The 121,896-nt window shown below is 39.0% G+C and overlaps 3 protein-coding genes across 11 annotated transcripts; 2 read left to right on the forward strand and 1 right to left on the reverse strand.

Moving 5' to 3' along the window:
• Positions 1-13,560: 13,560 nt before the first annotated feature.
• Positions 13,561-40,175, forward strand: thrap3a (thyroid hormone receptor associated protein 3a). Of its 2 annotated transcripts, none has more exons than XM_062991382.1 (11): positions 13,561-13,714; positions 21,649-21,807; positions 25,402-26,244; positions 28,283-28,984; positions 30,976-31,145; positions 31,686-31,797; positions 33,472-33,556; positions 34,299-34,480; positions 38,322-38,472; positions 38,559-38,705; positions 38,854-40,175. In XM_062991382.1, the coding sequence occupies exons 2-11, from the start codon at positions 21,677-21,679 to the stop codon at positions 39,049-39,051; spliced, it is 2,721 nt and encodes a 906-aa protein (XP_062847452.1). In that variant the 5' UTR covers positions 13,561-13,714; positions 21,649-21,676; the 3' UTR covers positions 39,052-40,175. The 2 variants fall into 2 exon arrangements, with proteins under 2 accessions (XP_062847452.1, XP_062847453.1); XM_062991383.1 differs by having other exon boundaries at positions 38,562-38,705.
• sh3d21 (SH3 domain containing 21) lies at positions 39,148-73,095 on the forward strand. 4 transcript variants are annotated; one of them, XM_062991386.1, is made up of 18 exons: positions 39,148-39,219; positions 42,431-42,521; positions 47,159-47,316; positions 48,011-48,068; positions 48,353-48,465; positions 50,079-50,169; positions 50,305-50,366; positions 50,451-50,493; positions 57,308-57,402; positions 59,706-59,804; positions 60,149-60,194; positions 65,464-65,529; positions 65,944-66,061; positions 68,669-68,831; positions 70,642-70,719; positions 70,955-71,145; positions 71,275-71,338; positions 72,471-73,095. In XM_062991386.1, exons 2-18 carry the CDS (start codon positions 42,518-42,520, stop codon positions 72,501-72,503), a joined length of 1,482 nt encoding a protein of 493 aa, XP_062847456.1. In that variant the 5' UTR covers positions 39,148-39,219; positions 42,431-42,517; the 3' UTR covers positions 72,504-73,095. The 4 variants fall into 4 exon arrangements, with proteins under 4 accessions (XP_062847456.1, XP_062847455.1, XP_062847454.1 ...); XM_062991385.1 differs by lacking the exons at positions 39,148-39,219; positions 42,431-42,521 and adding an exon at positions 44,289-44,577 and having other exon boundaries at positions 68,669-68,712; positions 68,782-68,831; XM_062991384.1 differs by lacking the exons at positions 39,148-39,219; positions 42,431-42,521 and adding an exon at positions 44,289-44,577.
• A 2,650-nt stretch (positions 73,096-75,745) lies between these two features.
• Positions 75,746-109,867, reverse strand: eva1ba (eva-1 homolog Ba (C. elegans)). Of its 5 annotated transcripts, XM_062992161.1 has the most exons (4): positions 99,326-99,563; positions 96,098-96,146; positions 78,919-79,009; positions 75,746-78,142 (listed from the first exon to the last, which is right to left on the reverse strand). In XM_062992161.1, the coding sequence occupies exons 3-4, from the start codon at positions 78,983-78,985 to the stop codon at positions 77,712-77,714; spliced, it is 498 nt and encodes a 165-aa protein (XP_062848231.1). In that variant the 5' UTR covers positions 78,986-79,009; positions 96,098-96,146; positions 99,326-99,563; the 3' UTR covers positions 75,746-77,711. The 5 variants fall into 5 exon arrangements, with proteins under 5 accessions (XP_062848231.1, XP_062848232.1, XP_062848229.1 ...); XM_062992162.1 differs by lacking the exons at positions 96,098-96,146; positions 99,326-99,563 and adding an exon at positions 109,832-109,867; XM_062992159.1 differs by lacking the exon at positions 96,098-96,146.
• Between the last annotated feature and the right edge of the window lie 12,029 nt (positions 109,868-121,896).

The raw sequence follows: 121,896 nt of genomic DNA on the forward strand, positions 1-121,896 counted from the left end.
AATGTGAGGGGTGTACTCACTTTTGTGATACACTGTATATATACTGTATATATATATATATATATATATATAAAGAGAGAGAGAGAGAGAGATGCTCTGAGTCAACTTGTTCGTGACGTCACGTGTTTCGTGAATTTCGGTTCGTAATCCAAAATTTGTTCATACGTTAAGTTGAAAAAAATCGCTCGTAACCCAAAATGTTTGTATGGTAAACTGTTCATAACTCAAGGTTCTACTGTATGTTATTATAGCAAAGCAACAGTTTATGTCTCTTTTGCATCTGACAGCAATGTTAAGCTATGAAGCACCTATGTATCATTACAATATTTTAATAGCATGTCCAAGTACATTCCAAAAAAGTTGCCTTGTCAACATACATGTCCTAATACTAATACTTGGTTGAACAACTACTGCCAACAATGAAAGTCTCCAAACATTTTTGTAGGCATCTGTGGGCTTATTGCTCCCGTCTGCTGGTAGTTTCTTTACTGCAGATCTCTCAAGCTCTTGAATGTTTACATGCTTCCTTTTCCAATAACAGATTTTAGCTTTTTTCAAAGATGTTTAATTCGATTGAGATCAGGACTGCTAGGCAGTTTAAAACAGTCAATTTTTAACATTCAGCAGCACATTTTGCCTATAAATTCTCTGATAATCTTCTGATTTTACCATTCCTGTAACTTGATTAAGGGCCCAACAGTGGCAATCTGGCAGTGCTGAGGACAACGACAACCTTCTGATTACTGGTCCAGTAATACAACTCCTCCTCCATGTTTCACTGTAGGTAGGGTGCACTTTTCTGTATACGCTTTGTTTCATTGTCTATAAACATAACACTGGTATGCACTACAAAATAGCTCTGGTTTAGTTTCATCTGTCCATAGAACATTTTCCCAGAGGCACTGGGGTTTGTCTGTGTAAGTTTTAGCAAAATTAAGTTTTTAAATACCGTGTCCACTCACTGTCCATTCTATTAGACACTCCTACCTAGTTGGGTCACCTTGTAGATGTAAAGTCAGAGACGATCGCTCATCTATTGCTGCTGTTTGAGTTGGTCATCTTCTAGACCTTCATCAGTGGTCACAGGACGCTGTCTACGGGGCGCTGTTGGCTGGATATACTGTATTTTTGGTTGGTGGACTATTCTCAGTCCAGCAGTGACACTGAGGTGTTTAAAAACTCCATCAGCACTGTTGTGTCTGATCCACTCATACCAGCACAATACACACTAACACACCACCACCATGTCAGTGTCACTGCAGTGCTGAGAATCATCCACCACCCAAATAATACCTGCTCTGTAGTGGTCCTGGGAGAGTCCTGACCATTGAAGAACAGCATGAAAGGGGGCTAACAAAGCATGCAGAGAAATAGATGGACTACAGTCAGTAATTGTAGAACTACAAAGTGCTCCTATATGGTAAGTGGAGCTGATAAAATGGACAGTGAGTGTAGAAACAAGGAGGTGGTTTTAATGTTATGGCTGATTGGTGTATATCCAAGCATTTTCACTAAATGCTTCATTTCATTTTACATGATGTACTTAATATTCAGGGGTGCCGATACTGTTTACCACAACTGTACACTATTGGCGAGGATTTTTAGAAGGTATTATCTAATCTAAACCTGGGTTCAGGCTGTGGTTTTCTGTTTACTGTACTCTCTCACTAAAAATCTGTTTTAATTCTATACATTGTTATAGTATTAATGCAAGCACTTTAGTTTAATGCAAGCTATTTAGGTTATTAATGTAAAATGTAGTACTGTGAAAAAGCAAACAGATTAAGCACAGCCAGACTAGTATACAGTATAGTTAATCATTACAATACTATAACCATCGTAAATCTAATCTTACATTCTCTTTGACCACATGCTTTTCATTCTGCACAAAGCTTGGTTTGTTTTCGAGTGTTTGTACCATGAAAATGTGGGTACATGTTTTTTTACTCTTTGTCACTGATTCAGATCTTTCTTCCTGGTACATGGTTTTCCTATGTAAGCCACTAGAGAATATCACTCTCCTGAGGAACAACCTATTTAATAAACATGTTTATACCAGTCAGTAACAGAGGCCAGTCACATGGTGTGCACAGAAAATGTGACAACATTCATGCACACCATCATTACTGCACACTTTGTGTTATGATCTTATATGACAAGTAGTCTAAGTGATCTGGTGGAACACTAAGTGATATATAAATGGTTATTGCCTCTGCTGGTGCAGAATTCCCACGTCCCACTTCCCCGAAAAACTGTATATCAATCAACAAAACATGATAAAAGGAAACTAAATTAAAACACAACACACGTGAAATATTAATATAATTTATAACCCAACTCTCATATCCCCATTATGAAAAAGTAATTGCCCCCTCACTTAACATAGTAACAACTGACCAGGGCCTCAGATAAAAAAAAATGCATGTCTGGCCATTGTTGGGTTAATGTTAATGAACATGCAGAGCAAGTGACCACTTTGATAAAGACTGAAAATAGTAAATAGTTTTTATCTTTTAGCCTCTCATAACCTTTTTAAAACCTTTTTCCAAACTTACACTATATTGCCAAAAGTATTCACTCACCCATCCAAATCATTTAATTCAGGTGTTCCAATCATTTCCATGGCCACAGGTGTATAAAACCAAGCACCTCGGCATGCAGACTGCTTCTACAAACATTAGTGAAAAAATGGGTTGCTCTCAGGAGCTCAGTGAATTTCAGCGTGGTACCGTGATAGGATGCCACCTGTGCAGCAAGTCCAGTCATGAAATTTCCTCGCTACTAAATATTCCACAGTCAACTGTCAGTGGTATTATAACAAAGTGGAAGCAATTGGGGATGACAGCAACTCAGCCACGAAGTGGTAGGCCACGTAAAATAACAGAGCCAAGCGCAATGCAAAGCGTTGGAGGCAGAGGTGTAAAGCACGCCACCACTGGACTCTAGAGCAGTGGAGACGTGTTCTCTGGAGTGACGAATCACGCTTCTCCGCCTGGAATCCGATGGACGAGTCTGGTTTTGGCGGTTGCCAGGAGGGCGGTACTTGTCTTAATACAAAGGGTGTGTTTGAAAACCTAGTGAGCTCTCTACATAGACGGCATTTTATGTCATCCTACACACGCTCCCGAGAAGTAGGCTGTTCGAATTCATAGATGCCTTAAAATGCTGTCTACTAAGTCACCTTAAATTGGAACAGTATTTTGCCTGAATAATGAGGGAGCATCCGATGCTGCCTTAACGGTGAAGGCAATCCTAGCATTCAGTGTGGCACAAATTTTCTCACAAAAAAAATAAAAAATATGGCGGACAGTGTGGAGAAAGGAGTTCTTTTCAAACGTAAATAAATTATTTTTGATTTTTAATTTGTATAAACTTGCACAAGTGTATTTATTTCGGTACACAGAGGAAGATGTTAGTTGACATGCTAGTGCTTTGTGCCACCACATCCCATTGGTTTGAATGGCATGCAGCTAACTCTGTTAGCTTAGTAAGCGAAAACTGATGGTCTCTGTCTAAGTAGTGCGTTTGAATAACCTGACTTATAAGTCAATGATTCTTATAAGAATCCTCTCTACTTAGGCAGCTGCCTGTGTAGGCAGTAAGACAGCAAGGCAGCTCACTAGGTTTTTGAACACACCCAAAATATTTCCTTTTTAAAAAATGTGTAATTTTTACTGCATGTAGATTTAGATAGAGAGATAGTTAGAACGCTTTATTAATTCCTTCATTAATCACTTTATTAACTGGAAAGTCAATTATTACAGCAGCTCAAGATACATTAATGCAAAAAGTATTAAAGTACAAAATTATTAAAGTACAAAGTATTAAGTACTGTACAACACTATGTAATTAAATAAATGTAATACAACATGAATGTAATATGAAAAACTATTAAAAAGTGTAATTGCAGTAAATATTATTGGATGAAATATGTAATATGTAATATACTACACTGTTGTAAGGTGTTCTTTGCAGTAAATATCAACATAAATGTAATGTAGCCTCCATAAGAGTACCAAATCATGCTCCATGAGTCTATCCTGATAGTAGCTCAGTGTTCAATGTTGTCCGACACAGTGAAGTGCTATAGTGTGATCGCTGTTGGTACTAACGATCTCCTGTCCCGTTCCTTTTTACAGTGAAGTTGGATGAGCCTGTTGCTGAAAATGCTCCACTGTCTGACTAGCAGGACTCATGAAGGGGGTGTGATGAGTTTGTTAAGTGACCTCCTTCCAACCACCAACTCGAAACTGTCAAGTGAGCAGCCCAAGACTGAGCCAGCCTTCTTATTTATTTACACTGATTGGAAAGACCACCTCTTCTGTAATATTGGGTTTGTTTATTGCAAGACTCACAAATCAATTTATCAGTATACAGACATACACTGATCAGCCATAACATTAAAACCACCTCCTTGTTTCTACACTCACTGTCCATTTTATCAGCTCCATTTACCATATAGAAGCACTTTGTAGTTCTTCAATTACTGACTGTAGTCCATCTGTTTCTCTGCATTCTTTGTTAACCTGCTTTCACCCTGTTCTTCAATGATCAGGACCCCCACAGGACCACCACAGAGTAAGTATTATTTAGGTGGTGGATGATTCTCAGCACTGCAGTGACACTGACATGGTGGTGGTGTGTTAGTGTGTGTTGTGCTGGTATGAGTGCATAAGACACAGCAGCACTGATGGAGTTTTTAAACACCTCACTGTCACTGCTGGACTGAGAATAGTCCATTAACCAAAAATATCCAGCCAACAGCGCCCTTTGGGCAGCATCCTGTGATCACTGATGAAGGTCTAGAAGATGACCAACTCAAACAGCAGCAATAGATGAGCGATCGTCACTGACTTTACATCTACAAGGTGGACCATCTACATAGGAGTGTCTAATAGAGTGGACAGTGAGTGGACACGGTATTTAAAAACTCCAGCAGCGCTGCTGTGTCTGATCCACTCATACCAGCACAACACACACTAACACACCACCACCATGTCAGTGTCACTGCAGTGCTGAGAATGACCCACCAAAGTGCTTCTATATGGTAAGTGGAGCTGATAAAATGGACAGTGAGTGTAGAAACAAGGAGGTGGTTTTAATGTTATGGCTGATCGGTGTACATACATACAAGCATATAGTACACACGTGCATGCGGTACATACTTACGTACAGTAATTCATTCATTTATTGTCTGTCATTCATTCATCGTCTTTTTATCCTGGTCAGGGTTGCTGTGGATCTCTGGGTGAAAGGAAGGAAACACCCCGGACAGATCCATCACAGAGCAGACACACACACACACATTTCATGAGAGAAAACTTTTAAAGGTTATCGTGTTCACATTACAAGAAATATATAAACTTAAAAATTCAATTACTTTAGTAGCATCAGTGGCACTTGGTTTATAAAAGATTTACAAGACATGAAGTCAAGCTAGAGCTGGTGACACACTATAAAATTGACTATTAATATTATATTACAGGTTAGGAGACAACCTTTGGAAAAATCCATGGCATTAAATGCAGTAATTTTGGCATGAGGGATTATAAAAAAACAGAACTAAAGTATCATGCCTGCTTTTTGGTCTGCTAGACTGTCTAATAACAGAGCTTGATCGAATTTGCTAAGATGCTTGTAGCTAATAATCTAAACCATAAAACCAAAAAATGACCATCAGGGTACGGCAGAATATTTAGGCTGTAAGTATAATTTGTGTCAGCAATCAGCGATAAACTTTCCTCACTGACCCACCTCTTGCTCCCCTTCTCAAATTACCAGTGATATGCTGGAATGCTGACTGTAAGCAGGGCTGTTAACAGCCTGCTATGTTGAATGGCATTGCTGGAAAAGGGCATCTGGCAACCTTTGCCCAGGCACTAAATTTACTTGTACCCAGGACGGGATTAAAATTGGGGCCACCTGTGCAAAAAGTTTAGATGTTTTTTAAAGGTTGCATCCAGAAAGAAAAATGAGACTGTTTAATTTCATCTTAGTCATTTAGTGCCCTGGTTATTACAGCTGGTGTGGAGATTCAACTCATAATATTCTTCACTATAAAAAACAAATCACAAGCTTACTGCCAGGGGACTGTGGTATAAGCTTAGTTTGTAGCATGGTGGATTAACTCCTGCCTAGGGAGTAGAGAGCAGCTGCCATCTTCACTCATTAATAGTTTGCTTTGAGCAACCATCATGCTTTGGTAGTTCTCTGTGGAGGGTGGCAGCTGTTATACAGGTCTTGCCCACAGGCATGAACATCTTACTTTTGTTTTGTTTTGTTTGTTTTATTAGGATTTTAACATCATGTTTTACACTTTTGGTTATATTCATGACAGGAACAGTAGTTACTCATTCCAATCTCCAATATATCCAGTATCTCCAATTCACCTCACTGCATGTCCACGCGGACATGGGGAGAACATGCAAACTCCACACAGAAAGGACCCGGACTGCCAGTGCTACCCACTTAGCCACCGTGCCGCCCTCTTACTATTGTAAGCACACTCACTGCTTGTTTGAACAACAGGCATCTGCTTTAATGCTGGGGTTTTCAACCTGAGTGCCTGTCTGTGGGGGCATGACATTACAAGATATTTTACTTCTAAAACTAAAGCAAATCAATTTTCACCCACAGAAGGCATATTTGATTAGTCTTGCTCATCACGTACACATGCGTGTCTAATGTTATCCAGCACAGTATAAAAAAAGAAGCGTTGGCTAGCAAAACTAACTGAAGATAAATCGGTGACAAAAACAATGACTGCGTTGTTTCAGCCGAAGACTTCACTAGCAAGACCATTCATTCCGACAGCACCGATGCTGATAAGCAATCTACATCAATAGTTTTGGCTGTCAGTCAAACCACAGTATTCTCAATTGGCAAACTTAGCAACTGATGTAATTTTGCCTCTACTTGGCTCTGTGAATTAACATTTTCTGCTCTCATCTACGTACATCAAAAGCAAGTACCGCTTACGATTTATGACTATGTAACTGATATTGAACACTGAATTTCTATGATGTGCTCGCTGAAACAGTTTGGGTTGTATTATCTTTTTGAAGTAAATATTAAAATTAGCAAAATTGCATCGTGGCTCGGTGGGTAGCACTGTCGCTAGTGGTGTGTGATACTGCAAAATTTGGTACTGATCAGATACCAAGTAAATACAGGGCCAGTATCGCCGATACTGATACTGATATCGATCCTTTTTACTTATAAAGCAGCTTATTTACATTCATGTAGGGAAGAGCAGTGTGTCATGATTTATGAGGTGAATGTATCATTAATATGCTTTGACGACTAAATGATTTTGTGTTCATTAGTTATCATGTGCGTGTGAAAACACACTACAGTTTTTAGGCGAATAAAAAGTCATTTTACAATTATATTATAAGAAAACATAACATAACATTCCCCCTCTCATTGCACTCTCTGGCTTTTTGTAAAATAAAGTACACAAAAATATTAAACAACGTCAATTCTTTTTTCAGTCAAAGGTTTTTGTACATAAACAGTAATATAATAAAACTACATTTATTCCTTTCACTGCACTTCTTCTCTGGCTTAAAACAAAGTGCAGTGCAATATTATAACTGAAGAACAAATGTTTTAAAACTTTAAAACTCTTTAAAATTTAATTCAATTTTTTTAATTCACTGACGGAAACTATCCACTTTTTCTCTCTGCCTTTCACTTACTGCTACATGTATTTTTTTCTCAGTGTCACTCAGGTGACGGCACAACAATAAAACAGCGAAGCAGCAAAGTGTGCATGTTAGATGTAAAAGTTTGCACACACACACATCTACTTTTTGAAGAAACGGGAGGAACGTACTGAATGTAGCGGAGAAAAAACTGAAACTCCCATCATGCTAGTATTGATCAGATTCCAGTACCAACGTTGGTATCGATACTGTTGATATTTGGATCGATCCGCCCACCACTAACTGTTGCCTCACAGCAAGAAGGTCCTGGGTTCGATCCCCAGGCGGGGCGGTCCAGGTCCTTTCTGTGTGGAGTTTGCATGTTCTCCCTGTGTCTGTGTGGGTTTCCTCTGGGGGCTCCGGTTTCCTCCCAAAGTCCAAAGACATGCAGTCAGGTTAATTGGAGACACTGAATTGCCCTATAGGTGAATGTGTGTGTATATGTGTTTCTGCCCTGCGATGGACTGGCGCCCCGTTCAGGGTGTTACTCTGTGCCTTGCACCCATTGAAACGCTGGGATAGGCTCCAGCAAAATCCCACCCCCGCGCGACCCTAATTGAAAAAGCAGTTAAGAAAGTAAGTGAGTGCATCGTGTATATGATGTGCACAATGTTAATTATACTATTTTAGCTTGTCAAGAGCTTTTGCAATGGTCGAGGGTTGATGGGGTGGGGGTGGAGTTTCAATGTCAATTTCAAGAAGGGGGCGCATGTCCACCCCTGTTTTAACGCATTGTGTAGTACAGCTCAAAGCTCTTTTAATGCCAGAGATCAATATCTCATACTAGTCTCAGTCCACAGAGAAAATAATATGCACACAGGTATGCAAACAGTTATCAATGCTGCAATAATTCTCCCAAATAATAATTCATGCTGAGTGGCATGATGGCTTGGTGGGTAGCACTGTCACCTCACAGCAAGAAGGTCTTGGGTTCGATTCCCAGGTGGAGAGGTCAGGGTCTTTTCTGTATCATGTTCTCCCTGTGTCCGTGTGGTTTTCCTCTGGATACTTCAGTTTCCTCCCACAGTCCAAAGACATGCACTATTCACTCTGCGAAAGGGTGTTTTCTACCTTTTGCCCAGTAAATAGTACCCACTGCAACCCTTAATAGGGTAACACAGTCATAAACAGTCAAAGAATGAATGAATTAATAATTCATACTACCAATTAATTGACTTTTTTCACATTTTCAGCCTTTTTTTTACAATTTTGATGTGTTAAATTTCTCATTGCACTTCAGCGTGCACGACACCTACGGCGGGTAGCACATACATCCACTGGATCTCTATAGAGAGTTTTTAATGTACATTTAAATGTACAGGAAAAAAACAAGCTGATCTCTTTGTATTCTTTCGCCACTTGTGTCAGTGTCTTAAGCAGACAGTAGGCAACACTTTTGCACTAGGAAGGAGGTAACTCCAAATCCATCCAAATTGCTGCCGGGAGCTCCAGTTTCCTCCCACAGTCCAAAAACATGCAGTCAGGCTAATTGGAGACATATAGGTGAATGAGTGGGTGTGTGTGTATCTGCCCTGCGATGGACTGGCACCCCGTCCAGGGTGTTACTGTGTGGATTACTTAATAATGTTAATGTGTTGGATTACTTAATAATGTTGGCTTAAATAATTGTAACAGACACCCATGTATACGAATTATTCTTACATTAATGTACATTTTCCTATACTATTCAATCAAAGCATACTATTCAAGGCGTTAGACAGAATCCTGTTATTTACCTCCCCAAGAGGTAAAGACCAAACCAATAAAACTGTTCACCAGCAGCATGTAGGGATAGATAGTGCAGCAGCAAAATTTGCAAGTGGACATATCAGGTGCACGTAAAGGTGCCAGATAGTGTTGTTGTCCTGTTGACATGAATTATAACTCAATTACAATCATATACAACATACAGTACATCCAACTGTGTTAGGGATGACTTTACTCCAGTCCCATCTTTACCAACACTGTTTTTAAACTTTCATAGATTTGAAATCCTATGTAATTTTAGCTAATTCTTCTCCACAGAAATACTATAAACATATGTGAAAGATCATCCATGGAGCTGCTTGACAAGGCGCTTTGACGCAAACATGCTATTTAGCAGTAACTCCACCTTTCACAGCTGCTTGAGTAGAACGCACTGCTTTAGATGAGTCTATTTAGATCTGGATTGTTGGCACGAAGCTGTAAGTATGGGATTAGAAACTAAAGTTAGCCAAGGCCAGGAATCTAGTTAGAAGAATAAGATATTGGGCTGTGATTGGCACCGTTCACAAATAGATATCATTGCTTTTTTGTATGTGTATCATACAGATGATGTCTTGATGATATCCTGGTGTCAGTTATTTCAAAGACTGTAATGATACACAAGATATCCTTTTAATTAGTATCTACATGAACATATCATGTACACTATATTGCCAAGAGTATGTGAAAATATTTGTTGGACATGCCATTAGAACCACTGATATTAATATGGAGATTGCCTCCCCTTTGTGGCTGTAACAGCCTTCACTGCTCTGGAAAGGCTTTCCACAAGACTGGGTCTGTGTTTTTTTTCAATGTGTCTAGTCAGTGTTGTGTACTTACAGATGACCTGGTTCCATGTCTTTTTAAAGTAGTTTCTTTACAACAGACTCATCAAACCATGTCTTTGTGCATAGGGGCAGAGTCATACTGGACATTAAAGAGCATTCCTTAAATGCATCTAATTTGTTTTATATAATTGATTAAATTGATTATAGAAAGCTATATGTGAGCAATTTAATTTGTCCAACAAGCTCACTATTAGATGTCAAAAATCTTTTGGCTACATAGTGTAGTATAGTGTAGCTTTAATCGACAAGTGGTTCTGAATATTTTAACATCAGTTCATTTAAACCTTCATATTGTGGTACCTTCTTAGTTTTCACTCAGCATCCCATCAGTGCTGACACAGGTTGGCATAGGCTGGAAATGTTTATGACCTATTGCAACATCTAGAAGATGGTAATAGACAGAGCAGCTGTGAACAGCCTCTGCTGTCATGAACATTCAGCTCTCTTTAACAAGCTTTCTGTTTGACATAGACAAAATCTACTGGCTTCACCAGCAATACAAATTTTCGTCTTTGAATACTATTCAGCCATGGATGATATGCAAACGTACATGGTTTTCAGTGGAACTGTGAGCGTAAGTACAGTAAATAGGCAACACACGCACACACACATTTACCTACTTACTCACTCCAAAACTGCAATTTAGAGCCAGTATTTTTTGTCATGTTTTGGGAGCTGAAAGAAAACCTAAGTACCTGGAGGAAAACATGTGTAAACACATATAAAACTTATAAAACTGCTTACAGATGGTAAACAGAGGTGAAAATCAAATCCAGGTCCTCATGTGGGAGCCAACATACCAACTGCACTACCAGACTGCCTTATGCATGCTTCAAAAATATTAATTAGTTAGTAGTTGAGTTCTATATGCATTGTATTAGTCTTTTTTATATAACAACATAATTTGACATAGGTAAATAAACACTTTCCAAACCTAGGGGTTCACAAGACAGATCAATAAAAATACAAGGCCTGCATATAACTATGCAATGTACTTTGGCTATGTAAATATACTTTGTGTACATAGACTAAAACGGAATTAACTTTGCTTTCAAAAGGGGTTTTTCAGTTATGTAAACAACAATATGTAGCCTTTGGTGAAGTTGAAAAACATCCTGGTAAAAATTTGCATTACTTCAGTAGATTCCTCTTTTGTGACTGGTGTAAATATGTAATTTGTATTCCCATGATTACTTGATACAGTGCATGATGATTTACTGAAGCTTTACAGTATTACATTCACCACTGACTTAGTCAAGTTGCTATTGAATTTCTTTCCTTTTTTATTTGCATTAAAAGACATATAGTGCAGCTTTAATATGTGAATACAATGTGTTCAAAATTCGAGCATGCTGTCTCTGTAACAGAACAATGCTAGGATAATAAGACATAAGCTGTTAATAAGACAAGCTGTTAATAGATGCATAAAGACACTAATGACCATCAGTAATGCACTTTGAGAGAAGCCCAACTTCTTCAATTAGTAACCTATTACCTACACTTTCGCGTAACTTTGTTTAAACTCATGGATATTTAGAACTTAGCAGTTTATGATACCCAGCTTGGGAAAACAAATTGTGCTGAAGTTTTACTCTTAATTTTGTTTTAGTCTAGTATACTACATCCAATGGCAAAGGCCATAATGGCATGACATGAATTGAATAGTTAAAGCTGCAACAATATATTAACCCTCTGACACATAGCGGTCACTACAGGGGACAGCTATTCAATAGCTGTTTTTATTTTACAATCACAGGTTTCCATGCTTTAAATGCATATCAACCCCTACAGCGGACACTACTGCATCACTCTATAGGATTCTACCCAATGGTCAGTAGTTGTTACTGCAACTAGAATACCTTTCAACCAAGATGGCCAATGAAATGCCCAACAAGTGTCGCATGGCAGGAATATTTTGCCAATCTTTCTAATCTAAAAGGTCCTTGCAGTTTAAAAAATATTATGACATAATGTGACATCTAAGGAATAATATAATTGTTTAATTTTTCAAATATTGATTTCACATGAGGAGTAACTTCTGAATAACCATGGGTCCACTAAACTGGACATCATGCATCTGCAGCTATATTTCAGCAAGCTTTAAGAGTTCCTTTCACTGGAACTAAGGGGCCGAGCCCAACTCCTGTAAAACAACCCCACACCATAATCCCCCCTCCACCAAACTTTACACTTGGCACAATGCTGGCAACTGCCAAACCCAGACTCGTCCATCGGATTGCCAGATGGAGAAGCGTGATTCGTCACTCCAGAGAACACGTCTCCACTGCTCTAGAGTCCAGTGGCAGCATGCTTTACACCTCTGCCTCCGACGCTTTGCATTGCGCTTGGTGATGTAAGGCTTGGATGCAGCTGCTCGGCCATGGAAATCCATTCCATGAAGCTCTCTACACTGTTCTTGAGCTAATCTGAAGGCCAGATGAAGTTTGGAGGTCTGTAGCGATTGACTCTGCAGAAAGTTGGCGACCTCTGCGCACTATGTGCCTCAGCATCTGTCATTTTACTTGGCCTACCACTTCGTTGCTGAATTGCTGTCGTTCCCAATCGCTTCCACTTTGTTATAATACCACTGACAGTCGACTGTGGAATATTTAGTAGTGAGGAAATTTCACGACTGGACTTGTTGCACAGGTGGCATCCTATCACGGTACAACACTGGAATTCACTGAGCTCCTGAGAGCGACCCATTCTTCCACTAATGTTTGTAGAAGCAGTCTGCATGCCTAGGTGCTTGGTTTTATACACCTGTGGCCATGGAAGTGATTGGAACACCTGAATTCAATGATTTGGATGGGTGAGTGAATACTTTTGGCAATATAGTCTATTTCTATATGAAGTGTTGTGTGGCTGTGTGTAATAGTAATAGTAAAAGTAAATGATCGTATGAACACAGTTTTTGTCCTGAGTCGATTTGACAGATTTTTTTAACCCAGCATGACAACATTTCTAAAAGAGCTTCTTCAGTTTTTGCTTTTACTTCATGTTCTTCATGTTGAACTTTTCTATGATCTCTTGGCCAGTTCAGTCACACTAGGTGGTATGGCAGAAAGTATGAAACATGTAACAACAGTTTGGCACTAGAGGAAGAGGAGGAGGAGGAGGAGGAGACTTTACCATCAGCGGCACCTTCAGTGGGAACTCCACGGTTCACTCGGTATCACACTCACGCGCGCGCACACGCACAAACGCGCGCTCACACAGTCGCGTATCAGTCGAGTTTCTCTCGCGCTTTGGGTTTTACTGCTGCAAGAAGTTCATTCGAATTAGATTTATTTTCTAATTAAATTATGGATCACTTTAATTTCTGTGAATAAAGGTGGGGATGATCAAAGAAGTCTGCAGTCACTCCAAAATCTCCGGATTCAGGCATCGGCTTTGCATCCGGACTCACAGGTCGGTAAAGGCTTTCAAATTATGGACTGTTGATGTTTATTTATTAACCTGTTTTATAAATGTAATTCAATATACTTTTATTATTAATAATTAAAGTATAAATCATTAAATACATTTTAATAATAAGCAATAATAACATATTAACAATAAATTATTAATAATTAATCAACAGTTATTTTGTGGGACTTGTACTGATTTATTTGACAGAAATCAACATAACTGAGTGTTAAAGATCTAATAAAATGTCTGGGATCCTTATAAACATTCATAAGTAATCAGTACAGAAAATAGGAAACAATACATACTGTAATCTGTAATAATAATGATAATATAAATAAACTTATACTGTTTACGATCAAAATTTGTACAGTATTTACATTGATATAATCTCACTTTTAGTCAGATCCTCTGTGTTTTTGGGTATCAATGTAACTGGTTGAAGTTGTAACTGGTGAACAGGAGAACATGGTTGGTTTAAACATGTTGGTAAATAATATCAGTAGTATGAGTTGTTATAAAAATTAAACACATCATTGATCTGTTGAGATACATTTTAAATTACACTGAAAGCGTTTATCTAAATCATCATTTAATTGTAAACAGTTGTTTACAACTATTTAATTATTTAACTGTAAGTTTACATACAGATATAAAGGTCATGTATTATAATGTATTATATTTTTAAGTTTCCTCAAAGGTTCTTTGACTGTAACAGAATGATTGGAAACTTACAATATGTAAAAATCTGATGAGTCAGAGATACAAAAGCAGTCTGGTTGATATGGTCAGATGACAGTTCTTAATCTAGGTTAAAATGTGAACATAGTATGGTACTGTTTTTTAAGCATACTATAAAGGGTAACTACTTTTATATACTAGGCCTATATAACTCGGCCTAACCCCAACCCTGACAGTTGTAAGAACGGTAAAATAATTTGCTTAATAATTTGTTTCCTGTTGCTAAATAAATCAGGTTTTGTTTTGGCGTCTGTTGTCCTATAACACTGTGCCAGTCACCCCCCATATTTGCCAACCAACTCAGCGCTGGCACAGGCAATATTATACACAAGTTTGTTACAAGTTTAGTTTATTAACGTCAATAAACAATAAATAATAACTAACCTCTGCTTTGTGTAAATATGTGTAATATACCTGTATTATGGAACAAATATTAAAAACTGTGTTAATCAAATCTGTCCTTCCCTACATGTAACCCAATCACATCTTTAAATAATTAGTAGATAATGTTGCATTTAGACATGTTAAGATGTTTGCTGGGTAAAGCTAATCATATCTGTATTTTTGGCACTCTGTAAAGATGAAAAAAAACAAAAACAGCTTAAAGTACATTTGTTTTAAGAAAACACTCCAACTGACCATTCAAATCTCCTGACCTAAACCTTCTGATGTACTTAAAGCAAGTGTGGCACATTGTGGCACATGGGGTTTGGTTAAAACATAGTTTTTGAGGTTCCTTGAATACATTAATTGTAATGATATTTTATATATCATTTTAATTTTAATGATATTTATTGTTCTGGAGCTATATGTTGTATAATAATATGAGTTTATTATCCATATTTAATATATGGCAATCTATGACAAATCTGGTTAGATAATAAACATTAACATAGCATATCTGACTTTAGTGTACATTTAGTTGTGGGGTTATTTGTCTGGATTTAATCTACATTTAAATGAAATAAAATTTAAACTTTACACAGTAAATAGAAAACAGCAATCTGAAAACAGAAACTACTCTGGCGTATATGGTAGAGCTCTTTTAAGCTTCACTTTTATTTAACATTAAAAAATATGATATTTACATTATATTAGATTAGCCTTAGGGCACATGCTCTGAGAACCATACATAAACATATCGACAGGCAGTTCTTTAATAAATGCACTGTAACAGATTGGACATTAAAAATTAAATTTTTGTAGTTAAATCTATTTTTTTTATACTTTTTTAAGTGGACTGTTAGAACAAATCATAACTATGTCACATCAGAAAAACTAAACATTGTTATGTATCATGTAATGTCAAAATTATTTCAGTTATTATTTGTTGTTTTTAGTTGCCCTGACTAACCCTTTTATGCATCCCAGCGTTCTGTCAGCACTGCATATATCAGAGTTCTACTAGTTCCAGGAGGAGACTTTACAGCTAAAGGTCCACTCTATCTTAGATAATTTGTGGAACCAGTACAACCAGCTGTTGCATGTACCTTAAAAATAGCTTGAAAACTAAGGTGTCATGGTAATACAAAGAGAAACAGTGTTAAACATAAATATTAATTAGCATTAAATGTACAGATATACTGACTTTTTACCTTTAAAAGTAACTCATTAGTAAAATACCTTTAAAAAGATCAGTGAGTTAAACTTTGGGGCATTTTCAGTTGAACCCATTATTTAAAACTAGAAATCAAAAATCATTAACAAAACTAACCAACATGAGAAAATATGACTAGGTTTACTGAATATATGAGTTTACATTAATTATTAATAATTATTACGAAAAATTCTGTTTTGTGTAACTGGTGCCAAATGTACAGTTGCAATTAGAAACATTCAAACCCACACACACACAAAATAAAGACTTATAACTTAAAATTTTTCTGCAGAGCTAGATTGTGCTTTAAATGCAGTCTTTATCAAAGTGAAAAAAAGTAAATGAATACTGTAGTATTTTAGAGTAGCAGGATATTTTTATTAATACTGCCATATAACAATTATTCAACCTCTACATAATATTGCTGATCTTAAAACCTACTGCTAGTCTGTATGAACTAAAGTTAAGTTTAAAGATTTAAGCATTGGGACTCAATAACAAGCCTTAATTTGCTTCAGCTGTGATGTGTTATATAAACACCATTCAGAAAGGTGTGTAACCATGGTGAAAACTAAGGAGCTGTTACAAATGCAAAGAGAGGAAGCTATTTCATTACACCAAAAGGGCAATAGGTATACAAAGATTTCCAAGATCTTGAACAGTCCTAGAGACAACATTCGAGGTATTGTCTGGAAGTTTTAACCTTAAAGTACAGCAGCAAACCTGCCTGGCTGCAGGACAAAGCCAAGTTTTGTCCAGAGGCTCAGCAATCTCATCTCAAGGACACCAAGAAAACCTGTCTGTTACTGCAGACCTGATGACCTGGAATTTGGCTGGGTCTGCAGAGTTCTAAATCTCGGTCCTTTGGAGTGACTAATTAAAACTAGAACTGTTTGGCCATATGGTTTGTCTGGAAAAAAGGCTTATAACCAGAATAATACTATCCCCACAGTCAAGAATTGAGGTGGGTCATTGGTATTGTGTGAATGTTTTTCTGCTGCAGGTATCTGCCATGTAACTGGCATCATGGATTTAATGAAATAGCAAGGCATTCTAAGGAGTACTGTTATGCCATTTGTGGTGAACTTGAACCATGGTAATAATTGGACTTTCCAGCAAAACAATGATTCCAAGTCAAAAAAGGCTTGGCTAAGGAATCAGTCCTGGAATATCCTGGAGTGGCCTTTTCAGTCTCCAGATTTGGTGGTGTCTAAATAAGTATAGGTGAAGATTCCACAACAGAGGTGTCAGAAGCTTGTTAGCATTTACCAAAATTGCCATTTAATAGTTATCAGGGCAAAGTACTGAGGCTGGGGGTTGAATAATGGTGCACATGGACATCTGTCAAGTGAACTAGATGCTCTTTATTTAAACTTAAACTAGGTTGTTTGTATCAGTCAATATTCTTTCTCTGTTTACTGAGACTTCTTGTCGAATATTTTCATTCAGTTCTATACACATCACTATAATACTTTTAAAGGTAAGAAGCTTAAATATTCCTGATTGCATCTGTATGTACTATTGTGTACGGGCTTATGCTCATGCATTGTTAGAAAGAACTGGTATTTGTTGATCAGAGTAACTGACTACATTTGTACAGGAAATTTCGAATGCTACATATGTATTTAAAGATAGAACTATGCAGACCATCGTAAACAAGCTAAATGTACTAAACCATTTGTGAGTTGACATTATAAACCACATACTTAGAACTAAGTCAAGAGGAAATCTAATCCTTTAGAGTAAACCCACTAGAGAAAATGCAAAAGTCTATGGTTAAACCATGTTTGGATTATTTGCATTTACTATTAGTAGGGGGCTAAAAGTTTGCCCACATTTGTTCCACAATTGTTAAAATGCCAGCTGCCTTGACCGTGATAAGTGCTGCAACCCTATTTATTTCTCTCTGTAATTGTGGCAAATGTTATTGTGGCATTTGTTATATTAATGATAGAACAGATGAGTTGTTTCTTCTTGGTGCTGCCGTATCGGTTTACTCCACCATTGTGTCACCAACCCATTTCAATCGAACAGGTGATGAGGATTGCGCTTCAGCTGCCATTTTTGCAAGCAAGGACAGAGAAAAAGAGTGTGTGTTTGTGGGTAACGAAATCACAAGGGTACGATTACTAGAGCCTCTGACACAGTCCTTGTTATAGGTCAAATGCTAGTGATTAGTGTTTGGACATTTGCTGGAGTCAGCTGCTCTTGTGAGAAGCATCTTGCAGTTTCTCTCTTCTCAACCTATCGACCCCGACGATCAGATGCTTTCAGTTTCTGCAGTCACCAACAGAAGATTTGAAATTCTTTTACAGACACTTCAATTCTGTGTTATTACTAATTGTAACAAACTACAAGCCCCATCATGCATTGTACAACACATCACCTGATCATTCTCTCATCACCTGATCATACAGCACCTGAAAATCATCACTCAGCTCATTCCTTTTCCTTAAATAGCTTTCCACTTCATAGACTCTTGGCACAGCATTGTGCTTCACCCAAGTGCTTTTACTCTGCCGCTTCTCTTTTCTAGTTCCTATTTCCAGGATACGGTCACCTCCAGATTTACTGGCACTCTTTAATAAAGGTGAATAAAAAAAGTGAATTAAGTGTCACAGTTACAAAAAGCTAATCAGATATCACTAAAAACAGATGTCACAACCTTTGTCATAGCCAGACATTTATAGAAACAAAATGTAACAGACGCCTGTTCCCATTAATATTTTTACTTCTTTAAATATCACCTGAATGTAAGAACTCTTTGTGGGCACTGATGACTTCCTGTTTTACAAAATTAGAATTCACCCACAGGCGAAATTCCTTTAGTCATCCATGATTGTAGAGAAGATCAGGAAATACACAAATAAAATTAGACAAATGTGTACTGACCTTTATAAATTACCACATACAAGCACTTTGTAGTTCTACAATTATTGACTGTAGCCCATCTGTTTCTCTGCATACTTTGTTAGCCGCCTTTCATGCTGTTCTTCAATGGTCAGGACTCTCACAGGACCACTACAGAGCAGGTATTATTTGGGTGGTGGATCATTCTCAGCACTGCAGTGACACTGACATGGTGGTGGTGTGTTAGTGTGTGTTGTGATGGTATGAGTGGATCAGACAAAGCAGCGCTAATGGAGTTTTTAAACACATCACTGTCCCTGCTGGACTGAGAATAGTCCACCAACCAAAATATATATCTAAAAAAGTATGTAGAGAAATAGATGGACTACAGTCAGTAATTGTAGAACTACAAAGTGGACAGTGAGTGCAGACACAAGGAGGTGGTTTAAATGTTATGGCTGATCAGTGTATAGGTATAGTCCATAGAGTATGTGGTCAGATGTCCTACTTATTATCAACTACCACATGTTAGTATTTTACATTATAAACACTCTGAACAAAAATGAGCAGTTTAGCAGTTTGTTTAGCAATTTACCACATCTAATTCAAACTGAATTTGTCTGAGACTGTAGTTAAGAGTTCATACAGTTTTCATTTATTTTCTGGTGTCAAGAAGTAAAAAAGTTAATCATAAGATTTGCTAGAAGTAAATCATCATAATTTACAGTGCTGCTCCCTTCCAATTTCTTCTATTTGTTGCATATTTGTTACATTTAAATGTTTCAGATCTTCTAACTCATTTTATTATATGATTAAACATCAAATGTAGCTTTTAAATGATTATTCTATTTACTACTGCATAAAGATTTATTGAAAACCTACACCACTCATGTGAAAAGTAATTGTCCCCTAAACCTAATACTGGGTTGTGCCACCCTTGGCTATAACAACTGCAATCAGATGTTTGCAGTAGTTTGTGATAAGTCTGTTATATCAATGTGGAGAAATTTTGGCCCACTCTTCTTTGCAGCATTGTATTTATTTTGGCTACACTAGAGGGGTTTCCAGATTAAGCTGCCCATTTAAGGTCCTGCCACATCATCTCAATGGGATTCAAGTCAGGACTTTAAACCGTAAAATCCTTAATTTTGTTTATTTAGAGCCATTCAGGGTGGACTTACTTGCATGCTTTGAATCATTAACCAAACTGAGCCTGAGTTTCAGATCACTAACTGACAGGTAGACATTCTCCTTCAGGATTTTCTGATAAATGGTGGAATGTGTAAGCTTCACGCCAGATCAGATAGGATTTAAGTCTATGAAAAAGTTCCAACTTTAACTAATGACTCCACTAAATAGTATCCCAAAAGTCCTGAGGGTCATCTAGATGTTTTTGGTGAAATGTAAAAGAAGCCTTTGTGTTCTTTTTGGTCAGCAGTGGTTTGCACCAACTCTCTTATTGAATCCATATTGTGGAATTATGTACATTGATCCTAACTGAAGCAAATGAGGCCTGCAGTTCGTTAGATGTTTGTCTGGGTTCTATTGTTACCCCCTGGATGAAGCATTTTTGGTCAGATTTCAGTTGGATGACCACTTCTGGGAAATCATCATATAAAAAAATGATGTGCTTGCTTGGGTTATCTTTGTCTAGTATTAAAAGTAGTTTTGATATAATTGTGTGCTGGGAGCTGCATGGCATAGGTTTTCATGGCCGGGCAACTGCATGCAAGTTTTACATCACCAAGCACAATGCCAAGCATAAAGCACACCACTACCGGACCTTGGAGCAATGGAAACTCTCTATATAAGTCTGATGAATGAGTCTGGGTTTAGCGAATGCCAGGTGAACGTTATCTACCTGTTTGGTGGAGGAGACATAATGCTATAGGGTTGTTTTTCAATGGTTGGCCAAGGCCACTTCGCTCCAGTGAAATCTTAACACTTTAGCAAATAAATACTTTTTTTTTTTTTTTTACAGTTGTATGCTTCTAACTTTGTGGAAACAGTTTGGGAAGTGTTTTACCTTACAAATCTGGAGGAATGGTCAAAAATTCCCAAAGACACACTCCAAAATCCTTCCCAGATAAATCTGCAAAAGAAGGACCAACTCTATATTAATGCCTATGGAATTAAAATGAGATATACACCGATCAGCCATAACATTAAAACCACCTTCTTGTTTCTACACACATTGTCCATTTTATCGGCTTTGTTAGCCCCCTTTCTTGCTGTTCTTTAATGGTCAGGACCTCCACAGGACCACTACAGAGCAGGTATTGTTTAGGTGGTGGATCATTCTCAGCACTGCAGTGACACTGACATGGTGGTGGTGTGTTAGTGTGTGTTGTGCTGGTATGAGTGGATCAGACACAGCAGCACTGATGGAGTTTTTAAACACCTCACTGTCACTGCTGGATTGAGAATAGTCCACCAACCAAAAATATCCAACCAACAGCGCCCCGTGGGCAGCGTCCTGTGACCACTGATGAAGGTCCTGTGGTGGTCCTGACCACTGAAGAACAGGGTGAAAGCAGGCTAAAAAAGTATGTAGAGAAACAGATGGACTACAGTCAGTAATTGTAGAACTACAAAGTGCTTCTATATGGTAAGTGGAGCTGATAAAATGGAAAGTAAGTGTAGAAACAAGGAGGTGGTTTTAATGTTCAGTGATGTGAATGTTTAATTGCTGATCTGTGTGTATGTGTATGTGAGTGAACTGATTGTTTTCTATTATGTTTTCTGACAGACACCTATAAGCAAACCTTTCAGCAGTGATGTCTAAGACAGCGAGATCTTCCAGAACACACTCACGATCACGATCCAGGTCGAGGTCACGCACAGAGACCCGCTCCCGCTCCAGGTCTCGAAGTAGCTCACGGTCCCGATCAAGAAAGCACCGATACGGGTAATTTCCAAAGCATACTCACTAAAAAAAAATTATTTTTTCTGTTGCAACAAATATGTCATATGCAGCTGTTTATAAAGAGGGTGAGAATTTAAGTTTTTTAGGTTTTTAGCATTCTCAGATTTAAGTTTCAGTTCCCAGTTTAGAGGAGCTATGAAACAGAGAACAAGACCTGTTTATGTTAAACAGATGATTGGTTTTTTTGTTTGCCATGTCATCTATGTCCTTAAAATAATACTGAAAACTAGCACCTTCTTTTTGCTCTAATCACTGTTTGAACATGAAATCTGTTGTAGTAAAATAATTTAAAACATACACCAATCAGCCATAACATTAAAACCGCCTCCATGTTTCTACACTCACTGTCCATTTTATCAGCTCCACTTACCACATAAAAGCATTTTGTAATCCTACAATTACTGACTGTAGTCCATCTGTTTCTCTGCATGCTTTGTTAGTCCCCTTTCATGCACCACAGAGCAGGTATTATTTGGGTGGTGGATCATTCTCAGCACTGCAGCGACAATGACATGGTGGTGGTGTGTTAGTGTGTGTTGTGCTGGTATGAGTGGATCAAACACAGCAGCGCTGCTGGAGTTTTTAAACACCTCACTGTCACTGCTGGACAGAGAATAGTCCACCAACCAAAAATATCCAGCCAACAGCGCCCTGTGGCCAGCGTCCTGTGACCACTGATAAAGATCTAGAAGATGACCAACTCAAACAGCAGCAATAGATGAGCGATCGTCTCTGACTTTACATCTACAAGGTGGACCAACTAGGTAGGAGTGTCTAATAGAGTGGACAGTGAGTGGACACTGTATTTAAAAACTCCAGCAGCGCTGCTGTGTCTGATCCACTCATACCAGCACAACACACACGAACACCCCACCACCATGTCAGTGTCACTGCAGTGCTGAGAATGATCCACCACCTAAATAATACCTGCTCTGTGCTGGTCCTGTGGGGGTCCTGACCATTGAAGAACAGGGTGAAAGCAGGCTAAAAAGGAAACGTATGTAGAGAAACAGATGGACTACAGTCAGTAATTGTAGAACTACAAAGTGCTTCTATATTGTAAGTGGAGCTGATAAAATGGACAGTTAGTGTAGAAACAAGGAGGTGGTTGTGGCTAATCAGTGTATATTTAGGAGTGCTTTTGGAAAATGTGCAAACTATGTTACTGACAGAAAGTGGAAAATTATAACCTTAGACACATGAGAACAACCAGACAAGTACCATAAATGTCCAGTTTATCACAAAATGCCTTTATAACTATTTTGGTCATGTGAATGTATCACAATAATTAAATATTGACTATTATAAAAACAATAAAGCTATTAAATTTATAAAATATAAATGATAAGATGTCTATTGTGGCAATGCTTAACTCTGTGTCCTAAGACAGTAGTAATAGTTACTAATTCTCATTTCTAAATATTCTCATCTAGAGAATAGCAAGATCACGCAAATAAAAACATCAATAATTTAATCATCTTGTACTTAAAATAAATCATAAATGAGCCATACTCTTTAAAAAAAATCATGTTAAAGCAGAGCTACATCTCAGCTCAGGACTTCTCTGGAGAACTTTACCCGATTTATTAATGTCAGCATGTAATCAGATAAGGCTTAAAGGTTCAGCTTAGTCGTCAGGAATTATTTTATTTCAAACAGACCCACCCTGACCCTGACCAGGATAAAGTGGTGGTAAAAGAAGTGATAATGAATTTTTTAAAATTGGTTTTTAGCTTTGTTTTATGGAAACACTCTAGATTTCTAAATAAAAAAATTATATTTTTATACATTTCTGGGTAAGAGTAGTGTGGTGCATGAATTTTTTTCTGTGAGACTGCAGTGCGGCTTTACTTTTTATTCCAGTAAAAAAAAATACTAAGTAGCAGAATGGGGCATTATCAAATGGTCAAGGAAACATATAATGTAGATAAAAGATAGAGTAGTGTTTACTTGTTTTGTGGTTGTGTTAATGTTTACATTTTACATTTTCAGCATTTAGCAGACACTATTATCCAAAGCAACTTACAGTATTGTGACAGTATATTTTCTAAGCAATTGAGGGTTAAGGGCCTTGCTCAAGGGCCCAACAGTGGCAACCTGGCAGTGGTGGGGCTTAAACCAGTGACCTTTTGGTTACAAGTCCAGTACCTTAATCACTAGGCTACAACTGCTAATGTTTATTATTTGTAATCTGCCTTTACTAAAAGAAGCTTTATTTTCTTGTAATAACTAATAAACCGATTTAGATTCATGCAGTTCATGAAAAAAATGGCTAACTTGATGAACATTGGTAAACACATCACCTCGGAAGTGTGTTCATGCAGGCACTGACATTATTATTATTATTATTATTAAAATCTATTTGTTCTTCCTGTTACTTAAAATACTGTAAAACATTTTGAATTTGGATCATTCATGGCAAAGCATTTGAAATTCATAATTCATTACTAGGTGGAAATTTGCATTTATCAGGATTCAAAAGTGCAAAAGTAGTTTTGTACAAGTTACTTCTGGAAGAGACACACAAACAGGAAAGCTGACTAATATGCATTGTGGATGGAATATGTGGTGTTTTATTGCCCCCTTGTGGACTAAATACTATACAGCTCCAACCATGCAGTAATTAGGTTTTTTGTGTTTTATTAATAGCTATTGCGTGGTCCTTTGGCGTGGTCAGTGGTTAAGTAGTACACTTCCCAAAAAGTTGGAACAGTAGGTGAAATTATTTCGACCTGTTATAGTTAATAAAAATACAAAGACAGGTAAAATGTTGGGCGGACCGAGGAGACGGAACTCAAGTGTGTAGTAGTGATAGTGAGAGTGATATATGCAAAAACAAGGTAAAGCACGGAAACAGAAACATGAATCAAAGACATCAACAGAAAACATATAGATTTTGGAATTCGAATTTTGGAATTCTAGGAAAAACTAGGAATAGTTGATTGATGTAGATGGTAAAATTCCTTGCCATTGTGCATTAAAAATTGTTCTTAAAAGGTATTATTTTCAGTTACTAGCTTAGTAACAGGTTCAGTGCAGTCAGGTTAATTGGAGATACTGAATTGCCCTATAGGTGAATGGATGTGTATGTGTGTGTGTGTGTGTATATATATGTGTCTGCCCTGGGATGGACTGGCGCCCCTTCCAGGGTGTTACTGTGTGCCTTGCGCCCATTGAAAAGCTGGAATAGGCTCCAGCAAGCCCCCCCACAACCCTAATGGGATAAGCGGTTAAGAAAGTGATGATAATGAGCTTTTATGTAATAACAAAAAAAGTTTTATTTGCTATATTTGAATTATTTGGTTTTAATATTAGTTATGCAGAGCGCTCAGGTGGTGCAGCAATAAATTACGCAAACCCACTACCACTGGGATCTAGGGTTCGAATCTTCAGTGGTGCCATCAGTCTGGAATCAACATACAGATGTAAATGGCTATGTCTTGGATAGGGGGGGGTGAGGCCCTGAGGCCCTGAGATTGATTGTGTGTTCAGAAATGTGTGCTTTAGTTTTTAGTAGCATAATGTTTGCTATATTAGCCCAAAGAACATTAAAGTAATTTTTCTCTTTTGTCCTAGCTCTAGATCTCGCTCTCGGTCCAGATCCCATTCTCCTTTTCATAACCGGGGACGACAACATCAGCGGGAATATCAGAACAATCGTGAGTTCCGGGGCTACCACAGAGGCTTTCGGAGGCCTTACTTCTTTCGGGGTAGAGGACGAGGCTTCTTCCGCGGCCGTTTTCAGCGTGGAGGAGGGGGAGGATACAATAACTACAGATCAAACAACTGGCAAAACTTTCGCCAGCATTCCTACCAAAGGCAGAAACAGCAGCAACAGCATGAGCAGCAACAGCATCATGGCCACAGCCCAAAAAGAGGGCGTTCACGCACCCCCAAAAAACGTTCAAGCAGCCCTCTGTCACTTAATCAATCACATCACTCGGACAGATCTTCATCCCTGCATTCACAACACTCCTCTTCTTCCAACTCCTCCAGACTAAGATCAGGTTCTTGTAAGCAGAATTGTAAGGCTGTAAGTGAAGCTCTCTCTGCACCCATCGAAAGTCAGACAGGTGGAGACATAACAGTATCTGAGCAGGGAGGATGCCCTCCAGATTTGGAAAGAAGTACAAGTAAAGACAAGGACACTGAAGCATGGCATTTCACTATGAACCATGAGAGCCCAAACAATGCCAGTCCACAAGTTGAGAAGGCTTTTCCAGCCACCAGTGAAAACAGTCCTGTGGATGAAAAATTAGGAACTACCAGCAATGGTATGACCTCCTGGCAGACTGCTTCCATGATCTCTACCAACAGCACAGTAAAGAAAAGCCCCACACCAGCTTTTTCAGGGTTTGGGCTTTTTACAAATGACAACCAGAAGGAGGATCCAGTAGCCATTTCCATGGCATTTAAGAAGTAAGCAATACATATATATATATTTTATGCACACTATATGGAAAAAAGTATTGGGACAGTTATTCTAATTATTGATTTGATGTATTCTAACTTCAATGACTGAACAGATATAATAAGTCAATTATATAAAAAAAATATTTACTTTACAGCAACAGTTTAGGGAAGGTTCATGACTATGTCCCTGTGCACAAAGCAAGGTCTGTAAAGACACGAAGAAACTTTGAAAGCTTTTGGAATTAACTGGAACAGTTGCGGTTCTCCTGATCAACATCAGTGCCCAGCCATATTCCCAGATACATACTTCAAAGTCTTTTAGAAAAGTTGTTGTTATAGCTGAAAAGATCACACAGATATCACTCTTTTTAATACCATTTGTTTTAGAAATGGGATGTCCAACAAGCTCATGGTCAGGTGTTCAAATACTTTTGTCCATATAGGGTATGTTTAACATATTGATTTTTTATTTGTTTGTTTGTTTATTAGGATTTTAACATCATGTTTTACACTTTGGTTACATTCATGACAGGAACAGTAGTTAGTCATTACACAAGGTTCATCAGTTCACACAAGGTTATATTGAACACAGTCTTGGACAATTTTGTATCTCCAATTTACTTCACTTGCATATCTTCGGACTGTGGGAGGAAACCGGAGCACCCGGAGTAAACCCATGCGAACACGGGGAGAACATGCAAACTCCACACAGAAAGGACCCAGACCGGCCCACATGGGGATTAAACCCAGGACCTTCTTGCTGTAATGCAACAGTGCTACCCAGTTAGCCAACGTGCCACCCATTTTTTTTATTTAATTCTGAGGGAAATGTTTAATTAGTTAAGAAAAAATCTGTATATATACAGTTGTTTTATATTCACACAGAAGCCAAAGTTTGTGTTTAGTTTAACTTTTATGTTGTTCTATCTTTAAATAGTTTAGTATACCCAATCATTTCCATATTTCCAGGATGTCATGAATAAACAAGAGTCATCTAGACTGCCACACTCTATCCAAAGAGTATTTCTGTCAGAAATAACCCACAGTGCACATATTGTATATAAATGTAAAAAAAAATATATATAGACAATGGATTTATTATTAGTAATTAATCAGGGAATATAAGGATTATAAGGAGACTTTTTTCAAGCTCAAATTCACATGTAATCTTACAGGAACTGGCCACTTACAAAGTGCTGCTAATGTCGTTGTTTTAATCAGAGTAAATGCCAGAGCAAAAATAAAAAATAAAGCACCCGGGCTTCCTTTTATTATCTAAACCAAACAGGATGGTGCATACAAGGCTGGTGCAAGGATGGTGCATTCAAGATGAAAATCAGAGTGTCAGTGAAAAAACGAATGTTGATAGTCAGTAAATATAACAATTTATATGACATGATAAAACTAAGAACCAATTCAGATGGTCCTTTGTGTATCTGGTAAGTTTTTTTAATCACAGTTCTGACATTCAGTAGTGTTTTCTTTATGTGTTTAATTTTTTTTTTTTCATATCAGTCAACTTTCACACACTGAGTAGCACAACATTAAATCATTTACCTATTTTTAATGAAACAGCAAAGTAAAATCCCCAAAATTCCGTTGCCATCTGTCATGGAAGTCTAAGCGAGCATGAAAAGTTTTGCTGTCTTTGTGGAAGAAAACCCTACATTGCTCTCTTCCCCATCAGTCAGAACACAAAACTATCCATTTGTGGGAGCAGTGACCTTAGAAATACAGAACAAAGAATGTTAGAGCTCTCCTCCAAGTGTGTTCAGCTGCCATGTTACTTTTTATATGTGGGATTTGAAAGGCACATGATGATGGGCTTTATAAGTCTTAATGGAAGACAAAAATAGAATCATGTTACTATGTCACAAACCACTGTAAGGAAAATAATGAATGGGGAATTGGCTTTGATATCTTAATATATATTTATATTATGTTTCAATAAAACATAATAATTTGCATTAAGTTTAAAAGGCTTCAGTATCATGTGTACTTTATGTGATTCTTTATAAACACACATCTCTGTTTTGTTTAACAGATTTTTAGAGGAACAGAAGAATAAGAAGCAGGCTGTTGCCGATAAAGTTTTGGAGAAGCCGACAGACAATGGGAATGTCTTGCTTGAAAAAATCCATAGCAAGTCTGAGGGCATTCCTAATGAGTCCACTGTTCCAGGGCTATCTAGGCCTGCAGGTGATATAAATAAAAAGGAGACTGAAAAGACCAAATTTGTGGGGAGTTTCAAATATGACAAAGCATCAAGTAGATCCCTAAATAGGCCACCATTCGTATGTGAAGATACGGAGGAAGAAATGGTGCCTCATTTACAGATGGGAGTTGATGCTTCCAAGCACCTAAGCAAAGTGCCTCTGTCTGCTCGTAAATTGTTTGAGGAGCACATCAGAAAGTTGGAGGACAGAGCATGGGATGATGAGCTTGAGGCCTTTCTGATAAGCCGGGAGAAGGAGAGGGCTGCACGTATTCTGGCTGCTCTGTCTCAGAGGGAGAAGTTGGCATGTAAATTTGGGGACCTCTCCCCAGAAAGGCCCTCAAAGATAAAACGAATAGAACAACCATCACCAAGTGCTTCCACATATGCAGCTTTTTATAGAAGGAAATCTGAATGCCAAGAGCCAGAGTTTGTTATGAATTTGAGGGATACATCCCCACCCAGGCCTATTGGGAAGAGAGAGACTGAGTTTAATCTGAGGGTGAATTCCCTTAGTGACGACTTGGCAAGGTAAATATTTCCACTTACAAACCTCTAGATTACAGATTATCTGTTAATAGCTTTGCAAGGATTCAGTGTACAAGTATTTTTTAAATAGTTTCGCTCTTTGCATATCAAATTTTAGACAGTCGGTGTTATTGTTGGTCATTAAAATGACGTTCTGACCCTGTAAGTGGCAACTGTAGAATGCCGATGTATAGAACAACTTTTGTTTAGTCATCTTTTACAGTTAAATGTGTACGATTATGGAATTTATTACCTTCAGAAATCAAAACACAAAACGAATTAAAAGTTTTTAATATAAAGGTAAAGCAATGGTTTAAACAGAAACAAACTTGTGAACACTGTAAGTATTAGTTGATATACAGATATGAAGATGGACTCATCACAAATTTAATCACTCAAATGAGTATATAGTTTTATGTATTTTATGTATTCATTTTTTGTTCTATTATAGCTTATTAGCTTATGCTAGAAGCCTTAAATACAATACATCTGGTGCATTTCATGTAACAATTTTTATCTGTATTGTCCCTGTTAAATAAACTATTAAAATAAAATAAATGCAGTTCAGTTCCCAAATGCCATTAGTCAGAGGTTAACTGATAACTAAGTATATAGTCCCAATAAAATCTAAAACACACTATTAAGTTTCAAATAAACAAGCCACACATTCTTTATTGTATAGCAGTAATGTAAAGCAAGAAGATAAAAATAAATACTGTGATCAGTGTCTCATTTTCACTGTAAAATCTGCTTTAGTTTGTTTGTTTATTAGGATTTTAACATCATGTTTTACACTTTTGGTTACATTCATGACAGGAAACGGTAGTTTATCTTCACACAAGGTTCATCAGTTCACAAGGTTATATCAAACACATTCATGGACAATTTGGTGTCTCCAATTCACCTAACTTGCACGTCTTTGGACTGTGGGAGGAAACCGGAGCACCCGGAGGAAACCCACGCAGACACAGGGAAAACATGCAAACTCCGCACAGAAAGGACCCGGACCGCCCCACCTGGGGATCGAACCCAGGACCTTCTTCCTGTGAGGCGACAGTGCTACCCACTTAGCCACCATGCCGCCCCATCTGCTTTAGTGTTGGGGTATGTTAAGAGTTCACATCGTGTCCCTCTGTTAGCTCTTTTCGACCAGGACTAACAGTGGTATTAAATCATGATTCCCTTACCTGTTAAAAGTTCAACTGCTTAGTGTTTCAAAACATTGTAACTTCCATACTCTATAAACGTTTGACTCTTATTTTGCCTCTGTCCCAACTTTTTTCAGTGTGTTGCAGGCATCAAATTCTAAATGTGTTTCTATTTACAAAATACAATCAAGTTGATTGGTGAAAACATTGGAAATCTTTTCTTTCTACTTTTGTCAGATAAATGAAGATTCAAGAGAATTGACAAGTCACAGATTTTTTTTAGCTGCGTTTTACTGGAAATTAGTTTCATATTTTTGTATCGCTGACATGTATGTTTTAATCGGTTCTTATTCTCATTATCATTGTTCATTTTCACCCACAGTTTGTATAGGGTCAAAGTGGGTCTGGTACCACCTAAAAACACTGGGCACAAGGCATGAATACACTCTGGCCACTGGGAGAACAAGCAAAACTCCTCAATAACGTCTGAACATGTGACATTTAAGTGCCTTTTTAGAGCACGCCGGCCCACTCTGTTCTATGTTCACTTTTGGGAATCTGCATGGACGTCATTGGCTATGTCTGGCTAAAGCCCTGTGATGGGTTGGTTCTCCTGTCCAAAGTATTCCCGCCTTGCGCACAGTGTTTCCATGCTGCAACCCTGACAGGATAAAGCTGTTGCTAAAAATAAAATAGAATTGTTTAGTTTTAACCAGGTTTAAAGTTTGTTTGTACAGCATGTTATGTCTGTGTTTTTGTTTTCAGGTGCTTATCTTTAATCTATTTATTTGATGTTAATAAACACAATAATAAAAGTAGTGACAGATTGTTTGTTATGTCTTGCAGATCTTCTGTTTTGTCTGATGACTGGAGGAAAGCTATTGATCTTGTGCATTCTGATAAAAAGGATCAGGACTTTCATTTAGTCTTCCAACAACTTCGGTGTAAAAATTTGAACAGGAGCCCATCAGAGCTGTTTGCTCAGCACATAGTTTCAATAGTCCATGATGTCACAGGTGAAAAAAAGTCTTTCATATTACAAACACTACAATTCTTGTTTTGAGATTCAGTCCTTAATAATGTCTCGTTGGTGGCATGACATGTGTGTACCACATGATGGTGGCATTATATGTGTGTACCACACAGCATCTTGAGACCTGGGTTTGATCCTACCCTTTGGTCACTATTTCTGAGGAGTTTGGCATGCATAGGATGGTTTGGCTATGCTATATTGCCCGCTGTTATAGGTGACTGGTACGAGTGTTGCACAGCAATGGATTGGTGTCCTGTCCAGTATTAACTAAAACCTGGAGACTATAGAGAAACCAATGACAGTTATTGTCCACTGTGACTACTTCAGACCATGATACTTTATGTCACATTGTTTCAAAACTTATTAGAAACTAACAAGTGGTAATGATCCATTTGTGCATGTGTCTATTGTTCGAATTCGTGTTCCTATATTATATATTATATACACTACATGGACATATATCATAACATGGCTACTAATTACTGTTGATAAACCAAAAATGTCCTGTATATCTCTTTTACAGCTGAACATTTCCCTTCATCTGGAATTACTCTAAATGATCGGTTTGCCATGTACCAAAGACTAGCTGCTGAGAAAGAAATCAGGAAGCCAAGAAAGAGTCCAGAGATACACAGGTATTTAAAATATGGTACTTAAATTTAGTTTACTTTGGTATTTTGACCTGTCTAATCTATTTGCCAATGCTGTTTATAAGATTTGTACTTTAATAGTGCAGCAATTTCAGATACAGCTGGGTGACAGGTTGAAGGACAAAATCAACCCAAAGGGACTTAGTAAGGTTTTGTGCTGCTGTGACACCATTTTTCCAAAAGCTGTTTCCTTAAAACCTGGTGTTTTGATGATGGTGCTGGAGAGAGATAACACATCGATCCAAAATGTACCAATGAAATTCAGTTGTACCTGCATAGACCATACAATATGATTTACATCATTTTCAGTTGAATCAAACCACCTGTGATGCCTTGTGTCCTGTATATGAGTCATTGTCATCCTGAAAGAGACCATACCCATCAGGATAGAAAAGTACCATCATGTTGATCAGGTGATCAAACAGTGTACTTTTGTATTGATTGACATTCTCACTCACCTGAAGAACATTTTCTCATATTCGCGTATGTTTTCACTTTTATATTACACTAATGCATGTGTACTACAGTCACTAAATGTGTTTCTGACTACAGTTTTCAACCATATGTACTGATGTCTTTCCTATAGATAGAAATGCATAAGCCAGTTTAACCAAATACTAACATGTTAAGCAGTATTTTAACCACAGTTCCTGTCATCTGTACCCAACACTAAACCTTCTTTAAGCCACTTTTTATCAGATCTTTTTATCTTGCTTTCTTAATCTAGATGTTGAGGTCTGGACAGATTTGTTATATACACTGATCAGCCATAACATTAAAACCACCCCCTTGTTTCTACACTCACTGTCCATTTTTTCAGCTCCACTTACCATATAGAAGCACTTTGTAGGTCTACAATTACTGACTGTAGTCCATCTGTTTCTCTACATACTTTTTTAACCTCCTTTTACTCTGTTCTACAATGGTCAGGACTCTCCCAGGACCACTAGAGTAGGTATTATTTGGGTGGTAGATCATTCTCAGCACTGCAGTGACACTGACATGGTGGTGGTGTGTTAGTGTGTGTTGTGGTGGTATGAGTGGATAAAACACAGCAGCGCTGCTGGGGTTTTTAAACACCTCACTGTCCCTGTTGGACTGAGAATAGTCCACCAACCAAAAATATATCCAGCCAACAGCGGCCCGTGAGCAGTGTCCGGTGACCACTGATGAAGGTCTAGAAGATGACCAACTCAAACAGCATCAATAGATGAGCGATCGTCTCTGACTTTACATCTACAAGGTGGACCAACTAGGTAGGAGTTTCTAATAGAGTGGACAGTAAGTGGACATGGTATTTAAAACTACAGCAGCGCTGCTGTGTCTGATCCAGTCATAACAGCACAACACACACTAACACACCACCACCATGTCAGTGTCACTGCAGTGCTGAGAATCATCCATCACCCAGATAATTCCTACTCTGTAGTGGTCCAGTGGGGGTCCTGAGCATTTAAGAACAGGGTGAAAGCAGGCTAAAAAGTATGTAGAGAAACAGATGGACTACAGTCAGTAATTGTAGAACTACAAAGTGCTTCTATATGGTGGATGAAAATGTCATAACTGAATCCTTGCTTACCTGTTGCGTATGTTGTGTATTTGTATTTTTAAAATTCAAATAATCTATGTGGACCATTATCTTTTTATCTGTTTTCACAGGAGAATAGATGTTTCTCCCAGTGATTTTAAGAGGCACTCATTCCTCTTTGAGGACTTGAAAAGCTTCATGGACGGCAGCTCCAAGGTGACAGAAAATTTTGAAACATGACATATATTGGGGGAAAAGATGCTGCAAGAGTGAGCCAGCCAAAGCACGAATAGTGTCCTAATTCTCTCATTAAGCCCCTGGTTTTCTTTTACAAGAGAGATAAAAGCTTGCTGCTTAATCAAAGTGACAAGTGAAATAAGTCACATTCAGTTTATTGTCTTGTACATGCGCCCACAACAATTGATGATTATTTACTGTGGGTTCAAACCTTCCTAAGGCAAGAAATGAGTGGTCATAAATGGATGTGACCAGTTGCTCCTATGTCCAAGCCTTTCAAAGGACGCTTATCAAACATAATAGTAAGTACACTTCTTTAAAAGCCTGAAAAGAGCAAATCAAGCTAAACCAAAACTTAACAAATCCCCAAGTGCCTCGGTGAAAATATTGTGGTGTGGTATTTTAATCTTTCACATTCTGACAATGCTTGTTCTGTACAATTGTCTAACAAGGTTTAAACTGTGAAATTGCTCACAAATACAAAATGCAAAACCCTTAAGCACCCTTTGAAAGCTGAAGTTTTATTATTTTACTTTTAGGTCTTTAAATCTAAAGAAATGACACATTTTTGTAAGAGTCAAATACTTTAAAAGATTAATAGTTTATTTGCATGAATAAATTCTAGTTTTGTCTTGGTCTCATCCCATATATTTTTTAAGCCAATAGAGCATACCTCTAACCTTTAGTCTGGCCAAAACATGTTTTTGTCTTCCCAAACCAGGGTCAAGGTAGAAAATTTCATGGTGATACAGCAGAGCTTCAGATGGACATTGAGCAGCATAAAAAATACTTAAGCAGAGAGACAAATGACAAACAGGAAAGACGAGGAATCAGCGAGGAATTAAGGGAAACCAGTCAGGAGAGAGCCAGTGAGAAATCCACAAAGTATTACAAAAAATACAAGTAAGTTTAACACCACAGTTTAATGTGATGATTGTGTGAATTACCAAAATAATATGTCACTAATTACTAGTTTAGAATATTCATAGAATGACTAAGCATTGGAAAAGTTTAGATTTGGAAAAAGTTTCACAAAGCTTTTATACAACAATTTTTGTTGTATCATGTGGAGCATAACTGCATATAATACTGCAACCTAAATGATTAAGAAGAAAATAACTGAAGACCAAACAGAAGATCTTTGTAGCTGTACTTAACAGAGATGTTCACAAGTCACGAAATACAAGTCCGAGTCGAGTCACGAGTCAATATAATAGACACAAAACATATACTGGAAATGTAGCGTAGAAATAAACAAATAATATGTAAGTTCAGATAAAAAAACAACAGATTAGTGACTGTATTTTGCCATTTTACTTTCCTAGGTACCAGTTAAAAGCTTAAACTGATGTTTTGTTTTCATTGCAAATTACACCACAGCAGCCAAAATCCCAAACACAGCAAAAAATTCATAATACTGCTTACCTTAGCTTATGTTGTTCCAGGTGCTATTAAATTTATAAGCGTGTGTCCCATTATGAATATAATCCGTTATTTTGCAAATGTGCTTATAATTAAAAACCTCCAAACTTTTCCCGGTTGTGAAGTAAAACACGAACTCGTTAGGAAGCCAATCAAGCGTTTCATTGACAATCATCTGTGTAACGCTGCAAACTAAATACATCCAAATAACAGCATTTCTTACTAAAAAATTAAAATCAGAAGGTCTGATTGGTTCAGAAAGCGGAAGCTGGAAGCTGGCTGTAACATTTACTCATTGCGTGTGTTGCGGGTTAAGACGGCCGGAGCGTTAATAGAGAGCAGAAATTATGTTGGATCATATATATATATATATATATATACAGTGTATCACAAAAGTGAGTACACCCCTCACATTTCTGCAAATATTTCATTATATCTTTTCATGGGACAACACTATAGACATGAAACTTGGATATAATTTAGAGTAGTCAGTGTACAGCTTGTATAGCAGTGTAGATTTACTGTCTTCTGAAAATAACTCAACACACAGCCATTAATGTCTAAATGGCTGGCAACATAAGTGAGTACACCCCACAGTGAACATGTCCAAATTGTGCCCAAATGTGTCGTTGTCCCTCCCTGGTGTCATGTGTCAAGGTCCCAGGTGTAAATGGGGAGCAGGGCTGTTAAATTTGGTGTTGTGGGTACAATTCTCTCATACTGGCCACTGGATATTCAACATGGCACCTCATGGCAAAGAACTCTCTGAGGATGTGAGAAATAGAATTGTTGCTCTCCACAAAGATGGCCTGGGCTATAAGAAGATTGCTAACACCCTGAAACTGAGCTACAGCATGGTGGCCAAGGTCATACAGCGGTTTTCCAGGACAGGTTCCACTCGGAACAGGCTTCGCCAGGGTCGACCAAAGAAGTTGAGTCCACGTGTTCGGCGTCATATCCAGAGGTTGGCTTTAAAAAATAGACACATGAGTGCTGCCAGCATTGCTGCAGAGGTTGAAGACGTGGGAGGTCAGCCTGTCAGTGCTCAGACCATACGCCGCACACTGCATCAACTCGGTCTGCATGGTCGTCATCCCAGAAGGAAGCTGACGCACAAGAAAGCCAGCAAACAGTTTGCTGAAGACAAGCAGTCCAAGAACATGGATTACTGGAATGCCCTGTGGTCTGACGAGACCAAGATAAACTTGTTTGGCTCAGATGGTGTCCAGCATGTGTGGTGGCGCCCTGGTGAGAAGTACCAAGACAACTGTATCTTGCCTACAGTCAAGCATGGTGGTGGTAGCATCATGGTCTTGGGCTGCATGAGTGTTGCTGGCACTGGGGAGCTGCAGTTCATTGAGGGAAACATGAATTCCAACATGTACTGTGACATTCTGAAACAGAGCATGATCCCCTCCCTTCGAAAACTGGGCCTCATGGCAGTTTTCCAACAGGATAACGACCCCAAACACAACCTCCAAGATGACAACTGCCTTGCTGAGGAAGCTGAAGGTAAAGGTGATGGACTAAACCCAATTGAGCACCTGTGGCGCATCCTCAAGTGGAAGGTGGAGGAGTTCAAGGTGTCTAACATCCACCAGCTCCGTGATGTCATCATGGAGGAGTGGAAGAGGATTCCAGTAGCAACCTGTGCAGCTCTGGTGAATTCCATGCCCAGGAGGGTTAAGGCAGTGCTGGATAATAATGGTGGTCACACAAAATATTGACACTTTGGGCACAATTTGGACATGTTCACTGTGGGGTGTACTCACTTATGTTGCCAGCCATTTAGACATTAATGGCTGTGTGTTGAGTTATTTTCAGAAGACAGTAAATCTACACTGCTATACAAGTTGTACACTGACTACTCTAAGTTATATCCAAGTTTCATGTCTATAGTGTTGTCCCATGAAAATATATAATGAAATATTTGCAGAAATGTGAGGGGTGTACTCACTTTTGTGATACACTGTATAATTGTCACACGTAACTAATGTTGCTGACTTTTGTTGTACACAAGTCATTTTTTGCGAGTCACGAGTCGAGTTCGAGTCATTTGAAACGAGACCTAGTCGAGTCTGAAGTCGCTGTGTGTGCGACTTACGTGTGACTCGGACTGCGACTCGAGTCCCCATCTCTGCTACCTTAACAGGTCTGTCAACAGAAAACCATTTTAGACTTAATTTAACTGTATCTAACTTTTATTTTTTTAATTTAGTTTGTAAGTTTTAAAGTTGTAAGATAATAATGTATTTTTAAACATACCATTCAAAACAATGTAAAAAAATTTAACACAGAAAAATTAAGGCATTACTCTGAGACTTCACAATGTACTCTTCACAATGAGTACAAAAGTACAAAAATGTTTTTAATTTTGCACTTTCAAATGAAACTTTATGTATTTAATATTGCTTCTCGTGTGTGCATTTTCTAGTTACTCTAACATTAAGTTAATGAGGAAATATTATTAAAGAATTTTACAGTGTCAACAGAGTTCATATTGTATATTAAAACGAAAGTTCAAACTGTGCATTGTGACACACCTGCATTAAAAAAACTCCTTCTTTTGAATAGGCATGTGCAACTGTTAGAAAGGTCAAAAGTGTAATGTGCACAACTTTAGTATTAACTTTTTGCTGCATGCCTATGACTGAAATATTTAAACATTTAGTATGTGGACACCCTACCCAGAGCTTGTTGGACGTTACAATTGTGACAAGAAAAATGTTTATTTACACTAGTAGTAGTAATTCATAATCAATTACTACTTAGAAAATGTAAGATATAAGATATGCTTAGGGCATTTTGCCAGTAGTCATATTCCAATAATACTGCTACAATAGAATGTTAACATGGTGTACGTGATAAAAAGTGCGTCAGTTGCTTTGTATGACCTCCAAAACCCAGTTTTAGCTGGTTTAGACCAGTTCCTATGTTCTAGCTAAGAAATCTCTTTCAGCACTGGAATCTTCCACTGTCCTACAAGGTCACCAACAAGTATAAAAAGATGTTTGTTATAATATCGTTATTGCATCCTCGGAGCCTCTGTGTGAGACTCTGTTTGTGTGATCTCTTCTCTGCAGACAAGAATAAAACTTTTAAACTCACAATCCAGTCTTTGAGGTGTTTTATTAAGGGTTTTTCTACCACACATTTTAAAACCATACACAATTAGTATAGATTTGTTTTCCATTTGTGGCTACAACAGCTTAAGAAAATGTGTCCATATACTTTGGAGTTGAACACTCTTCTGCTTCTTACTTTTAAACTGACTTTGTTGACAGCAGCTATTTTATGTCTGCTTTCTTGTATTTTACTTCAGGAAAAGCAAGAAAAAACAGAAGCATTCTCAGTCCTCCTCCTCCTCTTCCTCTGCTCATGAGGAGGAAGATGAGTCCACAGGGAAGAGCTTCAGTAAAGTTCTCAGAGAGTGTGTTGGACCAGCAGAGCAGGGACTAGCACGTGGAGGATTTGTACGTGTGCTAAAGTGTTTGTGTATAAAAGCAATATATTGTATGGATGGTGTTCATATTTATTGACATTACTGTTTATGTTGCAGCAGTTCAAAATACGGGGAAGAGGCTGGAACAGAGTTAATTTTCTCGAAAACAACAAAAATACCAATAGCAGTGAAAATGAACAGGGGCTTTCCAAAATCGATGAGTGGGATCAGGAACACATGGCCGAAAGCAAGAAATATTGCCTGGTATGTTTAAAAATTTGTCAGTTATCTTTAGTAAAACTCCCCCACCTCTACCTCATATGTTTACATATCAAGTTGATTATATTACCTAAAATATTGTAAATAAAATATTGAACTTTTTTATTATTTTTTCCCTGTTATGTAATTGCAGCTCAATAAAAATGATGAGACTCAAGAACATGGTCAAACTGGCATCCCTCGTGTCAAAGGTCGTTTTATCCTGCGGAGACCCACCAGTTCAAGCACCACTAATAACTCAAGTTCTAACTGGAGCCATGACACGTTCCAGGCCAGCAGTAAAGATAGTAGACCTGGGAATGGGGACCAGAAAGAGCAAAACAGCACATAAGCTAGTAAACGTAATGATAAACTGCCTGCTTTCCTTTCAAAACCTTACCCTGGGTGGACAGGACTCTCAGACTCACATACTTGGTGGACAAGATCAGAGAATGGAATTATCATACACCAAAGTTGGAAGTTACATCCAAATCTGTGATGTTTTGCAGGTGTGTAGCAGGTGTGTAGCAGGTTCACTTACTATTTAGTGTGATAAATATAGAATAAACAGACAATATAGAATAAACATAAAAGAAGAGTAAGTTCCTTGCACCAGCAACAAGTAACCCTGTTTCAGCAATTGTCCCTCCCCCTACACACACAACCAACCAATCGTGTGCTGAAACTTATACACCGATCAGCCATAACATTAAAACCACCTCCTTGTTTCTACACTCACTGTCCATTTTATCAGCTCCACTTACCATATAGGAGCAATTTTTAGTTCTACAAGTACTGACTGTAGTCCATCTGTTTCTCTGCATGCTTTGTTAGCCCCCTTTCACCCTGTTCTTCAATGGTCAGGACCCCCACAGGACCACCACAGAGCAGGTATTATTTGGGTTGTGGGTCATTCTCAGCACTGCAGTGACAATGACATGGTGGTGGTGTGTTAGTGTGTGTTGTGCTGGTATGAGTGGATAAGACACAGCAGCGCTGATAAAGTTTTTAAACACCTCACTGTCACTGCTGGACTGAGAATAGTCCACCAACCAAAAATATACCCAGCCAACAGCGCCCCGTGGGCAGCCTATCCCAGCTTTTCAATGGGCGCAAGGCACACAGTAACACCCTGGACGGGGCGCCAGTCCATCGCAGGGCAGACACACACACACACACCCATAAGGCAATTCAGTGTCTCCAATTAACCTGACTGCATGTTTTTTGGACTGTGGGAGGAAACCGGAGCTCCCGGAGGAAACCCACGCAGACACAGGGAGAACATGCAAACTCTGCACAGAAAGGACCTGGACCGCCCCACCTCGGGATCAAATCCAGGACCTTCTTGCTGTGAGGCGACAGTGCTACCCACCGAGCCACCGTGCCGCCATGTTTAAAACAGTTTTATGCAAATTATTACTGCAATAAAAAGTGTTACAGTGTATTTTGCATTAAATTGTCTGCAATGATGCAACATTTGATGAGTTTTTGCTTATTTCTTCTTGTCACTGTATATTGCGTTTGCAATAAATATTTATAATTGTTTAGGGATGCACACATCATTTACTGAATTGATTAAGTACTGTGGTGTCAAACTTGCTGACCTATACAACAATTTGAATATTAACTTTGTTTGGCTGCCAAATAATACATTGTGATTCGTAACTGCAGAGAACATATTTTTAAGACACCTGATCACCTCGAAAGCACAACTGAGATTCTAACTTGAACACATAAGTGTCCTAAGCTTTTTTTTATTTTTTACTGTTTTTTTCCCCTTTTTCACACAATCCAGTCATGGCCAATTGGAGCTTATCTCTCTCGTTGCTGTTGCCACCCCCACCCTCAATCGAGGAGGGTGAGGCTGTCACATGCCCCCTCTGACACGGGTGCAGCTGCTAATCGCTTCTTTTCACCTGGCAGGGACAGGGTTTTACAAAGCAGTGTATCGCATGTGGAGAGCCAGCAACAAGGAACCCTGTTTCAGCGATTGTCCCTCCACCTACAGACACACACAATCGAGTGTCTGTGTAGGCGCCCGGCCGGCTGATAGCAAAGCTGAGATTCCAATTTGAGAACTTGAGATCTATCAATGGTGGTGCATTTTGTTTGAGTGCCTCCAAGTAGAAGCTTTTAATGCATTAAATGATCTTAAAGCATGATTAAATTATGCAGTGCAGGCCTGGTAAACTTCTGTTATACAGTTTGTGTCTGTGTCTGAAATCTTATTGTTACATCTTGACTGACATTAATTTCTAAATGAGGACAATCAAATTTAATCAAATATTGTGTGTGATTGTTGTGTGTTTTATGCTTAATCTTTTGGGTGCAGACTTGTCAGTGGAGACAAACATTTATATGTTTATATTGCTTTTGTTAATTAAATATATTGTGAATTAAACCATGTATTTAAAGCTATAAATGGGTGTATTTCTTTTTTACCATATGATATTGATTTGCACTGTAAATTCATCACACAAATGATATATGTAAAATGTTTCACTTTATGAATAAAAGGTTCTACTTCATGTAATGTGACTGTCATAGATATGTATATATGACATATACACACTGTATATACACTGATCAGCCATAACATTAAAACCCTCTCCTTGTTCCTACACTTACTGTCCATTTTATCAGCTCCACTTACCATATAGAAGCACTTTGTAGTTATACAATTACTGACTGTAGTCCATCTGTTTCTCTACATACTTTTTTAGCCTGCTTTCACCCTGTTCTTCAATGGTCAGGACCCCCACAGGACCACAACAGAGCAGGTATTACTTAGGTGGTGAATCATTCTCAGCTCTGCAGTAACAATGACATGGTGGTGGTGTGTTAGTGTGTGTTGTGCTGGTATGAGTGGATCAGACACAGCAGCGCTCCTGGAGTTTTTAAATACCGTGTGCACTCACTGTCCACTCTATTAGACACACCAACACCTAGTTGGTCCACCTTGTAGATGTAAGGTCAGAGATTATTGCTCATCTAATGCTGCTGTTTGAGTTGGTCGTCTTCTAGACCTTCATCAGTGGTCACAGGACGCTGCCCATGGGATATTTTTGGTTTTTGGACTATTCTCAGTCCAGCAGTGACAGTGAGGTGTTTAAAAACTCCAACACACACTAACACACCACCACCATGTCAGTCTCATTGCAGTGCTGAGAATGATCCACCACCCAAATAATACGTGCTCTGTGGTGGTCCTGGGAGAGTCCTGACCACTTAAGAACAGCATGAAAGGGAAAAACTGATGGACTACAGTCAGTAATTGTAGAACTACAAAGTTCATGGTTCATGTACATGGTATCTAGTGCTGATAAAATGGACAGTGAGTATAGAAACAGAGAGGTGGTTTTAATGTTATGGCTGATCAGTGTATATATAAGTAACTTTATTTTAGTATCCTTATGTATTTCCTTCACTAATCAACAGTGGTCATAACAAAAATATGGGTTACAGTAATGCATCACACTGTTTGCTTCTTATTTCCTTGAACTTCCTGTTATGAATGTTCTAATCTCACGTTTTTTCATTCCAGCAAAAACCTGTTCTTCCTCTCTCTCTCTTTCTCTCTCTCCCTCTTGCTTTCTCTCTCTCTCTCATACACTGTTACGTCTGTAGGTGTGTTGCTTGTCATGACTAGCTGGAAAAGTCTCTCAGTGTTAATATTTGACTAAGGATAGTAAAGGGTATCTTAGCTCTGCTTGTGTTTTTTGGTTGTTTAGCACTAGGAATCTGACGACACGTGAATCCTGCCTGTTTAGTGTATTTCTGTCATTGATTGTTCAGGACTGAGCACAGCATTTAGGACAATGGGTGAGTCTCTTTATTTTCAGTAACAATATTTACATGTTACAAGCATGTTTCAATAGAAGCCCAAGAAATGTTTTACACATTGTATGGTTTTCTTTGTATGGATCAGTTATCTGTGTATTGATTAGGCCAAGGCTCAGGCAGCTACTACTGCTACTATGTTCTATATTCACTTATCATTTCAATACAGTAACTGCACTGTCAGAACTTTAGTTTACATACACTATATGGTCAAAAGTAATGGGACACCACTAATAATTGAATTCACTGTTGTGTTTCAGCCACAACAATTTCTCACAGTAAGAAATGCATTATATTAAGGAAATTGCAGCTATTTCCTGTTTCAGCATGCATGACTGTGTCCCTGTGCACAATGCAGGTTACATAAAGAAGAAAAGCTTGGCATAAAGAAACTCCAGTGACCTGCACAGAGCCCTGACCTCAGCCCTACTAAACAGCTTTGGAATGAACTGCAACATCAAGAGAGCCATTCCTGACCAACATCAGTGCCCCACCAAACAAATCATATTTTGACTGAATGGGCACAAATTCCCACAGACATACATCAAATTCTTGTTTTTGAAATGGGATGTCCAACAAGCTCATGGTCAGGTGTCCAAATACGTATAGCTATATATTGTACACTTGTAAAAGACAAATGTTTCATAGAAGTCTTGAGAGGGCAAATGTTCTTGTTCTGTGACTGAATAAGTGAAACTGAAAAGCCTGTCATGTTTCTCCTGATTTTCCTTCTTTTTGCATATTTGACACACTTAATGGTTTCAGATCATCATACAAAATGCAATGTAGGACAAAAACACACACCAACAAAACACTTTTTATATAATCATCATATTTTTTATGGAAAGCTGGTATGCAACACCTACAGTATATTACCCATAGGAAGATTTATTAGTTGACCCATTTAATTCATTGTGCCACCTTTAGCAACAACAGCTGCATCAAAACACCTCCAGTCTCTGACGATCTGTCTTTTACAAAGCTGTAGAGAAATTTTGACCTTCGTTAAGCTTTGATTATGAACTCCATGTTGTTACCACCACCATCTGATTGTTGTTATGACAGGTGTGGAATGCTGTGTTAGCTTTACACCAGATATAAGATGACTCATTTAACCTGTAAATCATGAAGGTTGGGAGTAATTCGAGTGTTTTTTTTTGCAAATGTAAGACAAGTACTTATGTTCTGCTTGATTAGCAGTGCCTTGCAACTCCCTATTTATAACCCAGTCACTTTCTAATTGTGAAATCACTGGCTCACCATCTAAAGTGAGGCCTGCAGTTCCTTAAATCTTGGTTCATCTTGGTTATTTTGTGACTTCTTGGAGAACTATTGAGTCAATTTCTAAGGATTTTGTTAGGCATTTTAGCCTATGGGGTAAAGCTTTGGGCTATTAAAAAGTTGTGTTACCCTGACACCACTGTTGGGCCCTTGAGCAAGACCCCTAATTCCTTCGGCTCAAAAAGTGCCATACAATGTCCGACCCTTTGTTCTTACTCCAGGTTTTGAATGAGCAGAGATACACAGAAAAAAAATCACTGTAGTGTACACATGTATATGTAAATTTGACATTCTATTGTTTGCATTTTGAGATATTTGCCTTTACTGTTACCCTTTCCAGACTGAAAGAAAAATTTCCAGAATCACAATCCATCCTTGATCCAAAATTACTAAGCCTATCATAACAAAGCAGAAGCCTGTGGAGGACCGTAATGAGGTCATATTAACAAGTTATCTGGCCACAATAACAGGAGGTACATATGAAGCCAATAAAACTCAGTTGCCATGTACTAAGTGTTCTGAATGGTGCAGTTAAACTAGTGTAATACAAAAAGTGGACATGAAGTGGAATCATGAAGATGGAAAATGTTTGTATTTTGTATATTGGAATCCAAATATTCTTCTGGAAAAATGCAGTAGAGGAGCAATATAGCAATTCAATCAAGTGTTAAACTTCACATGGATTTACATGCCACATACCACATACCTTTGGCCTGCTGGAACACGTTACCCTGTAAATTTCTGCTAAACATGCAAGGTAAACCCAAGAAAGTTGTTTTGTGTCAAACAAGCAGACTGTGTAATATAATACCACTTTATTTAATAGTGTTGAAAAAATTAGCATGCCTTTTTTACAGACTAGAAAAAAATTCTCTATTTAAACTTGTTTGATTTTAACATGTTGTGCCTTAAGAAGTAAAATCCTTAAAAAGTAAAGTTCTATTTGAAAACCACTTCCAATTGTAATATAATTATTGATATCAGTTTCAGATTTCAGTTTCAGAAGACATGACAATATTTTAAAAAAGCAGTTAATAGAGAAACTGTTGATTTGTAAATGCACTTGAGACTTTTTTCTTTTATTAATTATCTGTTTTACCACTGCGGCACAGTGGCTCGGTGGGTAGCACTGTGGCCTCACAGCAAGAAGGTCCTAGGTTCGATCCCCAGGTGGGGCGGTCTGGGTCCTTTCTGTGTGGAGTTTGCATGTTATTCCTGTGTCTGTGTGGGTTTCCTCCCACAGTCCAAAAACATGCAGTCAGGATAATTGGAGACACTGAATTAACCTATAGGTGAATGGGTTTGTGTGTGTGTGTATGTGTGTTTGCCCTGAAATGGACTGGTGCCCCGTCCAAGGTGTTACTGTGTGCCTTGAGCCCATTGAAAAGCTGGGATAGGCTCCAGCACCCCCAAGGCAACCCTAATTGGATAAGCGGTTAAGAAAGTGAGTGAGTGTTTTACCACCGCTTTATCCTCGTCAGGGTCGCATTGGGTTTGATTAAATGAGTGAAAGGCAGAAATCACCGTGGACAGGTTGCAAGTCCATCACAGGACACACACACACACACACACACAAAAAAACACATACAAATACACTTACACATAGGGCAATTTTTCAGTAGCTCCAGTTGGCCTGACTGCATGTCCTTGGCCTTTTGGGAGAAAATTGAAATAACTTTTTTTTCATCCACTCAAGCGATTTAAAAGCTTGTATAATTACACTTGACCATCATTTTTATGTAGATTTTCTCACTTTGGTTTAGAGCAGAATTTCCTGTTTTTGCACACTTTTCAAACTAAATGGTTTCAGATCCTCATAAAAATATAAGACAAAAGAAACATGAGGAAATACACACTGTTAGTAAAGAATATTAGTTGGAGAAAAACATTTATTCAGCGCATATAACTTTGAAAAAGCATTTACCCCTCTTAAAAACAGGTTGTGCCACCTGCAACCAAACACTGATAAGTGACAACCAGTCTTTCAAATCACTGTGGAGAAAATTGTGACCCACTTTTATTCAGTTGCTTTCATTTAACCACATTGGAAAGCTTTAAAGCAAGGCCTCTCTATTTAAGATCTAAGTGAATTTTATTTTTTCATTTTGTTAATGTGCTTTGCATTGTCTTGTTGCATAACACAGTTGCACTTAAGCTTCAGGTCAAGGACTGATGGTATTTTTCTTGGTATAATGTTTCTTTTTTTATATTTACTTTTGACTAATCAGTCAAGAGAAGATTATTTTCAACAGAAGTTTGTGTTCCTTTCGGTTAGCATTGGGTTTGCATTGCTTATTTTGTACTCCTACACAAATGCCATTTTGCCTAGTCAAGTCCTTTAGAAAAACTGGCTTTGCAAAGATTTGCCACTGTTGCAAGTTTTCTTCTTCAAACAATACTGGATCTTACCGTGGTTTTCTGGAGTCCCAGAGTCTTTGAAATGCCTTCCTAGATATTTTAATGACTTTGATTCCTACATCTTTTAGATTTTCTTTTAATAAGATTGTAGTGTGTTGCTTGTTGGGACCTTTAACTTTTTTTCCACATTGTTAAAAAGCTCCTATTTAAGTCATTTTTGATTAATCCGGGCTAACAGTAATGAAACCTGAATATGTGTAGTCTACCTGAAGCAGGTTAGACTAAACAACTTAATAGCTGCCTTAATAGCTGCCTAATAGCTGCAGGGTTCAAAGCCCTGTAATGGATTGGCGCTCTGTTTTGTGTATTCCTGCCTTGTACTGTTTTTCGGTGAAACCAGACCCACTGCAATGCTGACCAGGAAAAAGGCAGGAAACACCCCTGACAGGTTGCCAGTTCATCACAGGGTAAACACTACTACCTAGGGGGAAGGTATCTCCAATTAACCTGACTGCATGTCTTTGAACTGTGGGAGGAAACCGGAGCACCTGGAAGAAACCCACATAGACACAGGGAACACATGCAAACTCCACACAGAAGGGACCCAGACCACTCCACATGGGAATCAAACCCTGGACCTACTTGACAGTGCTACCCATTAAGCCACTGTGCTGCCACCAGGAAAAAGTGGTTAATAAAAATGATAGAAAATTCAATGTTAAAACAAAAGTTCTACAAAATATTTATGATCTCAATGAATTCTAAACAAAAATGTTTAAAAGCTTTACAACACATTAGGTGTCTAAGAAAAAAAAACTATAGTTTTACACTATAGATTTGCTGTTGTATAGACAATATGATTGATTTTAGATTCCCAGGTTTGGGAGTTTTAAGAGCGTACCTGGTTATAGTAAGATGGTCAGTGTTTAATGTGTCAGTAGCATAAACTTGTGTTAGTAACATAAACATTATCTGTGTAGAGGTGCTGGTGCTGTTGGACTTTGAGGGAACAATGGGGGATGAAATGACGATACGGGCCGGTGATGTGGTAAAAAATGTAAACGCGGCCAGTGAGGAGGGCTGGCTGGAAGGAGAGCTCGGAGGAAAACGAGGAATATTTCCTGCTAACTTTGTCAAGGTCAGGCTCTCTTAATTTATTTACAGTTTGCATGTCTTAGTGGTATACGTTGTATTGTATTGTATAAGTATGTGGACTCTGCTTTTAATGAGAATTATAATGTATATAGTTCTAAGATGTTGTTGGGCTATTGTTATTTGCTGAAGTATGTAGCATATAAAAATAATACAAACTGCCAATAAAAGCAAAGTACATCAGGTTTTATGGATTGGGTATCAATGACCAACTATCCACAAACAAGCCAATCATTGTGATCTGGAAAGCACAAAGCACTTCCTGTCCAAAAGTTGTAAGCTATTTTTGTTGACTTGACTGGTTCTTTCAGTTTTCAATGCTATTATATTTAATAATATTTTACAGAATGTTGTACTTTGAGCTTGTGACAGCAAATTGTGGATCATTTAACACCAGTACCCAAACTACTGTATCTAAAAGAAGTTCCCAATCTAAATCATGCTCCGGAGGCACACCCAAAGCAAAGCATGGCTTTCATTTTTCTAATTCTAGTGCTATTTTTTCTTAAAAGAGTGAAGGCAGTTAAGCCAATATTAATGGCAATGGTTTATAAATGAATTAGTAAGCAAGCACATATGTGTGATACCAGCGTGTCCACATACTTTTGGTCTGGAAATGTATTATTAAATGCTTAGATTCTTGATGAATTCTTTCTAAGTTTCAATTTTTGCCCATACAGGAGGTGCCTGTTAGCCTCACAGGAGACAACAACAGGGAACCACGGAGCCTGAGAAAATGTATGCATTACTCTTCATCTTTAGAGCAAAATAATACAGACCACAAGTAAACATACAGGTCTTTGAAGCCAAGTGCAGTATGATAAACTGTAAAACTTTCACTTAGGCCACATGCTATCTTAAGGGCCGAGTGCTAATTTCAAGTGCAAAAACAGTGCTATAAATAAAGTATTAAAACAAGTGGAAGAAGTGTGAAATGCATTTGACTGTAGCATTTAATTTGCCTATTTGACTTTTTTTCTAGCAAGCTTGTATTTATTCAGTCTGCTTGTTTGTCACACCAGCAAGGATGTCAAAGCACATGAGCAGAAAATGTGAAGTGACTTATGCCTACACTCCAGTACAAAAGGATGAGCTTGAGCTGGTGCTCGGAGAGACCATAGAGATCCTCAAAGAGGTAAGGAGCAACTTCTTATGATTTATACTGTTTTAAAAAATTGCCTAATGCTTTATTTTACTGCTGATTTATTTTGCTAGTCATCAAAATTAATTTGCCCTGCAAACTGGTAGGTAATGAGGGATGTGTTCTTCCAGTGGTGTTAAATATTACAAAAACAGGGGCTTTGTGTATTAGGAATATATGTGTACCATTTTTTTTCTTTCTAGGAATGATATACACAAAGTATAGTAAAGTCTAAAGGGACTTTGTAACGAATGGGCTAACAGGACAAGAGGGACAGACACACACACACACACACAGATGCTGTTTAACCAAGCTTAATAATAACAAAACACCAGACAGGATAATACACAAGACAAGACACAAACACACTACCTATGCTAAATTACATTTACATTTACAGCATTTAGCAGACGCTTTTATCCAAAGCGACTTACAGTAGTGTGACAGTATAATGTCTAAGCAATTGAGGGTTAAGGGCCTTGCTCAAGGGCCAAACAGTGACAACCTGGCAGCGGTGAGGCTTGAACCAGCAACCTTTTGATTACTAGTCCAGCACCTTAACCATAGGCTACAACTAGGCTACAAATGCTAATCTTAATTTAAACATACATGAACAAGGCAAAGGCTAAACATGAAACCTATGCTAAACCCTAGGCTAACACTGCTAAAGCTAAACACAGGACACAAACAAGACTAACCACTAAACAAGACTTCTTAGCAAGAGCATGGACAAAGAGCATGGACAAAGAGCTAGAGCTAAATTTGACAAATTGACAAACTGAGCAAGAAAACCAAACAAACCAAACCAAAATAACATGAGCTAGGTACCAAACCGACATGCCAAAGGCAAACCAAAACCAATCCAATGAATATTTATGCATTTTTCCTCTTTTTTTCCTTCCAATCTAGTTATGTCCTGTTCCTCGATTGTAACTTCTTTTTACTTATCAGAGGCAAAGTCTCTCAGAGAGTAAAAACAAATTGCGGCGCCCAGGTGGCACAGTGGGATATTCTGCTAGCACACCAGCACCGTGTTTCTGAACACCTCGGTTCGAAACTCTGTGTTGCCACCAGTCAGCTGAGCGCCATCTGGCGGGCATAATTGGCAGTGCCTGCAGCAGATACTAATTGGCCACCGTATCTGCCGGGTGGGGGCTGTGTGGGTGGGTGGGTCTCCATACGCTGTGTAAGGACCCTGATTGGCGGAAGAGGCGCCTGTGCAGAAAGCATGGGCGAGAAGAGGAGGGCTGTACACGACTCTTCAGACACGTGCTGTCCTTGGATGCAATCTGGTATCTCTCAGCAACGGAAGACAAAATTGAGTGCGCTAAATCTGGAGGAAAATGGGGAGAAAAATGCATTAAAAAAATAAATAAATAAATATAGAGTGCATGTATAAGAGTCGATTAAGACAGCTGCAGGTTTTTTTAAAAGCAGCTTACAATTTACATCAGTCTTAAAAACATAAAAAATTTGATTAAGGATCAAGGAGGTTTTTGATTTTGTATTTGAAATGATGTTCTATTGTTTCCACTTGTTCTATGATCTCAGTCTTCTCTGGTTTGGGGTATGTAAGTTATTCATTGACTTTTTCATTTCTCTTACAGATTGAGGATGGGTGGTGTATGGGGAAGAAAAATGGCAAAATCGGTGCTTTTCCATCGAACTTTGTTAAAGAAAATTTCGTCTCTCCTAAAGGTTTGCTTATTGCTTGAAACTTTGAAAAATTTATGTTATTGGTTCTTTTTATTATTTATTGCTTTTGATAATGCATTGTGCCTTTATAGAAGTTGCATTATGTGTTTTTATAAACCCTTTATTAATTATCTGCAGAAAGCAAGCTGAGTGAAAGCAAGAGTACAGCTAAAGTTTCTGATGGCATCGCTACTAAAGAGGTACAACACAGCAGAACCACCATGAGCAAGAGATCTTAGTCTGATACTGAATCAAGTCTGATTTATCTCTGTAAATCTTTGCAGGGAATAAAGCAACAGAGAGCAAGTATTCGCAAAAAGACAAATGGTAAGCAGATCAGGCAAAGAACCACAATAGCGTCTAGTAAACCTGTTGGGTCTGTTTTGATGACTTAATGACTAAAGCATTTAAATGTAAAATTTTGTTTTAACTTCAGCACAAGTCTATTTTAAACACTGGCAATTAGAGGGGTGTTATCTGTAAGACTACATACCAAAGCAGAGGCAAATAAGTCCACATACCACCAGCAAGGCTAAAACTATAAAACTACTACATTGTACACCGATTAGCCATAACATTAAAACCATCTCCTGGTTTCTACACACACTGTCCATTTTATCAGCTCCACTTACCATATAGAAGCACTTTGTAGTTCTACAATTACTGACTGTAGTCCATCTATTTCTCTACATACTTTTTTTAGCCTGCTGTCACCCTGTTCTTTAATGGTCAAGACCCCCACAGGACCACCACAGAGCAGGTATTATTTAGGTGGTAGATGATTCTCAGCACTGCAGTGACACTGGCATGGTGGTGGTGTGTTAGTGTGTTGTGCTGGTATGAGTGGATCAGACACAGCAGCGCTGCTGGAGTTTTTAAGTACCATGTCCACTCACCGTCCACTCTATTAGACACTCCTACGTAGTTGGTCCACTTTGTAGATGTAAAGTCAGAGACGATCACTCATCTATAGCTGCTGTTTGAGTTGGTCATCTTCTAGACCTTCATCAGTGGTCACAGGACGCTGCCCATGGGGCGCTGTTGGCTGGATATTTTTGGTTGGTGGACTATTCTCGGTCCAGCAGTGACAGTGAGGTGTTTAAAAACTCCATCAGCTGTGTCTAATCCACTCATACCAGCACAACACACACTAACACACCACCACCATGTCAGTGTCACTGCAGTGCTGAGTATGATTCACCACCCAAATAATACCTGCTCTGTAGTGGTCCTGGGAGAGTCCTGACCATTGAAGAACAGGGTGAAAGGGGACTAACAAAGCATGCAGAGAAACAGATGGACTACGGTCAGTAAAATGGACAGTGAGTGTAGAAACAAGGAGGTATATACGTATATATATACAGGTCCTTCTCAAAAAATTAGCATATTGTGATAAAGTTCATTATTTTCCATAATGTAATGATAAAAATTAAACTTTCATATATTTTAGATTCATTGCACACCAACTGAAATATTTCAGGTCTTTTATTGTTTTAATACTGATGATTTTGGCATACAGCTCATGAAAACCCAAAATTCCTATCTCAAAAAATTAGCATATCATGAAAAGGTTCTCTAAACGAGCTATTAACCTAATCATCTGAATCAACGAATTAACTCTAAACACCTGCAAAAGATTCCTGAGGCTTTTAAAAACTCCCAGCCTGGTTCATTATTCAAAACTGCAATCATGGGTAAGACTGAACGATTTCTGAACGAATAGGCTGTTCCCAGAGTGCTGTATCAAGGCACCTCAGTGGGAAGTCTGTGGGAAGGAAAAAGTGTGGCAGAAAACGCTGCACAACGAGAAGAGGTGACCGGACCCTGAGGAAGATTGTGGAGAAGGGCCGATTCCAGACCTTGGGGGACCTGCGGAAGCAGTGGACTGAGTCTGGAGTAGAAACATCCAGAGCCACCGTGCACAGGCGTGTGCAGGAAATGGGCTACAGGTGCCGCATTCCCCAGGTCAAGCCACTTTTGAACCAGAAACAGCGGCAGAAGCGCCTGACCTGGGCTACAGAGAAGCAGCACTGGACTGTTGCTCAGTGGTCCAAAGTACTGTTTTCGGATGAAAGCAAATTTTGCATGTCATTCGGAAATCAAGGTGCCAGAGTCTGGAGGAAGACTGGGGAGAAGGAAATGCCAAAATGCCTGAAGTCCAGTGTCAAGTACCCACAGTCAGTGATGGTCTGGGGTGCCATGTCAGCTGCTGGTGTTGGTCCACTGTGTTTTATCAAGGGCAGGGTCAATGCAGCTAGCTATCAGGAGATTTTGGAGCACTTCATGCTTCCATCTGCTGAAAAGCTTTATAAAGATGAAGATTTCATTTTTCAGCACGACCTGGCACCTGCTCACAGTGCCAAAACCACTGGTGAATGGTTTACTGACCATGGTATTACTGTGCTCAATTGGCCTGCCAACTCTCCTGACCTGAACCCCATAGAGAATCTGTGGGATATTGTGAAGAGAAAGTTGAGAGACACAAGACCCAACACTCTGGATGAGCTTAAGGCCGCTATCGAAGCATCCTGGGCCTCCATAACACCTCAGCAGTGCCACAGGCTGATTGCCTCCATGCCACGCCGCATTGAAGCAGTCATTTCTGCAAAAGGATTCCCGACCAAGTATTGAGTGCATAACTGAACATAATTATTTGAAGGTTGACTTTTTTTGTATTAAAAACACTTTTCTTTTATTGGTCGGATGAAATATGCTAATTTTTTTAGATAGGAATTTTGGGTTTTCATGAGCTGTATGCCAAAATCATCAGTATTAAAACAATAAAAGACCTGAAATATTTCAGTTGTTGTGCAATGAATCTAAAATATATGAAAGTTTAATTTTTATCATTACATTATGGAAAATAATGAACTTTATCACAATATGCTAATTTTTTGAGAAGGACCTGTATATACAGTGTATCACAAAAGTGAGTACACCCCTCACATTTCTGCAAATATTTCATTATATCTTTTCATGGGACAACACTATAGACATGAAACTTGGATATAACTTAGAGTAGTCAGTGTACAGCTTGTATAGCAGTGTAGATTTACTGTCTTCTGAAAATAACTCAACACACAGCCATTAATGTCTAAATAGCTGGCAACATAAGTGAGTACACCCCACAGTGAACATGTCCAAATTGTGCCCAAATGTGTCGTTGTCCCTCCCTGGTGTCATGTGTCAAGGTCCCAGGTGTAAATGGGGAGCAGGGCTGTTAAATTTGGTGTTTTGGGTACAATTCTCTCATACTGGCCACTGGATATTCAACATGGCACCTCATGGCAAAGAACTCTCTGAGGATGTGAGAAATAGAATTGTTGCTCTCCACAAAGATGGCCTGGGCTATAAGAAGATTGCTAACACCCTGAAACTGAGCTACAGCATGGTGGCCAAGGTCATACAGCGGTTTTCCAGGACAGGTTCCACTCGGAACAGGCTTCGCCAGGGTCGACCAAAGAAGTTGAGTCCACGTGTTCGGCGTCATATCCAGAGGTTGGCTTTAAAAAATAGACACATGAGTGCTGCCAGCATTGCTGCAGAGGTTGAAGACGTGGGAGGTCAGCCTGTCAGTGCTCAGACCATACGCCGCACACTGCATCAACTCGGTCTGCATGGTCGTCATCCCAGAAGGAAGCTGACGCACAAGAAAGCCCGCAAACAGTTTGCTGAAGACAAGCAGTCCAAGAACATGGATTACTGGAATGCCCTGTGGTCTGACGAGACCAAGATAAACTTGTTTGGCTCAGATGGTGTCCAGCATGTGTGGCGGCGCCCTGGTGAGAAGTACCAAGACAACTGTATCTTGCCTAAAGTCAAGCATGGTGGTGGTAGCATCATGGTCTTGGGCTGCATGAGTGTTGCTGGCACTAGGGAGCTGCAGTTCATTGAGGGAAACATGAATTCCAACATGTACTGTGACATTCTGAAACAGAGCATGATCCCCTCCCTTCGAAAACTGGGCCTCATGGCAGTTTTCCAACAGGATAACGACCCCAAACACAACCTCCAAGATGACAACTGCCTTGCTGAGGAAGCTGAAAGTAAAGGTGATGGACTAAACCCAATTGAGCACCTGTGGCGCATCCTCAAGTGGAAGGTGGAGGAGTTCAAGGTGTCTAACATCCACCAGCTCCGTGATGTCATCATGGAGGAGTGGAAGAGGATTCCAGTAGCAACCTGTGCAGCTCTGGTGAATTCCATGCCCAGGAGGGTTAAGGCAGTGCTGGATAATAATGGTGGTCGCACAAAATATTGACACTTTGGGCACAATTTGGACATGTTCACTGTGGGGTGTACTCACTTATGTTGCCAGCTATTTAGACATTAATGGCTGTGTGTTGAGTTATTTTCAGAAGACAGTAAATCTACACTGCTATACAAGTTGTACACTGACTACTCTAAGTTATATCCAAGTTTTATTTCTATAGTGTTGTCCCATGAAAAGATATAATAAAATATTTGCAGAAATGTGAGGGGTGTACTCACTTTTGTGATACACTGTATATATATATATATGTGTGTGTGTGTATATAATGTTTTCATATAGTTATGTTAATTTGGTATTACTTATAGTAAGTAAGGAAAAATCTACTTTGAATTGACCCTTTAACCTAGATAATTTACCTAACCATGTGTGATGTGTGAAAAAAAAAGCCTTTTAACAATAACTTACATTGAAATACAAAAACAATTACAATGTAAAAGTAAATATACCCCTTGTACCTGTAGGACTAGCATTGATCTGATGTAAACCTCACCATCAAAATGTGTGGATGAAAGATAAACAGTTCATTTCCTTCCTAAGAAGCAAACATATGACAAATGTTACAGTATCAATTCAAATGCACTATACATCAGTATAATTATTAGTCCTAATGATTTCTACTAAACAGGTACTAATAGAATGTTGGATCCACCACTGTATTTTAGTATTGTTGCAGACATTGTGGTTTGAAGAAAGCATTTGGTCTTCTATAAACATAAATTTATTTAGAAACATAATAGTACTGGCACAATATGTTGACTCATCAGATTAAATTACAATTTGATCCAGGTTTTGTGCTCCAAGCACCAAGTCATTTGTAGATTGATGGATTTCAAAGGTTTCTAAAATACATTGTTGCTTTATAAGCTCACAGTGACTGGCTCATAAATGTGCTAATTTTATTCTTTGGTTATTTTTGTAGCTGACTTTTTGGGGCACTCAGCCACTATCCTGTGGTGCCGGTCCCTGCCGGTCTTTGATGATGTTATTTGGCATACATACATCCCTTTTTCTCCCGAGGATTTGTGAGGAGAGCGAACTAACACACGCCCCCTCCGACACGTGAGCAGTAGCCGACTGCATTTTTTCACCTGCACGAGGCAAGTTCATATGCAAATCAGCCTTGTGCACGGAGAGCCACACTCTGATCAGCATTATTCCTCTACTCCGTGCAGACGCCATCAATCAGCCAGCAGAGGCCGTAATTACATCAGTTATGAGGTCCCTATCCGACTCTCTACCCAAACATTGTTCATTTAGCCGCCCAGCCCAGCCGGATGACAGAGCTGAGATTTGATACAATGTATTCAAAATCCCAGCTCTGGTGTGCTAGTGTGTTTTACCACTGCGCCACCTGAGCTGCGTCATTGTCATGACCTTTGACCAAAACATTACATCACATTTTCCATTTTTGACCAATGTACCTGCAATTTATGCACCCACTGTTTGGCCTTATTGTGATTGTTAGTTACCCCATGTTGTTTTAGAATGTCACACATAAAGGGTTATTAATATCAAAGATATTAATCAAAGATCAAAGATAGCTGTAATTTAATAATCATGCTAATTTAACACATATGTTTATCTATGTTTGGAACTGTACTTCACAGTTTTCTAAAAAAATTCAAGATAAACACAGGTAACAAACCTATCACAACTATAACAAAATTTGAACCCAACTATATTTTTTAAACACATTAAAATTATTACATAGGTCATTTATACTGTCTCAAGAAAGTCCTTCCCCAAAACATTCTGTATACACTGATCAGCCATAACATTAAAACCACCTCCTTGTTTCTACACTCACTGTCCATTTTATCAGCTCCACTTACCATACAAGAGCACTTTGTAGTTCTACAATTACTGACTTTAGTCCATCTGTTTCTCTGCATGCTTTGTTAGTCCCCTTTCTTCAAATGTTCTTCAATGGTCAGGACCCCCACAGAGTAGGTATTATTTGGGTGGTGGATCATTCTCAGCACTGCAATGACACTGGTGGTGTGTTAGTGTGTGTTGTGCTGGCATGAGTGGATAAGACAAAGCAATGCTGATGGAGTTTTTAAACACCTCACTGTCACTGCTGGACTGAGAATAGTCCACCAACCAAAAATATCCAGCCAACAGCGCCCTGTGGGCAGCGTCCTGTGACCACTAATGAAGGTCTAGCAGATGACCAACTCAAACAGCAGCAATAGATGAGCGATCGTCTCTGACTTTACATCTACAAGGTGGACCAACTGGGTAGGAATGTCTAAAAGAGTGGACAGTGAGTGGACACGGTATTTAAAAACTTCAGCAGCACTGCTGTGTCTGATCCACTCATACCAGCACAACACACACTAACACACCACCACCATGTCATTGTCACTGCAGTGCTGAGAATGATCCACCACCTAAATAATACCTGCTCTGTGGTGGTCCTGTGGGGGTCCTGACCATTGAAGAACAGGGTGACAGCAGGCTAAAAAAGTATGTAGAGAAACAGATGGACTACAGTCAGTAATTGTAGAACTGCAAAGTGCTCCTATATGGTAAGTGGAGCTGATAAAGTGGACAGTGTGTGTAGAAACAAGAAGGTGCTTTTGATGTTATGGCTAATCAGTGTATGTTTCGATAATTCCACTTTATACATTTAATCATAGTAATATCTTTATTACGACCACATTTGATAAGATCTACATGAAAGAATGAATCATACATGTATTTTTTCTGATCACAAAGCATGTGACAGTACTATCTTTTTATCCTTTCCTGTTTTTCAGCAACTTATGACTAACAAAACACACATTTACTGTAAGGAATTTATTTGTGCACTATAATCCTAACCAGCTCAACACACTAAACACCCGTCTTCCTGTTCTCTAACAGTAAAAGAATGTTGTCAAGTCATGTTCGACTATGTTGCCTTGGCCGAAGATGAACTGGATCTAAAGAAGGGAGACATCGTCTCAGTCATCAGCAAGGTCAAGATTTTAAGATACAAGAAATACAGATTTTAGTTAAAGACTTATATTTAGTCATAAAAACATAATTTAGTCACTAGATAAAGTAAGAATCTTTGAATGTTTCATTTGGAACATGCTGAGCACTGCAAACAAAGTCTATCAAGGGAAAGTAACAATGCATTAAAAAGTGGGTGTGATCACACGTAAAAACACACACTCGAGTAAAAGTTCTGCTCCATGCTAGACAACAACTGATTAAATGTTCTCAGTCAAAGAACAACAAGACTAAGAGTAAAACATCCATTAACAAGTTATGGCCACAAGTATATGGACACACCTCCTAATTCTTCAGTTGAGAAACTTCAGAGCAGACACATTGCTAACAGGTGTATAAGATTAATTATAAAAACCTAACCGATATGGCTGCTCAGGTGGCGCAGCGGTAAAAACACATGCTGGAACCAGAGCTGGATCTTGAATACATCGTATGGAATCTCAGCTCTGCCTGCCGTCTAAGGCTGAGCGGCCACATGAACAACGATTGGCCTGTTGTTCAGATATGGGAGGGACTAAGCCGGATGGGGTCTCTCTCTCTCTCATGACTGGTGCAATTACGACCTCTGCTGGCTGATTGATGGCATACACAGAGATGAGAAAAGAGTGCTCTCAGGGTGTGTCTCTCCGTACACAACGCTGAGCTGCACTGCACTCGTCAAAGTGTAGGTGATAAGATGCATACGGCATGCTGCCCACGTGTCGGAGGGGGCGTGGGTTAGCTTCATTCTCCTCAATCAGAGCAGGGATCGGCATTGGTGGAGAGGAAGCATGACGCAATCGGGCAACTGGACGCGCTAAAAAGGGAGAAAAAGGGGAGAAAATGTATAAAGAAAATATTAAAAAAAACAAAAAACTTACAGACCCACCAGCTGTATAGCTTTGCAGTGGGGCACAAACACAGTATCGTGCCCACCTGCCATGCCATTATGTCCAATTTCCTAAATCTTCTAAATCTTTGTCTCTCCTGTCTGCTCTCTTCTCTTTGGGCTGTGAAAGATTGATTTTGAATTGCTTTTGATACCTGTATTAGTTCCTCTTATTTTGGCCACCAGTTACTTTTGTCATTTCCCTCTTTGGTTTGTGGCTCTTTAGCCGCAGCATCTGACATACTGAGTTCATCCTTCAAAACCTGGCAGGTGTGTGTCTCTATCTGGCACAGAAACTGCCTGTTAAAGGTACTGACACAGTCACAGTTAAAGAGACTCCATGCTGTCCAGTCATCTTGCTGGCCATTATTGTCAGGCAGGTGGGCATGATACTGGTGGGCATTGACAAATTTGCTGTTGAGGACTTTACCCTGTGCAGGGTGAAGATACAGTGCTTTAAAATGGTATTTGCCCCTCAACCATTTTTTAAATGTCACGTTTAAATGTTTTATCATGTTTCATCAAGTAAAGACATTACAAGTAAACACAAAACACAGCTTTTAAATGATCATTTCATTTATGGAAGTTAAAGATTTATTCAAAACCTATATCACCCATGTGAAAAAGTTGAACCCCAAATCAGAAAAAGTTGGGACGGCATGAAAAAAGCAAATAATAAATAAAAATTGAATAATGAATAAAAGTTGGGACGGTAAAGCATTTGCCACTTTGTAATGTTGCCGTTTTTTTTTCATTACACTTAAAAGACGTTTTGGCACCGAGGATACCAAGTGATTTAGTGTTTCAGCTTTTATTTTGTCCCATTCTTCCTGCAAACACGTCTTAAGATGTGCAACAGTACGGGGTTGTTGTTGTTGCATTTTTCCTTTCAAAATTCTCTATTGGGGACAGGTCAGGACTGCAGGCAGGCCAATCCAGTACCCGTACCCTTTTCTTCCACAGCCATGCCTTTGTAATGTGTGCAGCATGTGGTTTTGCATCGTCTTGTTGAAAAATGCATGAACGTCCCTGGAAAAGACGACGTCTTGAAGGCAGCATATGTTGCTCTAAGATCTCAATGTACTTGAAGTTGAGCAGATAAAACATGAAATATCTCAGGTTCATCCTCTCTGCAATCAAATAAAAGTCAAAGTAAATGTAAGGAACACTGCATTTTTATTTTATTTGCATTTTCCATACTGTCCCAACTTTTTCTGATTTGGGGTTGTAATTGCCCCCTAAATCTAATAACCTGATCTGCCCTAGGCAGTACCTATTGCAATCAAACATTTGTGATAACTTGCCATGAGTTTTTTTTACATCATTTTCCACCAGCGCTTTCTTTAAAAGGGTGTGACTGTAGGGTTTGATTTTCCACTCTCTGTTTCCATGCTGAAGGTCAGTGAAGATGACGGATGGTGGGAAGGCGAGTTGAACGGTCGGAGGGGCTTTTTCCCTGACAACTTTGTCATGGTAATCCCGATGGACATGCATCAAGTGAGTGGGCGAGTAGTTCTCACACTAGTCCTGTTTGGTAGAATGGAGTGTCACACCAGCACTATTCTAGGATTGAATCTACTAGAAATACCTATTCGTTTATACATTAGATTAGACTGTAAACTTTTTAGTTTACTTGTCCTAAAATGAACTTTAATAAAGAGTTTCTGTGACTACATTGTTCCCCATATTGTGAGCTTGTTTATGCTGAGTGAATCAGAGATTTCTGCTAAGCTTTGGGTAAGTAAGAAAGAAAGGAGGAAGTCTGTGGCATGTTGTTGCCACAAGATCATAAGGATTAAACCAACATTGTCTACAGTTCTTTTTTTTATTTTTCCTGTTAGGAAAAAAGCCACCCACCCCAGAGACTTGGCTCACAGAGGCATTCAGGTAAGAAACGGGCCTTCTGACCTATAAGTATTATTGGTGGCTATTTACGTTTTAATATAAAAGTGGCTGACCATAGTGTACTGGACACCTTACACTGTAGTCTGTTTCAAACTGATATTTTTTGTCATGCCCAGTACAATTACAGCTACTGTAATTATGTAATATAAGGGTGTTTGAGTAAATGTTTTCTACTGAATTAATGTATATGAGAATAATGAATATATATATTGTTGTTACAGGTTTTAGTTTTTTTAGTATGCAGTTTCTAAATATGTCATAATTATAATTAAACACAACCCACACACCAGTACATAAATACCAATTTATGTTTGTAAAAAAATTTATCAATATAGACAATAGGGCAATAAATACATTGACCACTGGCTAGCCAGTTTATGTATGTGGCTATTAATTTCCCATGTGACTGTTGCTCAGCACACCTCCTGTTTAATCCATAATAGTTAGTTATTTTTACGTTTTTTTGCATTGTGGTTCAGTGTTGCTATCACCCCGTTAGTGCTTTTATTTTAATTTTTTTTCCCAATTCTCCCCCAAATCTAGTTGTATCCAATTACCCGATTGCATTTCGCTTCCTCTCTGCTGCTGCTGACCTCCACTCCTGACCGTGGAGAGCCGTGACTAACACACGCCCCCTCTGACACGTGCAGTAGCCGACTCCTCCTTTTTACCTGCACAGGGTTTATATGGGGCTTAGTTTCACGCACGGAGCGTCACGCACTGATCTCCATTGTCCCTCGTCTCTGTGGAGGAGCCATCAAATAGCCAGCAGAGGTCATAATTGCATAAGTTATGAAGTATCTCCTCCGGAATCCACCCTACAAACTAGCCAATCATTGTTCGTGTAGGTGCTCAGTCTGACGGTAGCAGAGCTGAGATTTAAACTCAAGAGTTTTAGATGTCAGCTCTAGTGTGCTAGCATATTTTACTGCTGTGCCACCTGAGCACCTGTGATTTTTTTTTTATAATGCTTACCATACAATTAATTGGGTAAGTAAATTATGTGGTCCCATCTCGATTAAGACCAAAAAAAAGCCAAGACTCATACCACCCCAGACCAATGCAAGACATCGACTAATGGCTTGAACTTATCCAAGGATTCCAGCAATGTCCATTACACCATTGTGCTTGGTAATGTTAGGCTCCATGCAGCTGCTTGGCTATGGAAACCCATGCCATGAAGCTCATGGCGCACAGTTGTGCTGCTGGTAATGCCAGCAATGTTTGGAACTCTGTTGACTTTTATGCACTATGCGTTTCTGCACTTGGCGACCCTGCTCCTAATTTGAAGTGGTCTGCCACTTGTGGCTGAGTTTGCTGTGGTTCTTAAACTCGTCCACTTTTCAGTAACACCACTCAGAGATGATCATGGAATATCCAGGAGGAAAGAAATGCCACAAACTGACTTGCAACGGTGGCATCCTATTACAGTATCGCACTCCAAATCATTCAGCTCTTTAGAATGACCCATTCTTTCACAAATATTAGTAAAGACAGACTGCATGGCTAGGTGCATGGTTTTATACACCTGTGGCAGTGGGATTGAATGAAACACCTGAGTGCAATGATTAAGCTGTCAGAGGTCTTTTGATAGCATATTAGGTGGTTGGTCTGAAACAGCTGTAGTCTAGCAGTTAAGTAGCTGGACTAATAATCAGACGGTTTCTGGTTATTGTTGGGTCATTGAGCAAGGCCCTTAACCCTCAATTGTTCCGATTGTATACTGTCAAAGTATACTGTAAGTTGCTTTGGATAAAGGTGTCTGCTGAATGCCGAAAATGTAAATGTCTTAATATTTTGGCTTATCAGTGTATGATGAAGAGACTGTGAAAATGTTGGCCTTTTTAAAATGTACAAACGTCCAGATACATGGCATATCAACTTTACTAAGATAGATTACTAGAACACATGGACCTCATTAACTATATGAAAAATTATGATGTGGTTTGTCATGTCACAGGTGACATAAGGGCTTGTTAATTCCATAGAATTTGTTTACTACAGTTATACACTATATATCCAAAAGTATGTGAAAACCCCTCCTAATTACAGAGTTATAGTGTCACAGTCACACCTATTGTTAACAGCTATATAAAATCAATGATCCACTCACTCACTCACTGTCTTCACCGCTTATCCACTTAGGGTCATGGGGGATGCTGGAGCCTATCCCAGCTTTTCAATGGGCACACAGTAACACCCTGAACAGGGCGCCAGTCCATCGCAGGGCAGACACACATACAAACACACACACACACACCCACACACACACACATTCACCTATAGGGCAATTCAGTGTCTCCAATTAACCTGACTGCATGTTTTTGGACTGTGGGAGGAAACCGGAGCTCCCAGAGGAAACCCACAGGGAGACACAGGGAGAACATGCAAACTCCACACAGAAGGGACCCGGACCGCCCCGCCTGGGTATCAAACCCAGGACCTTCTTGCTGTGAGGCGACAGTGCTACCCACCGTGCCGCCCATCAATGATACAATATAAATTTAAGTTTAACTTTGTGACTACATTTTAGGAAAGACCTTTTTTGTTCCAGCACAAAGTGAGGCCCATTAAAGTGCGGTTTAACAAGTTTGACATGGAAGAACTTTGATGGCCTGTGCAGGGCTCTGACCTCAAACCCACTGAAGTGAGAGAAAACTGATTGCGAGCCAGGCCACAAACTCACTCACTTTCTTCTAGGTTGGCAACCTGGTATTAGTGCCTCATGTAATCTCATGCTTAGGTGTCTACAAATATTGGCATATCATGTATATAAACACACGTTATCACAGTCAAAATTCTGATGTTTCACGTTATTCAAAATTAACTTTATTGCTAGCTACAGTTGCTGTGTCAATTGTAAGAAGGATGTGAAAAACTTGTGTACAGCTGAAAGTTATTACGCAGGAAGTGGGTTTTTGGCACGTGTACACTTGCTATGAACACCTGCGGTTTGAAATTTTGTATTTCTTCTACAGTTAAGAAAGCTCTGTGGCGTATAAAAATAGGTTTATGTAACCTAAATTCAGATAGAAAAGCGACTGCCTATTCAAAGTAAAATTAACAAAAATAACAGACTAACTGATATTTTTAATATAAAATTTGGAAGTCTTTGCTAAATTGTCTTTGTTACATACACAGTGCTGTGCTGTCACTGAAAGCACGACTATGTTTATGAGCTGTACAGGAAGTTACAGGCCATGCTAAGATATAATCAGAGTGCATGGGCAGGCAAGGGCACTTGATTTTTCTTCTTCACTCCACCAGACTTCTTAACATATAAAAAAAAAAGTCCTACCACTAATGGTGGAATCACGATTTTAATTGATTTGAGAGGTATGTAGAACGACTTACTGCATTTTATCTGTCTTTTTTATATTTAATTTATGTTTAATTCGTTTTTTCTAACTTTAAAGTTAATCTGAAGTAAAATCTGTTTAGTAAAATAAATGGTGCAATTTTATGTAGACTTATAAAATAATCCTGAACTGTTAAAAATAGTTTAGTAAACAATAAATTAGCCAAAAACATTAAACACTGTGTCAGGTCTAGGTTTGTTTCTAGGTGTGCTCAGGCTTTCTTTTTTGCCAGACCATCTGGATTTATGCAAAAACACTGCGTATAGGACAGATGAATTCTTTATAAAATTATAACTGCAGCAGATTTCACAACCAGAGGTTTTTAAACAGCTTTAAGATTTTTTATAAGTTGACGCATTTAAATAGACGAATTAGTATTGCACTGTTTTATTAGTGACACTTGATTCTTGATTCTCTAGTCTACAGCTTGTGTGATGCCATATTTGTCAGTCAGTTATTGTAAAGGACTGTAGGCACATATTCAAACTGCATAAAGTCGAACCAAAATTTTTAACTAATCTGTGCATTTAGTTAATTCCGTTTTTAGTTTCAATATTTCAGTAAATTTGTCCTTATGATAGATTTTTTTTTTCTAAAAGTGACTAGTTAAGAATAGCTGATAATAATGTAAGTAATGTAAACAGTGTTACAGTGACAATTAGTGTTAATTGTATACAGTATTTTAATCACATTTAATCTAACACTTATCTAACACTTTCTGTTAATGATTTTTATTTATTTTTTATTTTCACTACTTGTGCAAAGTAATGCCCATAAAGACATAATTTGGCTGGTTGGATATGGAGAAAGCTTAGAAGCCTATACAGTACTCTGACCTCAGCTATACTAAACACATCTGAGAATAATTTGAACACTGATTGTGAGATTGTGCGTGTTTTTGCCCAACATTAGTATCTAATGTGTCCACATACTTTATAGTGTACATAAGATACACAAAAAACTGCTTACGCATCTGTCGAAAGTATCTGCAGGGTGACTGAAATAATTCTGTATATAAAACCCTACACAATGCTACATGACAATTTAATAAGTAATATAACCTCTGTTACAATCTATATTTTTTATATATTCTAGGAATTAATTATGGTGCTTTTTACCATTGTCAGACACAATATTGCTAGCCTGGTTAAAAAGATTTTTTAAACAACTGTACCCCACTGTATTTCAGTCCCTGATACGATTATCAGCATTTGTTTTATGCTAACTTTAAAACTACCTTGCTAAGGGAAATTCTAAGCATTCTATGCTTTTAACATCCTAAATTTACTTCGTGTAATTAAAAGAATAAAGAAAAACCTTACATTTAGTCAGGTCAGGAAAAACTTGCTAATATCGCTTTGCTGTTATGGCAGTAAATTGTGTTTTAAATAATAATGATGTTTTGTAGTTCAGTTTACTATTGTTGTTTGTAAAAAATGTAGTTTGGAAATGTGATGTTTTAATTAAAGAGTGATGTGACTGTTGAAACTCCACAACTCCAAAATCACATCATGTATTTAAACAGTATAAAATTAATGTAGCATATTAGCTTGCATTCACTAACAAAGCAGCTTAGCTTTTTCTTAAAGTCAGTTAGTACAATCTCTTTTATGATCATTATATTTTAATTTATTTATAAAATAGTGGTCAACCATATCAATCTACAGTTAAAATTTTACATAAAAATTAATAGACAAGCAGTCATTTCACAACTGTTTGTTTCCCAGGCTGTTTGTTAAGATATATTTAATCAGACACAGGAAACATTGGGTCACTTATTGTTCAGGGAAATTCTAACATTCATATATTTTCTGAAGACCCCTCAAACTTTTACATAATTAACAGAATAATGTAAAACACAGAATGATAATAATTCTTTGCTTGTATGGCAGTAAAACAAGCTTCTGGAATGGACAAAATCAGCACTGAAGCAAACACAGCAAAGACAGAGACCAAAGGTAAAACAGCTAATAGAGGGACTTAATAGGGGGTGTCAAGGCAAATGATTTGATCAAGTACTGAGACTGGGGGTTAAATACTGTATGGAAAAAGAACAAGGCGTTTTGCATGTAAACGTAAAATTGCTTATATCTATTAATATACTTTCTCTGTTTACTGAGACCTGCTGTATATTTTCACTTAATTCTATACACATCACCATTATACCTATTAAGCAAAGGGGCGTTGAATATTTCTGAGTGCAACTAATTTAAATATATACAGACTATTTTGATAATACATCAGATCTAGAAAGAGTAAATCCTCAAACGTGGGGAAAATAGAATTTAAACAGTCACAACATTCTGCTTCAGGGTTGTTTTTGCATATTACATTTACATATTAAAGCTAATATCATTTATTTGTATGTGCAGATGAAAAGCCAGAAACCAAAGATTTCAGAAGTGACCCCCCTGGTAAAATTAAGCTGCCGGGCATGTTTAAAAACCCACCACCTCCAGTAAAGGAAAAGCCACCAAAGTTTGTACACAGGTAATTCATCATTTGTATCAAAATTCAATCTTATGTTCATTTGCATTAGAAGATCTGACATTTTGGTAATTGTATATGAAGATACAGTATAAGAAATCTAGCTCAACATTCCAGAGACAGTTAAAATAATTGTGATGTTTCAGTTGATGGTGATGTCACTGTTAAAGCTCCACAGCACTGAACCAATCACATTTTGTAGTTAAGTTATTAGAGGACCTTGGTCTTCTGAATTTGTCAGATAGTTGAAGCTAGCTGATAATGGGTGTGTTCGAAAACCTAATGAGCTCTCTACATAGACAGCATTTTACGTCATTGAGAAGAAGCCTGTTTGAATTCCTAGATACCCTAAAATGCTGCCTACTAAGGCACCTTAAATCCGAACAGTATTTTGACAGAATAACGAGGGAGCATCCGATGCTGCCTTAACGGTGAAGACAATCCCGGCATTCAGTGCGGCACAACTTTTTTTTTTCACAGAAAAATAAAAAATATGGTGGACAGTGCGGAAAAACTAGTTATTTTATCAAACGTAAATAAATTATTATTGATTTTTAATTTGTATAAACTTGCACAAGTGTAATTTATTTGCAAATTTGGGCTTGTCAGCGAGTTTAACCGTTTTCGGTACACGGAGGGAGATGTTAGTTGACATGCTAGTGCAATGTGCCACCCCATCCCATTGGTTTGAATGGCATGATGCTAACTGTGTTAGCTTAGTAAGCAAAAACTGATGGAATCGCTGTTTAAGTAGTGCATTTGAATAACCTGACTTATAAGTCAATGACTGATTAGAATCCTCTCTACTTAGGCAGCTGCCTATATAGACAGTAAGACAGCAAGGCAGCTCACTCGAACACACCCGTATGCTAATTTACTAACAGCTTACATTTATCAGATGAATACATTTGGTGGAGTCTCGATTTGAATCATTACTGTATACTGTATTATTCAATTATTAATTAAATAAAAGTCCAGCATATTGTTGTGTACTGTAAGAATCTACAGATAGCACCAGTAGAGAGGAAGCATAACGCAATTGGGTAAAAATTGGACGCGCTTAAAATCGGGAGAAAAAGGGAGAAAATGCATTAAAAAAAAAGACATTACATTTTACAAACATAGAAAGATTAACCCATGTAGTGTGATATAACTAATTTGCAATATAAAAACTTAAGAAAAAGAATGCCTACATTAAAACAAGTTGTAGAAAGGTAAAAAAAAAGAAAAAACTCTTTTACAGAAAGAGTAAAGATAAAATAAATATAATCAACTGAAAAAATAAAATATTCCAATTATTTAATAACATGATTTAAAATAATGTTTACACATTAGTGCCTAAAGGTTTCACCCTTTTCTTTAGCTGTTAAACTACCCCTAGAACAAATACTGAGTAATACAAATTAAACTACAAGAAAAAAAGTGTTTTGAATGTTGCCAGTTGTGTACTTAAGTTCAAGGGTTCATTAATGAAAAATGCAATTTGCTGAGATGTGTCTCTAAATAGTCTTATTAAGACTGTAGGTTAACACTAAATTACTTAGATCATATCTTTAAAAGAAAATCGCTTGTTTCATTGTACAGTATTATCAGCAAAATTCTTAGAGTTTCCTGTTTGACCTGTTTGTGTAGTCCAACAACATTATTAGCATATGTAAAGGTACTGTACATCATACTATGTGGATAAGTACGATACACCGATCAGCCATAACATTAAAACCACCTCCTGGTTTCTACACTCACTGTCCATTTTATCGGCTCCACTTACCGTATAGGAGCACTTTGTAGTTCTACAATTACTGACTGTAGTCCATCTGTTTCTCTACATACTTTTTTAGCCTGCTTTCACCCGGTTCTTCAATGGTCAGGACCCCCACAGGACCACTACAGAGCAGGTATTATTTAGGTGGTGGATCATTCTCAGCACTGCAGTGACACTGACATGGTGGTGGTGTGTTAGTGTGTGTTGTGCTGGTATGAGTGAATCAGACACAGCAGCGCTGCTGGAGTTTTTAAATACCGTGTCCACTCTATTAGACACTCCTACCTAGTTGGTCCACCTTGTAGATGTAAAGTCAGATACGATCGCTCATCTATTGCTGCTGTTTGAGTTGGTCATCTTCTAGACCTTCATCAGTGGTCACAGGACTCTGCCCACGGGAGCTGTTGGCTGGATATTTTTGGTTGGTTCTCAGTCCATTCTCAGTCCAGCAGTGACAGTGAGGTGTTTAAAAACTCTATCAGCATTGCTGTGTTTTATCCACTCATACCAGCACAACACACACTAACACACCACCACCATGTCATTGTAACTGCAGTGCTGAGAATGACCCACTACCCAAATAATACCTACTCTGTAGTGGTCATGTGGGGGTCCTGACCATTAAAGAACAGGGTGAAAGCAGGCTAAAAAAGTATGTAGAGAAACAGTTGGACTACAGTCAGTAATTGTATAACTACAAAGTGCTTCTATATGGTAAGTGGAGCTGATAAAATGTACAGTGAGTGTAGAGACAAGGAGGTGGTCATAATGTTATGTCTGATCGGTGTAATTTAAGTTAATTTAAAATTAAGATATTTTTTTCAAAAAAGAATATATTCCTCTTTCAGGCCAAGTGAGGATCAATGTCCTGTCTCACCCAAGCCCACAGAGAGTAAGCTCAAAGATTTAGACCAGTTTGATGGAGTAGATGTGTCTTCATCTAAACTAAACCATCCTACAGCCAACAGAGCAAAACCTCCACAAAGAAGACCACCCAAAGGACTTGCTCATGTAAGTCTTACAGTATAGTAACTGAAACTGTCATTAAGCCATTTCTCTTCATACTTATCATTTACTGACATTTTAAATAAATAATTATATAGTTTTCTCAATGGCAAATTATTCACATTTCCTTTGTTTCAGGAGTGTTAGGAGAGATTAACTAAATTCATCTGTACAGTGGTTTAACACTGCAGATATCAAGAAACCAAATCAGAGCTCGTATAGAGAAATACTTCAGATGTGTGAACTATTAAATACAGAATACAACACAGCTGCTAGAATGTCAAGGGTCAGACATGAAATAAATTTTTTATATTTCAGGCATTTCTTAGTGGTGTAGCCTGGTCTTGTACAAAATCTCATATTCTGCTGTAACATGCTGATGCTAGATTAAGAATTAGGTGTGTCCTTTTCTGACAGTACTCGATGTGGTGTTCTCAAGCTTGAACACAAGGCATGTCTAATAAAGTGGCTAGTAAATATCTTGTTTTTTTAAATGTCCTCTCAAACTAAAACATCATACACTCATACCAGCACAAGACACTACAATGCCTTTATAATAAATGTCTAAGCTGTGTTAAGAATAGACTAAAACCCTAATATCTGATCCAAGGTGGGCCTGTGGTGGGACCTTTTTGTTAAAGGACAAAGCAGATGGGATAAACAATTTATATGCACCAATTAGCCACAACATTAAAACCACCTCCTTGTTTCTACACTCACTGTCCATTTTATCAGCTCCACTTACCATATAGAAGCACTTTGTAGTTCTACAATTACTGACTGTAGTATGATTCTCTGCATACTTTGTTAGCCCCCTTTCACCCTGTTCTTCAAAGGTTCAGGACTTTCCCAGGACGGACCACTACAGAATAGGTATTATTTAGGTGGTGGGTCATTCTCAGCACTGCAGTGACACTGACATGGTGGTGGTGTGTTAGTGTGTGTTGTGCTGGTATGAGTGGATCAGACACAGCAGCGCTGATGGAGTTTTTAAACACCTCACTGTCACTGCTGGACTGAGAATAGTCCACCAACCAAATATATCCAGCCAACAGCGCCCCATAGACAGCGTCCTGTAACCACTGATGAAGGTCTAGAAGATGACCGACTCAAACAGCAGCAATAGATGAGTGATCGTCTCTGACTTTACATCTACAAGGTGGACCAACTAGGTAGGAGTGTCTAATAGAGTGGACAGTGAGTGGACACGGTATTTAAAAACTCCAGCAGCGCTGCTGTGTCTTATCCACTCATACCAGCACAACACACACTAACACACCACCACCATGTCATTGTCACTGCAGTGCTGAGAATCATCCACCACCTAAATAATACCTGCTCTGTGGTAGTCCTGTGGGGGTCCTGACTATTGAATAACAGGGTGAAAGCAGGCTAAAAAAGTATGTAGAGAAACAGATGAACTACAGTCAGTAATTGTAGAACTACAAAGTGCTCCTATATGGTAAGTGGATCTAATAAAATGGATAGTGAGTGTAGAAACAAGGAGGTGGTTTTAATGTTATGGCTGATCAGTGTAAAGCAAAAAATAGGTAAAGTTTTACTTACAAAGTGCACCTACATAGAAGGTTTACATATAAAAACTTGAAGCTAAGTGTAGATGGAACAGTCCTTAGCAATTTAATGAAAGATCCTAGTGTTAAGAGTACTAAAGGCAGTAAATAGGTGCATGACAAAGGTTTATTGCAACCTAAATTCAAATAAAAGTGTTTTGTTTCAATATGAATCACTTTGACAAATTAAACTTTAACTCTGTAATAGACTTCTGTAATTCTGGCTAATCCATGTTTTTCTACAGGCTTCTAATGACACCAAGCAGGATGAGACATCAGAAGAAGTAGATGGCGTCAACAATAAGCTTCTATCTCCTTTCAAGGTTTGAATGAATTAGTAAAACGGAACATTTATCATCCATATAAAAGAATATGGCTAAGAATAAAGCTTTAGTATTTTGTAAAAGTAAGTAAAAATAGTACAAATGTTGGAATTTCTTTCTTTGAACTTTAGGCAGTTAAATACAGGGTTAGTATAATAAAACTAATCACAGATTCTTGATTTTGTTTGTCTCAACATAAATTGTGTTTGTATAAAGTTAAAATCATGTCTTACAGGACATAGAAAATCATTTACCAGTAAACAATGGGGTAACCGTATTACCCCAGCTTTCAACTCAGTTTAAAACCCTAAATGAGGATAAGACAACAGAGGCCAAAGACCAGGAGGGAAAAACAACACTGGAACATGTGTTTGCTGAGCTGAAAGAACTACGCATGGCACTGGAACTCTTCAAAACCCGTCATGAGTGAGTATCAGTTTTAGATTAACATAATCATCAATTCTATTATTATTCAATTATTCGCATATCACATTACAGTATATACTGTGGCATGTGTATAATATTTTACAATCTGTAATTGTATTCCCAAAACAGAACGGACATGAAAGAGCTAAAAGAAGAGATACAAGAGGAAAAAAACAAACGAATGAAATTGCAAGTGAGTGAAGTTCTACAGTCATGTTTAAATTGGGGTACTGTGGCATCTTTATGCTGTAGAAATTTATTCTACCTAAAAAAAACACAACCTAAATAATTAAAATCAGCAATTCTACATATGGCTGGTGTAGAAGGTAGTGCTGCTGCTTCACAGCAAGAAGGGCTTGGGTTTGATTTTCCTGGCTGGATGGCCAGGGTCTTTTCTGTGTGGAGTTTGCATGTGTCCGATGTTCTCCCACAAGTCCAAAGACTTAAAGTTAGACCAAATAAAGCTACTAAAAATTGCCCTGTGTGTGTGTCTGCTCTGTAATGGACTGTCAAACTGGTTGGGGTGTTTTCTACTTTTTGCCTAATGAATCAGACCCACCTCAACCTTGACCATGGCAAAGAACTGGTGAAACAGATAATAATTGAATGAATTTGAATTATATGGGTTAAAAATCTTTGTTTGTGGTACTGATAAAACAATTTTGTGATCCTCACCAAGTTTCCTTATGGTCACATATAGTGAGTGGTAGCTCAGCAGTTAAAGTTCTGGACTAGAGATTGAAAGGTCATTGGTTCAGGCCCCACCACAGAAAAAACAGACTATTGGGCCCCTAAGCAAGGTCCTTACTCCTCAATTGCTTGCATTGGATGAGTTACAATTTTACGTTGCTTTGGATAAAAAGAGTCTGCTAATTGGGTGGCTCGGTGGGTAGCACTGTCGCCTCACAGCAAGAAGGTCCTGTGTTTGATCCTTAGGCGGGGCAGTCCGGGTCCTTTCTGTGTGGAGTTTGCATGTTCTTCCCGTGTCTGCGTGGGTTTCCTCCAGGAGCTCCGGTTTCCTCCCACAAAAACATGCAGTCAGGTTAATTGGAGACACTGAATTCCCCTATAGGTGAATGGGTGTGTGTGTGTGTGTATGTGTGTGTGTCTACCCTGCGATGGACTGGCACCTCATCCAGGGTGTTACTGTGTGCCTTGCGCCCATTGATAGGCTCCAGCCCCCCCGGGGCCCTAATTGGATAAGCAGTTAAGAAAGTGAGTCTGCTAATTGCCATAAACGTAAATAATGAGAACCATATGCAAGAGTTTTCCTAAAATAAATGTAAAGGTTTTAGGCATAATACTAACATGGTAACTTTTTGCAGGATGAGGTACAGATACTGAAGAAGCAGAAGTAAATGTGGAGGACTACGCCACCATTAGGACTGGTTTATTTAAGACTGTGAATATACATATTGCTGCTCTCAGTAATACTGAATCAATGTGCAGTACATTGAGGACATGACACGGCTCACGGAGGACAGAGAAGCCTAAATTGAAAACTGATGTATACACAGATGAATGACATATGTACATAATCATATAGTTTGCATGTACGTATGTTAATGAGTTATCTTTAAAGTTTTATACATATTTTTATGAGGCAATAGCTGTCAGTCCAAAATCACTTGACTATCCTTGTTACATAATGATTTTTTTTGTCCTCAACTGTATTTGAGTTACATTTGGGTTGTTGTTGGGTAGTCTTAATGTTAACAGTTTTGTACTTTGTGCAATTTTGGATATGTACCCTGACACTAAACAGGATTTTTACTAAAGTGTTACATGCCTTATCGAACATGTATCAAGGTGGTTTGAGGTGGTTGCAATAAGATGAATGTATGTATGGATCACTGGATTCTTTCGAAATTACAAGTAGCCAATGTGTTATGGAATGAGTTGTGTGGTGTATTTTAAATGTTGTTACAAAAAAATATTTTGGCACCCTAATTTTCTCAGAAATTTTGTTTCCTGACCATTAAAAACTAAAGTAATATTTTTAAGTTACATACACTGCCAACATACAGACAGTCAAACCTTGAGACCTTGGGTTTGCTGTTGAAAAACCATGGCTGTTAATATGGAGCCCCCAATACACACCTCTTTTCTGGAAAGGCTTTTGTATTGAGTCTTTGGCAATTTGTGCTCATCCAGGAGAGCGTCAAAAAGGGCATCTCGCGTAAAAGTCCATGATCCACAAACTGTATGGCATTCAAATATAAATTTGAAATGTAAATGTTGGCATGGGGTTGGCACATCTGTGCACGTCTTGCACCTTGGCTGTCTCTTTCTTCTGCAATCTGCATACCAACCTTTCACCAGTAGAACTGTCACCATCTGTAGCAATCATCAGCATTCTTCTTTGTGGTGGTTAATTTTTGCACCGGTTCTTTTAGCACTTTTAGCACGTTTTAGCACTTTTTTTTCCTATTTGTTTTATGCATTTTCTCCCATTTTCTCCCAATTTAGTATAGTCAGTTTGTCTTCTGCTGCTGGGGGATCCCTAATTGCAGTCCGCTCCTCCGATCCACATGCAACCCTTTGCGGAACCCTTTTTCACGTATGCACTCTGCACAGGCACCTCTCTATCTGCCTACCAGGGTCCTTACACAGCGTTTGAAGAACCCACATAGTCCGGCCATCCCGCCCTAGCAGAACCGTGTCTGCTGCAGGCACTGCCAGTTATGCGCACTAGATGGCACCGAGCCGACCGGTGGCAATGCCGAGTTTCGAACCGAGGAGTTCAGAATCTTGGTGCTGGTGTACTAGCGGAATATCCTGTTGCGCCACCTGGGTGCCTACCTTTTAGCACTTTAACTAAAAAACAACAACAAAAATGTCTGGATAGGAACAACAGAATGACCGTAAAAGTGCCAGAAAATGAAACCTTCAGGTTACTTGGTGAAATAAATCTAAAAATTCCATTAAACACAGCTTATGCATATGACACAGCCAAGTCAAAGCCTAACTGCCTAACTGCTGAATTTAACAAGCAAAACAACATAAGTAATGACAAATGCAGACTAAACCCTTGTATTAAAAGAGACCTGCCAAACATTCTAGCAGTTTCTACAGTATGTTGGAATAACCAGAAAACTACATTTAACAAGAAAACCCACCACTCAATTCAATTAACTACAGCAAAGATTTTGGATTTGATTCAGAATGTGGGTTTTAATGAGGAATTATTAACCAGCCAGTCACAGGACAATAATGGATGAACAGACTGATTTCCTTATTAGCTAATGAGTCAGACAAGGCTGCATTCTTTCACCATATCAGTTGAATCTGTTTTCTGAAAGATGTCATGACAGAAGCAAGACAGGAGGAAGGTAATTGAAGATTTACGACTGGTAAAAGGAACGCCAGTAACCTTTATGGACAACAAGATAAAAAACAGAATAATTAATGGCTCTTACCTAATATGAAGAAAACAAATAATAATGGAGGAGACTACTAACTTAACAATCCATGCTAATAATACTACTAATAATAATAGCAGTGACAGTTTTTAAACATTTGAATTGACAGTGTCTTACTTCAAACTACTTCATGGGGACTAAATATTTCTTTCTTTAACAAATAGGTCTTAAACATTTCTTTGTTTCTGCCTATTAACTGTGGAATAATTGATTGAGTATATACTACATCATGTTCATAAGAACCAAGTAACAAAAAATTGTGTGTAGATTTGGTTGATTATATGCACTGGAATGATTTTAAAATAATAAAAAACTGGTCACAAAGCAGTAATACAGTTGTACAAAAGTTCAGTTGAGAGCAACAAACCTAAAAATTCCAATCCAGAGAAAAAATTAATGTCTATAACATTTCAATATTTAAATTTTTTTAATTTTTAGTACATTAAAAAAAAATCTTTAATTATCCATTCATTTATTCTTGCTATTTTTTATTCAAGTCTTCAGTTGCACAACCCTACAGTGCCTTCATTGTTGTATTTTACGCTTCAGAATGACTGCTTAAAATATGTTCAGACTGCAGACAGGCAAGTCTAGCACACACAATCTGAAAAAGAAATCATCTAGAAGGCAGCATATGGTCATCATGTGTATTTATTCTTTAATTTAATGGTACCCTCCCAGATATGCAAGTTAATCATGTCATGGGTACCAGTACACCCCATACCATGGGCTATTACTTTTATGCTGGTAAAAATCTGCATGGTCCTTATCCTTGGCCTGAAGAACATAATGCTCAAAAGGTTGACTCATCCTGTTTCAATTAACATTTGTCTGTTGCCAAGTAAGCTCAATCCCAGAGAGGTTGGTTGCAGTTCTAAAAATTTTTGACAAATTACTTTATCAGGTCATAGGCAAAACTAGTGGTTTTCATTTATACCTTCTATACAGACCTTTTCTGGATTTTCTAAAAAAAAAATCCCTTAATATTATGCACTGTGTACTGTTTTATTTTAAATACAGAAAATATAAAATAGAAGTCATTTTACAAATCATTGCTTTATGTTTTATTTGCATGTTACCTACTGTCCCAACCTTCCTGAAAATGAAGAATGTTGATGAACATAGATTTATTGGTATGTTTCGCCAACCTTTCCGACCAAATAAATATACAGTCAAACTGAAAAGAGGTTCATTTATTTCACCAGAGCAACAAGATACAGTATTACTTAAGGTAAGAGATGTTGTTTAGAGCCTTAATATGAGGTTTTTTGTCACATGTCTGCTTTGCAGTAAATGTGTTAAGGGAAAAACCCTTATTCAATCATTCATTGATTCATTCATTCATTTATTTATTAAATCCTTATACTAATTACTTGATGTAATTAGACATATTGATTCTTCAGATGTTTTTGGCCAGCCATAAAACAAAAGCTATCTGGTTTATGGTGTAATTCAAATGGTCCATTAATAAAGCAGCACCAGCGATGTAAAATGGCTTAGGCTTACTCAATGAAAATTTCATTTTGCTATAAAGTGTAACAAAAAGTACTGATGTTAAAGCCCTGATATCAATATTAACCCATTTAATCCCAATATTGTATTTTGAGTTTGTGAAGCTTTAACAGAGTCGTGGTAAGTAGTAAAACGTGATGTTACAGTATGGATATAACTACAACATTCAGTACATTCTAGAACAGAGGTGGGCAATTTTCCAAGGGGGCACATGAGAAACAGAGACTGTTGTGGAGGGCCGGACCAATAGGCTGAACTCAATTCTGCTCAATATTTTGATAAGCTAATATGGGTATATGTTACAATCAGGCATTAAAAATGAGAAGCAGACAGAAAAAAACAACATTATTTCACTAATCATGTGCAGGTTTTATATACACAAGTGCTATTGCTGTTTAGTTTGGAGTCTAATTACCTCATTTGCTGCTTTTCAGTCCTTTGTTTTTGTTGAATATTCTTTCTGGATATCACAAAACTGGTCTCTGCTGCTGCAGCTCTGGATGTGTAAAACTGTATAAAAAAACTTTTGCAGTTTAGCAAGCAAAGCTTCAGGTGTGACCGCTTTACATCATTCAAATTCTTGTTTTTCTCTTTGTTTGGTACCATAATGACGATTTAAATTAATAATCCTAAACTGTTCTCCACAAACTTTACATCTGACTTCAGTAAATAAACACTTAAAAGTCCATGCTTTGTTAAAAACTCTACCGTCTATATTAATCTGACTCAGTTTTGTTCACCAAAAGATAGTGATAATAGTGATTCATCAGATGTTTTTGGCCAGCCATGAAACAAAAGATATCTGGTTTATGGTGTAATAACAAACTAGAATGGTCCGTGCACATAAGAGTGATCCATCCACAATGCCCAGGTTTGTTCTAGAATGTTTTTGTTGTCTCATGGTGGTTGCATTCAAATGTATATCTGAAGTGTAATTATGCACCTTTTAATAACCCAACTACAATACGACTCAGTTTTCTGCAATTTTATGAAGGAATGATTGTTCAAAGAATTAATGTTTCATGACACAGCTGTCCTCACAACTGTCAAGACTTGTCACAATATAACTACATTTCAATGCTTTACCAGCAGATGTCCCCAATCTCATTCACGTGGTCTGGCATCATCTACCACTGCATGGAATAGTCAGAAAGCGCAATGTATGGTACAATCAGACGCAGGGATTAAATGGGTTAATCTATTGATGGAATAAAACAAATATATATACACACTTTATATGGCTTAACATAATGAAGGTTAAAACAAAGAAACACAAAAGCACAATGTGTAAATAAAAAAGAAGGTAAAAAAACATTTCTTATATATGGCCTAGTAAAGGAATGCAAATGATCGCCGATTTGTTTCCCTGTACAAATCAGAAAGACATTATTGCACCATACAGTCAGCCTGCATCATATCTACATCATATCTACATCATATCTCTCAACATCTCTTCAGTCGCATTTTACTACATAGCACCAATTTATGATTTTGTGCATTAAGTGTGCTTGCCAAAGTTGTTTGTTTTCTAAAATCGACTTTTGGACAGTAACACTGGAATTACATTGGTCCAAAGAAAAAGATTGCACATTCAAAGTCTTGTGTTAGGACCACATCTATTAATACAAAGTGTTAATAGTAATGTACTCGTCCAGTTGTGCCAGTTCCTGTGCCTAGAATGTCTGGTTGCCCATTTCTCCAGATCTCCCTGATGATCCTTTCTCTCTCCTCAAGCCGCTGGGCACGCTCCAGCTCCTCCGCTGAGGTAAACACATTCACATTTCCATCCAATGTGCTGTGGTGGATTCCCAATGGAATCTCTGTGCTGCTTAGGGTAATAGGAGCTTCCACATCCACTATCTCTTCCTCATCTTCATCCTCCTCATCACTGTCTTCATCTCCATCATCTTCAGAAAAGTCCTTCAGCTGCTTTTTCTCTGGAGTAGAGGCCACAGTCTTGGTCTGAGGCTTGCAGGAGATTCGAATCACTAACAGGCAGAGAGTGAGCACCAGGCCGAAGCACACACCGATGACGAAGTAGAGGCCAAACCTTTCTGGATAAGCTGAAAACAAAACGTATATGTAAATATAATTATAAATAGGCATGTGCACAGATGGTGCTAAAGCACCTGCCCTTTTGGCCTTAGATTAGGTAAGCAACATTTTGTCTCTTTTTCCTAATTTATTATTTTAGTTTTTACATTTTTTAAAATATTTTGTTTATGCATTTTCTCCCCTTTTTCTCCCTTTTAGTGCGTCCAATTGCCTGATTGTGTCATGCTTCCTCTCCACCAATGCCGATTCCCGCTCTGATTGAGGAGAACGAAGCTAACCCACGCCCCCTCCTACACTTGGGCTGCAGCCGTATGCATTTTGTCACTTTGAGGAGTGCAATGCGGATCAGCACTGTGTACGGAGAGACACACCCTGACAGCACTCTTTTCCCTGTCTCTGTGCAGGTGCCATCAATCAGCCAGCAGAGGTCGTAATTCCATTAGTTATGACAGAGTCTGAACAACAGGCCAATCGCTGTTCATGTTGTTGCTCAGCCCAGCCGGTAGGCAGAGCTGAGACTCGATACGATGTATTTTACATTTTAATTAGTGAGTATAAAATATTTTCATGAAAAAATATGTAAAAGAGCAAAATATGTATGTATTTGAAAAATTCAGAAAAGAGTGCACTTTTTCATTCAACATCTGTCCCCCAAAATGTCTGTGCATGCTCATGCTTATGAATAAATATTATAAATAAATGTAAGATCTATACTGCTAAATAAAATTGCTCAAAAATTCCTATAAATAAGTTATATAATTGATTCATAGATTTTGAAACAAACCTTTTATGTGAGCATAAGCAGCAATACTGTTGCTCAGAAGGTCCATTTCTTTCCTTTTCCCATCCATCCTTATTTATCCTGAGTATTACGCCTGCTAGGACAAAAAATAAAAACAACAATTACATTCCACTCATTCTATATCTCTTCACCACTTGTCATAAAACCCAAAACATTCAGACACAGTGAGTAATACATATTTATTTGTCATTATTTTTGCCTGTTCTTAGTGTGGCGCTTTTTTTTTCAAGATATGCTCTAGATTTACCATGACCTGACCAGAATAAACTGGTTACCAAAAGTTGTCCCCTTTTTCTCCCTTTTAGCGTGTCCAACTGCCCGATTGCGTCATTCTTCCTCTCCACCAATGCTGGTCCCTGCTCTGATTGAGGAGAACGAAGCTAACCCACACCCCCTCAGACACGTGGGCAGCATGCCATATGCATCTTATCACCTACACTTTGACGAGTGAAGTGCAGCTCAGCGTTGTGTATGGAGAGACACACCCTGAGCACTCTTTTCTCATCTCTGTGCAGGCGCCATCAATCAGCCAGCAGAGGTCGTAATTGTACCAGTCATGAGAGAGAGACCCTATCCGGCTTGGTCCCGCCCATATCTGAACAACAGGCCAATCATTGTTCATGTGGCCACCCAGCCTTAGACGGCAGGCAGAGCTGAGATTCAATACGATGTATTCAAGATCCCAGCTCTAGTTCCAGCGTGTATTTTTACCGCTGCGCCACCTGAGCAGCCACCAGCCCTTTTCTCTACAAATGTCCATGAATGCATCCAATAGGCAGACCAATGCGGCTCTACTTTTGCACACAATGCGATGGCTCATCCTCACGTGTCAAACGTCTATAGGCTGTTTTTTGATCTATTGTGTTTTCATCCTGTACAGTCAATGAGTCAGTTTCCCTATTGTTAACATCCCTAAACATCTCAAGTTTCCTATTGACAAAAAGTATGACAGCCACACCCATGTCTGCTCTATATGTGGGTGAATGGTTTTTGCTTAATGGAGTCAACATGTACTCAGTCCACCCGCAGTTCTATGATGGGAATGCTGGCATCAGTTCAAGCCCTCTCTCAGGGAGCTCACGTCACAGGAAATGCAGCCTTAGGTCATGTGGTCTTACTGGCAGAGTTATTGATATTAAGGACTGGGCCTGCTGGGCTTAAACAGACTTCCTGTGCAAACCCGCCCTCCCTAACTATCACCATAGCAGTTCCTGCTGACATTGGCCTTTTTCACTCTACTCACTATTGTTCTCAGTGCATGTCAAATAGAAAGTCAATGGTGTGGTGACAGGACTGCAGTAATAAATTTAATGCAGTGTATAAAGCTACCTTGCTGTGTTGATTTTATTGCTAAAATAGACAGAAAAAGATCTAGTTTTTAATGACCATAGAAAAATCATAATTTAAAAATCATTTGTATCTATTTCATACTAATCAAGTCTCAGTGCTCCACATAAAACTAGATGCACCAACTATTTACTACCCATTTACTCAAATCTCTTAGAGTAGCCAGTCCAGTTGTTATGTTGTTGAAAGGTAGGAAGAAACTAGAAGATCTTACAAAAACCCCCACACAGACACAGAGACTGACCAGAGGTGAGGTTAAACCCAGGTCAGGACCAGTGGCGGCTGCTGGTCTTTCAAAGAGGGGAAGCTCATTGTCGGCTTACATCATAAAATTTGTCAATTTATTTATATATAAATGTATAAATTCTCCCCTTTGTTAGTTTTCAAGAAAATGGCATGAAATGGGTTGCAGCAGTTTGTCTTCCGACTTCACTCGCAAAATCCGCGATGGTACTGAAGCTCCCAGCGACAGCTGTCAATCAAAACGGGATTCAGCCTTTCGACTGATCCTCCAATCATCTTGCAGAAGCTCAGCGTCCAGACCCGCCCACAGCCCCATTCACCCCCAGAGACGCTCAGCGTCCATGCAGCCCCATAGAAGCAAAGAGACGCTCAGCGTCTGCGGGTAAATGCATTGACGCTCCGGGAATGTATGAGTTAAGTTAACAAAATCGAGTCGATTTGTGATAATTAGCTGATTCTGAACGAACTCGTCTTCGAGATATACGTGTTCTAACGCATTTGTAGTCAATGAAATGTTAACACAACTGTACATATTTGACCATTTAATTTTGGACATTTTAGGGGAAGCTGAACTTCCCTTGCAGTCTTAGAGAAATCGCCACTGGTCAGGACCCATTTTGCTGTCCGGTTTAATCCATGTTCTTTTGGATGAGGACCCAATACAACCCTGATTAAGATGAAGTGTTTAGTAAATGTATGTAGGTAATGAAAATAATACAAATGTCATAAATTATCAGTTTGTTATTAATACTTTTGATGACACTAAACATTTGCATGATACAATATGACTGTAAAAATGAATTAAAATTTGTGGTGCATTATAAATGGCACAAATTTGCTTTTGCTTTTAGTCTCCAAATGATTAATTAATAAGTTAATTGTTATTAAAAAGACTGCAGATGAAATATGAAATACATTGGTAAAGTATATATAGGTATAAGTATATACAAATATATACACTGATCAGCCATAACATTAAAACCACCTCCTTGTTTCTACACTCACTATTTTATCAGCTCCACTTACCATATAGTAGCACTTTGTACTTTTTTAGCCTGCTTTTACCCTGTTCTTCAATGGTCAGGACCCCCACAGGACCACTACAGAGCAGGTATTATTTAGGTGGTGGATCATTCTCAGCACTGCAGTGACACTGACATGGTGGTGGTGTGTTAGTGTGTGTTGTGCTGGTATGAGTGGATAAGACACAGCAGCGCTGCTGGAGTTTTTAAATACCGTGTCCACTTACTGTCCACTCTATTAGACACTCCTACCTAGTTGGTCCACTTTGTAGATGTAAAGTCAGAGCCGATCGCTCATCTATTGCTGCTGTTTGAGTTGGTCATCTTCTAGACCTTCATCAGTGGTCACGGGACTCTGCCCATGGGGCGCTGTTGGCTGGATAAAATTGGTTGGTGGACTATTCTCAGTCTAGCAGTGACAGTGAAGTGTTTAAAAACTCCAGCAGCATTGCTGTGTCTGATCCACTTATACCAGCACAACACACACTAACACACCAGTGCTGGGAATGATCCACCACCCAAATAATACCTGCTCTGTGGTGGCCCTGTGGGGGTCCTGACCGTTGAAGAACAGGGTAAAAGGAAGTTAAAAAGTATGTAGAGAAACAGATGGACTACAGTCAGTAATTGTAGAACTACGAAGTGCTCCTATATGGTAAATGGAGCTGATTAAATGGACAGTGAGTGTAGAAACAAGGAGGTGGTTTTAATGTTATGGCTGATCGGTGTATATAAACTCACACACACACACTCACTACTGTGTCTCTTATTCTGATCTGTGGAGCAATGCTAACATTGCAATCCTGTTACACTGTTTGTCAAGATAACCAAACTTTTTGAACTTTATGTTCACATTTGTGATGAAATGTTCTCCTTACTTGAGTAAAACCCACTTTTTAGCATCTTGTAAGGCTGATTTACAGGATTAGTGCTGCTACAGTCACTCATGTAAGCATATTTGTTTTAATAATGTACTGAATGTAACCACTACAGACAAGTTATTAAATAAATTATTAAAACAGTTGCACAATGAGGTTTATTTACCCACAGTTAATAAGTAAACTAATGTTTCAACTGAATCAGCAATTACACTTCCTGTTTCTTTAACAGGTTAAAGTCAAAGGTGGGTGACTACGAGTTCCTGTGTAATGTAACATTAGAGGTAAACAATAATGTGTTTGCTTTTAAAAACTTGAATCTAATCTATTAAAGAACATTTGGAAAATACAGAAATATTCATTCATTTATTGTCTCTTTCAGGATCAGGGTCGCAGTGGGTCTGATTGGCCAAAAGGTAGGAAATGCCCCGGACAGGTCACCAGTCCATCACTGAGCCAACAGACACACAAATACACTTACACTTAGGCCAATTATTAGAACTGTAGGACCTGAAGAAAACCAAACCCAAAAGTGCAATATTGACTTTCCAAAATCTAACGTCATTTTAGTTTACTGATCAGCCATAACATTAAAACCACCTCCTTGTTTCTACACTCACTATCCATTTTATCAGCTCCACTTACCATATAGAAGCACTTTGTAGTTCTACAATTACTAACTGTAGTCCATCTGTTTCTCTACATACTTTTTAACTCTGTTCCTCAATGGTCAGGACCCCGACAGGACCACCATAGAGCAGGTATTATTTAGGTGGTGGATGATTCTCAGAACTGCAGTGACAATGACATGGTAGTGGTGTGTTAGTGTGTGTTGTGCTGGTATGAGTGGATCAGACACAGCAGCGCTGCTGGAGTTTTTAAATACTGTGTCCACTCACTGTCCACTCTATTAGACACTCCTACCTAATTGGTCCACCTTGTAGATGAACAAGTCAGAGATGGTCGATCATCTATTGCTGCTGTTTGAGTTGGTCGTCTTCGAGACCTTCATCAGTGGTCACAGGACGCTGCCCATGAGGCGCTTTTGTCTGCATATACTTTTGGTTGGTGGACTATTCTCAGTCCAGCAGTGACAGTAAGGTGTTTAAAAACTGCAGTGCTGCTGTGTCTGATCCACTCATACCAGCACAACACACACTAACACACCACCACGATGTCAGTGTCTCTGCAGTGCTGAGAATGATCCACCATCCAAATAATACCTGCTCTGTAGTGGTCCTGGGAGAGTCCTGACCATTGACGAACAGCATGAAAGGGGGCTAACAAAGCATGCAGTGAAACAGATGGACTACAGTCAGTAATTGTAGAACTACAAAGTGCTTCTATATGGTAAGTGGAGCTGATAAAATGGACAGTGAGTGTAGAAACAAGGAGGTGGTTTTAATGTTATGGCTGATCGGTGTAGACTTACCAGATACCCAAACTATTGTGTGTTTTTGACAGAATACAAAGCAGAAATAGATGCTTTCTTGTAACCCATTTACAATAATTGCACAATAGTTTACAATAATTATTTGCGTGTTTTTTCCTTATTAGGGAAGGTCATCATAGTCTGGTAGATCTGGTTGAACTTGGCCTTTCACACTGTCTGGATACGCTACTTTGAGTTTTTCCTGGCTAGGTCCCTAGGCTGAACAGAGATAAGATAAGAGCAAACATGCACACAGATGTCAGACCATATCACATTCAGACCCACTGAGGCATCTCCAGTACAAACAAATGACTGCTGCACCAATGGACACCGGAGGTCAGGAAAAGCCTGAATAAATTTAGACTGGTGATTCAAAGTAGATGAGAGCTTTTCGTCATACAAATGCATATGAATTAGAAAAAAAAAAAACATATTAATGTAATTTCATATTTAAGAAATTACAAATAGGAGTGCAGGAGCAAAAGAGGAAAGCAGTTTATGCACAGTTACTTCTGCGACTTCAAAACCAGCAGCTCTGAAGTGCCTCTCAGCTTCAAACACCTGGGCTAAATTATAAATCACAGAGCGGCAGGTTGTGTGAAGAATGTACTATAGCAAGAGCTCTGTTTTAGGGCTTGGAGGGGAGTTGCCAGCACAAGTTGGTTTACAGCCCTTTGGCATTACTCTGCAGATTTAGATCTCTGACTCTTAACAATCTTTCTGTTCCAGATCACACTGTGGAAGCCTGAGCCAGAGGTCACCGCTGCAGCACTTCTCCTGCGCATGGTGGAAGGAAACATTGCTATAAATGTCACGTAACAGGATTCATGCACATCCTACCACCGTGACATCTGTTTCTTTAGAATTACTACAGCATTAAATATTAGCCTGTGACCTGAAGCAATAACACACCACCACAGCCACCACCAACAAGAAAAAGATGTATTCATTCATTAATTCATTTTCACCAGCTGTTGCATTTTGGTCAGGGTTGCAGTAAGCTCAGCACCACCCATAAACACTGGGTGCAGTGCAGGAGTACACCCTGGACAAGATGTTCATTTATTGAGGAGCGACACACACTTACAGTGATCAACCATAACATTAAAACCACCTCCTTGTTTCTACACTTACTGTCCATTTTATCAGCTCCACTTACCATATAGAAGAACTTTGTAGTTCTACAATTACTGACTGTAGTCCATCTGTTTCTCTGCATGCTTTGTTAGCCCCCTTTCATGCTGTTCTTCAATGGTCAGGACTCTCCCAGGACCACTACAGATCAGGGATTATTTGGGTGGTGGATCATTCTCAACACTGCAGTAACATTGACATCGTGGTGGTGTGTTAGTGTGTGTTGTGCTGGTATGAGTGGATAAGACACAGAAATTCTGATGGAGTTTTTAAACACCTCACTGTCACTGCTGGACTGAGAATAGTCCACCAACCAAAAATATCCAGCCAACAGCGCCCTGTGGGCAGCGTCCTGTGACCACTGATGAAGGTCTAGAAGATGACCAACTCAAACAGCAGCAATAGATGAGCGATCGTCTCTGACTTTACATCTACAAGGTGAACCAACTAGGTAGGAGTGTCTAATAAAGTGGACAGTGAGTGTACACAGAATGGACAGTATTTAAAAACCTCCAGCAGCATTGCTGTGTCTGATCCACTCATACCAGCACAACACACACTAACACACCACCACCATGTCAGTGTCACTGCAGTGCTGAGAATGATCCACCACCCAAATAATACCTGCTCTGTGGTGGTCCTGTCGGGGTCCTGACCATTGAAGAACAGCATAACAGGGGCTAACAAAGCATGCAGAGAAACAAATGGACTACAGTCAGTAATTGTAGAACTACAAAGTGCTTCTATATGGTAGGTGGAGCTGATAAAATGGACAGTGAGTGTAGAAACAAGGAGGTGGTTTTAATGTTATGGCTGATCGGTGTATACTTTTACTCACTTAGTTACTTACACAGGTTATAAACCACTGGTCTACAGCTGCTGCTTTTTACTAAAAACGTGATGCATTAAATTTACTTAATTTAATTGTGGAACCTGAACTTAATATTTAATATCAACTAAATAGATACACAATTGTAAGAACAGCCTACAATCTAAAAAAAATTTTCATTTAATGGATGTGTGTATATGTCAACTGAATAACAAATATATTTAGATGTATTAGATATATCAGACACACAGCATCAACAATTTTAAACTTATGAAGTTTTTTAACTGTTTTGTTAAAACAAAAGATTGAAACGTAGAGAATATTTAAGTCACACTTCTTTAAAAAATTTCACAATAGGAAGGTGAACTAGAAACAGGTAAGGGCATCATGATTGGGTATAAAAGGGGGATCCACCATAGGCTTAGTCTTTTCAAGCAAAGATGGGTCGTGGCTCAGCACTTTATGCCAACGTTCATGAGAGAATTGTCAATCAGTTCAAAAAGAACATTTTCAAGAGCACGAATAATTTAGATCTTTTACTGTTAACCGTGCATAATATTGTAAAAAGATTCAGGGAAACTGGAGAAATCTTTATCTGTGTAGGGCACTGGTGAATGTGCATGACTTCAGCCCACAGTGACTAAGAAGCTGTCATGCTACTATTATAAATATAGCAGGAAATACTTTGGAAATCCATTGTCAACTAACACAGTACACCACTACATCAATTTTATTTATTTATTTATTCGGATTTTAACGTCATGTTTTACACTTTGGTTACATTCATGACAGAAATATTAGTTACGCGTTACACAAGAGTCATCAGTTCACAAGTTTAATATCAAACACAGTCATGGAGAATTTTGCATCTCCAATTAATCTTACTGCATGTCTTTGGACTGTGGGAAGAAACCGGAGCTCACAGAGGAAACCCACGCAGACACAGGGAGAACATGCAACTCCACAACTCCAACTCCAAAGGACTCGGACCGCCCCACCTGGGGATCGAACCCAGGAACTTCTTGCTGTAAGGTGACAGTGCTAACCACTGAGCCACTGTCCCACCCTACCACTACATCAAGAAATGCAAAGTGAAACATTATTATGCAAAAAACCCTACTCAAACCTATGCAGAAATGCAGCCATGGGTGTGCACTAGTTCCCACTGTATGGGTGTGCACTAGTTCCCACTGTATGGGTGTGCACTAGTTCCCACTGTATGGGTGTGCACTAGTTCCCACTGTATGGGTGTGCACTAGTTCCCACTGTATGGGTGTGCACTAGTTCCCACTGTATGGGTGACTTGCATATGTGTGACTGCAATGATTAATGTATCAATGCTTATATATACAAAAAGAGAACTTTCTGCACATATCTCCTTCATACACACTTCAGATGCTTAACAGCCTGTTGTTACCATATACACCAACAAGCTTCTAAATCTGTATTTGTAATAGTTAGTGTGACCTTTCCGCGAAGTGACCAAAGCTGTGAATTAAGTGTTTTTTTAAAGGTTACCCTATTAGACATTTTTCCACCTGGAGCTCATTAGGTTAAACTGGGAACCTTGCTTGTGGTTGCTAATTAGCAATGCCTCACTGCACAGCATACATTACAATCACTGCCATTAAACCTTTTAATGACTTTATTTAATGGTTATAGAAAATGCTAATGACTTATTGCCTGGCAGAGTTCATTTATTTTTCAAATACATATAGAGTGGACCCAGTCATTAAATAAGTTTAATGGTTTAAATCAATACTTACTTTGAAATTTAACCAAGTGAACAAGTATAAATAATAGTGTAAAATATTGTAACAGCAAAGAGTTATTATCGTATTTTACACCATATAGGATTAATTAAGAAAATATACATATTGTGGCGCCTGCAAGTACGGAGGGAGGGGCGTCGGGGCCGCCAGACGGTTATTTTAAGACATTCATTCATACACATAGACATTCACACAACAGACAGACAAACATAGAGCTGCCTATCCAGCCCTTACCGCAGCCACCCCATCCCCAACACTAGGCTACACGGCTACGGTAAGCCTGGATACCACGGCCGCAAGGCTTTCTGGGTAAAGCCCGTGCCGGCCCCCCAGTGGCGGCGCTACACAGCCCCCTCCCCAAAGGTCAACCGTCCCAGTGACCTACTCACCAGCGTTCACTGGGTGGCTCCATGTCCGGATCGCACCCCATTACACTGCCGAGCCGCCGTTTCCACCCACCCGCTGCACCTGGCCTACCATGCCCCTGCAGCAACCCCGGGGCCAGTGCACTCGGACAGATCGGGCATATTGGCCCACCGAACCACCAGAGCCACCCAAACACCACAATCCCACTTCTGACACCAATGTGGCGCCTGCAAGTACAGAGGGAGGGGCGTAGGGGCCACCAGACGGTTATTTTAAGACATTCATTCATACACATAGACATTCACACAACAAACAGACAAACATAGAGCTGCCTATCCAGCCCTTACCGCAGCCACCACATCCCCAACACTGGGCTACACGGCTACGGTAAGCCTGGATACCACGGCCGCAAGGCTTTCTGGGTAAAGCCCGTGCCGGCCCCCCAGTGGCGATGCTACAATATATTTGTACATACAGTACCTCTATGTAACATAACACCCACCATAGAGTCTCATAGAGTATCTTGAAAAAGTATTCAGATCCCACCCGTTTTGTCACACAAACTTATTTACTTGCTAAACATTAAAGAACTTCTACTAAGTCTTAAGTTTGCACAATGGTATTAACAATTTTGTTGCCAAGCAAATTAGTAACTGTGATGTAAAGCAGTTTTAAGGTCTCATCACAGATGCTTGATGGTATTGTGATCACAACTACTTAAAGGCTATCAGTATAGCCTACATAGGGACATGAAATTACTTCATTTTTTAACCACATTGACATGAAAGCTAGCTTGTTCAATGACATCAAAGCTAGCGCTTTTTAATTTTTACCATTTTCTTATTTAAGAAAAGAAGGGCTTTGTGAACTTGATTTGACCTTTAAAAGCACTATGTTACACAGAACAACTGGTAAAAATCCTTTTTGCTTTGTTTGAAATATATAAAATTGTTTAGTTAAAAGAGCTAAACTTTTTTTCTTTTCTTTTGTTTGCATTTTTTCAAATTTTTCTTCCAATCTAGTCATATCCAATTACCTGATTGCATTACGCTTCCTCTCTACCAATGCTGACCTCCACTTGAGAAAAGCGAGACATGCCCCCTCCGACACGTGTGCAGTAGTGACTGCATCTTTTCACCTGCATGAGGTGCGTATATATGCGGATCAGCTTTATGTACGGAGAGCCACACCCTGATCAACACATTAATCCTAAACTCTGTGCAGACGCAATCATTCAGCCAAAAGAGGTCGTAATTGCATCAGTTATGAGATCCCTATCTGGCTTCGCACCCTGTATGAACAACAGGTCAATCATTGTTCGTGTAGCCACCCAGCCCAGCTGTATGGCTGAGTTTTACCGCTGCGCCACCTGAGCGGCCAAAAAAGCTAAAACTTTTCCAAAGCACAGTTTGTTTGTTTATTAGGATGTTAACGTCATGTTTTACACTTTGGTTACATTCATGACAGAAACGGTAGTTACTCTTTACATAAGGTTCATCAGTTCACACAAGGTTGTATCGAACACAGTCATGGACAATTTTTGTATCTCCAATTTACCTCACTTGAATATCTTTGGACTGTGGGAGGAAACCGGAGCACCTGGAGTAAACCCACGCAGACACGGGGAGAACATGCAAACTCCACACAGAAAGGACCCAGTCTGCCCCACCTGGGGATTGAACCCAGGACCTTCTTGCTGTGAGGCGACAGTGCTACCCACATAGCCACCGTGCCGCCCCTCCAAGGCACAGAAGATATATTTAACCATTGTAAAGCTGTAGTTCTTTGTGTTTATTTCTCCCAAAAATCAAGTATAGTCATATTGAGTTTATGATCATTTACTGAAATCACATACTTCTATGACCTTTTAGCCAGCTATTGTTTAGACAACATTAATAACTCTCTTCATTATTGTATAGCCTGTAAACCTAAACTAGGATCTAGCCCAATCCAGGTTGGTGCTCAGACATTGGTACATTAAAGATAATGGGAGCCAGAGCCTTGTTTAATGAGTATCTAAATACTCATTAACCTGCACTGATGGTTTGTTTGTGTTTTGTTTTTCCCATGGGAAGGAAATTATTACCAAGCCCCCTGCTGCTCAACCTTTAACTGCATAACTCAGGCATTTGTCATGCATTTAGCGGGATATGGCTTTATTTTCATTTAATCCAAGCAAATACTAATGTTCTGATCAGTGACATTAAAAACCTCAGAGACCAACAACAAGCATAAAGCACAGCATATTCGTTTCATGATCTAAAACACTGGTGTAGATTTACATTGAATTTACAGTCATTTATTTTCATTCATCTGTCTGGTCTGCTGCCGAGCACAAGGCAGGGCATCAGTCATTCACAGGGTAAAACATACTCTCACACATACTCACTCACACCTAAGGGAATTTAGGAGCAGTCACTCTACCTTTTGCATATTTAGGTGGGGTGGATAGATCAAAACTCTGCACAAACAGACCAAAGACAAGGTTCGAACCCAGGTCTGCAGGACTCATGTTGCTATGTGGTATGATTTGAATTTTATACCCCACATAACAGCATGTATAAACAAACATTTCAACTGTATTAATTTGTCCATTTACTAAGACCAGAGCACTGTTACTATTCAAATCCCTGCCAGGGAAAACAAGGAATAAGGCTGGGGAAAGGCCAGTGTCTATTTTGGATGCTGGGATGTTTGGTTTTTGTGTGTAGCAGGGGAAGTCCTAGAACTGACATATCAGGTGATGTTTCTGTTTCTTCCTACAATTAGAGAACCACAATAGAATTTCCTTCCACTGTCTTCTCCTGCGTACCCGGATTTTATAAGGCACAATGCAGGGCCCAGGTCTACACTATATATTCTAAATGCAGAAACAATGTAAATGGTTGCATTTTATTTGCTACTTCATAGACCATGAGACCTCCTAGAGTCTGGTTTTGCTTAACAAGTCCATGGGAACGAGGCTATGTATATCTTTTCAACGGATTATTGCCGTAAAAGTCAGGTTAGAGCTGACTGTAAAAAACCTTTCTATTGGAAAACCGGACAACAGATGATTCTCTACACATAAGTAAAATCATTTAGAAACCACACGACCTTTTTACTAAGCAACTATTACAAAATATAACTGTGAACGATTGAAGTTTACTTAGAAGTTTGAAAGTGTAATTGGAACTAAAATAGAAAAATAAAATATGCGTAGTTTTTATTGATACATACAGGAGGTCAAGAAAGGCTAAAAGTGTTAATAATTCTTTGTCCAGGCCGCTCAGGTGGCGCAGCGGTAAGAAGTACGCTAGCACACCAGAGTTGGGGTTTTTAAATACATTGTATCGATGCCTTTCTGACTGGGCTGGGCGGCTGCATGAACAACGACTGGCTGTTGTTCATGGGGTAAATAAAAAAAAAAGTCGGACCATGGGTCCTCATAACTTGTGCAACTGCGGTCCCTGCTGGCCGACTGATGGCGCCTGCACAGGGCTGAAGAATAATGCTGATGGGGGTGTGGCCCTCCGTACACAGTGCCCGTCTGTGTATGAACTGGACTCGTGCAGGTGTAAAATGCAGTCTGTACTGACTTTACGTGCCGGGGGGGGGGGGGGGGGGGGGGGCGTATGTCATTTTAGAGGCGTCCTCAGTCATCGGTGAAGGGTCGAATCAGTAAAGTGGACATAATTAGGGTAATTGGACACAACTAGATTAGGGGAGAAAATTGGGGGGAAAAGTGGGAAAAATGGAAAATTCAAAAAAAAAATGTTATAATAATTCTTTGTCCAATGACTGCGGCACTTGAGGTATTGGACCTGAAGTTGCATCATAGATTTGGCTTTCCTTTTCATGTTCATATACATTCACCCCCCAAAACATGAAATATGTTCAAGAAAGGTTTGGAAAACATGATTATTAAAGACAGATGTTGCGGATATTATTAGAAAGATTGTTGTCAATATGGTTGATATTTCTAGGAGCATATGAGTGCAATATGGTGTCCCACAAGGTTTAGTTTTAGGTTCATTAATGTTATCCATTTACAATCCCCTGTATATACAATACTGATAACAGCTTAACTGAAAAGATACCTTTCATTAAGCATTCTGAAATAGTTAATATACTGTAGTTATTAAGTTCTTGATTAATTTCTTTTATTAACCATTTGTTGAATGATTTGTAAGATTTGTCATTACAGTTAATCCATTCATAACTACAGATACATTAGTATGCTATATACACAATTATTCAAATGCCTGGTAAAGATGAGTAACAAGATGAGTATAAGACAAAATCTGCCAGCAACCTAAAAATAGATTGTTATTGGATCATTGGATCGGGACAGTGATGCAAAACATATGTCCAAATTAACACAAAGGTCTTTTACTGAATTTAAAATCAATGGCCATCTCAGCTCTTGGATCTAAACTCAATTCAAAACCTGTGTGGTAAACAATCTCATGTTTATTCTTTGCCTGTGACCTGTGATTTTATTATTTGCCCACCCCCCCAAACCATTTAAAGTTCATTCAATGCAAAATGTTTCTCAGCATGTTTTGTTGACTTTACACAAGCAAGTCATGATCACCTGACCATTGAGCAAGGTTAGAACCCTTGTAACATAATGAAAGTCCAAGCTATTTCCTTAAATAACATAGGTGCTAAGGGTATTTTGTACCTGATAAACTAGGACCCATTACTGCAACACATTGACAAACTATTATCCCTGCAAAAACATTCAGGGGAGGCCCACCTTAAAAGTATTTGCCTAATGATTTTTATTTGAGTTCTCTTACACCCTGGATCTGGTAAGGGCATTACAGAAAGCTTTTTTTCCTAGAGGGGTCTTTCCTCCCAGCTACTCCAGACTTAGAAGCATGAGTATCAGGGTTTGTACTGTTTCCCATGGTTTACACTCTGCCAGTGGCTCCTTTGTATGGGTGGTATTTAACTTGGAACCAAGTCAGCCATGTGGTTGCCATCAGCTCTTTGACCCCTTCACATAAGATGGAGCTGATCCTGAGGCTGCATGCCAGCTGTGTGAACAGTTACTAATACTAATGCACAACACTATTCTGTTCCTATATGTGTATTCAGTTTCATTACAATATTGTCCTTGCATGTAGCTACTATAAACAGATTTAAGTTTACCCTTAGAACAAAGTCATAAGCATATGTTCTATAAAGAAGATGATTTCACTCAATCGTTTTTCACTTAGCTCTTTATTCTGGTTGGGGTTCTAGTGTGTCTCGAATCCGACCTGAAAACACTGTGCGAAAATACACCAAGAAATGAGGGCCAGTTCATCTAAGGGCATCACACACTTGCTTATTTAACCTCAGGGCAATTTAGCCTGTTCGCATACTGGCATGTCCTAAATACCCAGAAGAAAAATAAGAGTTTTGGGAGCACTCACACAGACAGAAAAGTCACATGCCTATCTCCACAAACACAGTAATTATAGCTGAGTGGCAAGCCAGCGTCTCTACATGCTGCACCAGTACACCACCACACACATGGTTTACTACCTCAAAAATGCTAAAATACAGCAATAGTGATTCATTTTCAGAACCACTTCATCTGCGACTGAGTCGTACTGGTTCCAGGCACCTTGTGCAGGGCAAAAATTTACTCTGGACTAGATGCCAGCTCATTGGAAGGCAATCAATCACTCATTCACTTTATTCTTTTAAACATAAGTAGGGTGGAATTTAAGTAACATAAAGTCCACATAAATTGGGAAAAAACCCAGAAGAAAGCCAGACATGAAGAGAACATTTCAATTTGCATATAGACAGTAACATGAGACCAGGATCGAACCTTGTTTGCTGGAGTTGTACAGTGTTAATTCTGTGCCATAGGCTACAATGTGCATTAATGCTTGCATGAAAGATCAGTTAGAATACACTGTTGGCCCAAACATACATTAAATGCCCTCTTAAATGTTGAGTTTATGTGTTTTAACCTAGTGTGTAACAGGTTTATAAAATCCATCACCAAAACATTGTATGCATCAACAGTTTGGGAAGCCCCCTTTCTGTTCCATCAGGATTGTGACCCAGTAGGCAAAGTGGGGTCCATTAAGGTCCATTAAGATAGGAGTTGGTGGAGAAATTTCAGTACTGCACAGAGCTCTTATCTCAACACCACTGGACACCCACGGGATAAACTGGAACATTGGTTCTGAGCCAGGCCTTCACACCAAACATCAGTGCTTAAGCTCTTTAATGAGTTTTGACTAAATAAGCAAAAATTAAGGAAAGCCTTCTCAGATAAGTGGAGGCTGTTATAGCCACAAGGGAAGGGACAACTTTAAAATAAATGGCCTGGTTTTCTAAGCCTTCTTGTCAAACTACTAATTAGAGATGTGAAAGTAAACCAGTAAACCAAAAAGAAAACCAATGCAGATACTGGGAGAACATGGCAACTTTATTCAGAATTTAGTATCAAACATAAGTTATGGAGATGTGAGACACCAACAATGCACCACTGTACCACCCATCTGTGGTACAGCTATCCTGATTTGGTAAACTATCTCAACAAACTCTTCAAAATAGAGCGCCTGTAAGCACTCTAGTGTCCTGTTGGCAGTTTATTTACACTAGTAGTGGTAATCAGAATATTTGTTTGTAGCACTGGAGAGTGATTGGTCAGATAAATGCTGAACTTTGAGATTGAGGGGTCAGTATGGTCCAGGTGTGGACCATAGGGAGACATAAGCACCAGAGCTTTTGTGTGTTCATTCCAAGAAGTAACCCTATCGCATACCATCTGAACCCAATCATTCATGTCCAACTGTAATACCTTCTCCACTTCTTTCCAAATTTATTAGATGTGTATTAACCCCCTTTTTCTCTGGGGATCACGATATTATGTCAACAATCATGACACAATATACTACTAAAATCTTGGTCTGCTGTGGAGCTGTGTTTTCCAAATATGACTAGAACAGTTTAGACTTTTAATTTCACCTAGATTCATTCATATTGGGCTTTATCGTAATCTGCGCCGAAACCCTGGACAGGGTGCCAGTGCATCACACTCATAATAATAATAATAATAATAATACTTGTTTATATATAATAATAATAAAAAAATAGGCATAACTCAGTGTTATGGTTACTTAGAAAAGGTTTTCTACACACAAGTAAAGTGGATACCAGGGAAAAGTCTAGGTGTTCCCTCATCTTAAATTCCACAGATAGAGCATGAATCTGTAAAACCACAATAACATACTGGATCTATAATGCAAACTTTCATATAACTGTATGATATAAAACATGTTCTGTGCTTTTCCCTATGGGGCAGAGTGTGTCAATACCTCTTTCCTGTCCACAGACAAATGTGCACACTTAATAGTTGGCTACCTATACTTTCACAGCCCCTGTGCATGTTTATGTGATTATATTCTAGTCATTTTCTTCTTGCCAAACCATGCAAATTGTGCAGCAAATTATTATATTAAATTATTACCACACCTGTACATTCATTCATTAGATGTTTTACCACAACTTTATCCTATTCAGGGTCACGTTGGGTCCAGTTCAGGAAGAAAACACCCTAGATAGGTCGCCAGTTCATTACAGGGCAAACACACACATACGTACATATACTCATGAGGACTTTAGTAACTCCAATTAACCTGACTGCATTTCGACTTTAGGAGGAAACCAGAGCACCCGGGGAGAACATGAAAAACCACACAGAAAGGACCCAGACTGTTCCACCTGGGAAACGAAACCAGGACCTTCTTGCTGTGAGGTAACAGTGCTACACACCGAGCCACCGTGCCACCCTACAGTTTCTTAGTAATTGTAGCTGAATTAGTAAAAGTGGCTGAATGGCACCCAGGTGGCGCAGCAGGATATTCCGCTAGCACACCAACGAGGGGATTCTGAGCTCCTCTGTTTGAAACTCGGTGTTGCCACTGGTCGGCTGGGCGCCATCTAGTGGGCATAATTGGCAGTGCCTGCAGCAGACACATTTCTGCTAGGGCAGGCTGACCGGACTATGTGAGTGGGGTCTTCAGACGCTGTGTAAGGACCCTGATTAGCAGATAGAGAGGTGCCTGTGCAGAATGCATGGGTGGAAAAGGGTTCCGCTACGGGCTGTGTGAGGTCGGAGGAGGCGTGAGCAGCAATATACCCACCTCGACTGCAATCAGGGATCCCCAGGCAGCGGAGGACAGATTGACTACGCTGAATGGGAGAAAATGCATAAACACAATATTAAAAAAAAATGGCTGAATTTGGTACTTTGAGATCATTTCTAGAAACTGAAAATCACACAACTGAATAATGCAGAAAAGGAACAAATGTTTGACATCTTAAAAATTCTCAGTTTCAGACAAGCCCGGAGTGGCTAATCGGGAGATTCGGGAGGATTCCCGATGGGCCGGCTCATGTCAATCTCGAGTCTCGGGTTGGAAGAAGATGCTGCCAAATGTGCCAAATTAACAGACTTGTTTTCCAGAGGACAGACCCCATGCAGCCGGTAAAGAGAGATATGGACTTTTGCAATGTCAACTTAGTGTAGTTTATTTTGTAGAACCCAATACACACCATTAATCACAAATATCCAGTTTCAAGCTGAAAATAAGAAACATAATTTGAAGTGTAATATATCAAATAGCCTAACTCATTAATGGAATGTTTTTGTTCCGACGCTACTGTACTGATGATCCATGACTACTGAAGGGACAGGTAGATGATAGTCTAACAGATTTATTTAAACTAAGATAGTTATTTGTAATGTAAAATATAATGTGGAGAATATACAGTACATGATATATGTTAAATTGTTCAGACAGATGTCAGCACGATAGCCTAATTTATTTTAACAAATGGAGACAATTAGTCTAAATCACTATCAATTTTACACCATGTTATGTTATGTTCATGTTATGTTATTCAGCAAAAGAGGCTAACCTATAATGAAATGTTTTTCATTATAGAGCAGCAGATAAGCGATGTCTCATGTCTATAGACAATGACACCATTATTAATAAAGTTACAGAAACCACTGCTTAGGAGGCTTCTGATGCTGTAGGTAGCCACTAAATATACGTGTAGTGAAGCTACTTAAGAGTTTAGTGTAAACCTAACAATAGAGCACCTCTCTGCTGGGAAGACAGACATGCAATATTAATTTCAAATTATTTGTATTTCAAATTTTGCTCCGGTACAAATGTAAATACGTTTTCATCTTTATCACATTTTTTTTTACCTTTTAAATCTTTATCTGATTTAAATTTGAATTGAACATGTTTAAGTTAAGTGTTTTCTGTTATATACCCAATAAAAAGGCATTGTAAGAGCTAGCTGCTGTTTCATTTATTAAAATTTCTCCTCCATGGAAAAGTGGGCCGGGTTTAGGCATACAACTCCCGGGCTGAAAAAGGGGCCCACTCCGGCCCTGGTTTCAGACACCACCAGATGCAAAGATGGACATTATTTTAGATTTTTACAAATCCATTAATATTGATCTAAGTTGCCATTTTATACTTTTTGTGTCATTAAGAAATCTTGTACTACGGACTGATAGTTTACAGACAGACTTTATAATTGTGAAAGACTGTGCAGTTACTCACAGTGTGTATACATGTGTGAGTTTATCAGCAAGGCTGGTGCCGCTGTAAAGAATTCTCAGACCATTAAAGAAGAAGGATTGACGTATGGAGAACCTAAATCTGCAGAGAGTGTTAACCACTAGCACCAAAGACAGATATGCTGTCTGAGTAAATGACAGGGGAGAATGAAATGGGGGTCAGGTTAAAGGTGATCTCCAAAATCATGCCACTTCTCAGTCACTTATACCAAAACAAAAAGCAGATGAAGGGTTTTAATTGTTTTTTCTTTATGACATACAACTGATTTTGATAATGTAATGTCAAAAATCATGTGCTTTTGAATAGGGGATACATGTTCAAAAATTTATATTACTAATGATTGTAGCATTGTGCCAACTCATTTAAATTTAGAGCTTTGGGATCTAAAGACCCCAGGGCAAGCAAACATTAAAAATGAGAACATGATGTCCAAAAACTAAACTAAATTAATAAAAGAAATAAGACAAGTTTTAGGTGTATCATTGTGGCTGGAGGAACGTGTGCACTACTGACTCCACATTCAACTAAAACAAAAAATAATCAAGTGTGAAAGAGGAGGATTTTCCACTTGCACACATACAATGATAGTCAGTATTTAGATTTTTTCTAAAGAAACATTTATCATCTCAAAAAACATCTTTGGGGCGCCCAGGTGGCGCAGCGGGATATTCCGCTAGCACACCAGCGCCGAGATTTTGAAGTCCTCAGTTCGAAACCCAGTCGGCTGGGTGCCATCTAGTGGGTATAATTGGCAGTGCCTGCAGCAGACACGTTTCTGCTAGGGTGGAATGACCGGACTATGTGAGTGGGGTCTTCAAACGCTGTGTAAGGACCCTGATTGGCAGATAGAGAGGCGCCTGTGCAGAATGCATGGGTGGAAAAGGGTTCCACTAAGGGCTGCGCACGAGTCAGAGGAGGCGTGAGCTGCAATATACCCACCTCGACTGCAATCAGGGATCCCCCAGCAGCGGAAGACAAATTGACTATGATAAATTGGGAGAAAATGCATAAATAAAACAGAAAATTAATATTAAAAATATATATTTTTTATTAATATTGGTAGCAATAGCAGTGGTAGCTCAGCAGTTAAGGTACTGGACTAGCAGACTTCAATTCCCACTATCGCCTTGTAGCGTTGCTACTGTTGGGCCCTTAACCCACAATTGCTTGCATGGTATTTGGTCATAACTGTAAGTCGCTTTGGATAAAAGCATCTGCTAAAATTTTGTAAATGTAAATGCTATAAGAAACTAAAATGTATCTCTAAAAATACCATCTAACTAACAAATCAAAAACAATCAACACAATAAACTAAATGAAACTGAAACTTGAATAAAACAGCAGGTCTCTAAGATTTGTTTTTATCAAGAAAAACATACATGATCTAAAATACTGAAATACTGTTCAGAAGTTCACATGCTGGTTCATGTAGGGGCAATGATGAAACTGACTTCTATAAGAGTTTACAGCCTCACTGTTCACAACTGGTTTAAACATTCTGTGTTCTGTATATTAATATAAGAAAGAACAATGGTAAGGAAAGATGCAGTCTCCTTGTAATTACATACATGTAAATTTACATCATTAATATTAATGGACAGATATTAAATGACTTAATCAAATTATGATGTTCTTCCAACCAAAGCAGCAAACAGCATGATTGTCTTAACTATATTTGAATACATGCACAATAGTTGAACAAAGCATGTCATACAATTACTTATTTATACTTCTGTAAAGCCCAAAAGCTAGTGTTAAAGTTTCACTTACCATGTAAGAGATGATCAATGAAAAACTGCTCAAAAAGTTTTCAAACAGTAGGGATGTTCTACAAATTGCAACCATCCATGCCTGTTAAATACACTCCTGAAGGAAAACATAATCCATGATCACTTAAACACTGTGCAAATCTTCCTAAAGCCCAGAGGCAGTGGCTTTCTCTAGCAGCTACGATACTACAGAGTTCTCTGCTTCCAAACCATGCCTTACAACCAGCAGGAAGAGTTGTCACAAAGCCCTCTCAGTGAAACAGCAAGCAGCAGACTGAAAAAAGAAGGAACAGCCTAAAATGGGCAGGGTTTGGGAACAGGGGGAAGGAAAACAGCAAAGGGGAGGCTTTCTGTGTTGTTAGGGAAACAGAGAAGTCAGCCCGAGAGCAATTAACTAAGATTTTCCATATTGAGGAAAACGTGACGGTGCAGGCGAATAACTGAAGCATTGACTGAAACGGGTGTGTATAGTTACATATGTAGTCTAAAAATAAAAATATTAAAAACAAGCTTTCTTTGTTTTCAGTAAAGGCTGTAATGATTTTTGTTTCAGGCAACAATGACGTCTATGGAACCAGCAATCAATCATAATGAAGTAAAATACTTTCATTCTGGATTCAAATGTAGAATTGAAACTGACCACATTAAAGTACTAAAACTGATTTAGTGCAGATCGGTTATTGTCCTCCTGAGAGCCCTGTGTAGTTCTACCCTGCAGTGAGCAGCATGCATGTGTGAGCAAGTCCTACTTATCACTCTGAGCTAATTTCTTAGAGCCCTGTAATTTAAGCAGAGAAATATCAGGTTCTTTAATTGCATCCAATTTAAGGGCATTGAATTGCTCTCCAAAGTTATTACTGATTCGTTTGTTATTACCACTTTTCCACTGCACAGTACAAAACAGTGTGTTTACATTATTTGTCATCATATACACGATCAGCCATAACATTAAAACCACCTCCGTGTTTCTACAATCACTGTCCATTTTATCAGCTCCACTTACCATATAGAAGCACTTTGTAGTTCTACAATTACTGACTGTAATCCATCTGTTTCTCTGCATGCTTTGTTAGCCCCCTTTCATGCTGTTCTTCAATGGTCAGGACTCTCCCAGGACCACTACAGTATGGTATTATTTGGGTGGTGGGTCATTCTCAGCACTGCAGTGACACTGACATGGTGGTGGTGTGTTAGTGTGTGTTGTGCTGGTATGAGTGAATAAGACAGAAGCGCTGTTGGAGTTTTTAAACACCTCACTGTCACTGCTGGATTGAGAATAGTCCACCAACTAAAAATATATTCAGCCAACAGCACCCTGTGGGCAGCGTCCTGTGACCACTGATGAAGGTCTAGAAGATGACCAACTCAAACAGCAGCAATAGATGAGCGATCGTCTCTGACTTTACATCTACAGGGTGGACCAACTAGGTAGGAGTGTCTGACAGAGTGGACGGTATTTCAAAACTCCAGCAGCGCTGCTGTGTCTGATCCACTAATACCGGCACAACACACACTAACACACCACCATGTCAGTGTCACTGCAGTGCTGAGAATAATCCACCACCTAAATAATACCTGCTCTGTGGTCATTCTGTGCTGGTCCTGACCATTGAAGAACAGGGTGAAAACAGGTTTAAAAGGTATGTAGATAAATAGATGGCCTACAGTCAACAATTGTAGAACTTCAAAGTGCTTCTATATGGTAAGTGGAGCTGATAAAATGAACAGTGAGTGTAGAAACAAGGAGGTGGTTATAATGTTATGGCTGATTAGTGTATTAAGTCACTGTCTACAATACCAAGTTGTATAAATAACTGAATATAAATAAATAAACTGGGGATTTCTTATCTATGTGTAAACCGATATTTGTAAAACTCTTGCTTTTTGGCATGATATACAGTGATTCTCAACCTTTTTATCTCGCCTTGACATGGGTTCTAATATTATTCTCATACTTTCAGCGAGAATGACACGTGGCATTGTGTTCTTGCTCATTGGAAATGTAATAAAGGTAGATGTCTTGGTATTTATTTTGGTTGGTGTTGTGGGTTTACTTCTGGTGAACTGGTAGTGGGAGCTTTTTCACCTTGATCTGCTTTTCAAAATTTTTCATAGTCGCCGTCTGTTGACCTTTGCATTTTTGTGGTGGGCAAATATGCATCCATTCTCAAAGACCCAACATAGGGTATGTGTAGTTTAAAAAAGATCTATATGAAAGCAAAAGAAACCTTCTAAATTCTTATAGCCTACTGGTTTTGCCATTCCATCAATAACTAAATTAAATGCAATGGGACTCCACTTAAGGCTCGGTGAGGCCCGGGCTTTAGAAAAAAGCAAGTATGTCAACAAAGGATCTAATGTCAACCTTGGTACAACGGATTCTGGATTTGAGCTAACCATGACAATATACAGTATAAGCATTTACAATCATTGGAAAAAGTAAGTGTTCCATCTTTTTTTTTTTTTGCTATTTTGTTTATGCATTTTTTTCCCTTTTCTCCAAATTTAGCCTAGTCAGTTCGTCTTCCGCTGCTGGAGACTCCAGTTGTGTCCGAGGAGGGTATATTCGCCTGTCTCACGCACCATCTGACACATGTGCAGTACACAGACCCCTTCTTATTTGCCCACACATTCTGTGAATTCGGTGCATGAGGCCAGTATTCGGCTGCAGAGAGCCACACTCTGATCTCCGTGCTCCTCCACTTCCTCTACAGGCGGCTTGGGCTACTAAACCAAGGTCCTCACACAATGTCGAAGACCCCACTCACATTAGTCCGGTCTTTTACCTACCCAATTTTGTCTTCTGCAAGCATTGCCAATTATGCCCACTAGAGGACACCCAGCCGACCAGTAACAGAGCTGAGGTTCGAACTCAGAAGTTTAGAATCTCAGCGCTGGTGCGCTACCTGATTATCCCGCTGCGCCACCTGGGCCCAGTGTTCCATCTTTTAATTTCTATGTTTTTATCTATCAGGGACAGTTTGTGTGGCAACCAACTTCTCTAAACAAACAATAACCTCAGGTAACAACAACAACGACACAACAGATTTAAAATGTAGACAGTGTTTTAAAAGAGTAAACAAACATTCATTTACCTGGTGAGATAAGTTCAGTAATATTTGGAATCAGCTCTTTGAGCATTCAATAGTTTCTAATTGACTCCAGACTAAATGTTCTGAAATTGCCACTCCTTTAGATGAGCAAAATCAATTGCTTTTCTGAGGGAATGGCTGATGTCTATTCTCCCTGGCATGTTGCAGACACACAATTGACTGTTCCAGAACACCAGACTGCTTTTATAGAGCTAGTCCAACTTCTTGATGATTAACTATCTTGTGCGAATACACTTCTTTTTATGAATGTGAAAGTAGTAAGGTTTACATCTTTGAAGGAAAATAACATAATTTATTTGTGACCTGAGATTATTTGATTGTTGATAGACGTTGGTGAGGATTATACAATTCTTATCTACGATAATTACTATGCATGTTAAAATGAAATGCAATAAAATAATTTTTACAATCAAAACACAACATACATTGATTAGCCATTAACACTGCTGGACTGAGAATAGTCCGCCAACCAAATATATCCAGCCAACAGCGCCCTTTGGGCAGTGTCCTCTGACCACTGATGAAGGTCTAGAAGATGACCAACTCAAACAACAGCAACAGATGAGAGATCGTCTCTGACTTTACATCTACAAGGTGAACCAGATAATTAGGTGTGTTTAATAGAGTGGACAGTGACTGGACACGGTATTTAAAAACTCCAGCAGCGCTGCTGTGTCTGATCCACTCATACCAGCACAACGCACACTAACACACCACCACCATGTCAGTGTCAATGCAGTGCTGAGAATGATCCACCACCCAAATAGTACCTGCTCTGTAGTAGTCCTGTGGGGGTCCTGACCACTGAAGAACAGGGTGAAAGCAGGCTAAAAAAGTATGTAGAGAAACAGATGGACTACAGTCAGTAATTGTAGAACTACACAGTGCTTCTATATGGTAAGTGGAGCTGATAAACTGGACAGTGAGTGTAGAAACAAGGAGGTGGTTTTAATGTTATGGCTGATCAGTGTATATTCAGATTTCATTCAGACTTACATAAGCAAAATGAAAGGGAGTACCTCATACTTTTATCCTATTTGTGTTTTTTCACCCTTTTTGCATTTTTTCTTAATACATTATGAGTTGGATCTTCTTATGGATAATAGGCAGATTTACAACAGTTTTCAACTTAGTATCAAGATTTACGGTCTAATAATGTGTATCACTAGTGGGGAGTGTGAGGTAGAAAAATGAAGTGACAAGCTTTGGAATGTGTGAGCAGTCATGGCTGATTTATCATCAACCCATTGCTCCCTTTTAACACTGCAGGATAATTGATTGAGCAGAGTCTGCATCAAAACTAAGCAGCTGAATGGTTTGTATTTCTTATTTAAGTGTTTATTAGGAGCTAAATAGATATGTTGCTTGAATACTATCTGTTTATCTTTGTGAGAGAAAGCACTACAAATGTAAAGGTGGAGTGCATGAGGTGAGAGGACATCTGAGACAAGATAGCACTTGTTCATGGGGTGAAATGAGGTGAACAAAGCTTTATATGACAACAGGTGTTAGGTGAACATGGACTTGATTAAACTTTTCACTGGGTTAGTGTAGTACTTTGTAAGCTGGGGAATCTGATGCCTGTTTTATTAAAAATTACAATGGTGACACATTCCAAAAAAAGTTGGGTGGGGGCAATTTAGGGCTAGTAATGAGGTAAACAGACTAAATAATGACGTGATTCCAAGAGATTACTTAGGCAAACCTTTGTCAAGCATTACAATATGGAGTTACATGCACAAATGCCACTTAAAACTTTACTGTGCAAAAATAGCCTTATTATAACCATGTCTAGAAACAGCGTCGACTTCTCTGAGCTTGGAGGCATCTAGGATGCATCACATAGTGGAAATGGTCAGATGAATCAGCATTCCAGTTCTTTTTTGGAAAAAGACCAAAAAGGACCATCCAGACTGTTATCAGCAACAAGTCCAAAAGCCAGGGTTTGTCATGGTATGGGGCTGTGTCAGTACCCTTGGCAAAGGTCATTTACACTTCTGTGATGGCAGCATTAATGCAGAAAAGTACATTGAGATCTTAGAGCAACATGTGCTGCCTTCAAGACGTCATCTTTTCCAGGGACGTCCATGCATTTTTCAACAAGACAATGCAAAACCACATGCTGCACACATTACAAAGGCATGGCTGCGGAAGGAGAGGGTATGGGTACTGGACTGGCCTGCCTGCAGTCCTGACCGGGCCCCAATAGAGAATGTGTGGAGGATTTTGAAGCGAAAAATGCAACAACGACGACCCCGTACTGTTGCACATCTTAAGACGTGTTTGCAGGAAGAATGAAACAAAAAAAAGCTGAAACACTAAATCACTTGGTATCCTCTGTGCCTCAGTGTCTATTAAGTGTGGTGAAAAGGAATGGCAACATTACAAAGTGGTAAATGGCTTACTGTCCCAACTTTTTCTGAAATATGTTGCAGACCTGAAATGCAGAAATGGATGTTTATTAATAAATGAAATGAAGTTGAGCAGATAAAACATGAAATATCTCAAGTTTATCCTGTCTGCAATCAAATAAAAGTCAAAGTAAATGTAAGAAACTCTGTGTTTTTTTATTATTTGCATTTTCCATGCTGTCCCAACATTTTCTGATTTGGGGTTTTACACTAGCCCATTACTGCTAAGATCTGGTGATCCAGGGTTTCAATGTCAGTGGGGCTATTGGCCCTTCAGGCGTCTGTATGGACATGATTGGCTAATGTTGGGGGAATGAGGGCAAAAAATCAAGCCTGGATAAAAACAGGAGGGTTGCATCAGAAAGGGTATCCCCATCATAAAATCTGTGCCAAGTCTAGTATGCAGACAAGATCCGCTGTGGCAACACCCATACAGAAGCAGCCAAAAAAAAAAATCGGTATCCAGACCGGCCATAAAAGCTATTAAAATCAATCTTTCAGGTGTCTAATTTCAGTGATAAAAATGACTTACATTGACTTAAGAACGTTGGTGAGAATAAAACTCCTAGGCATAAGGTTCTACAATAAGGTATTGGATATCTAAATTAAATTAATCATTGTCACATGATCAATTTGTTTTCAAAACACAAAATTTGAAAATGTATGAATGAAAAAATAAGATGCTGGGACACTATAAGCTACAAAAACAATGCACCTTCACATTGATTATACAGTTTTCTGAAGGTCAACTAAGGGGGTGGAACTGCATTCTTCAAAAAAAAAGACATTCCCTTAGATGATAATGATGGTGCACCTCCTAACTTCTTGGTCCAGAATCTTTTGCAGGTGTTTAATTAGGTTGACTTCAAAGACCATAGCACATTCTTCATATCATTTTCACATTTATCATTTATCATTTATTGACCCATCATGCCCTGTGAATAAGGGCATTTCCATACTAAAAGAGTACACACCCTTATTGGAATCGAAATGTTTCAAATCAATAGGGCAGCATGGTGGCACAGTAGGTAGCGCTGATACCTCGCAGCAAGAAGAGCCTGGGTTCGATTTCCCAGCCAACCAACCAGGATCCTTTTTGTGTGGTCTGCATGGTCTCCCACAAGTCCAAAGACAAGTCCAAGACTAACTGAAACTATTAAGAATTGCTCTTAGTGTGAGTGAGGCAACATGTTCAAGGTGTTTGCGACCTTCCATTCAAAGAATCAGACCTGTTGCAACCCTGACCAGTAAAACGTGGTGTTTAAACAGACAATGAATAAATGGATGTTCTTACTTGACCACTAATATAATAACTGAGCAGAATAACCACATCTACACCAAATACAAGGCATTAAAGAAAATGAGAGGCTACCACAGAACTCTTCTAACACCACTGGATTACATGCCAAATACTTATATAAATACTGGAAAGGATTCTTGGAAGGCATTCAGAGAGCATTTCAGAATGTAAACACATGCTTTTTATGACTCACCTCGACCGACATTAAAATTCCAACTCTGGTAATTATTAAGTGGGTGTATTAGGAAAAATTGTGCCACACAGCCCATTAGTACACAAAAACATTCCTTGCTTTTTGGACCTGCTTATTAAAATGTTTAACCACAAAGTAAGGTCTGACAGGTACACACCAAATTCCATGTCTCTCTGCCTCTGTATCTCTAATCAAGGTAACATATTTAGGTGAAATGTGTAATCAGCTATATGAAAGTAAAGATCATGGCCTGACTTAAACTGTAACACATTTATATACTCCTCTCTTACCTAAAACTTTGCTTGTGCTTTTACAGATGTAGAGAGAGGAAGTTTAGCGTTCTCCAATGCTACTGCTGTTTTTGGTAAAAGTACATTTATGAGTATAGGCGTGCTTGCTGGCTAGATTGTAAGAGGAGCTCATGCAGAAGTAGAGGTCTGTTTGGTATTAGATGGGAGGTGCAAGGCAGGAAATATCTCAGGGGGGACTGATGCAGTCCCTGCGTATTCGGCACCGCTCCTGGAGCTGCAAGACTGGACCAATAAAGGCCTCAGTGTTTCCTCATTCCCTTGAAGAGGAGCAGACTGAAAGTGAGGATTAAACTTAAACCAATGTGATGAAAGGATTAGGAGGTATAATCCAAGTTGTAATACATATCATGCAGTATGTAAAATAATCCCTAATAGCTAAGCATTTATAATGTAAACACTAATATACAAACTCAATTTCCAGAAATCGGGACGTTTTGAAAACACAATAAAGAGAAAAATCTGTGATTTGTTCATTCTCCTGTAAGTCTTTATTTAATAGACAAAAGTAAAAAGAAAATATTTTTAATGTTTTCACTGATAAACTTTAGCGTATTTTACCTGCACACTCCAAAAAAGTTGGAACAGGTGTGTTTACCCCTGTGTTCCATCACCTTTGCTATTTATGAAACTTTTGAATGATTTGGGAACTGAGGACATTAATTGGTGCAGCTTCACAAGTGGAATATTTCTTAATTCTTGCTTGATATGAGACTTAAGAGGCTTAACAGTCCGTGATCGCCATTGTCTGATTCTCCATGGTGCAACATACAGTAAATTTTCAATAGAAGACAAATCTGGACTGCAGGCAGGCTGGTCAAGCACATGCACTCTGTGTCTATCTGTTGTAGCGTGTACAAAATGAGGCCTGGCATTTTGTCTTGATAGCAGCACGCTATTTATTTATTTTTTATTTTTTATTTTTTTAATGCATTTTCCCCCCATTTTCCTCCCAATTTAGCTCACTCAATTTTGTCTTCCGCTGCTGAGAGATACCAGATTGCATCCAATGAGAGCACGTCGCTGTACACGCCTCTTCCGACACGTGCACAGCCCTCCTCTTCTTTCCCCTGCATTCTGCTCAGGTGTCTCTTCCGCCAATCAGGGTCCTTACACAGTGTATGAAGACCCACCCACCCACACATAGTCCGGCCCCCACCCTACAGATACGGTGGCCAATTAGTGTCTGCTGCAGGCACTGCCAATTATGCCCGCCAGATGGCGCTCAGCTGACCGGTGGCAACACCAAGTTTCGAACCGAGGAGTACAGAAACACGGTGCTGGTGTGCTAGCGGAATATCCCGCTGCGCCACCTGGGCGCCCAGTGATTTATTTTGAAATGTTTCATCACATTAATCTATCATATTCTGCCTTTGTCCCAATTTTTTGGACTGTGTTGCAGGCAACAAATTCTAAATGTGTTTATATTCACAAATAATAATGAAGTTGACAAGCGAAAACACTGGAAATATTTTGTTTCTGCTTTTGTCACTGAAATAAAGATTTAAGAGAATTAACAAATCACACGTTCTTCATTTTAATGTGTTTTACAAAATGTCCCAATACAAAACTGTGATTGTCCTCTGACTAAGTGTATGGAAACCAGAGCTGATTAACGCCTGCAAGCGACCCAGCAATAGTTCGATAGTCAGAGGACTCAGCCCCGAGCTGTAGCGAGTATGTTTGATCAGGCACAGGAAATGCTTTGAAATGTATTTCAAACAGAAACACTCTATCCATCCAACTGTGCCTCCTCCACCCACCAGAGCAAACTCAGCATGGCATGGCATTAGTTATTTGTAAAAGTCTCTCTTGTAGGCTAATAGTTTTTAAAACTCTTTATATATTTTAATATGAGTTAGGTAATGTATTATCATCTAATACAGTCAAAACAATCATATTCAGACTCCCTGGTTTTTGCACATGTTGTGTCAAGATTTTGAATGGATATTATTGCCATTTTTACCATTAATCTACACTTAATCATCCATAATGACAAATGAAGAGTTTCTGAGTTTTCAATACTTTTTTTGTTTCCATTTATTGTTTGTGATCATAAAGCAGCACACACTTCTCTAGTAAAGACGAGTCACATAATACACACTTCACACACACACACTATATACACTGATCAGCCATAACATTAAAACCACCTCCTTGTTTCTACACTCATCATTTCATCAGCTCCACTTACCATATAGAAGCACGTTGTAGTTCTACAATTACTCTACATACTTTTTTAACCTGCTTTCACCTTGTTCTTTAATGGTCAGGACCCCCACAGGACTTCCACAGAGCAGGTATTATTTAGATGGTGGATGATTCTCGGCACTGCTGTGACAATGACATGGTGGTGGTGTGTTAGTGTGTGTTGTGCTGGTATGAGTGGATCAGACACAGCAGCGCTGCTGGAGTTTTCAAATACGTGTTCACTTACTGACCACTCTATTAGACACTCCTACCTAGTTGGTCCACCTTGTAGACGTAAAGTCAGAGACGATCGCTCAACTATCGCTGCTGTTTGAGTTGGTCACCTTCTAGACCTTCATCAGTGGTCACAGGGACGCTGTCCACGGGGCGCTGTTGGCTGGATATTTTTGGTTGGTGGACTATTCTCAGTCCAGCACTGACAGTGAGGTGTTTAAAAACTCCATCAGCATTTCTGTGTCTTATCCACTCATACCAGCACAACACACCCCAACACACCACCACCATGTCAGTGTTACTGCAGTGCTAAGAATGATCACCAAAGTAATACCTACACTGTAGTGGTCCTGGGAGAGTCCTAACTATTGAAGAACAGCATAAAAGGAGGCTAACAAAGCATGCAGCAAACAGATGGACTACAGTTAGTAATTGTAGAACTACAAAGTGCTTCTATATGGTAAGTGGAGCTGATAAAATGGACAGTGAGTGTAGAAACAAGCAGGTGGTTTTAATGTTACTGCTGATCAGTGTATATCCATAAAACTAGAAACATTGTTTCAAAATGGGATAATTGCAGACAGCAATATAAAACAGTAGCTTTTATCTTTACAATTGATTAATCCCACAGACATATTTTAAACTTTCTTTGCTCTTCTAAAGTTCTTATAAATGTACCATAATCTAATTAAAATCAAGTTTTAAGCTTATTCATTTTGTGTAAATACATGATTATTTTAAGCTGTGGCTTTACTCACCAGAAATGTTTGTTCAGCCTCTCTCGTTAGAACAATATCTCAGACTAATACTGATAACAAGGTTTAACATTGTTGGACCCAAATAAGTTAAAGACAACTTGTTTGTGGACTTTAATACCCTGTCATATGACTGTGTTTTCAAACAGCCCAGCATCCTTTGCTGTTTTTCAGAGATGCCTGAGGCTGAAGACATTATCTCCATGCATAAATTAACGCTTCTTTCAAGAAGAATCGTAATTAATAGGTGCATACAAGTCTGTTTTGGCCACATATAGGGTGTGTTCGAAAAGCTAGTGTGTTGTCTACATAGGCAGCATTTTACGTCATCCTGTGCGCGCTCCCGAGAAGGAGGCTGTTCGAAATCCTAGATGCCTTAAAATCCTCACTACTGAGGCATCTTAATATTTCAATGTTATTTTGGCTCAAGAACGAGTGAGCTCCGACGCTGCCTTAGTGATCAAGACAATCCCAGCATTTATGGCTGACGGGGCGGAGAAACGAATGGAGTTATTTTCAAACTTAAATAAAATATTACTGATTTTTAACTTGTATAAACTTGTACCGAGTGTTTTTATTTGCAAGTTCGGGCTTGTCAGGAAATTTAACCGTTATCGGTACATGAAGGGAGATGTTATTGACGTTAGCGTGCTGTGCTACCTCAGTTTATTGGTTTTAATGGCGAGATGCTAAATGCTAAACGCGAAATGCTAAACCCGATGTTATCGCTATCTAAGTAGTGCGTTCGAATAACCTGCCTTTTAAGTCACTGACTTATTAGAATACTATCTACTAAGTCAGCTGCCTATGTAGACAGTAAGACAGCAAGGCAGCTCCCTAGGTTTTCGAACACACCCATAGTGTTTCACAGCAATTTGTTAACATTAGATATACACCGATCAACCATAACATTAAAACCACCTCCTTGTTTCTACACTCACTGTCTATTTAATCAGCTCTACTTACCATATAGAAGCATTTGTAGTTCTACAATTACTAACTGTAGTCCATCTGTTTCTCTGCATGCTTTGTTAGCCCCCTTTCATGCTGTTCCACATGACCACTACAGAGTAGATATTATTTAGGTGGTGGATCATTCTTAGCTCTGCAGTGACTGACATGGTGGTGGTGTGTTAGTGTGTGTTGTGCTGGTATGAGTGGATAAGACACAGCAGCACTGCTAAAGTTTTTAAACACCTCACTGTCCCTGCTGGACTGAGAATAGTCCACCAACCAAAAATATATCCAGCCAACAGCGCCCTGTGGGCAGCGTCTTGTGACCAATGATAAAGGTCTAGAAGATGACCAACTCAAACAGCAGCAATAGATGAGCGATCGTCTCTGACTTTACATCTACAAGGTGGACCGACTAGGTAGGAGTGTCTAATAGAGTGGACAGTGAGTGGACACGGTATTTAAAAACTGCAGCAGCGCTGCTGTGTCTGATCCACTCATACCAGCACAACACACACTAACACACCACCACCATGTCATTGTCACTGCAGTGCTGAGAATCATCCACCATCTAAATAATACCTGCTCTGTAGTGGTCCTGTGGGGGTCCTGACCATTGAAGAACAGGGTAAAAACAGGCTAAAAAGATATGTAGAGAAACAGATGGACTACAGTCAGTAATTGTAGAACTACAAAGTGCTCCTATATGCTAAGTGGAGCTGATAAAATGGACAGTGAGTGTAGAAACAAGGAGATGGTTTTAATGTTATGGCTGATCGATGTACAGTGTATCACAAAAGTGAGTACACCCCTCACATTTCTGCAGATATTTAAGTATATCTTTTCATGGGACAACACTGACAAAATGACACTTTGACACAATGAAAAGTAGTCTGTGTGCAGCTTATATAACAGTGTAAATTTATTCTTCCCTCAAAATAACTCAATATACAGCCATTAATGTCTAAACCACCGGCAACAAAAGTGAGTACACCCCTAAGAGACTACACCCCTAAATGTCCAAATTGAGCACTGCTTGTCATTTTCCCTCCAAAATGTCATGTGACTCGATAGTGTTACTAGGTCTCAGGTGTGCATAGGGAGCAGGTGTGTTCAATTTAGTAGTACAGCTCTCACACTCTCTCATACTGGTCACTGAAAGTTCCAACATGGCACCTCATGGCAAAGAACTCTCTGAGGATCTTAAAAGACGAATTGTTGCGCTACATGAAGATGGCCAAGGCTACAAGAAGATTGCCAACACCCTGAAACTGAGCTGCAGCACAGTGGCCAAGATCATCCAGCGTTTTAAAAGAGCAGGGTCCACTCAGAACAGACCTCGCGTTGGTCGTCCAAAGAAGCTGAGTGCACGTGCTCAGCGTCACATCCAACTGCTGTCTTTGAAAGATAGGCGCAGGAGTGCTGTCAGCATTGCTGCAGAGATTGAAAAGGTGGGGGGTCAGCCTGTCAGTGCTCAGACCATACGCCGCACACTACATCAAATTGGTCTGCATGGCTGTCACCCCAGAAGGAAGCCTCTTTTGAAGTCTCTACACAAGAAAGCCCGCAAACAGTTTGCTGAAGACATGTCAACAAAGGACATGGATTACTGGAACCATGTCCTATGGTCTGATGAGACCAAGATTAATTTGTTTGGTTCAGATGGTCTCAAGCATGTGTGGCGGCAATCAGGTGAGGAGTACAAAGATAAGTGTGTCATGCCTACAGTCAAGCATGGTGGTGGGAATGCCATGGTCTGGGGCTGCATGAGTGCAGCAGGTGTTGGGGAGTTACATTTCATTGAGGGACACATGAACTCCAATATGTACTGTGAAATACTGAGCAGAGCATGATCCCCTCCCTCCGGAAACTGGGTCGCAGGGCAGTGTTCCAGCATGATAATGACCCCAAACACACCTCTAAGACGACCACTGCTTTATTGAAGAGGCTGAGGGTAAAGGTGATGGACTGGCCAAGCATGTCTCCAGACCTAAACCCAATAGAACATCTTTGGGGCATCCTCAAGCGGAAGGTGGAGGAGCGCAAAGTCTCGAATATCCGCCAGCTCCGTGATGTCATCATGGAGGAGTGGAAAAGCATTCCAGTGGCAACCTGTGAAGCTCTGGTAAACTCCATGCCCAGGAGAGTTAATGCAGTTCTGGGAAATAATGGTGGCCACACAAAATATTGACACTTCAGGAACTTTCACTAAGGGGTGTACTCACTTTTGTTGCCGGTGGTTTAGACATTAATGGCTGTATATTGAGTTATTTTAAGGGAAGAATAAATTTACACTGTTATATAAGCTGCACACAGACTACTTTTCATTGTGTCAAAGTGTCATTTTGTCAGTGTTGTCCCATGAAAAGATATACTTAAATATCTGCAGAAATGTGAGGGGTGTACTCACTTTTGTGATACACTGTATATATACACATATATATTAAAATTATGGTAAGATCCTCTATTGAATGTTTTTTTTTGTCTGTTTGTTTGTTTTAACAGTGGCCAGCATCTTACATACCACTTACAGAGCCCTGAACTGAGGGTGTTTTTGTGTTGTGGCATTCCATGGTAAATGTAGTTATATCAACCTATGGTGCACCGCTTAGTACTTTCTAATACCCACAGGTGGTGGAAGCTGCTAGCCCTGTTACACATACTTGTAAAAGCATGCACCAGTATCTCATGAATACTGGTCATGAATGAATAGCATATTTCCAAATTTGGCTGTGTTTCATAAATGATAATATGCAGTTCTCAAATAGTTATATCAGAAATAGAATAATTGTAGTGCTTTTTTGTTTCTCGGAACAATCATAAAGCCCGTGGGTGAAACCAAAGACCTTATCTTGACCAGTGTCCTAGTGTCCAACATTGGTTCTTTTGCTTAATCTAAATTTAGGGTACAAAATATTTTGTCTCAGGCATAACTGTGGTATTGTCAATACTATGTTTTACAGATGACCCAGAATTCCAGAGACTATATACACTGATCAGCCATAACATTAAAACCACCTCCTTGTTTTTACACTCACTGTCCATTTTATCAGCTCCACTTACCATATAGAAGCACTTTGTAGTTTTACAATTACTGACTGTAGTCTATCTGTTTCTCCGCATGCTTTTTTTTTTAGCCTGCTTTCACCCTGTGGTGGGTGATTCATCTTCTAGACCTTCATCAGTGGTCACAGGACGCTGCCCACAGGGCGCTGTTGGTTGGATATTTTTGTTTGGTGGACTCTCAGTCCAGCAGTGACAGTGAGGTGTTTATAAACTCCATCAGCACTGTTGTGTCTTATCCACTCATACCAGCACAACACACACTAACACACCACCACCATGTCAGTGTCACTGCAGTGCTGAGAATGATCCACCACCCAAATAATACCTACTCTGTAGTGGTCCTGTGGGGGTCCTGACCATTGAATATTAGCATGAAAGGGGGCTAACAAAGCATAATTACCATAGATCAATCAAATGTAATAATTCTGAGAAAGAGTCATAATTTCCAAGTGTCATGTAACAAAAAGGGAGGACAATAAACATGATAAACATTTCAAAACAGTCCCAAATCCACCTGGAAAGAATCCTGGAAAGTTTTCTAAGCAGACATTGGGGTTACATTAATTTGAAGACTTGTAGAGTTGACAGCAAACTACACTGTGGGCCAGAGGTGAGGAGGATGCTTATTTACCCCCTTCCTTTATGCGACCACAACTGGGAGTCGCTCCGTCGCCCCCAGATGGAAACCCTAACCTTTCTGTGGCTGCCTCGTAGCATTCTAAAGTGTAATTTGGTGGGCATAAACACGGTGGTCTGCTAACAGGAAACCAATCCAAGTAAGTATGTTTTCTAACTTTGCAGTTATACTGGGTAGTTGGGAAAAAAATCTACAGTGGTTTGAGCTTAAATATGTGGCTTAGAAAAAATGCATGCCTTTATTGGCCTTTAGCCTTTTGTTCAGGCCATTAACCTTGTTCACTGGCTAATGCCTTTCATTCTTATGTGTTTGTAGAAGTTTGTTTACTTTGGAGTACAATGACCACATTTGTATAACTACAATAGTATAAACCAGTGCCTGTTTGAAAGGCATTTTCCACTGCACATTTTAAAACAAAACCTGGTCCAAACATGAACAGTGAGACTTGGAATTCTAGTTAATTTTCCATAGTCTTCAGAGACAACAAAAACAGTAATGATAGTAAAAGCAACTGCACCATATGTACACAATGTTAACTGTGAGTGATCATCTCTGACTTTACATTTACAAGGTGGACCAACTAGGTAGGAGTGTCTAATAGAGTGGACAGTGAGTGGACACGTTATTTACAAACTCCAGCAGCGCTGCTGCATCTGATCCACTCAGAGCAGCACAACACACACTAACACACCACCAACATGTCATTGTCACAGCAGTGCCGAGAATGATCCATCATCTAAATAATACCTGCTCTGTGGTGGTCCTGTGGGGGTCCTGACCATTGAAGAACAGCATGCAAGGAGGCTAACAAAGTATGTAGAGAAACAGATGGACTACAGTCAGTAATTGTAGAACTACAAAGTGCTTCTATATGGTAACTGAAGCTGTTAAAGTGGACAGTGAGTGTAGAAACAAGGAGGTGGTTTTAATGTTATTTATCTTCAAGAAGCAGATATGTCCAGATCGTGTGCTGCTAAGATGTAATTAGTGAATAAGGTTAGTTGAGTTGATGTTTGTGAGTAGTGCAGCAGGGTTTTTGAAAGTGTAAGATTATCTACATAGGATTGCAGCACCACTTGAATCAGTGCTTATGATATGCTTATGATAACCAATGCTTCGAGAAGTTGGGCCATGTGGTGATGTAGTCCTTATTTGGATGCTGCTTCAAGCCTGAGTGAATAACAAAATAATAGTTTAGGACGGTTGCCACTTAGGAAATGGAAGTGTTGCCTGCAAGCTGGTGTCAATGGATGATGGAGACAGATGGGTTGTGACTAGATGGGTGACTAGAGTTTGTTTTTAGGTAAGTGCACCTTGATCAATGAGTTGTGAAGACTGAGTGTCCTTGTTTGGGTTAGTGAGGTTAAAGAAGTGTGGACGACATGTGGGATTTTTGTTGTGGGGTAGATTGAGTACTTGGACATCTAAAGTAAAATGCTAGCTTAGGGATGTAGTCGTAGTTAGAAGGAAGCATACAGAGCATGTCCAAGTACTCAATCTTCACTGGCTTCCTGTAGCTGCACAGTTCAGTTTAAAACAATGATGCTCACCTACAAAGTCAAAAATGGTCCAGCGTCAAGCTACCTTCGAGGTCTAATAAAACCCTGCTCTGTACCACGCAACCTCTGAGCCACTAGTCTTGCTCGACTTGATCCTCCACCCAGAACTGGAAGACAAGCATCAAGGCTCTTCTCTTGCACCCAAGAGGTGGAACAAGCTTCCCTTGTCTGTCCAAACTGTTCAAAACCTTCATCACCTCTTTACTAAGCACTTAAGCTGACATGTGCTATTTCTTGCATTTGTAATCTTGAACTGTTGTCTACTTAAACTAGAATAGGAAAATGTTTACTGTCGAAGTTCTTCTGTACGTCACTCTGGATAAAAGCGTCTGCTAAATGGCAAAAGAGTAAATGTAAATGCATATTTACAAGTACAGAAGGTATGAGGAAGGATGAGTATCTGGTGGGTAATATGGTTGGAAGGATGAGTGGACGAGCCTGCTGGCACAGGTGGAATGCTGTGATTATTGAAATGCTGCTCGATTAATAGGAGACATTTTGTGTGGTAAGGAATAATGATGGCATGTCTTTTTTCCCAAGCCTAACATAACTCCACACATGGATCCATTGTTGTTGGACCAAAATCCAAAAAAAAAAGTTGTAATACTCTAATGAAAGGTATCAACAAAGAGTAAACTGCTCAAAAAGAGTGAAGCCTCCCAGAATCCTAAGGGAAAAGTTTTTGAATGACTACGTTATGTAGATCCCTTGATTTGCTACCATTGCAATGATGGAGAGGTGTGCAACGTGGGAAGTGACCTTGTAAATGTCTACACGTCTTGATGATTTATTCCTGCCCCATACGTGTTTACTGCTCTGCGATGACCCCCAAGGGGTTTGAGCTGCCAGTTGGACAATTTATCCATCCCCCCCTACTTCTCAACCCTAACCTCTCTGCTCTGCTCAACTGCTTCCTGGTCCCTTTATCTCCCAAAAGGACACATGGCCCCACTATATTTGTCTCTTTAAAAACATACAATCTTTTCCCAAGACATTGAATGCACTGTGTAAATAAAGAGACTGGATTTCCAGATGTCTTATGTCATATGACAGACTGTACCATGTTGAACTCTTTGTCTAATTCTTTTTTTTTAAATATCATATTGTGAATTAGTTTGACCTCTAAACTATGTGAATGTGTTTGTTATGCCCTTACTATGTGGCTCTCGGTCTAAGGTTATAGTAGGGACAGTAACTATGGTGTGTAGGTGTAGGAAAAGTAATAGATGAGGCAGTGCACAAATTGAATATTTATAAGTATAATAAGTATAATACTTAGTCATTTAATCAGAATACCAAACTGTACAAAACTGTAACAAAGTGTATATACAACAAATAAGTATATGTACACATGGGAGACAAACCTGAGGAGGGAGAATGTGGACAGAACCAAAGAAAAGAAAAGAATCAAACAAGACTACACTAAGCTGTATTTAAATACCCTAAGCTAAGGCTAATGAAAATGCATGGGGTGGTACCTGCCCTCTTACCTAGTGTGTCTAATACAGAGAAAAATGCCTACGTGTGCACAATGTACATGCACACACCTCTTACCTGTTCTACCCTCCTAGGGGAGAAAGACAAACATACAAATATGCTATTTTTACAAAGACACATGGTTTCTCTTTTTATGGAAATTGCTGTACAAGACAGTAGTAACAGAGAAATCCCCTAAACTTTCATGTGTAAGCAATTTTTATTATGACTTTTTGCCCTCATTTGGTTGTAACTCATTGCTACCCACTAACTAAATCCTTTCTATGGCATGACTGCTAGGGTAATGGCTCACACGCTTTCTCAAGTCACAACCAATATAAAACTTACAGCTCATGCTGTTGGGCAACTGAAAATGCTAAAAAGATATTGCTATCCACCCTGTAGGTCTAGAAAAACATTATTTATTCCACATACAAAGCAGTTTTTCCAATGATGGGGCAAAATCTGTTGTTGTGCCATACTAGTGTTTATATTATTTAAGGTTTTTTAGGATTCATTGAGCTAATAGGGCAATGGGAATAAGAAGACCTCCAAGACCTTGAACATTCCTAGAGTGAGAGACATACTGTATGATGCAGCATTTAAAACCGCCTGGTCGTGGGAGAAAGAAATTTCATCCAGAGGAATCTCATCAGGAATACAAAGAAACCCCCCTGGATGACCTGATAAATGCTGGGACAAATGCCTGTGGCAACCATAGAAATATTTGACACTTAATGACCAAGGACTCCATGGCCTGACTCCAGGAGGTACATCACTCTTGACCAAAAAGCACATGAAAGGTCAACTGGAATATTTGCCAAAGGGAATTTGGACAGGCCTGCAGAATTCTGGGACATAGTTCTATGTATTGATGAATCAAAACTGAAATAGTTTTTGCCTTAGGGATCAGTGGTTTGTCTGTCGCAGACAACGCATAGCTTATAACCAGAAGAATACTATTCTCACAGTCAAACAATGATGACATGGGGATATTTTCTGCTGCAGGAACTGGCAGTCCGGATCATGTGACTCACATCATGGATTCACAAGAATACCAATCCATTTTGAGGAGGAATGTTCTGCCCTCTGTGGTGAAGTTAAACCTTGTTAATAATTGGACTTGACAACGATCGCAAGTACACTTCCATTTCAGTCAAAGCTTGGTTAAGGAATCAGTCCTGGAATATCCCGGAGTTACCTTCTCAGTCTATAAATTTAAATCTTATAAAAATCTTTGGTGGGATTTAAATGAAACAGCTTCAGCATCAAAGCCATCAAACCCTCAATGAGCTGGAAGCTTTGGCAATAGTGCATATGAACATTTGTCAAGAACTAGATGTTTTCATAAAAACTATTAAACTCTTCGAAAATATCACAATTGCTTGTATGTATTAAGAAATATTTCACTCTACTGAGATTTCTTGCTGTATACATACACAATACCTATTTCTATACACCTTTTATGGTCATGGGGTGAAATGTTCCCAATTGCAATTGTGTATTTGTAAAAAAAAAACAGATTTTGGTACAGCAAATGACTCTTGGTGTATATACACCGATCAGCCATAACATTAAAACCACCTCCTTGTTTCTACACTTATTGTCCATTTTATCAGCTCCACTTACCATATAGGAGCACTTTGTGGTTCTACAATTACTGACTGTAGTACATCTGTTTCTCTACATGCTTTGTTAGTCCCCTTTCATGCGGTTCTTCAATGGTTAGGACTCTCCCAGGACCACTACAGAGTGGGTTTTATTTGGGTGGTGGATCATTCTCAGCACTGCAGTGACACTGACATGGTGATGGTGGTAATGTGGACTACATCTGGACTACAGTCAGTAATTGTATAACTACAAAGTGCTTCTATTTGGTAAGTGGAGCTGATAAAATGGACGTGTGTAGAAACAAGGTGGTGGTTTTAATGTTATGGCTGATCGGTGTATGTAGCTTAACTATCAGGTAGAATGTAAACAAGTCATGCTAGCTTTGTGTTTTTAGTCTAATATACCAGATTTATTCACATTGTTTTAGCAACTTTTTTTCATTGGGTGTGTTAAAAAACCTAATGAGCTGCCTTGCTGTCTTACTGCCTACATAGGCAGCTGCCTAAGTAGAGAGGATTCTAATAAGTTATCGACTTATAAGTCAGGTTATTCGAACGCACTATTTAGACAGCGATTACACCAGTTTTCACTCACTAAGCTAACACAGTTAGAAACATGCCATTCAAACCAACAGGATGAGGTGGCACAGCGCACTAGCATGTCAACTAACATCCCACTTTGTGTACCGGAAATGGTTAAATTAGCTGACATTAGCCTGAATTTGCAAATAAATCACACTTGTGCACATTTATACAAATCAATGAAAGTTTATTTACATTTGAAAATAACTCCATATTTGTAATTTTTTCTGTGAGAAAAATCACGCCCACTGAATGCTGGGATTGTCTTCACCGCTGAGGCAGCATCGGATGCTCCCTCGTTATTCAGGCAAGATACTGTTTACATTTAAGGTACCTTACTAGACAGCATTTTAAGGCATCTAAAAATTCGAACAGGCTCTCTCTCGAAAGCGCACATAGGATGACGTAAAATGCTGTTTATGTAGAGAGCTCACAAGGTTTTCGAACATACCCATTGTGTTCTCATTTTGTTGGCCTGTGCAGTTTTATCAATTTTTGCATTCTTTCTAAAATCCTATGATTTGTAGGATCAACTTGTTATTTTTCACAATAACAGTTTTTGTAAAAAACACTGCAAATCTCATAAAGCTGCAGCAAATTAACCCTTCATGATGAACAGATGTACAGATACCTACACAGTATATGAACCCCTTTCCTAAACTATAATAAAAGCATCATAGTGTTTTTCTCAGTAATTTAGCTGGTTTAAACCCCCCTCCTGTTAACAGATTACCTCTTTCAGGTATCACTGCACAAGCAAAATTGCTGAAGCATAAGAGAATAAATACAATGTTTTACCTTTACTACTTCTGAGTTTATGGTGCATTTGAAACTACAGTGCACACTGTTATTATAAAGTCCAGTTGTAGCTAAATCATTTGAGAAGCTACTGTGCTTATTTATCTCTCGTGTTTGAAGCCGTGCTGAGAGATTTGGCTGTAAGGTCTATGATTTTGATAATAACAGGGATACAAAAAAACTTGATGATGGGGAGCAGTGAGGCGAGCAATTCTAGTAAACTTTACTGCATACCCCTCCTCACATGAAGCCAGACAAGTTTGGACTCAGACAGAAAGCACTGAACACACACACATACACACACACATACAAGCACAGACACACAGACAGACAGCTGGGAGCACCTGGAACACCTCTGTGTAAAACTATTGCACTGACCTCGCTCATCACGTTGTCAAAAGCACTGTCAGCCACGCTCCCTCCCTGATGACTGGCTCTTCCTTTAAACAAACACACTGCTGGAACTGTATCCTGCCTCTTCAGTTGTTAACCCTAGACCAATCAATAATGGCTGTGGTTAATGTCCCTTGGGAAAGTTGCTTAATTAAAACATAAAATAAATACAGTCTGTTTATAATGTTCTTGTCTGGCATGGACAAGCCTGGGAACGTAGCCAGTGACGTAGCATCCACACGGGGATGTGGATTGGTCATTCAAACTAAACAAAACTACTATATAGTCATTAGCTTAACATTAGTTCTTATATTTACATTCTTTAATTGATAATTATAGAAGAGAAACATTTATTAAATGTATTGATTAATCAGTCACACAATATAAAGCATGAAAACTTAAGTATGAGATCACTGACCAAGGTAGAACAGTACTGTGGTTAAAAAGCTACAAACAGCAAAGGCAATGGTAAAGTAAGGTAAGTGGCCAAAATAACAGAAACAAGGTATCAAAAGAAATGAAGCGCACAATAGAGACAGAATAGTATAAATGCTAGCTGCTATACCTACCAATATGCAACAATCAAATTCTCAAAAAAAAAAAAAAAAAAGAATAATGGAAGGATCCCGGACGACTATAAAATCAGCAGGACAGCCACTCCACCAACTGCTAAGCATGGATTCAAACATGGGGCCTGTTCCTGAGAGGATCGTCTCGCTGCCTCTGAATGCAGCCCACCAGTGAAAGCAGAAAAGTGCTGCAACAGCTGCTGAGTTCCCAGGAGAAAGATCCAAGTGTCGACAATGGTGTCATTGGAAAACCACACCAGATCGAGCTCAGCACCACAGTTTCACAGAGCAAAGAGCAGTTTGCCTACAGAAGGAGGAAGGAAACCGTGATTAAATAGTTGAGTGAATTAATGCTCAGTGAGTCTCTGAGACTGTGTCTGAGACTGTTGATTAAAGAAGCTGATGCAATGAATCATCTGCACCT

The sequence above is a fragment of the Trichomycterus rosablanca genome, chromosome 3 (genome assembly GCF_030014385.1).
Source record: "Trichomycterus rosablanca isolate fTriRos1 chromosome 3, fTriRos1.hap1, whole genome shotgun sequence".
Taxonomy (NCBI): Eukaryota; Metazoa; Chordata; class Actinopteri; order Siluriformes; family Trichomycteridae; genus Trichomycterus; species Trichomycterus rosablanca.

What these genes read in the sequence shown, in the direction of transcription:
- thrap3a (XM_062991382.1), top strand. Translation starts at nt 21,677, where the DNA reads ATGTCTAAGACAGCGAGATCTTCCAGAACACACTCACGATCACGATCC. An exon ending in AAGTATTACAAAAAATACAA is followed by an intron (nt 34,481 to 38,321) that starts GTAAGTTTAACA and finishes ATTTTACTTCAG; the next exon opens with GAAAAGCAAGAAAAAACAGA. An exon ending in GACTAGCACGTGGAGGATTT is followed by an intron (nt 38,473 to 38,558) that starts GTACGTGTGCTA and finishes TTTATGTTGCAG; the next exon opens with CAGTTCAAAATACGGGGAAG.
- sh3d21 (XM_062991384.1), top strand. Translation starts at nt 44,499, where the DNA reads ATGGATTTACATGCCACATACCACATACCTTTGGCCTGCTGGAACACG. An exon ending in AGCAAAGACAGAGACCAAAG is followed by an intron (nt 65,530 to 65,943) that starts GTAAAACAGCTA and finishes TTGTATGTGCAG; the next exon opens with ATGAAAAGCCAGAAACCAAA. An exon ending in CTCTTCAAAACCCGTCATGA is followed by an intron (nt 71,146 to 71,274) that starts GTGAGTATCAGT and finishes TTCCCAAAACAG; the next exon opens with AACGGACATGAAAGAGCTAA.
- eva1ba (XM_062992162.1), bottom strand. Translation starts at nt 78,985, where the DNA reads ATGGATGGGAAAAGGAAAGAAATGGACCTTCTGAGCAACAGTATTGCT. An exon ending in TGCTTATGCTCACATAAAAG is followed by an intron (nt 78,143 to 78,918) that starts GTTTGTTTCAAA and finishes TTTTGTTTTCAG; the next exon opens with CTTATCCAGAAAGGTTTGGC.